Raw genomic sequence first — 126,233 nt, forward strand, 5'->3', positions numbered from 1 at the left:
GAGAAGTTAAGTAACCTGCCCTAGGTCACACAGTAAATTAATCTTTTATACTTCACTGGGTTTTAAAATAATACAGTATTTACTTGGGTATTTTTTGGGGGAGAGAGCAGGGCCTGAGATGTGGGTGTCAGGACAAATCTTTGCCTCCCTCCTTCACTCTGTTCACTGCTCAGGCAGGAAGTGGGCATGGAGCAGGGGTATGCCATCCTGGCTTTTCCTTAACAGCTCACCCCCAGCAACTCCAGCAAGGTCCAAGAGCCAGGTGAATGTGGGTTTCAGTATTATTGCTCATGATCCCTCTCTGTGTCTCAGTTTCCTCAAATGTAATGCGGAAATCATAGAACCCCTGCTTTTCCCTAGAGTGTAATCAGAATTAGATTCAATACCCATTTCTCACAGGAGTTCCCTGCCCCTTCTGAGTCAGGTTATCAACTGGGGAACCAATGCAGGATATGTGAGGCTGGGTGGTGGTGGGGAAACCGACTCAACCCTAAGAGCTTATTGGGGTGGGGGGAATAAGACCATTTGGGGCTAAGGCTTGAGCTTCTGTTATCTGCAGAGTCTAAGCACAATTCTGAGACCTGCAAATGTTGTTTTTACTTGGCCCTGTTAGTCCCAAGGCTGATAGCAGGGTGGTTTAAGGAAGGAAGCAGGGCTTATATGCCAGGCAGGGTCGTTAGAGCAAAGTCCCTGAGTTCCACCTTCTCCCTATATCCACTGGCCCTCCCTTAGTCCCTTCCCACCTAATTGGGGCTAGTTTAAGTCTTCTAGTCTCAGGACTGTCACTTCCCCTCTGGGGGCCTCCTGGGTTCCCCTTGAAGCCAAATTATTACAAAAGCCAATTCAATCTGTTTAGGAGTTTAAAGGCGCTTTTAACATGTTGTGTGAAGAGGCACGAAAGTGCGGGGTGGGGGCAGGGAAGCTTTGCAGTTAGGGACAGACTGGGTCCATTTCACCTATGGCAGTGGAAGTTTCCTGCCTGTAAGGTAATGGTGGTAATAATGCTAATCACTAATAATAATAACTAGTGATAATGATAATGCGATATGATGTTAGAATGGAGGAAAACAGAACCCCAGACAGAGCCAGCCACTTGAGAAGCGCTCAGTAAATGGCAGCTAATAAAGCAGGTGCCAATCCTCTCTGTCCAAGGGAATGAGGAAGAGGAAACTGAGGCCCGAAGCCCCCAGGCGGCTGATCTCACCAGCCCGCCCTTCCGTGGGCTCCTACTGTGTGCAGTGGGCAGCGGCCGGGCGGGTCAGGCTGTTCTCACCGCAGTCCCTCCTTCCCCTCCCCCGTCCCCCGTCAGACCTCTCCCACGACCGGGGAGGAAGTGGGAGAAATGGAGAGGGAAAAAAAAGTTGGCTGAGTCAACGCCTCCCCACTCCCCACCTCCGCCCCTCCGGAGCCACACAGACCCTTTTGGGAGCGGCCTGCGGGACCCAGGCGTCCGGGGCCGGGTCCCTGTCACGCCCAGCGGTTCGCAGTTGGGTGGGGGAACTCGGAAAGCCTGGAAAACAACCGCCCAGCCCGCCCCTCGTCAACCCCTTCCCCCGCTACGCCTCTGGCGCAGCGGGCGGAGGCGACTCCTTTATATAATCGCGGGCGGGCAGGTTGGCTGTTTCATTTAGGGACTCAAGAGCCCAGTGGACCCAAGCAGTTACCCAAAAGCCCGCCCTGGGTCCCTTCTATGGTTGGGCAAACTGAGACTCTGGGAGAGCCGGCGGCCGGCCCGGGATCCCCACTCCGTCACCCCCCACCCACCCCCAGCTGCTGGGGCAGCTGCGACCCACGCCCGCGTCGGTCCTAGCAGTGCACACAGCCCGCCCCGCCTCCGCTGCCATCCTGCCACGCCCCAAGGCGTCGGGGGCAAAGCCCGCGCCCCCCCCCCCCCACTCACCCGCCCCTGCGCAGAGGCTGGGGGCCTGTTTATCTGGAGGCCCCCACTCCCCTCCACCCCGGGGGGCCTGCTCCCCCCCGCGCCCCGGGGAGCTCTGGGGCCAGATAAGCTGGCAAGCTGGCACGGCGCCGCGCAGCGGGGCGGAGAGGTCAGAGGAGGGGGGGCGCGCTGGGGGCGGGCTGGACCCCCCCCAACTTGACAAAACCTAATAACAGCCCGGTCTCCCCGGCGCAGCGGGCGAAGCCCCACGGGAGGGCAGAGACGTGGCAAGAGGGGACCTGCCGAGCCTGTTCTGGCCTCCGAGGCCGGGGAGGGGGGGCGGGCCGGGCGCGGGGGGGGGGGCGGCGGCTGCGGCACCTTTAAGACAAGGGAGGACCCCTCTTGCCCTCGGAGAAACCAGGAAGGGAGTCGCAAGCATCATACGGGGCTTTGGCTGTACTGTACAGTTACTGTAGGGGCAGTGACGCCGCCGCCGCCGCGGGAGCGAGGAAGAGACGAGGGGAAGGCGAGCGAGGGGGAGAGCGAGACACGGACCCCGGAGACGAGCTGCTGAGGAACCCAGTTCCAACTCCGGGCCCCGGCCCCGCGCGCCCCGGCCCTGCCTGGCCCCGGCCCGGCCCCGAGAGGTAAGTCAGCGTCCCGCGCGGCCCCCAGCCCAGGGTGCAGGGCGGGGACGAGCAGGGGGCTCTGCGTCCACCCCTGCCCTCTTGGGAAGGGGAGATCCGGGGAACCAGGGATGTTCCGCAAGTTTAAGAGGAGGGGATGGTTGGCAGCTGCCGGGAGGCTGGAGGCTCCCTGAATCTCAAGCCCGGAGAGGGGGCGCCGCCCGGCAGGGGGAATTGGGGGCGAAGTGCATAGGCTTGTGCGCCAACCGTCCCCCCCCACACCCGGTGCATGGCTTTTCGGGGCTCCCTGGCGCGCGGAGAGCGGGGGAAGGGAAGCGGGGCTGCATTGAGAGTTGGGGGGAGCCGGCGTGGGGAGAAGGGGGGCGCGTCGCATGCTAAGTTTGCTGCTGGGTACTGGGGAGGCTCTCTCCCCCAGCTCGGGGCCTATTCGGTGCTGCGTGTATACGTTGGAGTTGGACAGGATTGAGATCCATGGGGTATGGGGGGGGAGGGGGCTGAAAAACAGGGAGGGGGGCTTTGCAAAGGAGAGGGAAGGGGTGGGGTGTCCGGGTGGGCGGGCACGCCCGCGGGTGCCTCTGGGCATCGTAGTCTCCCTACAGCTTGCGGCAGGCAGATGACAGGGAGCTCGAACTACAAGTCCAAGGGTGCGCCGCGCTAGCGGCCCTCCGCGGCCCGCGGGTAGGGGCGGTGCGGAGGAGGGGCGGTGAGCGGCGGGCCGTCGAGCCAATGGGCGCGGGATAATCGCGCGGTGCGGCGCGGGGGCGGGCCCAGCAGGTTTGGGGGCGGGGCCTTAGTCCAGGCTCCTCTCGCCGGGGGCCGGTGGCGGTCCCCGGCTTCCGGCTGCGCGGCCCGCGGGCCGGCCCCCTTCCCGCCCTGGGGCCCCTCCCTGCCTGTTGTGTAACCGTCCCCAGTCCCCCTCCCCTCGGCCCCTTGCCCCTGTGTGTGTGTGTGTGTGGGGGGGGGTCACCCACCCGGTGCTCCCCAGGGAGGGCGGCGGCCGTGGCGGTCGCATGGCTCAGGCAAGCTCGGGGATGTGCGGCCTAGTGCAGGCCGGGCCCGAGCGTGGGGGAGGCGGGCGGGCGGGCGGACCCAGATCCGGGGTAATTTGCATTGCCCTCCCCCCAGTCCGGGTGGGGATTGGCCGACGGCGGCGGGGGGTGGCGCGGGGCCAGGCTCACTGCCGTCTCCCGGCCCCTCCGAGGAAGCTTGACCAGCCGCCACCGCCGGGGCCGGGCCCCCTCGCCGCTGACCCGGGAAGGAGGTAGGAGCCTCCCCGCTCGGGAGGTGCGGTGGGGGCCCGCGAGCCAAGGCCGGGGCCAAGCGCTGCGGCCGGCGCGGGGGAGGGGGCCGCTTCCTGCCCCTGCCGGAGCCTGACTCATCCCTGGGTGGGGGGACTGGCCTGGCCCCTCGCCCTGCCCGCGCGGCTGCCCGGCTTCGGCCCCGGGAGAGAAGGCAGAGAGCACTCCTCTCCACCACCCGCGCCCCCAAAGCGCGTGACCCTGTCTCCTCTGGCCCGGACCCCCCTCCTTTCCCCTGACGCCACCACCACGTGCGAACCCTGAGCCCGGGCAGAGGAGGGGTGAGCTGGTGGGTTCTGGCTCCCCAGCCTAGAAACCGGTCCCCTCCCCCAGCTCGGGGTCTGGAACTAAGCAGGGGCCTGAGCCAAGCGCTGGTGCTGGTTGTCCGCCCCCCCCCCCCCAGCTCCGGGCTCAGGCCTTTGCGGGTTCTGGGAGGCAGTGCCCGCGCTGGCTGGGGAGGCTGGTGGACCGCAGCAGGAGACTACTGTCCAACCAGGCCAGGGCACCTAGTGGGCGCTTACTAAATGTTTGGGGAATACAGCCAGCAGTTGGCAGATTGACAAGGGGGGCAGGTAGGCAACTCCCCTCTCCCCCTAGCTGAGTGGCAGAAGTGAGAGAGGTGTTGGTACCCCTTCTCCGGGCGTGCCCACCTGGCTCACCCATGGGTAGCAGGCCTAGTTTGCTTCCCCTCTCCTTAGCAGCTGCCTCCAGGAGCAGGGTTGGCTTGAGAGGGAGAGGGCATCTAGGATTCCATTTCATGCGCCCCCCACCCCCACCCAACAGGGCAAGGGTGTGACCCTGAGTGTGCCGCTCCCACACGGGGGGGGGGGGGGCTTACCCCTTACTAGGACCAGCCAATCACTTCCTATTGGCAGAGCTGGTCCTGGGAGAGGTCTGGGGAATCCACACTAGGCCCTGCTGCTCCAGGCAGGGGGCATTTTTCCCTGAGGACCACCTCCTGTGGGGCCCCTAGAGCATGCCCCCTAGAGCATGCCAGGTACTTATCAGCTGGGCTTGGGTCTCTGTTTACTGCCAGCCATTGCTGTGGAGACAAGAGCCTGGGGGAGAAGGAGGGGGCAGGAGCCAGTGGCTGGAAGAGCGAAGCCCTGGGATCCGCATGCCTAATGAAGAAAGAGGAGCCATCGGGGACACTGAAATTTTAATTCGTGGGTCACTTTGGGGGGGGGTGTATTTATTATTCAGTTCCGATTGGCTGCTGGATGGCCAGTCAGCACCCTGGCAGTATGGGGAGCCACACAACTCTCAGCAGAGGCCCTCAGAGAATCTGCTGGGATGGCTGCAGGGAGTTGATGCGTCCCTTTCTCTGTGTGGATGACTGAGACCTGGCACAGCTCAGCCTTTCTCCAGTGGGGACGGTTCCAGGACCGTAGCTAGTCTTGTGTTTGCTTTTTTACTTCCTTTCTTTTCCTTGGGGCCCTCAGACCTACAGCTGGGTCAGGCTGGTGGCAGCCCTTGTCTACCTTTGAGGAAACCAAGGCTCAGAGGTGTGGCTGAATATGAGTGTGGGAACTCGGGGGCTTAGAGCAAACCTCAGAGTGGGTACCTTATTGGGCAGGGGAGACTGAGGACCAGGGGAAGCAGTGAGCAGCCCAAGGTCACCTATCCAGAGCTGGTTCTGACCCCTGTGGTTTGCCTATGTCTTGGGAATTGTCCAAAGTCCTTCCTGTGTCCCAGCTGAGGGGTACCTGCCCACCTGTCTTCCAGAGGGCCAGGAGGTTGACAGCAGGCACCTGTTGGCCAAGTGGAGCCTCCCTGGGACTTATTAAACCCTTTGCTCAAAGAGACTAGTGAGGCTCAGAGAGGGCCTGAGGTGCCCAAGGTCACACAGCATGAGCCCCAGTTCTCCTGTCTCCTTAGCCTTCCCTGGCAGGCACTTTTAAGGCCTGCAAGGTCCTTTCTCACCCCTTCCAAGCCACAGCCCTTGGCACCTTGGCTCCTAGAGACAGGCTGAGCTCTGGGTTTTATGACCCATTACACCTGAGGAGGTCACCTCACAAGAGCCTGGTCTCAGGGCCAGCCCCCTCTGAAGCAGAGCCAACCCTAAAAGGGAAGCTGCTGAGGTTCCAGTGTAAGCGCACTTGCTCTGTGACCTTGGACATGCCCCTTGGCCTCTAGTAGCCTGCGTGTCCCTGCCCTGTAACATAGGGTTGTTGTAGGGTACCCCAGGTGGTACTTGTTTTCTTTTTTCTTCTCTCTTGAAGGAAGCACATGTGTCAGTTCAGGGCACAGCAGGGATTCTGCTGGAGTGTGTGCCAGCTGGATGCCTAAGATACTCCACAGCCATCACCTGTCACCTTGTGTTCTAGGCACCTGAGAGACTAAACCACCCTGCAACAGCCCTGGGCAGTGGGGACCAGAGGAACAGGCTTGGGTGGGGGCCAGTGTGGTCCAATCCCAGCCCAGTCCTTGGTTCCACCTGAGGTCCACTGAGGAAGGTCATTTCCCCTCTGCCACCTTCAGTTTTCCCATCAGTATAATGGGGAGATTACCTTCAGCCGCAAAGGGTCATTGTGAGGATTTACTTAGTGATTCCTTGAGAAGGTTTGTTGAGCTGAGCGACTGATGTGCAGTTTCTGGGCCTAGAGGAAGCCCCTTCTTCATGCCTGTCTGATGCCCCTTGGGGTCAGGTTGCCTTCCCTGAGTTCACAGATGTTGGGTAGACTCCAGGCACCCTGTATTATCTCTGGCAAACCTTTTCCTTTTCTGGGCCATCCTAAGGCAGCTCGGAGGGGATATGAGAATAAGCTGTCCTCAGCCCCAAGGCCTCCAGGGTGGGGGATTTAGTCACCTGCTGGTTCCCCTGGGCCAGTGTGTAGGGAGAGTGGGAAGGATCCCTGAGAGGACTAGTTAGGCAGGGTGGAGCCAGGTGGCCTGTATTCAGCTCTGCTATGTAAACCCGGCCACTTTCTGTGAGCCTCAGTTTTTTGATCTGTAAAGTGGGGCAGTGGTTAGAGACCCTGCCTCCCAGAACTGTAAGAGTGGATGTTGATGATGATGGAGATCAGACCTCTGTTACCCTTAGGGCCAGAGGCCTGAGCTTGGAGCACCACAATGCAGGTGCCACCTGGAGAATCTGGCACTTCTGATGAGCATGGCCAAAGGACCAGCCCCTCCATCTGTCCTCCCAGCAGGCTGTGGATGACCACTCAGGTAGAAGTGTCCCCACCTACACTTTTCTGGCTTAACTAGAAAACAAGGTTTGGTCCCACTTTCCATCAGAATATATTTGGGCACAGGACACTGGGCCAAATATATCCAGCAGGCCAAACACCCCTTTGGGGCTTCCAGGCAGAGCCCTCTACCTGCTCAGGGTGGAGGTGAGGGTTGTATCAGTGCTTCAGGTTACAAGTAGGCCTCAAGGTAGGGAGGAAGAGATCTGGAGGCAGAGAGGAGCAGGGCTCCTAGAGTCCACCAAGGCCTCTCTCGGGTGTCTTGGATAAGCAGGTGCAGCCTGAGCAAGGGCAGGGTAGACAGTGATGGGCTTCTTTGAAGCCTGGCTTTGCCTACTTCAGTGATGGCAAGCTGGTTCCTTCTACCTCACCATGAATGAGGGCTTTGCCGGGAGTGTGTGCCAGCTGGATGCCTAAGATAATCCACAGCCATCACCTGTCACTTTGTGTTCTAGGCACCTGAGAGACTAAACCACCCTGCAACAGCCTTGGGCAGTGGGGGCCAGTGTGATCCAATCCCAGCCCAGTCCTTTGCTCCACCTGAGGTCCACTGAGGAAGGACATTTCCCCTCTGCCACCTTCAATTTTCCCATCAGTATAATGGGGAGATTACCTTCAGCCACAAAGGGTCATTGTGAGGACCCATTTGTTTTCCCGGGGCTTCCTCTTGGAACCCAGTCTTGGTGACAGGGCTATACTTCCTGGCCCATGACGGTCTCAATGCTTGGGAATAGGGTGAGACTGAGCTCAGCTCATGAGTTGGGGGTCAGATGGGATCCCCATGACCTCATTCCTACATACACACACACCATTGGGCCTGCAACCTTCCTGCTTCTGGCCCTTTAAGGCCGGGGCAGGAAGCCCCTCCCCATTTAGGGCAATAAATGGACACATAAAATGGCCGAGGGCCTGTTTGCTGGTGTCTGGCCAGAGGGGGGACTGTGAGGGCAGGGGGGCAGGTGGCAGGCTAACAGCAAGCAGCTACCCTGGGCCTTTGGTTTCCCCCCAACCCCCAATTTGGACGCTGAATTCCTATCCCATTAAACTCCTATCTAGGTACTGGGCCAGGCAGGGATTGGCATTAAGTCAGGGTAGGGTAACCCGTTGAGACCAACCTTGCAACACAGGCTGTGTGCCTGGGAGGGGGCGGGAGCAGCTGGGCGTGGGTCTGGGAGCTGAACCTGGACACCAGACTTGCTGTGTGACCTTGGGCCAGCCGCCCACCCTCTCTGGGCCTGGTTTCACTCCCCTAGCTTACTCGGGCACCACAACCCACCTCTTTGGCAGACAGTAGGTGGTGAGGTGGCTGGAATAACATTCAGATATGAAGTTCAAAAAACCCCTCATCCACAAGGGGGGAAGCAAACATTCTTGTTGGGGATGTGCTGGCATGCAGTAGGTCCCTAGGTAACATTTGCTAAATGGACTAGAGTGGGACTCTGGACCTAGAGCACCCCATCCCCCTTTTCACTGTCATGACCTCTGGTGAAACTGAGGCACAGAGAGGTGCTTCCTCTTGCCCAGTCACCAGCTTAGAAGTGGAAGAGCCGGGCTTTGGATCTGGGCTGCCATGTGTGGCACATAGTAGGTGTTTAATGTCTCTGGTTTCCTTTTGTATTCTCTGTGGGTGGGGGTGCAGGGGCCTTGATCTCATGAAGCTGCCCTTTCCCAGACACTCCTTTAGGAACGCTTTGGGCGGTGATTACCTGGCCACCCCCTTTTTCTTGAAGAGTGTGGGTGGGAGGAGGAAGCCTAGCTCCAACCCTCACCTTGTGCCTGACCTTGGAAAGCCTCCTGTTAATACAGCCTCCTTCCCCACGTCCCCTCTCCCAAACACCCACCTCCAGGCCTTGTCCTCTGCTGTTTCCCATGTGCAGGGCACCTTTCCTACAATCTTGGTCCTTCCTGGGTGACACCTGCTGCTCCTGGGACCAGGTCAGGGCATGCTTGACCTCACCCCTGTGTCCCAGTGCTTGAGTGGCAGAAGCTCAGGCCAGTTTAGGTTGGAGTCTGAGTCCCCACCTGGCGGCTGTTCTTATCATTTCCCTGAGCCTCTCCTTGTCTGTAAAGCCCAGAGCCTTGTAGTGGAGAGGATGAAATCAAGGTGCCTGGTTAGTTTCTGAAAGTTCCCAGGTATTGAGGAACCCCTCTAGGAGGGCTGTGAGCTAGCCTGGGTCCTGCCTCCTTAGAAAGAAGGTTCAGCATGTGATCCTAGGTTAGATGGGAGATGGGACCAGCACCAACCCGTAGTCCTGGATGTGTCAGCTAGCTGGGTGGGTGGGACTGGGTGTGGGCCCTCTCTAGCCCTTAGCTGTCTTGAGTCTGGTTGAATACTGTGCTCCCACTGTGGGTCACCCAAGGGAGGGCTCAGCGCAGGGGCCTAGGAGTGGCCCAGTGGGAGGAGGGCACCACGCCTCCAGCTCAGGAGGAGCCTGCTGAGGCCTGCCCCTTTGCCTGCTGATTTACCCCAGAAAACCAACAAGGACAGGCAGTTTTGGGGGCGGAGTTATGATGAAAGCGCAGATGGCTGTGGGCCTAAGCTCATGGGACCCTAGCATTAACTGTCATGGAAGTGGGGCTTCCTGGAAGAGAGATCTTGTTGAATCCTCATTATCAAGGAAACTACCACTTGTGGGGTACCTACTAGGTGCCAGGTGGGCTTCCAAGATCAAAAGGAGCCAAAAGCTTTCCTGCTGCAAAGATGCCAGGGCACACAGTGGGTATTCAATTTCCAGTTCCCACATGACCAAGAGAACTCAGCAATCCTCCTTTTCCCATCTAACAGGCTCTTCCATCTCATCTTTAGAGGGAGAGCTCTGAGAGGCCCAGATGGGGGCAGTGACCCTGGGCATGGCAGGCAGGTAGGTGGGATGTGTTCCTGGAGTAAGTTGTGGGTCAACTCTGCAGAGCCAGTTTAGTTCCGAGGATGAGGGAAGAGGTGATAGCTTGTTGATGGAGGGCCAATCTCTCACCTGTATCAGCTCCTGGACCCCAGAACCTATGGATCAACCTGGCTGGGTACCCTTGGGCAGGATTCTATGTCTCTGAGTGCTGGTTTTCTCATCTGTAAAATGAGGGATCATACTACTGTGATGGGGATATTTCTTGGTTGGCACCTCCCTAGGCCCTGCCCTTCGAGGAAAGGCTTTCTGATGATTATCTGGGGAGATAGAGGCTCCATCTGGGAGAGGACAGGTTTGTGGACGCTCAGGCCCTTTGCATGTGTCCTGCTTCACTTAGTTGGTGGAGGCCAGTGCCCAGGTCAGGTTCGAGGCCCAAGCTTGCTTTTTTATGGTTGGGTAGCTTCTGACAAAGCGGGAACTTAAAGTAGGGCTGTGCCAGCCCCCTGGCCTGGTATGTCAGTGCTCATAAGAGGGTGGGGATGAGTCACCTGACTATTTCAGGTCCTGTCCTGGAGGCCCCAAAGATACCTCAAGGTCCAAGGGGACTCTAGGGGCACCCAGAGAATAATGACAAAAGCAGATCCAGAGTAGCCATCTTGGGGCATTGGTGGCCTGGATGGGTGGGGGAGATAAGGAAGGGACAAGGCTGGTCTGATCCAGAAACCCATCTGCCACCTTGACTCCTTGGAGCCCAGGGCTAGACGGCAGATGGTGGAAGGGGGTGAAAACCACTACAGGGGGCTTCCTGGATGGCTGAGCCTTGGATGGGGTCAACCTCCATCCTCCTGCTCCCAGTAGCCACATCTGAGTTGACCCCCACCACCACCACTACCATCGAGGGCTAAAATAATGTGGAAGCCTAAAATAATGGGGAAGCCGAGCAGCTGGTGTGGTTCGTGGGGAAAGAGGGCGGGCCTTGGAGAGGGTTGTCCTGGGAAGTGTAGTGCCCGCCTGAATGTTGCACAAAGGCCTCTGTGTCAGCCCTGAGGCCTGGATCCCACTTCCAGGGTGGCCCTGGGTCGGGAGTTTTGTATTGACCTTGAGCACAGCCAAGTGAACTCTGGGTTCCCTTGCCTAGCCAGCCACCTGAATCCCACTCACAGCACAACAAGAGGGACCTGGGTTTCCAGGTTAGAGCTGGGTTGGGCCACTTGCCTGAGAAATTGGGGGTCCCAGGGTCCTTAGGAGGCTGAAGAATGCCCAGCTCAGCCCATTCCCTGCCGTCTAGGGGCTCTGGCCCAAGAGCTGCCAGGCTGGACCTGGAGGAATGTGGGTTGTGTTGGGTGACTTGGGACAGCCGGGGGCTCCCCGGAGAGGGTGGAGGGGTGGGGACAGGAGCCAGAAGGTTGCACAAGCACCCGAGTGGGTGGATGAGTCACCGCCCAGGGGAAGGCGGAAAAAAGGAGGGGTGGGGAGAGGGGTGGGACAGACAGACAGTTCTCTCAGTGGCATGGCTCTTCCAAAGGCCTCTGCCCATTTGACAGATGGAGAGATTGAGGCCCAGGAAGTGGCAGGGCCGTATCCTGGCTCCACAGTGCAGACAGTGGCTGAAAGCTGGAGAGGGCTGGGCAGGAATGAAGCCCCAGCCCCCCACTCCTTGGCGGGGTTGGTCGGGGTAGCAGGGAAAGGAGCGTTGATGGTGACCTGGCTTCCCCCATTATTCACTGCCAGGGCCAAGCCGAGTCCTGGGGGCTCCAATGGAACAGAAAGGGGTTTGTCCTTCAGAATCACTGTTACACCAGGGCAAACTCATGGCCCCAATGACCCCAGCTGGGTCCTGGGTCACTAGGTCTTGGCTTCACCCCTTCCTACTGACTCAGAGCCCCTCAAGAGAACTAGCCTCACCACAAGGCAGGAGTAAGTCAAAGAGGTTGAGGGGCCTGGTGGGTATGGACAGCCAAACAAACCAGTTGGATATTGGCTGTCAGGTCAGATGCTCCAGGTTTAGTTGGGGCACAGATATTGGGCCTTGGGTACATGGGCTCCTGGGTTCCTCTCCCTGAACCCTATCTTCTCACTTTTTTTTTTAAATTTGTGTGTGTGTGTGTGTGTGTGTGTGTGTGAGAGAGAGAGAGAGAGAGAGAGAGAGGGACAGATAGGGACAGACAGACAGGAACGGAGAGAGATGAGAAGCATCAATTCTTTGTTGCAGCACGTTGGTTGTTCATTGATTGCTTTCTCATATGTGCCTTGACCCGGAGGTTACAACAGACTGAGTGACCCCTTGCTGGAGCCAGCGACCTTGGGCTCAGGCTGGTAAGCTTTGCTCAAACCAGATGAGCCCGTGCTCAAGCTGGCAAACTCGGGATCTCGAACCTGGGTCCTCAGCATCCCAGTCTGATGCTCTATCCACTGTGTCACCGCCTGGTCAGGCTCTTCTCACTTTTTTAAAAAAGATTTTGTTTACTGCCTGACTGGTGGTGGTACAGTGGGTAGAGCATTGACCTGGGATGCTGAGGTGCCAGGTTCAAAATCGAGGTCGCTGGCTTGAGCAAGGGCTTACTGGTTTGGCTGGAGCTCCCCTGTCAAGGCACATACGAGAAACAATCAATAAACAACTAAAAGTACCACAGCTACAATTTGATGCTTTTCATCTTTTTCCCTTTCTGTCTCTGACTCTCTTTCTCTCCCTCTCACGCTCTCCCTCTCACGCTCTCACTAAAAAACAAACAAACAAAAAAAACACATTTATTGATTTTGCAAAGAGAGAGGAGTGAGAAGTATAGTTGCTTCACTTTAGTTGTTCATTGCTTGCTTGTTGCTTGTCGTATGTGCCTTCCCCAAGCAAGGCCAGGGCCTTGAACCAGTGACCTCTGTGTTTCAGATTGATGCTCTATCCACTGCGCCACCACAGGCCAGGCTCACTTTTTTTTTAATGGCTTAGGTGCAGTTTATTAGATTTCTTTCAGAATTTTTTTACAAAAGATTAAAGTTAAAATCCATGTCCCTAACAAGAGAATGAGAACCCTTGCCCTTTCCTCAGGGCCTTCTACTCCTCCCTGTGTTCATGGAGATGCAGGACTGGCTACTTTTATCCCCCACCAAATTCCGAAAGGGAAAAGACCTGCCATCTAGCAAACCCTGCCCTCAGCCCCACCCCACATGTTGATCCTGGTTACTTGCTTTTTAAAAATATTTTAGATTTTTTTTTTAATTCAGTGAGAGGAGGGGAGGCATAGAGACAGACTCCCTTATATGCCCCTACCAGGATCCACCCGGCAAGCCCACTAGGGGTTGATGCTCCGTCACTCAGCAATTGAGCTCTTAGCACCTGAGGTGGAGGGCATGGAGCCATTCTCAGTGCCCAGGGACAACTCACTCCAATTGAGCTGGGAGCGAGAGAGGGAGAGGGAGAGAGGGAGAGAAAGAAAGAAGGAAGGAAGGAAGGGAGGGAGGAAGGAAGGAAAGAAGGAAAGAAGTGAGGGGGGAAGGGTGGAGAAGCAGATGGGCACTTTTGTGTTCCCTGACCAGGATTCAAACTTGGGACATCCACATGCCAGGCTGACACTTTACCACTGAGCCAACCTGCTAGGGCCAAAATATTTATTGATTTTAGCAAGAGAGGAAGAGAGAGAGACAGAGACAGACAGGAATACTGACTCATTCCTGTATGTGCCCTGACTGAGAATTGAACCCATAACCTCTGCATTTTAGGACGATGCTCTAAGCTGTCCAGCCAGGATGCTAATTTTTTAATATATATTTTAGAGAGAGGAAAGGAGAGATACAGAGAATTATTGATTTTATTGTTCCACTTATTCATATCGTCATTGGTTGAGGTGTTTTTTTTTTCATTAGGTGAAAGGAGGGGAGACAGTGGGGCATACTCCTGCATATGCCCGACCAGGATCCACCCAGCAACCCTGTCTGGGCCCGATACTCAAGTACTGTACCAAGCTATTTTTAGAGCCTGAGACTGACAGTCTCAAACCAACTGAGCTTTTCTCGGCGCCTAGGGCCATGTTTGAACCAATGGAGCCACTGACTGTGGAAGGGGGAGTGGTGAGGAGCTGGGAGAAGGGGAGAAGCAGATGGTTGCTTCTCCTGTGTGCCCTTACTGACTGAGAATTGAACCTGGGATGTCCATATGCTGGGTCAATGCTGTATCCACTGAGCCACGGGCCAGGACCTGGTTGATTCTTATATATGCCCTGACTGGGGATTGAATCTCTAACCTTAGCATGTCGGGACAATGTTCTAATCAACTGAGTTACCTGGCCAGGGCCTTTTCTTTTTTAATTTATTGACTATTTAAAGATTTTATTCATTTACTTTGGGGCAGGGAGCAGGGAGGAGCTCCAGGAAGCATCAACTTGTAATTGCTTCTCGTATGTGCCTTGACCAGGCAAGCCTGGGGTTTTGAAACAGAGACCTCAGCATTCCAGGCTGAGGTTTTATCCACTGTGCCACCACAGGCCAGACTAAATTTATTGATTTTTAGAAAGAGAAATATCAGTTTGTTATTCTACTTTTTATACATTCATTGGTTGATTCTTGTATGTGCCCTGACTGGATCAAACTCACAACCTTGACATACTGAGATAATGTTCCAATTGAGCTACCTGATCAGGGATTTTCTTCTCACTTCTGCAGCAGAGATGGTGCTGCCTATGGAACTGTAGGGGGCACAGGCGTTACAGTGCACAATAGGGGCCTTATCAATACCCACAACTGTGGGTAGAAGCCTGCATTAAGATTCATTAGGAAACAGCTTATATCGGGTAATTATTGAGTACCTACTGTATATTCCAGCATCGCCTCCAATTGCCCTTTGCATGGGTACTCCTGAGAGTCCTCTAGTGGAGGGGTGGGGGCCAGTCTTCATCTTTCAAGCACCTAGTGTGGGTTTTGCCAGCATAATCTCATGTTCTGCAGTCTACTGTAGAACCAGACGTGGATTACCTTGGTTTACATATGGGAAACAGACTGGGAGACCATGGTGGGGCACTACTCTGAGAGTCTCAAGCTCTGGTGGGTGCTCCCACCCCTGCCCTTGTACTCATGACTACCTCTTCCTCCCTGGCACTTAAGGTCTCGGTGCAGAAGATGGCCGGCGGCGTGGACGGCCCCATTGGGATTCCGTTCCCCGACCACAGCAGTGACATTCTGAGTGGGCTCAACGAGCAGCGGACACAAGGCCTACTGTGCGACGTGGTGATCTTGGTTGAGGGCCGCGAGTTTCCTACACACCGCTCAGTGCTGGCAGCCTGCAGCCAGTACTTCAAGAAGCTGTTCACGTCGGGTGCCGTAGTGGACCAGCAGAACGTGTACGAGATTGACTTTGTCAGTGCTGAGGCACTCACAGCCCTCATGGACTTCGCCTATACGGCTACGCTGACTGTCAGCACAGCCAATGTGAGTGACATCCTCAGTGCCGCCCGCTTGTTGGAGATCCCTGCTGTAAGCCACGTCTGCGCTGACCTCCTCGACAGGCAGATCCTGGCAGCCGATGCAGGCGCCGACGCCGGGCAGCTGGACCTGGTAGATCAGATTGATCAGCGAAACCTCCTCCGCGCCAAGGAGTACCTTGAGTTCTACCAGAGTAACCCCATGAACAGCCTGCCACCTGCAGCTGCTGCTGCAGCTGCCGCTGCTGCCAGCTTCCCATGGTCTGCTTTTGGTGCATCTGATGATGACCTGGACGCCACCAAGGAAGCTGTGGCTGCTGCTGTGGCTGCCGTAGCCGCGGGCGACTGCAATGGCTTAGACTTCTATGGGCCTGGTCCCCCAGCTGAGCGGCCCCCAGCTGGGGATGGGGATGAGGGCGACAGCAACCCAGGTCTGTGGCCAGAACGGGACGAGGACACTCCTGCTGGGGGCCTCTTTCCACCCCCCGTAGCCCCGCCGACTGCTGCCACGCAGAATGGCCACTATGGTCGGGGTGGGGAGGAGGAAGTGACCTCACTGTCAGAAGCAGCCCCGGAGCCAGGAGACTCCCCTGGCTTCCTGTCGGGAACAGCTGAGGGTGAGGATGGCGATGGGACCGAAGCAGACGGGCTTGCGGCCAGCACGCTACTACAACAGATGATGTCGTCGGTAGGCCGGGCAGGGTCGGCTGCGGCGGGGGACAGTGACGAGGAGTCGAGGGCAGACGACAAGGGCGTCGTGGACTACTATCTGAAGTACTTCAGCAGTGCCCATGACAGTGACGTCTACCCAGCTTGGTCGCAGAAGGTGGAGAAGAAGATCCGGGCCAAGGCCTTCCAGAAGTGTCCCATCTGTGAGAAGGTCATCCAGGGTGCTGGCAAGCTGCCACGGCACATCCGGACCCATACTGGTGAGAAGCCCTATGAATGCAACATCTGCAAGGTCCGATTTACCAGGTGAGCCAGCACCAACTGTGGTAGGGGGCAGAGGATGGTGAGGGGCTTCCTGGGTCCTTTGCCCAAATGCAGCCATACATGGACCCCTTCCCCTGGGGGGGTGACACACACACACATACACACACCCCTCTGTGTGTAAAGACAGTGCTGCCCTGCCCTGGAATGGCACCTTCTTCATTTCTAGATACCCTACATGTGCCCCTTCAGAGCAGCATTTGGGTGGGGAGAGTGCAGGCACTAAACCAGATGACCACGCAGAATATAAAACATGCCTGGAGCTGCCTGACCTGTGGTGGCGCAGTGAGTAATGCGTCAACCTGGAACGCTGAGGTCGCTGGTTCGAAAACCTGGGCTTGCCCGGTCAAGGCACATATGGGAGTTGATGCTTCCTGCCCCCCCCCCCCTTTTCTCAAAAAACGAATAAATAAAATATAAAAAAAAAAATGAAAAAAAATACCAAAAACATGCCAGAAACTGCTGTGAGAGGCTGGAAGGAGCACCAAGGTTTGCTCTTCTTAAAAGAATTTTTGCCTTAGGAGAGGCCCACAGTCCGGTAAGGAGCTCCGTTAGAATCACTTTAAGTCTCCTGTGAGCCTGGGAATTTACTTCACTCAGCCAATATTTATGGGGCATCTGCTGGTGACAGCAGCCCAGGTCTGTGGCCAGAATGAGATGAGGATAACAGGCCCTATTCTAGGCACTGGGGATACAGAAGTAGGGAGACAGGCCAAAATCCCTATGGGTATGATGGAGCATGTGTGAAAACTGAAAAATTGATAACAGATCTGAGACCTGAAGGAGGTGAAGGAGGGAGTCTTGGGGAAAGGGAAAGGCAGAGGGAAAAGCCAGTGCAAAGGCCCCGAGACCAGTTCAGCTTGGAGGATCACTGCAGTCAGGAGAGGGAAATTGGCACAGGAGCCACTGGGCATGGTCCTTGGGCAGGAGTTTGAGGCTGGGCTTGGAGAAATTTGTGATTTGGTCTTAAAAGTCCAGAAGTAGCTGGTTGGGCCTTGTGGGCCAGCCTAGTGGGGGGGGGGGGGGGCTGACGTGCAGGGCCTGGACAAGCTGGGTGACTCAGCACCACCCCCTACCCACACCCACCCTGGGGTTCCCCCAGCCACACCCACCCAGAATGAAGAAAGAAGCCATTGTTTCAGCTTCCCAGCTCTACCCCATGGGGACAGGACTTGGGGACTGACCCCTGGCCCCGTCCCCAGCAGCCCAGGAGAGGAGGGTGTGGCCTGGAGTCCAGGGCCCAGGAGTGCTAGGCAGGGGACAAAGGACACCACTGGGGAGGTTGGCAATGTAGTTGATGTCCTGGTCTACCCCTTTGATAAGATTGTGGTTCTGATAATTTTGGGGGCTCTGTCCTCCTTCAGATGGGACTGTGGAGATAGTTATGGGCCTTGCCCTCAGGGGTCTCTGGGCCTGCCAGGAATAGCTTGATGAGGGCCCAGCAAACCAGGATCTGGAGAAGTGACCAAGCTGACTTGTGAGCCCAACCACAGGCCTCAGCTGTTTCATTCTGACCTGGAGTTCTCTTGGCCACTCCACTCCCAGCCCAGGGCTGATCCCACTTGCCAGTCAGGGAAATTGAGGCACAGGAAGACATTGGGCCATACCTCTTCCTCCTATGTGCCCACCTGACTGTTCTCTGTTTCTGAACCACAGCCCCAGCCCCTACCCATTCCTCTAGGCTCAGGAGCACAGGGGCCCCTCTGAGTCACACTGGAGAGTTGAGTAAGTGGGGCCTGTGGCAGCCGGGGTTATAATTACCCGGGCTGGGACTTGGGGTGATGAAACTGAAGCTGACTCTACCTCTACTCCAACTTGGTGCAGCCCCTGACCCGCTGTGCAACTAGGCGCAGTTACTTTCCCTCGCTGAGCCTCAGCTGGGCAAATCTCTCTATAGTGCTAGTGCAGTCTGAGTCTCTTCTGTCACCTTTGTGACCCAACCCCGTGCAGTGGTCTGGGCAGGGCACCTAGAAGACTTGGCAGAGCCCCAGGCGGGGTGTTATCTTCCTCTTTCTATGGATAGGAAGGGATTCAGAGAGGTTCAGCCTTTTGCCCAAGGCCATACAGCAAGTGAGGTACAAGGCCCTTTTCAGACCTTTGGAGAGGGCCTCTGTGTATCCCCTTGTCCCATTTTGCCAGGGACTAGTCACAGCCTGTCTTTTTGAAGGGGTCAGTTTTTACCTCAAGGCCAATGGGGGATTGGGGGTTTGTCCCACAAGGGGGCCCGGCCCAGTGCCCGCTGACCCTTGCCCCATCCACAGGCAGGACAAGCTCAAGGTGCATATGAGGAAGCACACAGGTGAGAAGCCGTACCTGTGCCAGCAGTGCGGGGCGGCCTTTGCCCACAACTATGACCTGAAAAACCACATGCGTGTGCACACTGGCCTGCGGCCCTACCAGTGCGACAGCTGCTGCAAGACCTTTGTCCGCTCCGACCACCTGCACAGACACCTCAAGAAGGACGGCTGCAATGGTGTCCCCTCGCGCCGTGGCCGCAAGCCCCGTGTCCGGGGCGGGGGGCTTGGGGGACCCGACCCCAGCCCTGGGGCCACCGCGCCACCCAGCGCCCCAGCCCCACCTGGCTCCCCTGAGGCCCAGCGCAATGGCCAGGAGAAGCACTTTGAGGACGAGGACGAGATGGAGGTCAGCCCTGATGGCCTGAGCAGGTTGAATGTAGTAGGCGCTGGCAGAGGGGGTGGCGACGGGGCCACTGAGACCCCTGCTGATGGCAGCTTCGCGGCCGGACTTGCCTGAAAACCAAAAAGAGAAAACAGAAACCTGAGAGAGAGAAAAAAATCACCCACCACCCCTCCAAAAAAAACACAAAAAAAGAAAATCTATCTATATACAGATATCTATATCGATATATATATATATATATATACAGATATATATATATGAAGCGTCACAGAATCTAGGATAGTGCTTTTCTCAGATTTTTCTCTTTCATGATGTTCTCGTCCTCCATGGGGAGTCTTGCTCTCCACTTCCCCAGCTCCCCTTCCCCCCACCCTGTTGATGGGTTTTGGGGCTTGGTTTGGGGTTTGCGGGACACAAGGGTTCGGAGGAGCCCCCCCCAGCACCCCCAGCATGGGGTCTGGGGCCATCTCAGACCTACGCAGGGCCCCAGGCCCTGGGCAGGGATGAGGGCTGCTGTGGAGGTGTGAAGTGGGACTGGGGTGGGTTTTAGTTTTTTTCCTTTTGCTGGTTTATATGAGTCTTTCAGACAAGACCTTAAATGATTTCTGTCTGCTGTGAGCAGACATTAAAATGGTCCCTGTCCCCACCCCCAACCTCCTTCCTCAGGGCACTTATTAAGTGGGGGTCTCTCCCTTTGATATCCCCAGCGGCCTCCTTGCCTCCCATCCTTGCCTGTGGTCCCCTGTATCTCCTGGCCACTGCAACACAAATCTATTTATTTCCAGGTGTGGAGAAAGGAGAAAAGATGGGACAAGGGGACACCAGGGTGGCTCCTAGGGGCTCCTGCTGCCTTCCTTCATGGCACTTACAACTCAGTGGGGCACCCAGGGGCCACCGCTCAGAGCGCCCCCATCCCCATCTGTGTCCCCTGACCCAGGCCACCCAGACCCCCATGAAAAGTTTAGAGATTCAAAACTTGTCTTCACCCCTAACCCACCTCTCCCCTTAGCCTTCTTCCAATTTTTAAAAGCACTTTTTAGATTGTTTTCCCTCTTTTCCTCCTTAAAAACAAAATTTATATATAGATATATATATATATATAAAATATACTTTTCCTCAGAGGAGCAGGCAACAGTGTGGGGTGAGATAGCCAAGGCAGAGGGAACCCAGGGTCTTACGGTGGCAGGGATGAGGGGAGAGAAGAGTCCAGAAGTTCCAATGTCACAAAAGCAATAAAAAGATTTTACAAAATGAAAGGAAAAAAAAAAGACAACCAACCACAAATAGAAGTCTTGGCACTTTGTAACAGAACGGGTACTATACTTTATCTTAATTTAAAAACATGTTTACAAGTTGCAACCAACTTCTATGAAAAGTTGAAAAGACAAAGAGCGAGAGAGAGAGAGAGAGAGAGAGAGAGAGAGCGCAAAAAGAAATTCCTAAAAGCTGATTTATTTTTGTACAAAATAATAAAAAAAAAAAAAACCCACCACCAGATGTAGAATCCACTTCTGTTCCCTGAGGTGAGAAGGGTCAGGGTCAGGAAGGCCATGAGCAAAGGCAAGGTCTCCTAGGGGGATTTGTGCTTCACCATGGGGGCTTGCCTGGCAGGCAGGACTGTGGGATTTTTGTGTTTCTGCCATGTCCTCCTCTTCCTACCATTTGTTCCCTCTTTTGGTTCTGATTTAGAGATGTCTCATTACCCACTAGCCATACAATGGCCATCCATGTCTGTGGGGACCCTCCTTACTGACTTTCTAGCTCAGGGATGGGCCCAAGAGAGGGCTGGCCTTCAACCAGCCAGAGCAATCCAGTCCCCTCGCCCCTCCCCCCAACCTGTCCTATCCTTGTTCCCCTACCCTGGCCCACTTTCTGGCTTTTTGTCTTCCAACATGGCCGCCTTTCCTTGTGGCCACTGAGGAGCTGCCATCTTGGACATGCCATCCCCGTCAGGGGGCCCCATCTTCAGGGCCTTATACCCCCCAGGCACCCCTCTTTTTACTCAAAGGCACTGACTGTCATCTGGGGGCTGGCACCTGCCTCCCCCAGCCTCCGGCTCCCCAAAGGCCCGGTGTTCACCGAGCCACAGGCCACGGATGGGAGCCAGGGCATGGGAGACCATGTTGCCAGAGGCCAGGGCACCTTCACTCCCTCTTGCATATGCAATGCCTAGTGTGGGACCCTGTATATAGACACATCCTGCTGAGCTGAGATCTTTCCTCGTCAAAGCCCAAGGTGGGAGGGTGTCCCTGTACCCCCTCTAGTCACTGGCCCGTTTCCTGGTATCCCTTTGCTCTGACAAACCCCATCTTCTTTTTCATTTTATTTTTTAAAGGGAAGTATTTTAAGAAGGCAACATTCATTGTTTCTACAGGATAGTTTTCATTTCCCTCCGGACTCCCCCAGCCCATCAGCCCCCCCCCATGTCTCAGGAACCCCCCTTCTAAAGGTGGTGGCAGGGGAGTCCAGGGCCAGGTGGCCTTGTTCACACCCCAGCATCAAGGGGCAAGCTCTTTTAGAGAACCATCTGTGGAGGCCAAGCAGAGAGCTTGAGCACTCAGGCCAGGGACACCCCTCCACCCTACCCCAGCTCCCGGAGAGGTTCCCTGAGGGGATAGCCCTCTCCCCCTACCCACATACCTCCTTGCAATAAAACCAACTGAAAAATTACAACTGTCGTCCTGGCCAATGGGGGTGACCGGACTTGGGGGAAACAAGGCCTCTGGAACTATTGTGGGGGCATGGGCTGAACCCTGCCGAGCACACTTTAACACAGCTCCTTGGGAATTGCACTAAACCCTTACCCCTAGCTCTGTGCCCAGCTTTTGCCAGCCCTACCCACCCACTTCGCCTTAACCCCTCCTGCTGCCCGCCATTTTGTCCCGAGGGCCACAGCGTCTGCATGGGCCCAAAGTCGGGACCCCACCTGCCTGGCCCAGCCCCCCCTCAACTCCGCGCAATCACATACTGTATATAGATGTGAATTGATTTTATTTTTATTCTTTAAATTAAGGTTGTGATAAAGTGTTGCCAAAGATACTGCTGAATTCTCGCGTTTTAGAAAAAATATTTGAGAGGGAACGTGCTGACTGGTCGGAAAGGACACAGCAAAAAGTTTTTTTGTTTGGTTTGGGGTTTTTTTTTGTGTTTTCTTTTTTTGGGGGGGTGTTTTTTTTAACTGCCTGGTACAAAAAAAAAAAAGAAAAAAGACAAAGTGAAATTGTTATTTCCATCATCTTGGTGAAGTTGCGTGGGTGTGCGTGCGCATGTGTGAGAGAGTGAGGTCCAGGCTGGGACTTCGGGTGGAGGCTCCGGGGGAAGCTCTTGGGCAGGGCAGTGAGCCTGGCAGGATATGGGGCCCATAGCCCCCACCTGGAGCAGTCTCCAGACTGCTGGACCTGGAGAGAGAGAACTAGCCTTGCTGCTTCCTGCCTAGCTCCCTACCCTGACCCCAACCCTGCCTTTTGAGATTAAAAGAAAAAAAAAGGCAAAAAAATAGTTTAAAATTTTTGAAAAACCAGTGAATGTAAAGTGCCGGACAGGCCCAGCCTGGCACGGGTGTGGGCCTGTGCCCAGCTGGGCTCCAGCAGGCCATACCAAAGTCTGCCCCCTCGGGCGGCCTGCCCAGGAGATCCCTTGTGGCCATCTCGTCTTGTCACCCTGTTTATACAGGGCTGTCCCTCTGCTTTCTTCTGAGGGGCGTCTCAGGTGGAAAGGGAGGGTCCCCCAGTCCCCTCCAGGGTCTTCTGGGGAGTCTGCACTACTGAGACCCATTTGCTGTGTCGCACATGGTGGGACCCAGGCATGAGCCAGGGCCCCCAGAACTGAGGCCATCCAGGCAGCCAGGATTGTAGGAGGCGAGACAATGAGAATGAAAGGGAAAAAAAAAATTTAAAAACCAACAAAAAAAGCAAAAATCCTATTTTTTGAGAAAGAAAGATATTTATATTTGCAGTTTTATTTTAAAAAGTTATTTAAGCTGAGGAAGCAGCCTTCCTAGAATGGTGGTGTTGGCTGGTGCAGGACGGGTCAGGGCCTGGGGCTTCAGCACCCAGGGGTCATAACCTCAGAGTTCAGACTAGCTTGCACTAAATATATAAATTTACATGTGGGGGTGGGGGCAGGACCAGGAGATAAAGGGGCTGGGGAGACCCCGCCCCACGGCCAGGGCTGCTTGGAGGCCATGGCCAGGGGTCCTGATGCCTAGGTACCCCCCAACCCCACCCAGGCCCAGATACAAGGTGCCTTGGACTTTGGGGGGACCAGGCCTGGTGAATGGGGGGTTGGGGGCAGCACCCCTGGGGGCACAGAGCACAGACATTCCATAGACTGTATTTGAGAGTCTTTATAAAATGTGGGAGATTTTAAGAAAATGATAAAAATGCACTTTTGAGGGTGGGGGGAGAAGCTTTAAAAGTAATAAAAACAAAAACAAAAAGACAAAAGATGAAAAACCGGACATAAAAATAATTTTTCTTGTACATAAAAAACCACTAAACGCAGCCTGTTACGACCGCTGCTGCCTCATTTGCCTGATTTTGATGTTCTTTTGTGTTTTGTTGGGGGGTGTCTGGGAGTGGGGATGGATGGTTTAAGGGCCCTTTTCCTGTGGGTTGGGCCCCTTGTTTACATTACTTGGGAACCCCCAACTTTGGTTTCAGAGAGGACCCCACGCTCAGCCTCACTCTTCCTGCCAGGCCTGGGAGATGGAGTGGGGAAGGGAGGGCCCTGGACACAGCAACTCTGCCTCTGGGCTCCAAGGTGGGGTGGATGGGGTGAGTGGCAGTGCTGCTAGGGCCTGGTCCCCAACAGAGGAGGTGGCACCCCCAAGCCAGAGAAAGGACCCTGGGGATGGTAGGGGAAGGCAGGAAGAACCTGCTGGGCAGGCTCCTTGGTCACCTCCAATTACAAGGTTTCCGGAGGCTCTGGGCAGGGTGGCCTTCACTAGGGAACCCCAAGTCTGCCAGAGGCCTCCAAGGTGCAGTCCCACATTGGGCCCCTAGTGACCTGGTCAAAGAGCTGAGCTGGCTTCTCCCACCCCCCATATACTCAGGGAGGAAGTCTAGCTGGGGTCCACTCACTGGGGAGGAAAATTGGGAGCTGCTGCCATCTCTGGATTGGGGTCACCAAACATGGCTGTTTCCAGGACCCTGGGGAGAACCCTCCTCCCTCCTGGGACAGCCCCCCAATCAGACTCAGGCCAGCAGGGCCCAGAGATGGGGTGGGTGAAAAGGGTACTAAGAGGGCACAGATGGCTGTAGTCATGGCCTGAGAGAGGAAAGCAGGACTCCATGAAGTGGGCTCTTCATAACAGCCACAGAGAATCTGTGGAGTCTGACCTGCCCTTGGCCAAAGACATCAAGTGGAGAACCTGGGGAGGGATTCTGGGTACAGGCTCCAGGTGTCTTCCTCCAGTGGCAAGGTGTGTGCTCATGTGATCACATGGCAGACACGGGAACCCAGGTCTCCCAACTCCAGCTGGGTGGGGGTGGGGAGCCAGTTATTCCACAGCCAGACACCAAGGGGACCTGGGCCAGCCACAAGAGACTGGAAACCTCTGATGAGGATGGCAATGGAAGCAGGAGTCCTCAGTCCATGCAGCCTCTTCACTCTTACATCCCCTCCCGAGGGTGAGCTTTGGTTTCTTAGGGATCACTTAAATACAGTTCCCCCTTACAATACCAGTGTTGGTAGCATATTGCAAGGGTTGTGCAACCATCATCACCATCTAGTTACATAACATTCCATCACCCCAAAAAGAAGCCCTGTCCCCATCAGCAGTCACTCCCCATCCTCCAGCTTGACACTAACCCACTTCCTGTCTCTTGTAGACTTGTCTTGTCCACATTTCACATAAATGGAATCACACAGTGTGGCCTTTTGTATCTGGTTTCTCAGCTTCATGTTTTCCAAGTCCATCCACATTGTATTGTCAGTGCTTCACTCCTTTCTATGACTGAATATTCCAGTGCATGGATGGGCCATTTTACCCATTCTTCCGTTGATGGGACACTGGGGTTGTTCCCACCTTTTGGCTATCATGAGTAATGCTGTTAGTAAGATTTATCTACAACTTGTCATGAGAAGATAAATTTTCACTTCCCTTGGGGGAGAGAGATACCTAGAGTGGAATTGCTGGGTCAGTTATTAACTCTTGTTTTTGGAACTGCCACTGTTATCACAGCGGCTGTACCATCTATAATGTAAGAGGGTTCAGTCCCCATCCTCACCAGCACTTGTCACTTTTTTTAAGTGTGAGTAGGAGAGATACTCCCACATGCATCCTGGTCTGTACAGGATCCACCTGGCAACCGCCATCTGGGGCCGATGCTCAGGCCACATGCAACTGAGCTATTTTTACCACCTGAGGTAGAGGCTCCATGGAGCCATCCTCAGCACCCAGGGCTTACATGCTCAGATCAACTGAGCCATGGCTGTGGAAGCTGGAGAGAGAAGGGGGAGAGGGTGAGGAAGAGAAGCAGATGGTCACTTCTCAACGTGTGCCCTGACTGGGGATTAAACCTGGGATGTCCGTAAGCAGGGTCAATGCTCTACCAGTGAGTAAACTGCTCAGGGCCACTCACTGTCCTTTTTATTCTAGCCCTCCTAGTGGGTATGATTTGTATTTCCCTGGTGATACCTTGTTAAGCATCTTTTTAGGAGCTGAATGCTTTGCCAGGCCGAGCAGATGTCCACTGGGTCAGGCAATTCAAAGTGAAATCTTCATTTGACCAAATGCATTGCCTTTTGAATCCTGAACGCCGTGGCAGCAAAAGGCAAAGAAAACTGTGTGTGGATGGGGAGGTGTTTGGTCCTTCAGTCCCCTCAGTCCCAGGTAACACCTCAGACGCACAGAAAAGCAGATGCCTCAGTGGCTTCACCTTGTCCTTTTTATTTGCGTTTTTAAAAAACAATTAAATTAGAATACAAATATTAGAAAACAGCCGCCCTCAGCTGCCAGTGCAGATGGAGGGGGGCCGGACTGCACAACTGAGTTTATACAGTAAAACTGAATTTGCCCTCGACCAGATTTATGTTCTTTTCATCTTTAGACCTGAAAAGATATTGCTTCCTGACTAGTAGAGTTCTGTTTATACAAAAGAAAATTATACTAGGATGGGGAGGGGAGGGAGAAAGCAAACAGAAAGGCAGGCAGAGGTGGTCTGGGGAAGCATGGCCTCCGAGGGGGCAAGGTTGCTGGATGGTGAGCCAAGCACCTAGCTGCAGGTCCCTGGAGGCATCTGGGTGGCTATGGAAGCCCCATGGTTGCTGGACTCCTGAGGCTGATAGGGCTGCCAGAGGGCGGCCCCCCAGCCCAGTCCTGCTGGAAGACAAATATGAGGCTCCAGGAGAAAGGGGTGCAGAACAGGCCTCGTACCCGTCGGAAAACCCAAGAGCAAGAAGAGGAAGGAACCACCCCAAATTAAGAGGATGGGGCAGGAGTCCCTGCTGCCCCTCAGAGGTGGCCACCTTCCCAGCAGCGGCACCTTGTGGACATCTGCGCTGTTCCGTAGGGAAGTTAACCTGAATTGGAGTTACCGAGGTAGCTGGCTAAAAAACTGAGACCCCCCCACGCCACACGGTGCCACACCCTGAAGCCCCCATCTTGAAAGGGGTCCTGGCCACATGCTGGGTCTTCAAAATACCAAGTTATTGCACTTTCAAAAATACAACACATCTGTGGCTAAACCCTCCCTAGCCCGCCCGCAACCTCCACCCACCTGCCCATGCCCCTACTGTCCCCTCCCCACCCCAACCCACTCCATGGCTTCTTGGCTAAAATGCTCACTGCTCAGAGGCCCACTCCTGGGTCTCTGGGCAAGAGAACAGTTCACAGAGAGAAGAAAAGCAAAGGAACAGATGAATGTCCAAGTTGTGGCTGCCATCAGGGAGCCCCTCCATCCTCCCTGCTGCCCCTACCAGTCCCAGGTCCCTCTGCACCAGCTGGAATGGTCATTGGAAGAGGTGGGGCGTCCTGGAGGGTGCAGTGTCCTGCCCACCCCTCTTCTGGGCTCTGACTTCGGCTGAGAAAGCAGCTGTGTGGGTGGCTTGCCTTGTTTTTAAGAGTTAGTTTTTTTTTTGTTTCATTTTTGTTTTTATACTTTTTTTTGTCATTTTACTTTTTTTTAATCCTCCAGTAGGAGTCCAGAGGTACAGGTGCCAGGATCCAGGGAAAGGGGTGGAAAACCATATGAACAACAATAAAAAGAAAAAATAATCACTCCTCCCTCTGCACCTCAAGGCCCGCCTGTGCCCCTCCACATGGTGAGCACCAGGAAAATTGAGTGTCCAGCCGGTTGGCAGTGGCGAGCAGTCAGCAGGCCGACACCAGGCCCTTCTGGAAGGGGCAGCGGCGCTTGGGCCGGGGGCCATCCTCGTCCTCATCCTCCTCCTCCTCCTCCTCCTCCTCCTCTTCTTCTGAGGATGAGGAGCTGTCCAGTGTGAGGTCCACCACATCAGCTCCTGGCTTCCCATTCTCAATGCTGCCCACTGTGCTGCCCCCACCTCCAGAGCCCCCAAGCATGCTGCCACCACCACCGTTAACGCTGGGGCTGGATAGGAGCCCATTGGTGTCTGAAGTGCCTGAGGGTGACAAGAAACAGATGCTCAGGATGACTGCTGACCCACAGAATGGGGAAACAAGGTATCAAGGGGGAGGGGCAATCCTGGGACATCATTTCTGTCTTGTGTAGGGGCCTCCTAATGCTGGGGAGCATGCTGTATAGGACCTGGCACACAGTAGGTGCTCAATAACTGCATGCTGCCTGCAATATAAAATTCTGAGCCCTGGCCTGTTCTACTCTATGGGAATCAACTCTATGGGGGTGGCTGTGGTTTTTTTCCTTCATTTTTTTCATTTTGGTTTTCTTTTTTCTTTGTCTTTTTTCATTTGAGGTGGCTGTGTTTTAGATGAAAATGCCACACAGTAAGATACAAGTCATACTCGGAAACTGCCAAACCCCCAGAACAGGGATTGGGAGAAACAATGGGGCAGTCTGGGGGCTGGGTCAGGGACTCACCAAGCACAAGGATGGGGCACTGAGGGCTGCAGCTGCGCTCCTTCTCGGCGCGGATTGGGCACCATGAGCCATCTACCAGGTACTCAATTTCATCAGCATCCTCGCACTCACTCAGGATCTTGGAGAGGAGCCTAAGTTGGAGGGAGGGTAGGGGAGCTGATTCCTAGGCCAGCTGAGCTGCCCCTGCTCCCCTCCCTGCTCCCCTGGGACTCTGGTGAGATGCTCGCTAAGCCACTTCCTTCTTTGTAAAAGTGGCTTTAGGAAAGCACCCGCCAGGGGCTGGTGACCTGTCTTGGAGTGAGAGGGGGCCACCAGGTCTCTCCACTGCACAGGGCCTGCACAAGCTAGGCCCTTTGGAAGGGTTTGCCAAATTGCATTGAGGGCCTACAGCAGTCCACTCATGGCACGGTGATGGCCCTCACCCTAACAAAGTGGCCCCTACACTCACATCCTGATTCTGTGCTGTCCCTGTTTTACAAAACTAAGGCTCAGAGGGCAGGTACATGCTGCTGAAAGCTCCCTAAGAGGCTGTGGGATAGAGAAGACAGCAGAAGTGGGACCTCCTCCCTCCTACACAGAGATCAATTTCTCCTCAAGCACACCCGTGGTGAGTCAGGCCTGGTGAAGTGGTCTCTGGCTCTTGGTAGTGGCTGCTAAGGTACCATCAGCCAGACCTATTTTATAGATGAACGGAGGCCTGGGAAAGGAGAGTGATCGCCCTGAGGCCACAAGACCAGGTGACGGCAGGTCTGGGTTCCAGTCCTGATCCCTGTGACTTCCTGGCCATAAGGCCTCAGTCTTTCCTCTGGCAGGATGAGGTGGGCACAGCACTATCTCCAGAAGCTGGGAGAACCTGAGAAACAGCTAATGCCCAGGCCAGGCCTAGTGCAGGGAACACACACTCTGCAGTGAATAGGTCACCACGGTCCCCAGCATTTGTTCAGTGTCAAATATACACCTGACTCCAAGTGAATTTGACCACTTAGGTCACAGTCACACAGGAGGGAGGCTGTCCTACTCTAAGATATCCTCTGGGGCTGATGCAGCCGCTTCCCACTCCTATTCTGAGGTCTCCCCTTTATCACAGACCCACCACTCTGGGGTTACCCTGATGTGAACACAGGGTGCCTACAAGGCAGCTCTCTACCTGGAAATTCCTACTCACCCTCCAAAGTCCCACTCTACAGTTCCTCTTCCTCCTCCAGGCAGAGCATGAGCAATAGAGTATCTGAGTCTGACTCAGTTACCCCCAGCCACCACGCTCAGGTGGGAGTTCCCTGAAGACAGGGTCTCGGACAGAGTCCTTTTGGGGACACCTGGATCACCTAGCTCAGGGCCAGTGAGGGACAACTGGCAAAGACTCAAAGAATAAATTCATGAAGTCAAAAACTTCTTCTAGAAAGACTGCTGGGCTACACCAGGCCCCATGGGCTTTCTGGGATCACGGTCTGTGAGAGGCAGAACCATCGTCCCCAGCCCTGCCAGAGCTGCTACCACCCAAGCCTGAGTGACCCACTCTAGGCCTACTGGGGAGAGGGAAGGCGGGTGCTGGGTTGCACAGCTGCCGGCTGGGAACAGAGCTGCCATTCAGGCCCAGCCCTCATGCCCAGCCCCAGGGGCCTCCTCACTCCACCTCGAGGCTGGACCACATAGGGGGCTGTGGCTTGGCCCCTCCAGGGAGGGACCAGGCTCAGAGTTGGCTGAACCTGGGCTTGAGTTCTGACCTGGCTACCTACGAACTCTGTGTGTGTGTGTGTGTGTGTGTGTGTGTGTGTGTGTGTCAGTCCCAAAGCAGGTGGCTGCCTCCCCCCACCCCGAGCCTTAGTTTCCCCGTCTATAAGGTGGGGATAATCAGTCCATCTCCTGGGACAATTAGGAGGGAGGGCTTGGCAAGACCTTGAGCATGGTGACTAGAGATGAGTGCTTGAACAGGAGAACAAATTCATACCCAGCTCTTATAGGTCGGAGGTGGAGGTGTCACTCCTATCCTGACCGTGAGCACACACGCTAGGCTGTACGTCTCAACCTTGAAGGGCTGGCGGCTCCAAAATTGGGTGCCAGCATACCAGCTCCTGTCTAGGCTGCTGCTTCACCCTGCCCCCACCCGACTCTGGGGATAGGTGGGTGTGGCCAACGCCTGGCAGAAGCTGCTCAGTCAGGTGCTGGGCTCGGTTTCTAGAAACCTAAGACCTAAGCAAAGTTTCTCTTTTGGGGAGAATGGCCTTTTGCCCCTTGTCCCCCTGCAGAGTAGGAAGAGCTTGCTTGTTAGGCGGGTGGGGGGACAGCCTAATCACATGCCAACACCATCTAGGAAAGGAACAAGTGGAACGTGACCAGGATTTGGGGGAGACGTGTCCTTTTTCTTCTATGGAGGGCACAACTAAGGTGGCACTGAATGAACTTTAGGAAGCAACTCCTTGAATTGTGCATCAGCCTAAAAGTAAGGAGTTCTCAGGTTCTCACGTTATGTGGGGGAAAACAGCCTCTAAGAACACAAAGCACTCAAAGTAGAGTGGAACTCCTGGGCCAGAGCCCTACTTCTGAACCCTAAGCAACACTGCTGCCACCTGCACAGCGAAAGCCCTAAGTCCTGCCTTTCTTACTTCCAAAGCTGCCAAAAAGCACAGAGGCCTCGAAGTTGCATGGATCTGCTCTTCATTCCCCAGAGGCCCAAAGAAGTGAGGGGCAGAGCCCCAATGCAGCCCAGGAGGCAGTGTGGTCCCCCTGTGCCTCAGCGACTCACCCATCTATGATGAGCTGGTCGTAGGGGGCCGGTTTATCACACACGGGGCACATCCAGGTAGGCTTCTTTTCATTCATCTGAAGGTAGAAGACAGCATCGAAGCACTGCAGGTGGGCGCAGGTCTCTGCCCGGCAGGGCACAGACAGCCGCATTTTCACCAGCTGTGGGGAGAGGAGGGGTGTGAGCAGGCCACTTGGCCAGCCATTGACCACCCCAGAAAGCTCTCACATAATACACAAATGAGGGAGAGGGACCACCACACTAACTCACTGGGCAGATGAGGGAGACCCGCACACCAGTGGTAGCGATCTCACTGTCGGGGTCCAAGCGCAGCTTCTCTTTAACTGTGGAGAAGGGGGTAGCCAATGTTAGTGGGGAAGGGGCAGAGGTGCCCGCAGGGCCAGGCCAGGAGACAAGTTGGGCAGCAGCCACAATTACTTCTGACAACAACCTGGGCGCACCCATGAGGCAGACCAATCACCCAACAAGCTGACCCTGATGAAGCTTTTTACAACCCACAGGGCTTTTCTGGAAAAATCCAGGCAATGCACACCCACCAACAAGGCTGCCAGCTGTGCCTTTGTTAATTCCAATGAAAACCATTCCTGAGAGCCCCTGCTTCGAGATAGTGCTCACTAGGGAGCACCAATACCCCAGTCCAGGAGCACTCACCATGGGCCCTGCAGGACAAGAGCAAACCCACCAGCACAGCCCCCCCACCCCGCACGATCAAATATCACTTTTCTAATAAATCAAAAGTGATGGTGCCACTACAAAATCACGCACAACATGAAAACATGCTCACAACTGCCTTCTAGACTGAATGGAATGCTGGATAAAAGACTGGAAGAAAACACACCCAGTGTAGCCCTGGGACTGGCCTGCAGGGGGTGCTCAGTCTCCCTCCTTCCCTTTTCCTGTACGTTCTGCTTTTAAAGCAGGGACACCAGCAAACTGTCCTCAGAGGTGCATACAGTTAAACTCTATTCCCAGATAAATCAGGACAAACTGACCCTAAGTCCTGCAGAGTGGAGGCCACCCTGCTTGATGCTGGAACTATCCCCCACTCCATGATGCTTCCCCTCCCCCAGGAAGCCTCCTCTCCCCTCCCACACTGGGTTGGGCTTGAGGGTGAACATGCAGGCTTGTCCTTACCCCAGCCAATAATACATCAGTATGAATTCCCACCCCATAGTTCCCCTCTCTTGGTAACAATAAAGGTGGACCCAGAGGCTCTGACTCATTAAAAAGAACATGAACAGACCCTGGGTGGTGGCTCAGTGGATAGAAGGTTGGCTAAGCGTATGGCATCCCGGGTTCGATTCCTAGTCAGAGCACACAGGAGAAGCGACCATCTGATTCTTTACCCTTCCTTCTCCCCTCCTTCTTCCCTTCCTGCAGCCAGTGGCTCAATTGGTTTCAGCATGGCTCTGGGCACTGATGATAGCTCCCTTGGAGCGCATCAACCTCAGGTGCTAAAAAAAAATAGCTTGGTACAGAGCATCGACCTCAGATGGGGTTGCTGGGTGGATCCCAGTTGGGGTGCATGTGGGAATCTGCCTCACTGTATCCCCTCCTCACCTAAAAAAACAAAAAACTAAGACAAAAAACCATGAACAGCTTCAGAAAAATACAAAAAAAGAAAAAAAAAAAACAAAAAAAACCCCCCAGGAACAGCTAAGAATGGATGCAGTGTGCACTGGGTTTTGAAGTAAGGCCTGGCTCCCCCACTGACAGAAGGCTTGTGCATCAGGCAAGGTTCAAGGGAGACAAAAAAACAGGACTTCCCCGCCTGACCAGGCGGTGGCGCAGTGGATAGAGCATCGGACTGGGATGCAGAGGACCCGGGTTTGAGACCCCCGAGGTCGCCAGCTTGAGTGCAGGCTCATCTGGTTTGAGGAAAAGCCCACCAGCTTGAACCCAAGGTCGCTGGCTCCAGCAAGGGGTTACTCGGTCTGCTGAAGGCCCACGGTCAAGGCATATATGAGAGAGCAATCAATGAACAACTAAGGTGTTGCAACGCGCAATGAAAAACTAATGATTGATGCTTCTCATGTCTCTCCATTCCTGTCTGTCTGTCCCTGTCTATCTCTCTCTCTGACTCATTCTCTGTCTCTGTGAAAAATAAATAAATAAATAAAAATTAAAAAAACAAACAAAAAAAAAACAGGACTTCCCAGTTGTGACTGAAAGACCTACTGGTGATGATGCCCAGCTTGGGGCTGTGAAAAGGAAGTGTCAGGCTTCCTGTAGCAAGAAAACTTGGTGGTCTAACCTAGCAGGGGCTAGGCTGCCATATACACCCCTCCAGCCCACGGTGCTGCATGGCCCCTGGATCCCCACTGAGGAGTCAAGCCAGGGCTCTATGTGCAGCAACCCCATCCTGTGGGCTGCTAGTGCCTGGATGAACCCTGTCCTGGGCCAACAGGCAAATCTGGTCCAGTTGGCTACTGTCTCCATAGGGAAACAGGCAGGTGTGACTGGGGGTTGAAGAAAGGGCCCTGTGGCCTGAACAGGTGGTGGTATAATAAATAAAGCATTTACCTGGGATACTGAGAACCCAGGTTTGAAACACCAATGTCACCAGTGAGCACAGTGTTGCTGGCTTCAAGTCTAAGGTTGCTGGCTCGAGCAAGGGGTCACTAGCTTGGCTAGAAGCCCTCAGCCAAGGCATATAAGAAAGCAACCAATGAACAACTAAAAAGTACCACAACTACAAGTTGATGCTTCTCATCTCTCTCCCTGTCTGTCCCCACCCCCCTCTCTCTTACAAAAAAATAAAAATAAAAAAATGGTGGGCACTCTGAGGGAAGAGAGAGGTGGCAGGGTTGGGTGCACAGACTGAGGCTCTGGTGTCAGAAAGCCCTAACTCTGCCATTCTGCACCTCAGTGTCCACACTGGTCAGAGGGTGTCAGAAGTCAACTCAATGACCTGAGAGGGCCAGTGACTTGCCTGAGACCACACAGCTGGCCAGTGGAGGAATTCCTGGGCACAAGCTATGAGCTGGGCAGGCTTTGGTACAGGGACACAGAACCAATTCTGAGTTCCATCTGCCAGTATTTTAAAGATTTTATATATTGATTTTAGAGAGGAGATAAAGGTGGGGAGAGTGGAAAGCATCAACTCTTAGTTGCTTCTTTTATGTACCTTGACTGGGTAAGCCTGAGGTTTTGGGATTCTGAACCAGCAACCTCTGTATTCCAGGGTCAACATTCCATCCACTGCACCACACAGGGACAATGTCTGCCAGTCTTGATAGTAGTATATTTTGTTTTTGAGTGAGAGAGAAAGTGTGGGGGGGGACGGACAGATGGATGGGGAGACAGACAGGGACAGAGAAACAGAAAGGGAGATGAGAAGTATCAACTCGTAGTTGTGGCACCTTAGTTGTTTATTGATTGCTTTCTATACACACACACACACACACACATATATATACACACACCTTGACCAGGGGCACACACACACACACACATATATATATACCTTGACCAGGGGCTCCAGCCGAGCCAGAGACCCCTTGCTCAAGCCAGCGACCTTAGACTCAAGCAAGTGACCTTGGGAAGCCAGTGACCTTGGACTCAAGCAAGTGACCTTGGGCTTTAAGCCCGCAATCTTTGGGCTCAAGCCAGCAACCATGGGTCATGTCTATGATCCCATGCTTAAGCTGGCGACCACATGCTCAAGCTAGCAACCTCAGGGTTTGAATCTGGGTCCTCAGCGTTCCAGGTTGACACTCTATCCACTGTGTCACTGCCTGATCAGGCTGATGGTGGTATTTTTAATGCTCTATCTTTCCCCTGGCCCATTTTTTAATTAAGAGTACAAAAAAGCCCTTGTTAAGAGTATAAAAAAAGCTCTCCTCAAAGCCCCTGCAAGGCTCTAAATAAGCCCCAAATGCTCAGCTTACCCAGACACCCTGGCACACTTGGGTCTGTGAGCACATCTTGCCTGTCCCTGCCTCTGGCCTCTGCACTGACCCCCAGCATCCTCCAGAGACCTCCCAAGTTCCCTGACCCCAGGGTGATGGACTGACCCTGGAAGTCCAAGTTCCCCACTAGGCACCTCCCCGAGCATATACAACAAGCTCCCCATGTCCAGCAAGGGGAGGATCAGCAGTGAGAGAGCCAGAACCACCCTCAGTCACCAAGGGGAAGGCACCGCAGTGCTCACCCAGTGCCTTGCACAGCTCCGGATGCTTGACCCCGATGGTTTTCAACCTCTGCAACAGCTCTGAGGAGGTCAGTTGCCGCACCAAATATAAGGCCACCGAGTAACTCTGGGGGTAGAGGGGGGTAGGGGCATCAGGGCTGGGTGGGGCCAGGCAGGGAGAGCAGAGGCAGGGTAGGGGTAGACGGGGCAATGGAATGAGAAAGTGGGCAGCACCCACCCCCCTCACCTTGCCGTAGTTCCCCCAGGTCACGGTGATGCGGTTGGTGGCAGACGACAGGTACATGAGGTGGGTGAGGTTGATAGGGCGACAGGGCCTTTTGGGCTCCACTCCAGGTTTATTCGAGGGGTAATAGCCCTGGGAGCAAATGGAGGCTCAGCCACCACAGATGATCTGTGTCCCTGCCCCCCTCTCTACCCTTGCCAACCCCCACAGCAGATCTGGAATTGCCTGGAACCCTGCTCACCGGGACTGAGCAGTAGCTGTGGTTGACCTTCACAGCAATGTTGGGTGGGTACTGGTCCTCCTGAGGGCTGCTGGTATCTGAATAACAGATTCTGTAATGACAACGGGGACCATGAGGTTGAGGGCAGGGCAAGGGCCCCTGGGGGATGCACGAATGACCCACCAGGCCACATAGGCCTGGTGGGTAGATCACAATGCTGGGCTGTACATGGGGGTCTCAGGAGTCTGGCTTAAATAAGGAAGGCTGGTGGTATGTCCACAGCCAAGGAAAGCCAGCAGGAGGAAGGGAAATCTACCTCTAGTGAGGGGCCTCAGAGGGTGTTATGAGGGAAGGGGCCTGGCTATGACACACGTGGGGTGGGACATGGCAGGGCTGTGGCCACCCAGGGTAGGAGGAAGTGGCCAAGGGTTCCCTCAGGAGCTGGAGCTCCTGGGCTTACCTTAGGACGACCTGCACGGCCTTGACCCCAGGCTGCAGTTCTCTGTGCCCCAAGGAAAACATGAGGAAGGAGAGGAGAGGTCAGTGAGGTGGGAGTGCATTTAGCATACTATGCCAACTCTTCAGCTGGGTGACCACTGGCCTCTCCTGGGCTAGCCAGGCAGCCTAACCCAATACCTCCCTTGGCAACCAAAGGCCAACAGATGCCCCCTAGAATATTTTCTCCTGCCGTTTACTCACTAGTGATTTGAGGCAATGACTTCCCCTCTCTGGACAATGGGGGAGCTGGTGTGGATATTAAGTAGGTTAGGTGCAGGCCTGGCATGTACTGAGTGCCCAAACAAGTGGCTGCTCCAGTGGTGACGCTGTCTCAGCTGGAGACGGAGAGCCTCAGAGAGCAGAGCTGAAGACCTGGAGATAGCTCAGTGTTCTTGCCAGGGTGACTCTGCCCCCATGGACACTGACCATGTCTGGGGACATCAGTGGTCATAACTGGGGGTGCTTCTGGCTCCTAGGCGGTAGGGGCCATGGATACCACTCAATACCCCACAGTGCTCAGGATGACCGCCGTCAGAGAATGACCTGACCCTGATGTCAACAGTGCTTAGGGAGATTGACCTTGTTAAAGGGGGACACTGGCCCACCTCTTGGAACTGCAGGTCAAAAGCAGTGAGTGTACTGACTGTGCACATGGACCCTGAATAGGGTGGGGGTGAGAACACAAGGGTTTGCGTCTGCATCAGATCTGGCTGAAGGCTCTCATAGGCCACCTAAGACTACACCCACCCACCATCTAGCTATGGTGTTTAGTAGAGGGGGGGCCCAGAGCACCTGGAGTTCCTGATCAGCTCCACCTGTCTGGGCGTCAACGCAAAGATGCATGGGCTCTCTTGAAGCTTCTCATTATTCTGTGGAACTGAAGACAAACATGGGGAAAGGGTCATGTCTGGTTCCCGACAAGGGCGCCAAACCCAGTCACGGTCATTTCTACTGTCTGGCCCTCTTCAGGCCAGGGAACAGGAAATAGAAGCCTGAGTCCCGCCCAGACAGTGCCCCCAGGGATGAGGATAAGGGGGGGACCCACTCCTTCTTGGGGCCAAACCTCAGCCTCTGGTCAGGGAACACTTACCACTCACCCCCCCATCTCCCACTGAAAGCTACTCTCAGAGCAATGGCCTTCTCTTTTTATTTAAAAAAAATTGTATTTATTGATTTTACAGAGAGAGGAGAGAGTGGGGAGGTGGTGAGAAGTATCAACTCAGTTGCTTTCGTTAAGTTGTTCACTGCTTGCCATATGTACCTTGACTGGGCAAGCCCAGGCCAGCAGTGGCCTTATCATCCCTGTGGGGTTCAGGTATTCATTCAAGAAAACTGAGAACTGCTCCACTAGGAGAAAAGAGCTGTGCTAGGCCAGGAGGATGCAGCACACACAGGCCACGTGCCCTTTGGCCAGCCTGCTCTCTTCAGCAACAAGTCTGTCCCCACCTGGAATGGATATTCTGGCACATCTGGTGCGCATGCGCCCATCAGTGCAGATACACTTACACATACAGGATGATGGACGCTCACAGTCATACAGTACTCAGAATGATTTATATCAGCAAAAGACTGTTAACCACCTAAATGCCCACTAATGTGGTCTGGTTAAGATATGCTCCAAGAGGTCTCATATAAAGGACTCCTATGCAATTGTGACAACAGATAACGAAGGATCAAGAGGCTCTTCATGTTCTGATAAGGAGTAACCTCCAAGATGTTTTGGTTGCATGAAAACATGCTGCTATTTGTGTCGCCAAACAGAGGGAGGTGATCTGTGCAAGTGCACATTGGCTTATCTGTTCAAGAAACATCTCTGGAGGAGGGGGTGCAAGAACTGGCCATAATTGTAGCCTTAGATTGGTTGGGAAAGGTAAAAATGAGCTTTTTTTTTTTTTAAGATTTTATTTATTTATATTTTTTTAATTTATTTTTTTAGTATTTTTCTGAAGTTGGAAAAGGGGAGACAGACAGACTCTTGCATGCGCCCGACCAGGACCCACCCCGGCATGCCCACCAGGGGGTGATGCTCTGCCCATCTGGGGCGTTGCTCTGTTGCACCCAGAGCCATTCTAGCGCCTGAGGCAGAGGCCATGGAGCCATCCTCAGTGCCCGGGCCAACTTTGCTCCAATGGAGCCTCGGCTGCGGGAGGGGAAGAGAGAGACAGAGAGGAAGGAGGGAGGGGTGGAGAAGCAGATGGACGCTTCTCCTGTATGCCCTGGCCAGGAATCAAACCTGGGACTCCTGCATGCCAGGCTGACGCTCTACCACTGAGCCAACCGGCCAGGGCCGAGATTTTATTTATTGATTTTAGAGAGAGGAGAGAGAGACAGAGAGAAGGGGGGTTGGGAGCAGGAAGCATCAACTCAGTTATTGCTTCTTATATGTGCCTTGACCAAGCAAGCCTGGGTTTTGAACTGGTGACCTCAGCATTCCAGGTTGATGCTTTATCTACTGCACCACCACAGGTCAGGTGAGCTTTTTTTTTTTAAGATTTTATTTATTGATTTCTAGTGAGAGGAGAGAGGAGAGAGGAGAGAGAGAGAGAGAAAGAGAAAGAGGGAGAAAAGGGGGGAAGAATCAGGAAGGATCAACTCATAGTAGTTGTTTCCTGTATGCGCCTTGACCAGGCAAGCCCAGGGTTTCGAACCAGTCATCTCAGCATTCCAGGTCAAGGCTTTATCCACTGCACCACCACAGGTCTGGCAGAATGAGCTTTAAAAATTTATACTGCAAATCCTTTAGAACAGGATTTTATAAAGAGGAAGTATAAATATTTTTGGCTTTTTGAACCACAAGATCTCTGCCCTGATGTCCCCACTCTACCCTGTATCATGGAAGCTGTCAGAGACGGTAAGCATACAAATGGGTGTGGCCAATAAAACTTGATTTAGGGAAACAAACAGCTCTAGTTGGCCAACCCCTGCCTAAAAGCCTTCTGATTTCCAAACTACAACAGGTAACCTATTTAAGCAAATGTGATTCAAACTTAAAACCAGTTCCAGCTTAGATGCCAGACTACCTGGGTTTATACCCCGGCTCTATGAGGGTCTGTACAATCCCATCCTGGCCCAAACCTGGGCACCCCAATGCACAGGACCACTTCTCAGGGTGCACAGCCAAATCTGTAGCTGGTGCTTAGTAAGAGGTGGCTGCTGCAACTGCCACACTGCTGCCAATTCATGGTTGTTTGTTGAGGGCCCTGCTGGTCCCTTCAGAGTCCTGGATGGGGTCCTGAGAAGGACCACCTAATTAGGCACAGGGACGCTGGCAGGCTACCTGCAGACACTTCAGAACTGCCCAAAGAGCCCAAGGAAATTATTTTTTGGGGTAGAGGGACCTCACAATATTTAAGTTGGGCTGCCAAGACTGGGTGGGAGATAAAAGATACCAGACCCACCTCAGTGTCTCCCAGGTAGGAAGGGAAAGGTAACCCAGTAGGCTTCTTAGGAGGCATCCACTGACTAGTGAGCTCTACCAGCAGAAGCAGTGCAAGAAAAGTGGGCAAGATGGTGGTGGAAAGGCCAAAACTCCAGGTCCCTTTCCTGGTAAGACTCCTATTTCTAGGTGAGGCTGCTGTAAGGACTGTGAACTCTGATTTTCCGCTGTGTCATTGGCCCGGAGTGGCAGACTGCTTTCCCAGGAAGCCAGATGGCTGGTGCAAGGTGACCTGCTATCTGTTAGGAAAAGGTATACCCTATACCATCAGGAAGGGACTGGGGGTCCCCCAAACCTGAGCCTTCACCAGCTCCACCTTCAGCTGTTCAGGGCTGAGATGTGGGCAGCATCCATGACTCTTGTCACATCCCCTCCACCATCAACTCTTCAGCCAATCCTGTTAGCATCCAGTGCTCTCCCCCTCCCACCACCACTGCACATTCTCATCAGTAAGAACACCCTTTGTTGTTCTCCAGGCTCCTGGGGCTCACCCTCTACTGCATAGGATCTCAGGGGGAAGTTCTGTCCACCCCTGTGGCCTTAATTCCACAGCTGCTACCTGGCCTCCTCCTTATGCTTCCCACCTGTCAAATAGATCCCGCCTTAGGGCCTTTGTATGTGCCATCCCCTCTTCCAGATCATTCCTCCCTCGACGATCTCCACCTCTCTGATGTCTTTTTTAAATTTTATTTAAAAATTTTTTACTTACTGATTTTAGTTGAGAGGAAAGGAGATAGAGACAGGAACCTAGATCTGTTCCTGTGTGTGCCCTGACAAGGGACTGAACCGACAACCTCTGTGCTTTGAGATGATGTGCTAACCGAGATATCCAATCAGTGCCCTGATCTTTTAAATTTGCGCAAATGCCACCAGGAAGAAAGCCTTCCCAAGCCCCTGTATTTAAAAACTGCACCCCTCACAGCCTCACAATTCTGGAGCTCCTCACCTTTTTTCCTGCTTCATTTTTCTCCAAAACCTTTATTTACTTCCCAAGAATCAACACAATGTCCAGGCTCTTTGGGTTATCATGAACACCAACTTAACCGAAAAGTACTTCAGTTGTCACCCACACTGCTGTAAGCTAAGTAGAGGTGGATGCAAACCCCACCCAGCCCCCATTTGCACCCATGAACCTCTGCACCTTCCAGGGACTAAGGGGAGGGAACCGCTTGCTCTGAGTCCTCTGGGGAATGGGAATTCTGGGAATGGGTCCTTGGGCTAGATCTAAGACGCTGACCAACCAAGAGGGCCTGCATATTCATCTCCACCCTAGGCTGCCAAGCAGCCTCTCAAACTGCACCAGTAAAGAATATTTAAGGAACTGAGCAGATGCTCACAATATACTGAGAGGAGGGTGACAAAACAACAGTCAGGGCACAATTACATCTTCATAGGATCACACTGCAGAAAAAAGAAAGCAGCAAACCCACACTGCCAGCAACGGTGCTCCAGGGGGCACAGCCAAAGCTGCTTTCTGTTATTACCCCATGCTTTCTACGATGAACATGTGGTTTTACAAAAATTTAAATTAAAAAAAAGATTTGAAGAGGCTGATTGATGGGACTAGTCTTCTGTTTCACTGGCCTGAAGCCTGTCTATTAGCAGCCTGAGACCTGGGATGCCATGTGACTGTCTAGGCTTCCACATTACAGGACCGGCCTGAGCACATATCACATCTGGCTGTGGGATGGCAGGCAAACCACTGTGCCTCAGGGATCACACCTGCCTCAGAAAGAAGTTGAGAAAACAAGACCTGAAAAGCCCATGGAAATTTCAGCAACTCCAAAGCCCTTGGGACAATCCCCATGCTTCCCTTGGCCCACCCATCTCATGCTTTTTTGGCCTCTGTTCTCTCTCCCTCCCTGCCTCCTGTGACCATTATCTGGTCACAATGATCTCCATTCACAAGCCCTCTCTCACCACTGGGCCTCTGGCTGGAACACACTACCCTGTTCCCTCCTTTGTCCAGTTTACTGCTACTCACCCTTCAGGTCTGGGGAGTAATACCACCTCCAGGAGGCCTTCCTGGCTACCACCTACCCACAAAAGTACAGTAAGGGGCTCCTGGTACTGACAGTCTCCTAAAAACCCAGCATTCCCCAATCAGAGCATTCCTCACCTGGCACCATTTAATCACCTCTAGTACAGCTTCCTGGCAAAATGTGCCCGGCCAGAGATCCCCCACCACCACTTGTGGCTTAGTCAATGTCAGCCAAAGAACTCAGGTTGGATGAAGGACATCTGTATGCCCTGAACGATGGGGCGGGTGCCAGAGCAGCAGCTCTCAACCACCTGGGTGCTGACCACCTCTAGGAGTCGTGGAGAACTGAGGGATGCCTAGAGTTGTCAGGACATGGGGTGGTAGTAGAGATAGAGATAGAGAGAGACAGGCTGAATGGCCCTGCACCGTGAGGCACTGGCCACAGGATGCTGGGGAGCCTCTCAGAGCAGCATTGCTTGAGGTCTTGTTTCCTTCCTTCCTCCTGTAAGTCTCATGATGACCTCCCTCCCCCAAACCCCTGAAAGGGAGGTCTGGGCCTTCCCAGTCAGACTCTGGCCACTGACATCCCAAGTGGCTGGGCTAGGGGGACCCTAAGGCGTTAAGATGCCAGTTAGCCCCAAGCTGAAGCATGCTGCAGTCTGAAAGCCAATGCCCCTGCCCCTAGAGTGCTTGGCCACCAGTCTGTCCTGGCTGGGAAGGGGAGGACAGATGGGATTCTTGTGCAGAGAGGAGGCCTGGGGTCTAGAACGTTCGTGTGGTTCAGAACAGGTGCCTCCCTGCAGGGGTGTAGGCACTGATGGTGCAGCGAAGAGTTAGAATCCAGAAAATGTCTGAGTACACAGCCCAGAAGCCCCTTCCTAGCGATGCTGTAATGACCTTAGGCCAGTCTCCTGATCTTTTTGGCACCAGCTACTGCTCCCACCGGAGCAGATCATGTCTCCTAAGGTCCTTCCAACTCCTGGTCTGGGGCTCTATTCTTCCCTGTACATCACCCACCCCAAACATTCCACTCCGTGTGATTTATGTCTGCTGTCCCCCTGGCACGGGATCTATCTAGAGCCAGCCAGCAGTTCTTCTGGTGGAATAGAGCAGAGTATGTGGGCCTTGCTGTGGTTGGTAGGTCAAGGCAAGGGGTAAAAGGAAGCTGGCCGAGCCACAGCCTCCTAAAGTGGTTCTTGGGCAAGGCCAGTGTGAAAGAATTCCACAAGGGGAGGCACCCAGGGTACAAGGTATTCAGACAACTGCTGGTCTGGGAACAGAGGGGACCAGATTGCTTCAGGATCAGAACCTGTGCTTGGTGAGGCACCTTCCTAGGAACCCAGGCAGTCCCCAAGGGTACCTGAAAAAATGAGACTCCCAGAAAAGGGGTACACCCTGGGACAGAAGTGGACAAGTGGGTGGGAGGAGAGGTAGGGCGGGATCGGCCTCTTTGTTCTGAGCCACCAGAATAATTCCTGGTATAGACAGGGGAGCAGACTCTCCCGGAGATCAGGTGACCAGTGTCCCTGGGGGCTCAGGGCAAAGCAATGCATTGTGGGGTGGGAGTGATTGCAGGCTTGCAGTGCAGGAAGGAAGCCCATGGTCCAGGCAGGGGATGAGAGGCCTCCAGCCTGCCCTAGCTCAAAGTCATCTCCAGCCCCATCCCCCACCCAGCGCCAAGCCTGCCCTGCAACTTCCCAGTGAAAACCCAGTCTCCCCTTTACGAAGATTAGTCTGGAGTCTGAAATGTCAGCTCAACCTTCAGGATCAACCAGCTAGCCAGCCAGTTCTGAGGACTCCACAACCTCCTAGAGAACCCAGTGGTGTGATGGGGCGGGGAGGGAGGTGAGTTCCAGCATCTAGATAGAGGTTGGGGCAGCAGAGACAGGGAAAGTCACCCCGGAAAAACTCAGGAAGGGGCCTTAGTTCTCTAGCACTGCCACATCAACCTCATGACAGATGCTGCTGGGCCAACCAGTACCCACCTGAGGGCTGGTGAAAAGTACCTACTCATGTCAGTAGAGAAAGCAGTAGAGGGCCTCAGATTCCAGGACTGGGACCACCCACAACTCCTTCCACCTCCTGCAGCCTCACCTAGAACCATAGGCCCTTTGGCCCAACTTCACCTAAGGCAGGACAGAGGGGGCTGGCTGGGTCCAGTACTGAAGCCAAAGTTTGATAAAGGAACTCCCTGGCTAAGCAAAGAAAGATGCCTGGTCAGCAGGATGGGAAGGTGTAAACCAAGCAGCCAGGGACACGCAGGGCGGGATGTAAAGGACCGACTCACAACTAGGGCCTGTGCCCAAAATGCAGCAGGCATCAAGTAAAGATGTGGGGATTGAATGGGAGATGCAGATGGAGTGCAGGGGGAGGCAGGACCCATCGTGATGGCACAGGCTGGGACACACTGAGAAGGGAACCTCCACAGGGCAGGGGATTTTGTCTACTTCATGTTGGGGGGGATGGGAGGCTCCTATATAGCTGGCACTCAAATATACACTGTGGGCCTGACCCGGCGGTGGCAGAGTGGATAGAGCACCAGACTGGGATGCGAAGAACCCAGGTTCGAGACCTCAAGGTTGCTGAGGTCGCCAGCTTGAGCGCGGGTTCATCTGGCTTGAGCAAAAGAAGCTCACCAGCTTGGACCCAAGATCACTGGCTCAAGCAAGGGGTTACTCGGTCTGCTGAAGGCCCGCGGTCAAGGCACATATGAGAAAGCAATCAATGAACAACTAAGGCATTGCAATGAAAAACTGATGATTGATGCTTCTCATCTCTCTCTGTTCCTGTCTGTCTGTCCCTATCTATCCCTCTGTCTCTGTAAAAAACAAAACAAAACAAAAAAAAACACTGTGTGTAACTAAGAGATTTAATGATTAATTGGAGGCGGTGATATACAATGGAAGAGGTGTCTAGGAACACTCAGAGGCAATCTGTGTGTTAGCAAGAGGCCCAGGGCATTCTACTTGGAGCCCTGAAGGGCCAGAAAGTTGTACCTGGTCGGTCTTCCAGGCCTGAGCTGAGACAACATCTGAGACTACCACCTACCCCCAGCCCTGGCTGACACCTTGACTGTGACCTTATGAGGGACTTTGAGTCAGAATCACCCTGCTAAACCGTTCGAGTTTTGACCCTTGGAAACTGGGATCCTCAGTTGTTTTAAGCTGCTGGTATTTTGAAAATTTTGTTACATGGCACTAGGTCATTAATTTAAAGACCCAAAGGTGGCCGCTATGGCTCCTAGGAGGGACAAGACCTCTGCTGTCCCTTGGCAATTGCTGTTTCTCAGAAAGTATACCAGGTCAGTCATGTGGACACCAGGAGAACTTGGAAGGCAGGACCCCCAGGAGAGGTGGTGGACTCACCCAGTTCGGTAGGTTTCAGTAATTCATCTAGCACGTTAAAGAAGGGCAGCTTCACCAGGCGCACTTCTGGCTTGAGGGTCTTAGCAGGTAACCGTCCGAGTCCATTTAAGTACTTGCCATAGAGCACAGGGTAGTCAATGTTGGGGCCTGTGAGGGGAGTCCTGGGCACTGTGCTGGCCCGGTCGTAGGTTGAGTGCATGGTCAGGGGGTCCAAGGGCCGGTGAGGCTGGGAGATGGGCTCCGAGCTCTTCTTGGCATAGCGTGTTTCATAGAGCTCCTTGATCTTCTTGAATAACTCAGGGCTACAGTCAAACTGGACTAGCTGGAGGGCCCGGGTGACAAGTTCGTGTTTAAGTCCACTCTTACTCCGGCCGACGAAACCCAGGAGCATCTGAAGATCTGAGACTCGAAAACTCATCACCATGTTCTGGGAAGATCAACCACAGACACACGTGCTCAGGGAGGGGCTACCAGAGTCAGAGGACACAAATGGAGCCTGGGCCCAGAGTAGGGGAGGGGGGAATAAAGAAATTAGACCCTATCAGCCGTCACCTGATCCTACCTCCCCCAAACCCTTCTATTTTGGATGGTGGGGGTGGAGCCCCGGAGGAGGCTTTGGTACCAGTCCCACCGGCCTGGGCTTGGTCCCACCTCCACTGCCAGCTCACCTTTCACATGTCCCCTCCCAGCTTGGCCCTGCTGCCCTCCTCCTCAAACCTTCCTCAGCATCTGTCAACACAACAAAAGCTATTCTGACTACCCTTACCCCCCCCCTTCTATTTTAGGTTCTTTTGACATATTCAGGTCTAAAAGAATCCCCAGGTCAGGAACTGGGATTCTTGCTTTACCGTAAACAGCCTCAGACACTCCCTAACAGAGAATACTGATGGCCTCTTTGACCCTTAGTCCTTTTGTTGGGGAGGATATCATTGATATGTGTGGAGGACCAAGGACCTGATGAAGTAGCTCATGTAAAGCAGAATAAGTGTGCAACCAATGCCAGCCACAGACATGTTTTCCCTTTGGTCTAGAATAGTGATATTCAACCGCTGGTCCGTGGACTGGTGTTGGTCTGTCAAATATTTTGAGCCGGTTCGCAAAAGTTAACTGCCCTGAAGTTGTATGAAGAACATAGACCCCATGATTAGAGACTCTATAATCTTTATGCAACATCAGGGTGGTTAACTCTTTTGTAGACCAGCAGGTGAAAACACTGGTGTAGAGTAGTGGTCCCCAACCCCCGGGCCATTTGGTACCAGTCCGCAGAGGAAGAATAAATAACTTACATTATTTTCGTTTTATTTATATTTAAGTCTGAATGATGTTTTATTTTTTAAAAGTGACCAGATTCCCTTTGTTACATTCATCTAAGACTCACTCTTGATGCTTATCTCGGTCACGTGATACATTTATCCATCCCACCCTAAAGGCCGGTCCGTGAAAATATTTTCTGGCATTAAACCGGTCCATGGCCCAAAAAAGGTTGGGGACCACTGGTCTACAGGATGATAGCCACAACTTAATACTAATCACCTGACAGGAACTGAGCTGGACATGTCATTCTACACATAACTCTGAACCTTAAAACACCCATGTCAGGTGAGTGTGAGCTCCATGTTACAGCCAACATTCAAACCCAGACCTGGAAATAAGCAAAAAATAAATAAAGATAATAATAATAAAATAATAAGCAAATCCAGGCCCAATTCTGATGCCACGGGCTGTTTGTCTTTTACAATGTCCCCAGCATTGACCTAGAGCTGAGCTCCTTAGCCGATCATTCCAGTAGGCTTTCTCTGCCTGGGCAATGTAGACATGGGAGATAGACTGTTCTCTCTGGGAGGTGTCCTAGGCATGTGGGGTGTTAATAGCAGTATCCCTGGCCCCACCCACTTGATGCCAGGAGCACTCCCAAATCCCAGTTGTAACAATCACAAACATCCCCCAGATATCTCCCAGTGTTTCCTGGGGGCAGTATCAGCTGAGATTAAGAACCATGGGTCAGCCCTGGCCAGGTAGGTCAGTTGGTTAGTGTTGTCCTGATATGCCAAGGTTGTAGGTTCGATCCCTGGTCAGGGCACATACAAGAAACAATCAATGAATGCATAAATAAGTGGAACAAATCAATGTTTTTCTCCCTCCCTCCCTCCCTCTTTCTCTCTCAAATCAATAAATAAAAAGAATCATGGGTCTGAGAAGAAGGCCCCTGGGAATCCAGCAGCTGGAGAGGCTGTTAACTGAGCTGTGGCAAAGTGATGAATAAAGTCTGGCAGGTCCCTCTAACTAAATCAAATCAAACACAAGAGCTCAGTTGATCCTGATGTTTTCTTTGGGACTGTCTGGAGATGGCATTCCCTCTGTGAGACTCTGGGACACCAAGGAGAACGAGGGTTCCCCAATATGCCTCATAAGCAAAGTGTCCTCAAGGGATGGGCCAGCAGTTTCAGACCACCTAGGCTAAGCCCCCAAACTGGCCTATGAAGAATGAAATGTGGCCTGACCAGGCGGTGGCACAGTGGATAAAGCCTTAGACTGGAATGCGGAGGACCCAGGTTCGAGACCCTGAGGTAGCTCGCCAGCTTGAGTGCAGGCTCATCTGGTTTGAGCAAAAAAGCTCACCAGCTTGGACCCAAGGTCGCTGGCTTGAGCAAGGGGTTACTCGGTCAGCTGTAGCCCCATAGTCAAGGCACATATGAGAAAGCAATCAATGAACAAGTAAGCTGTCACATCGAAAAACTGATGATTGATGCTTATCTCTCTCTCTGTTCCTGCCTGTCTGTCCCTATCTATCCCTCTCTCTGACTCTCTCTCTGTCTGTGTTTAAAAAAAAAAGAAAAAAAAAAGAAAAAAAAAAGAATGAAATGTGGTGGGCAAAAGACACTTCTATGGGGAATGGGAAAAACCAGTACAAGTGACAAAAGTGAATTTGGAAAGCTGGCAAGCATGGGGCAGAACAGCACCCAAAGAAACCAATAAGCTGCTTAAACTCAAGAAAATCTAACTGTAAGAGGTGGGTGGGAACCCCATAGGGTTTATGTAGCAGCCTCAATGACAGGAGGCTCTGGTGTTTCCCGTTTCCTGGCTATTTAACCGTAAAACGTGGAGTCTAACTCGGGAGCCCCAGGATCACATCCAGATTACACACTAGGTTCCCAGATGAGCCTGACTCTGCTGTCAGGCCTCTCTGTGCTCTGGACTCCTCATCTGTCAGCACAAGATGGGAACGCTCTAAGATTCCTTCTGGTGGTACACCAGGCCCCTGCTGATGGCAGAAGGGGCTGTCTAGGCCTGCCTACAAAACCTCAAGAGGGAGCATTTTCCTGTTGCAAGGTCTTCCTCTGACTCTTGAACTACAGATGTGAAATGTCTACCATGTTCCAAGTACCACAAGGACCTTTCTTAGTCACTTATCTCACAAGAACCTGTGAGCATTATGCAGGTGAGAAAACTGAGGCTCCCAGAGGGAAGGGGTTGGCCCAAGGCCTCCCTGTGTGGCAGTGACAGGGCTAGCATGTGGGCCTACCACTTATACCCAGCTGCTTGGGTGGTCAGGTGGGACCCTAACTCCCCAGCACACCCCCTACCTAGGGACCTAAGCAGTCTGCTGGCCCTCAGAATCCAGAATGCTTTGAAACAAAGAGGTTTCACCTCTCTCGGCCTGACTTCCTACCTTGAGCAGAAAAAAAAGGCTCATAGACAAGATGTTTCTTCTGGAAGAGGCCCAAGGCCTGTGAGAGAAGAGGTGCTGTCATGTGGAAGCTGCCGGCCTATCACGCAGTCACAGGCAGGTGGGCTTGGTCTTTCCAAAACACAATTCATCTCCTTATGCCATCCTACCCCCCCCCTCCGGGAGTCGACACCCCCACTCCCACACCCCCAGGCCTAGCCCCTTTTACCAGGTTGGATATTTGGAGCTGCCATACCCGCATCCTGGGACACGCTCCTCAAGCTGCCACTAGGATTTCTCAGCAGCTACCACCACCAAGGAGCCTGTCCTTGACACTTGGGGGGGGGGGGTACAGTTGTGAGAGGGCACAAGCATTCAGAAAAAAGCCCCAAGAGCTGGAAGATCACTTCCTGCTGAGGTTTCATCCTGCCCTACCCCCTCCCACCCCTCAGATCTGTTTATAAACATCTCCAAGCCCCAAGGGCCTAGATAGAGAAGCTGCATTTAGGTTAATTTAACCCCTCTCCAATTTAAGCATGGGAGGAAGGTAAAGGCCCCTCTCAGTAGGAAACTGAAGATAGGTACAAAGTGCTACAGTATCTCAGCGAGTTCACAGGCTGACCCCTTATCCCCAGCCTCTCTCAAGGGCCTTGGGTTAAGTCTCAGATTTCCAAGTTTATCAACAAGCCCCCTTGTTTTGCTTTCCCTTTGGACCAGCCCACTTTGCACCACAAAAGACAAAATCTCTAGCTCTTATATTAATATAAGAGGTTAGAAAAGCACCTAAAAGGGGGGACATTTCCATTACTTGGAAGGCACTGTAGAGTGATAACTAGAGACTGAAGGAAAATGAAAGTTCCCTAGGATGGAGCAAGTGGTGCTAGTTTCAAGGCTCCCTTAACAGAGGCTAATGTTTTAGAGAACTTGAAAAAGGGCCCACTTAATTTAATTAGGTTGGGGGCCCCAAGCCACCAGAGGGTCGAGCAGAGTTCATCAGATCATATTTCAAGGCCCTGGATGGTATAAAAAAAGACTTCAGACCCTACCCTCTGGCTGGAGGTTTGGGGGCCCAGAGTCACAGTGATGGCCCCTTGAGGAGGTTAAATTTCAGAGCTCCAGGGGACTTCAGACCTGCAGGCTGCCACCTTGGGTTTACAGAGTTCAAACCTCCACATCTCCAGGACAAGTGTCAATTTCTCCAAACTCTACAGAAGAGCAGAAGTATGTGTGGTGTTGTAGGAGGAGTAGGGCACTCTGGGGTAAAGAAAGAGTAATACCTAATAACAGATCCTAGAAGGCTACGTTTCAGATCCCAGAGGGAAGGTAAGAAAGATGTAAAGAGAGGGAGAAATGAGAGAAAAACATTTACAGGCCAGAATCTTGGGGAGGAGAGAGAGAAGAGGGAGGAGGTGGTACCACCATCCTGGAATCATGGCCCTTAACCTCTCAGGGAAGGAGAGAACCTTAATCTAGTTGGAACAAGGGTTCTGGCGCCTGACCTAGGGGAGGCACCTGAGAGAAGGTACATCCCTGGGGTGGGGATACTCCCAGCTTAGTCCCAAGAGTGTTAAAAGGGGGTCCCAAAAGTAAAAATAAAATAAAATAAAAGGGGGTCCCAAACTAGGAGAGGGGATGGCATCTATGGGATGTGGAACCTGGACCTCCTAGAGTATGGAGAGAGGTACCAGGAGTTATCCTACAGAAGAAGCCTATCCTGGAACCAGCTAGGACGCTCCACGGATCAATTCAAGGGACCCGCAGGAAGAAGAGGGGGTTTGCAACCTAGAGTTGGGTGCATTAAGGGATTCAAAGCAAGGGTTCTGGAGGCTGTGTGGGGAGGGCACCTGATCTGAGAAATAGACTCAGTAGGAAGTAGAGTATAAAGAAGCAGAATCCAAAGCCTCACAGATGCTGCCCTTAGGGGAAAGAAGAAGGAAGAAAGCAGAGCCCGATATCCAAGAAAGAGATAAGAATTAGGGAGGCTCTGGACCAAGAACAGGGGTCAGTACTCCATCCCAGGGATCAAGGCAAGCTCAATTAACACCGCGTCCACTCCGGGGTGAGAGGGAGAGTACCAAGAGGGGGCGGGGCTCTGGAACCCAACCGGGGCCCCAACCTCCAGCCTGGTTTACAAGACTCAAGAGGGCACGGTGTTTGGGGGCGGTTCGGGACACTGGGTCATCATCCTGGATGGTGGGAGCAACAGTAGAAGGATCAGGGGACCCTTCTGGGCAGGAAGTCGCCAACCTCAGCCTGGCATGCTGGGTAGGAAAGCTGAGACCCAGATGCTGCCCCTCTGTGCCAAGGGCGAGGAGGCGAGGACACTCCCCTATGCCGAAGAGCACGGACCCCGGCCTGGGGCGTGGAGGGGACGAGCAGCCCAGCCCACCATGCAGTCGGGGGGGACTGTGCCTCAAGCTGGAAGTCAGCACTTCACGCCTCTGTTTAGAGAGACTGGCACCCCAACCGCTCAGACTTGATAAGGGGAGAACTCCGCCTCAAACCCTGGGCTGATCCCCCACGCAAAGGTTTGGGGGCCCCGCCCCCGCCCTCCCAGTCCCCCGCCCGCACCCAGAGCCCCAGGGCCGTGGGCGAGTTAGGGGCCCGGGCACCGACCCGCGGGGCCGCGCCGTGAAGCCCCGGGAGGAAGGCGTAGACATTGGCCGACCGCCTGGCCCTCGCTCCCTCGTCCGCCCGCCCGGGTCAGCGCCGCCGCCGCTCACTCACTTTGGCCTCCACCAGCTCCGCCGCCATCTTGGCCACCAGCGTCCCCCGCGCCGGGAGCCCCCAGCCGTCGCGTCACGTGACCGCCCGCCACTCGCGGGCGGGGCCGCCGCCGCGGCCAATTAGCACCCTCACGCTCTTCTGCCCCTCTTGAAGGACCGCGTTGCTGCGCATAGCGCATGCGCACTGCCGCCGCCCGGGCCTCGGGCCAATCTGGATGGCCCGACATCGCCCCCTTTAGCTCGAGGCCACCACGCCCACCCCTGGCCGCGTCTGGCTTCTTAAAGTGGTACAAGCCCAGCACAGGTAGGGGCGGGTGCTTAGTCTTGTCCCTAGGAAAGGAGGGAGCAGGGTCGCGACCACAATGCAACCGGGGACCGCGGCCCCTTAGGTGAGGCGGCCGCCAAGTGTGTTCCTGGATACACGGCGGGCGGTGTCGGGGAAAGAGGTTACCCCAGCGCAGACGCCGCCAGTGAGTGCAGTGCGGCGCCTTGCAGCGAGGCGCGGTGCAGCTTTGGCGGGCTGCGCGCTCGGCGCGCTGCACATCCGGGTCCTGGCGCTGCGGAAAGACAGAAGGCTCCGCACCCACTGGCTGGCCCCGGGCCGAGAAATAAGGGCCCACCTCCCCAATTCCCAGGAGCTTCTGCATCCCTCACCCCTGCAGACAACGTCCTCCCTCCCCACTCTCCCGGCTAGTTCCTCCTCCCCACCCACGGTAACCCTTTGGAATCTGCAGTAACGGGAATCTAGCCCTGCTGAAGAGCTCTCTGACTTCCCACTCCCCACAGGCAGCGGAGCTCAAACTTTCTGTCTGTTCCAGGTGATTAGTTTTTTTTTTTTAATATTTTATTTATTGATTTTTAGAGAGAGAGGAGAGAGAGAGAGAGAGAAGGGGGAGGAGCAGGAAGCATCAACTCCCATATTTGCCTTGACCAGGCAAGCCCAAGGTTTCGAACCGGAGACCTCAGCGTTCCAGGTCGACGCTTTATCCCACTGCGCCACCACAGGTCAGGCCGATTAGTTGTTTTTTAAATGAGAAAGAATCAGAACATTTATTTCATTTTATTTATTGGTTGGTTTGAGAGAGAAAGAAAGGGAGAGATAAAAATCGATTTGTTGTTTAACTTAATAATTCATTCATTGGTTGATTTTTGTATGTGCCCTGACCTGACTTGGAACCCCCAACCTTAGCATATCCTTTGGACACTAACCAATTGAGCTACCCGGCCAGGGCAAAGCAGAGAACTTTTTTTTTCTTTTTTACAGAGACAGAGAGTCAGAGAGAGGGATAGACAGGGACAGACAGACAGGAACGGAGAGAGATGAGAAGCATCAATCATTAGTTTTTCGTTGCACCTTGCAACACCTTAGTTGTTCATTGATTGCTTTCTCATATGTGCCTTGACCAGGGGCCTTCAGCAGACCGAGTAACCCCTTGCTTGAGCCAGCAACCTTGGGTCCAAGCTGGTGAGCTTTGCTCAAACCAGATGAGCCCGCCCTCAAGCTGGCAACCTCGGTGTCTCGAACCTGAGTCCTCTGCATCCCAATCCGAGGCTCTATCCACTGCGCCACGGCCTGGTCAGGCAGCAGAGAACTTTTAAAGGACGTAGTATGGAAAATGGCTGGGTTGCCTAACTAAGCAGTGGAGCAGCGGATAGAGTGTCAGCCTCTCAGCTGACGCTGGGACACAAAGGACCCGGGTTTGAAACCCCCGAAGTCACCAGCTTCAGCGCAGGGTCGGGGGCTTGGCTGGAGCCCCCCAGTCAAGGCACAAGTGAGAAAGCAATCAATGAACAACTAAGGTGCCTGCCGCAAGGAAAAATTGATGCTTCTCTTTCCCTTCCTGTCTTTCTCTATCTTAAAAAAAAGAAAATGGCTGGGTTGATTGCCTTTTGGAAAAAGGATGTCAACCTTTAACTGTCAATTCCGGCCCTGGCTGGTTGGCTCAGTGGTAGAGCGTAGGCCTGGTGTGCAGGAGTCCCAGGTTCGATTCCCAGCCAGGGCACACAGGAGAAGCACCCATCTGCTTCTCCACCCCTCCCCCTCACCTTCCTCTCCGTCTCTCTCTTCCCCTGCCACAGCCAAGGCTCCATTGGAGCAAAGTTGGCCCTGGCGCTGAGGATGGCTCTGTGGCCTCTGCCTCAGGCACTAGAGTGGCTCTGGTCACTAGAGTGGCTCTGGTCGCAACAGAGCAACGCCCCAGATGGGCAGAGCATCACCCCCTGGTGGGCATGCCGGGTGGATCCCGGTCGGGCGCATGCGAGAGTCTGTCTGACTGCCGCCCCATTTCTGGCTTTGGAAAAATACAACAACAAAAAACCCACAAAAAAAACCCTGTCAATTCCACTTCCCAAGAAAATGATGAAGATAATAAAAGCTAATACTAAGTGTTAAGCCCTGTTTTAAGCGCTTAACATGTTATTTCACCCTCACACTGGCCAACCCCAGCAAATAGATGCTATTGTTTTTGTTTTTTTTTTTAATTATTTTTTTTTATTTTTTTATTTTTTATTTATTTATTTTAGAGGGGGGGGTGGAGAGAGAGAGAGAGAGAGAGAAGGGGGGGAGGAGCAGGACGCTTCAACTCCCATATGTGCCTTGACCGGGCAAGGCCAGGGTTTTGAACCGGCGACCTCAGCATTCCAGGTCAACGCTTTATCCACTGCGCCACCACAGGTCAGGCAGATGCTATTGTTAAGTACAGTTCACATATGAGAAAACTAAGGTCTTAGGTGGTTAAGTGACTTAACAATCTCACCTAGAACAAGTGCATAAAAAGATATGAATCTGAGCCCTGGCTGGCTGGCTGATTCAGTGGTAGAGTTTTAGCCCAGTGTGTGGATGTCCTGGGTTCAATTCCCATCAGAGCACACAGGAGAAACCATTTGCTTCTCCGCCTCCTCTGTCTTCCACTGCAGCCATGGCTCGATTGGTTCAAGTGCATGGGTCCTGGGTGCAGAGGATGGCTACCCGGAGCCTTCACTTCAGGTGTTAAAAATAGTGTGGTGTGAGCATGGCCCCAGATGGGCAGAGCATCGGCACTAGTTGAGGTGTGCTGGGTGGATCCTGGTTGGGGTGCATGCGGGAGTCTGTCTTCTATCTCCACTCCTCTCACTTGGAAAAGAAGAAAAATAAATAAATAAATAAATAAATAAATAAATGAATCTGAATTTGCAACCCAGGGAACAGATGAAGTTGGCAATTCAGGTCCCAAGATCATCTGCTGGCAGAATTCCTTGCTAGGAGAAATCAGGATTTTTAGTCTATTGCATCTTTTAACTCATTAAATGAGACCCGCCCACATTAGTAAGGGCAATATATTTTACTTAACAGTCCACCAATTTAAATATCAATATCATCCAAAAAACACCTTTACTGACCCTGGCGAGGTGAATCAATGGCTAGAATGTCATCCCAGCATGTCAAGGTCATGGGTTCGATCCCCAGTCAGAACAAATACAAGAAGCAAGCAATGAGCGCACAACTAAATGGAACACCTACATGGTCCAATGTATTGATGCTTCTCTCTCCCTTCCTCTCTGTCTCTCTCTCAAATCAGTGGGAGAAAAAAAACCTTCACAGAAACATTCAGTATGTATAATGTTTTTGTTTTGTTTTGTTTTGTTTTGTGTGACAGAGACAGAGAGAGGTACAGACAGGAAGGGAGAGAGATAAGAAGCATCAACTCTTTGTTGCAGTACCTTAGTTGTTCATTGATTGTTTTCTCGTATGTCCTTGACCAGGGGGCTAGAGCAGACCAAGTGACCCCTTACTTGAGCCAGCAACGTTGGGCTCAAGCTGGTGAGCTTTGCTCAAACCAGATGAGCCTGCACTCAAGCTGGCGACCTCGGGGTTTTGAGCCTCGGTCCTCCATGTCCCAGTCTGATGCTGTATCCACTGCACCACTGCCTGGTCAGGCAGTACGTATAATGTTTGACCAAATATATATCTGGGCACCATGGCCCAGCCAGGTGGGCACAAAATTAACCAGCACATGGGATAAGATAGGATTTGTGTGACCAAGGCAAGTGATGATGGGGTCCTGGACCAGGGTAAGGAGTAGAGGGCAGAGGGGATGGAGAAAAATGGACAGAGTTCATGGGGTTTATTTTATGTACAATTAGGTAAAGAGTTTTCTATCACCACATTCTAATTTTAAAACATTTCTAGTACCTGAAAAGGAAATGCCACCCCTCTTAGCTGTAACTCCTTAACCCCTTCTCAGCCTATAGATTTCCCTGCTCTGCACACTTCATATAAGGGAATCCTACAGCTTGTATCCTACCTCCTGCAATCCTAACATAGCTGAGAAATCTATCCCTGCAGCCACTGGCCTCCCTCTCAGCTCTGGACTCTATGTCTAGCTACCCTCATGCCTCCACGTGGGATCTCACGGTATCTCACATGCACCATGCTGAGCTTTCTATTTTCTCTACTAAACCTGCTCCTTTTGGCTTCTCAGCTGATAGAAGCTCCATCCTGATGAAAGCTTCGTCCTTCTACTTTATTGGGCCAAAATCTTTTTTTTTTTAAAGATATTATTTATTGATTTTACAGAGAGAAGTAGGGAGTGAGAAATATAGTGGCTTCACTTTAGTTGTTTATTGCTTGTCATATGTGCCTTTACGGGGCAAGCCCAGGGTTTCAAACCAGTGACCTCAACATTCCAGGTCAATGCTCTATCCCCAAAATGTTGAACTCAGCCTGACGCCTCTCATTCTTCACATTCAACACGTCAGCCAAAACTATCTGTTCCAGGCCTTGGTCAGGTAGTTCAGTTGTTTAGAGCATTGTCCCAATATACCAAGATTGCGGGTTCAATCCCTGGTCATGTACAGGAATCACCCAATGAATGCATCAATAAGTGGAAGAACAAATAATGTTTCTCTCTTTCCCTTTCTCTCTCTAAAAGCAATTTTTAAAAGGTGCCCGTCTGTTCCATCATCCAAATCTATCCTAAATCAGCTCACTTTTCACCCCCTTGATAAGGGCCACCTCGGTCTAGTACCCATCATCTCCAGCTCCAGCCTGGACTAGCACAATCCCCTCTGCCCTTGCCCTCACAGACTGTCCTCCTAGAAATGGGCACAGAAGGGTGCACGTGATGAGCATGAGTCAGGTCCCATCCTTCCTCTAAACACAGCCCTACAGGGCTTCTACTTCCCTGGGGTAAAAAGCCCAAGTCTTTCCTGAGGTCCACAGGTTCTGCAACACTTGCCTCCATCCCCTCCCTCTGCCATCGCTTACTCCCCTCACCCCCACTCTATTGTAGTCACAAGGGCCTCCTTCCTAACACTACAGGCATGGTTCTATTTCTACCAGGATAGAGGTTGCTTGTCCTTTGTCTCCAGCTCAGTCACTGTCTCATGGCAGATAGGTGCTCACTAAATATGAAATATGTGTTGGATGAATGAATACCATCCACACTCTAAAAATTTAGAGCACCTGACTGGGTAGCTCAGATGGTTAGAGTGTAGCCCCAATATGTGAAAATTGCAGGTTCAATCCCTAGTCATACAAGAACCAGCCAATGAATGCATACAACAAACTGATGTTTCGCTCTCTCCCTCTCTCTCTAAAATCACTGAATAAAAAATTTAAAAATAATACAATAAAAATTTAGCCTGACCAGGCGGTGGCGCAGTGGATAGAGCGTCGGACTGGGATGCAGAGGACCCGGGTTCAAGATCTCGAGGTCGCCAGCTTGAGTGCGGGCTCATCTGGTTTGAGGGGAGGCCTGCCAGCTTGAACCCAGGGTCACTGGCTCCAGCAAGGGGTTACTCGTCTGCTGAAGGCCCGCAGTCAAGGCTCATGTGAGAAAGCAATCAATGAACAACTAAGGTGTTGCAACGCACAATGGAAACTGATGATTGATGCTTCTCATCTCTCTCTGTTCCTGTCTGTCTGTCCCTGTCTATCCCTCTCTCTGTCTCTGTAATAAATAAATAAAAAAAAATTTTTTAAAAATTTAAAGCATAATCACATGGGGTTTTTCTCAACCTCAGCACCATGGACATTCAGGGCAGGATCATTCTCTGTGGGAGTGGGGGACAGTTGACCCAGGCACAATTGTGTGTTGAACAGCATCTTTTTTTTTAATTATTTTATTTTTTAATAATTTATTATTTTTTGTACATTTTATTTATTCATTTTTTTAGAGAGAGGAGACACAGAGAGAGAAAGAGACAGAGAGAGGAAAGAGATAGAAAAAACAGGGAGGAGCAGGAAGCATCAACTCCCATATGTGTCTTGACTAGGCAAGCCTGGGGTTTCGAACCGGTGACCTCAGCGTTCCAGGCCGATGCTTTTACCCACTGTGCCAACACAGGTCAGGCAGCATCTTTGGTCTCCATCCAATCCATGCCAGGAGTACCCCATTGGGACAAATACAGATTTATGCAGACACCACCCTGAGGATAGAATCACTCTCAAGTGTGATCCAGTGTTGTAGGGTAAGACCTACAGAAGGATGTATCAGGGGTTCTCATTGAGGTCTCCACTCGTATTCTTCCTTATGAATAGGGGAAAGTATTAATATTTTTGTTTATCTGAGTAAATTTGAATATCTATATAATTGGGTTTATTAAGTGATTCATGAATCAGGTAGCATCCCATTTAGCAAGTAAAAGGGTGCTCCAAGGTTGATGTACAAAATGGAAGTTTTTATAGGAAGAAGGGCAGACCAAAGGATATTGACAAAAGAAAGGGAAGGATTATTTTGGGAGCCAGGACATCTTTTCTTTGGGGAAGAGAGGGGAAGCATTTTTACCATGTAGATTTCCTTGTGTTTCAATAGAGATGGAGAGGGCTCATGTGACAGATTACCTTACTGGTGCTTAATCAGAAAATTTCAGACTGGTTACATTTCTGGAAGATTACATTTCTGGAAGAGGCCAAAACCTAATTAGATCAGATATTAAATCTAGGTTTGGTATCATGGGCTTTTAGTGTGAGATGCCATTTTGGGCCTTTGGTTTTTTCCTTGAACAGTTTATTTTTTATTTATTTTATTTTTTTTAATTTTATTTATTTATTTATTTATTATTTTTTTTTCTGAAGCTGGAAACGGAGAGACAGTCAGACAGACTCCCACATGCGCCCGACCGGGATCCACCGGCACGCCCACCATGGGGCGACGCTCTGCCCACCAGGGGGCGATGCTCTGCCCATCCTGGGCGTCGCCATGTTGCGACCAGAGCCACTCTAGCTCCTGGGGCAGAGGCCAAGGAGCCATCCCCAGCGCCCGGACCATGTTTGCTCCAGTGGAGCCTTGGCTGCGGGAGGGGAAGAGGGAGACAGAGAGGAAAGCGCGGTGGAGGGGTGGAGAAGCAAATGGGCGCTTCTCCTGTGTGCCCTGGCCGGGAATCAAACCTGGGTCCTCCGCACGCTAGGCCGACGCTCTACCGCTGAGCCAACTGGCCAGGGCCTTGAACAGTTTATTTTATTTTACTTTATTTATTTGTTTTATTTATTTTTTTTAGTTTTCCAAAGCTGGGAGGCAGTCAGACAGACTCCTGCATATGCCTAACCGGGATCCACTCAGCATGCTCACCAGGGAGCTATGCTCTGCCCAATGGGCTGTTGCTCCGTTGCTGCCAGAGCCATTCTAGCACCTGAGGTGGAGGCCATGGATCCGTCCTCAGCGTCTGGGCCTACTTTGCTCCAATGGAGCCTTGGCTGCGAGAGAGGAAGAGAGAGACAGAGAGAAAGGAGAGAAGGAAGGGTGGAAAAGCAGATGGGTGCTTCTCCTGTGTGCCCTGGCCAGGAATTAACCTGGGACTTCCACACGCTGGGCTGATGCTCTACTGCTGAGCCAACCAGCCAGGGATTTTTTATTTTATTTTTAACTTTTTTTGTTTATTTATTTTAGTGAGGGAAGAAGGGAGAGGCAGAGAGAGACAGAAACATCTTCAATCTGTTCCTGTATGTGCCCTTACTGGGGATCGAGCCAGTAACATCTATACTTTGGGATGATGCTTTAACCAATCGAGCTATCTGGCCAGAACATTTTACATGCATAATCTGAGGCTCAGAAAGGTTACATAACTTGCTCAAGGTCACACAGCCAGTAAGGACAGAACTAGAATTTAAGCTCAGGATGTAAAATAAATAAAAAATAAAAAAATAAACTTAGGATGTATGGCTTGTGTCAACCAAATCAAAAATATATCTAAGGCCAAAAAAAAAAAAAAAAAATATATATATATATATATGGCCAGATCAGGGGGTGGCATAATGGATAGAGCATTGGCCTGGGATGCTGGGGACCCAGGTTCAAGCCTGACCAGGTGGTGGCACAGTGGATAGAGCGTCAAACTGGGCTGCGGAAGACCCAGGTTCGAGACCCCGAGGTCGCCAGTTTGAGCGCGGGCTCATCTGGTTTGAGCAAAAAGCTCACTGGCTTGAGCTCAAGGTCACTGGCTCAGCAAAGGGTTACTCGGTCTACTGAAGGCCCGCGGTCAAGGCATATATAAGAAAGCAATCAATGAACAACTAAGGTGTTGCAGTGCTCAATGAAAAACTAATGATTGGGCCCTGGCCAGTTGGCTCAGTGGTAGAGCGTCGGCCTGGCGTGCAAGAGTCCCGGGTTAAATTCCTGGCCAGGGCACACAGGAGAGGTGCCCATCTGCTTCTCCACCCCTCCCCCTCTCCTTCCTCTCTGTCTCTCTCTTCCCCTCCTGCAGCCAAGGCTCCATTGGCGCAAGGTTTGCCCGGGCGCTGAGGATGGCTCTGTGGCCTCTGCCTCAGGCACTAGAATGGCTCTGATTGTGGCAGAGCACGCCCCAGATGGGCGGAGCATCATCCCCTGGTGGGCATGCCGGGTGGATCCTGGTGGGGTGCATGCGAGAATCTGTCTGACTGCCTCCCCTTTCCAACTTAAGAAAAATACAAAAAAACCCTAATGACTGGGCCTGACCTGTGGTGGCACAGTGGATAAAGCGTCGACCTGGAAATGCTGAGGTTGCTGGTTCGAAACCCTGGGCTTGCCTGGTCAAGGCACATATGGGAGTTGATGCTTCCTGCTCCTCCCCCCCTCTCTCTCTCTCGGTCTTTCTCTCCTCTCTCTCTCTGTCTCTCTCCCTCTCTCTCTCCTTTCTAAAGTAAAAAATAACAACAACAACAAAAACCTAATGACTGATGCTTCCCATCTCTCCATTCCTGTCTGTCTGTCCCTGTCTATCCCTCTCTCTGATTCTCTCTCTGTCTCTGTAAAAATAAATAAATAAATAAAGTACACTCTTAAAAAAAATTAAAAATGATCCATCTTATTAAAAAACCAAAAAAACCAAAAACAAAACAAAACCCCGAAGTCGCCAGCTTGAGTTCAGGGCCGCCTACTTGAGCATGGGATCATAGATGTGACCCATGGTTGCTGACTTGAGCCAAAGGTAGCTGGCTTGAATCCCAAGGTTGCTGGTTTGAGCAAGGGGTCACTGGCTTGGTTGAAGCCCCCTCCCATCAAGGTTTATATGAGAAAGCAATCATGGTGCAGCAATTATGAGTTGATGCTTCTCATCTCTGTTCCTTCCTGTCTGTGTCTCTGTCTCTGTCTCCCTCTTGCTAAAAAAAGAGAAAGAAAGAAAGAAAGAAGGAAAGAAAGGACATGTAGGAAATAGTAATGAGGCAGAATTGCTCCCTGATTAAACCATGCCTGTGTTGTGTGTGCTGTTATATGTGTGTGTGTGTATTACGTAAGATTTACCATTTTAACCATTTTAAGTATATCATTTTAGTGTATTTAGTACATTCACATTTTTGTGCAACCATCTCCTCTATTCATCATTCATCTCCAGAACTTTCCCATCTTCCCAAACTGAAGCTCTGTCCCCATTAAAGACTACCCATTCCTCCTCCCCTACCCCTGGCACCCACCATTCTACTTTCTGTCTCTGCATTTATAATAGGAATCACACAGTATTTGTCCTTCTGTGACTGGTTTATTTCATTGAGCATAAGGTCAAGGTTCATCCATGTTTGTAGCATGTCAGAATTTCTCTTTTTCAAGGCTGAATAATAGTCCATTGTACGTGTATACCTCTCTAAACCATTCCTTTTTGAGTCATTGGTTCCTGGCTTTTATTAGCTGGGTGGACTTGAGCAAATCACTTAACGTTTCTGAGCCCCAGTTTGCTCTTGCACATATAAGCCCATCCAAAGCCCACAGTGTGGGTAGGATTAAATGAATTAGTTGATTTAAGGGGTGGTGGTATCAAGGGGCTGCAGTAACTTCCTCTGAGTCAGCAGGAGCCGCTATGGCCACTTCTTTGCCCTCCCTGCGCGGCAGGAAGCACATGCGCAGCGGAGTCTCCCTGCAGAGGTTAATTTTTTTTCTGTTCTTCCCAGCTCTTGCCCCCACCCCGCGCCTGTATTTATTACTGCAGACTCTGAATCAGGCTGTGGTTGCTTTTGCTCTCTGCTAAAGCCCCGCGCCTCCCCGAGGCTCCTGCTAAAATGTGAATCTGGGTATAGCGGTGGCCCAGCCAACATCTGGCCCCTTCCCTGCAGCCGTGAGCCTGAACACCTCTCCATGAAGGGTAATAGTGTGTGTGTGTGGTGGGGGGGAGGACTTATATTTTCCTATTTCCTCTAAACTTTGCTCCTGCAACTTACAATATATTAAATTTTCTTAATGTATTCATTTGAGAGAAGATTCAACCTCCTCATAATGGAAACTTTTGCTTCTGTGAAATAAAACTGAGTATCTATTGCTGAAAGCTGGTCAAATGGTGCATACCCTCGCCTTGTAAAATTAACATAAAACATGTCAGGAACACAGATGTAGCTGTTTAAAGACCCCAGATTGAGCCTGTGGAACTGATATCTACTGCCTGCTCTGAACCTCAAAAACAAGTTATTTATTGAGCAGCTCTTGTCTCGGTTTCCTCTTGATTTAAATGTGGGATAGTGATAGCAATCTGATTACTTTACAAAGCAAAATGCACACATTTGCAGAATGTGGGGGAGTAGGAGGAGTGCATTATAGAGTCCAGATTCAAATTTGCATCTTTTTGCTGATGAGCGTCTCCCCCTCTTCCCAGCTCAGGAAAAGCACTGCAGTCCCTCTCCTATTTTTTTATTTTTTATTAAAAAAAAAAATGGAACGCTTCACGAATTTGCGTGTCATCCTTGCGCAGGGGCCATGCTAATCTTCTCTGTATCGTCCCAATTTTAGTATATGGGCTGCTGAAGTGAGCACAGTCTCTCTCCTCTTGACAGTGAATTTAGGGGAAGATTCACCAAAACGGTTTTACTTGCGCTAATGAGAATATCATTCATTGATGTGAGAAATACTTACTGAAAGCCTACTGCATACCATGCATTGAACTGAGCTCTTTACAAAGAATAAAGATAACGGAATTGAATGCTAACCCTCCAGCCAAATATCTAAAATACAACCTTTTGGCCCTGGCCCTATAGATCTGTTGGTTAGAGTGTGGTCCTGATAAGCAAAGGTTAAGGGTTCAGGTTCCATCCCTGGTTAGGGCATATACAGGAACAGATCAATGTTTCTGTTTCTTTCCCCCTCTCCCTTCCTCTCTCTCTAAAATCAATAAGTAAATAAAAAAATACGACCGTTTCAAAAATAATATTAAAGCACAACCATTTCTGAGGGTCAGATTAGGACAGAAATGTAAAAGTCTTCTAGCGCCTCACCCTGGAGAGAAAGTGAAATGGAAAGTGAAGTTGCGGTAGGAAGCGCTTAGCCCCGTGCCTGAAACTTAGTAAACCAGCCCCTGAAATAAATGTTTTATTAACAACAATGGTAGCTAAGTGGCGCAGTGGATAAAGCCTCGACCTGGAAATGCTGAGGTCGCCGGTTCGAAACCCTGGGCTTGCCTGGTCAAGGCACATGTGGGAGTTGATGCTTCCAGCTCCTACCCCCTCTCTGTCTCTTTCTCCTCTCTCTCCCTCTCTGTCTCTCTCTCCTCTCTAAAAATGAATAAATAAAATAAAATAAATTAAAAAAAAATAAAATAAAATAGCTGACGTGTATTGAGAACTGAGTCAGGCATGGCGCTAATCCCTTTACATGTATTTATTTAGTTACTTTTACTCTCTCCAAACTGAGGTTAGTACTGCTTACTCTACCCCAGTGTGCAGATGAGGTAACTGAGTAACAGAAATCCAAGTACTGTAAAAACACGTAAAGTGGTGGAACTAGCAAGGTGTTCTGTTCACTGATATATCCATTTCTAGCAATGCCTGGTACTTGATGGACACTCAATTTATCTTTGTGGAAATAATGAGCGACGAGCACTTGATTTAAAAAAAAACAAAACTTTTTATTCGAAATAATTATAGGCAGGTAGTTTCAAAAATAGTACAGAAAAAAAAAAAAATAGTACAGAAAGGTCCCGAGTACTCTTTACCCAGCTTCTCCCAGTGGTATCATTTTATATAATATCGAAACCAGAAAATTGACTTTGGTACAATCCACATTGTAAATGCGCTTGGCATTTTGCAAGCTGATATAGTTGCTGTGATTAATATTCTCTGCTAAAACTGCGCTCCTCGCTTTGTGAACTTGAAGAGGCGTGCATGCACCCAGCTAGAGGGTCGACCCCTGCCCGGGGAAATTCAGGTGGGAAACGCAGATCCTGAATCCTAGCTTCCCGGGCGCCTAAAGAGTTAACTGGGAGAGCACGCCCACACGCTTGTGTGCGGCGTCTCTTCGCCCCACCTCCGCAACGCGGTCAGATGATCCGCCCAACCGGCGTTCGCCTATAAAAACTCGGGTGTTGACGTCAGCGTTCTCTTCCGCCCTCGTCGCCGCATTCTCGGCGCGTTTCTCTTCGCTTGGATCTGCCTGGGAGAATCCACCGCCATCTGCAACTATGGTAAGCAGCGCCGTCTGGTTGGTGATCTGGGACGGTGGCGGGGCCCTCTGGTGGGCCGGCGCTGCGGGCCTGGAGTGCTGGGGCCGCTTGGACAGGAAACAGACATGGCGGTGGCCGGGCTAGCAGACCTGGGGTTGGGGGAAAGGCGGCCGCCATGTCTGCGCCGTGGTACTCGTCGAGTCCTTTCTCCGCTCCCGTGGGCGCCGCCGCTTTGCGGGACTCGGGCGGGCTGGAGCTTGGGACGGAGGCGGGGTTGGGGGGGGTATGATGATGTGGCAGACGCTGTAATGGCGGGCGCCGCCATGGTAGCGGGGAGACCGAGAGAGCCTTTTTACGTAACCCACCGGCCGGGAGTTTGAGTTCGACTTTGTCAGGGGCCGTGGCGGCAAGGAAATGGCAAAATGAGGAAAGACAAACCCTTAAAGCCATTTCTAACGTTGACCTGGCTTGTTTTTGTATCTCTCGATTGTGAAAAGTCGACTCCAGAGCCACGAGGTGGAGGCTTACCGTGCGCAAGCTTCCCACCAGACCGGGCGTGGTACATTTAGGAATCGTAAGAGTTGAATGGATGGTCCTGTCTTACTCTTCAGGCAGAAGGGTGACCTTGAGTTTGAAAGAGGATGGTTGGGTAAAGCATGCGGTATCCCAGTGACAACAGGGCATTTGGGGTGAGCTTTGTATCTTCCAATAATTCTAGTTGGACGCACATTTCATCTACAGGAAATTGGTTGTCATTCTTGGAGACTTAGTCTTGCTCCCAGATTCTGGATTGTCACTTAAAATGGCAACTAGAAATCTGGGTTTTCGGAGATGGGGCAAGTGGTATTTTTAAAGGGGTATCAGCAGAGACTGGGGGAGTTGGGGGGTTGACCCAGTATCAGCCTGCTCTTGTTTGGTGCTGGCAGGACATGGATTGAGATCTTGGTGCTAAGCCTGGTTCTTAAGAGTCCTGGTCCCGCCTGAGCCCACCCCCTCTTCCTGGCCCAGGTGAACTTCACAGTAGATCAGATTCGGGCCATCATGGACAAGAAGGCCAATATCCGGAACATGTCTGTCATCGCCCATGTGGACCATGGGAAGTCCACGTTGACTGACTCCCTTGTGTGTAAGGCTGGTATCATTGCTTCTGCCCGGGCTGGGGAGACCCGCTTTACAGACACCCGGAAGGATGAGCAGGAACGTTGCATCACCATCAAGTCAACGTGAGTAAAAGCTCTTGTGCTCTTTGGCCAGGGGAGGAGGGGTGCTCACTTCCAGCCTGGTGTGAAGACAAACCACAGATAGTTAACTTTCCTGAGAGGCTTCTGGATCTTTTTACTGTTGGGGAGAATGAGGTTTAATCTAGTGAGATAGGAGGCTTTATAGGCAGTGGGAGAGGCAGAGTGATGAGGGTGGTATCTGGGCTTGGAGAGGAAGGGAGGCTTGACCCTGTGATTCTGCTTTCTATGGGGTAGGGGTTTTTGGCAGTCTGGGAGCATGCCACTGGTACGTAACTGATGTGAAACCTGCACATGTTCTCCTCATCCCCATATTCCTGATAGCACATATTCAGCGAAGGGACTGAAATTGCTATTTATTTTCAATTGGGACTGGAGTAGGGGGAAAGGTGAAAGGTAGTCTTCTGGGTTTCTGTGTCCTGCCTGGTCATGTAGTTGCTATTTGATGTTAGGTGTGTTGTGTTGAGCTTGGGAGGACCCAGGTGTGTGTGTGTGTGTGGGGGGGGCTGGACAGGTGGGCTCTGTCTGAGGAAGCTGTCATTTGCAGCTGATATTAGGTGGGCAGAGACTCCTGGGTGGGATGTCTCTTGCTTGGAAAGTCTTCAAAGTCTGTCTATCTCCAGGGATAAATAAGGCAGGCAGATGAGACAGTGCAGTGTCCACTCGGGGCTGTGGGTCTGGCTTTTTACCACATTGTCTTGCTTAGAGGTTATAGGCATCCTGACCCACTTTGGACATGAATCCCAGGCAGACACTGGTATTTTTTGGGAGGATAGTACAGAGCCTAGGAGATTGAGACAAATGTGCTTTCCATTCAGCCAACATGTCCTAACTCCTTAGGGCCATTTCCCTCTTCTACGAGCTCTCAGAGAATGACTTGAACTTCATCAAGCAGAGCAAGGATGGTTCCGGTTTTCTTATCAATCTCATCGACTCCCCTGGGCACGTGGACTTTTCCTCGGAGGTGACAGCTGCCCTCCGTGTCACCGATGGTGCCTTGGTGGTTGTGGACTGTGTATCGGGTAAGCAGATTTTCTCTTTCCTGGCTTGAAACCTGGGGGTGTCATCCCTTTGGCTGATGACAAACCTCTGTCCACCCCAGGCGTGTGTGTGCAGACTGAGACGGTGCTGAGGCAAGCCATTGCAGAGCGCATCAAACCTGTGCTGATGATGAACAAGATGGACCGGGCTCTGCTTGAGCTGCAGCTGGAGCCAGAGGAGCTCTATCAGACCTTCCAACGCATTGTGGAGAATGTCAATGTTATCATCTCCACCTATGGAGAAGGCGAGAGCGGCCCCATGGGCAACATCATGGTAGGTTGCCAGCCAGCTGAGCTCAGGGTCTCTCTCCAATCTCCCATCTACTCTGCTTACTACATTCCTCTCATCCTTTCTACAGGGTAGGGGGTGGTTTTCCTCAGACTAGAGGGGCTGTGACCTCCCTCATTAGCAGCTGCCTTAGGGGAATTGTAAGTTTTGGCCCCTGGGATTTCTTAGGTGACCTAAAAGTAGGTTTTCTGGGAGCATTGATGTGACAAGGGTGCTGGAATGTTTTTAGAACCAACTTTTTGAGGAGGCTGCAGGGTAGAAGGTACTCCATCTGCTGAAACAATTTCACAGGGCAGTGCTCTCAGGGTCACTGCTCACCCTGCCTGTCTTGGTGGTGTGGAGGGGGTTGAGGCAGATTTGGACATCCTGTTCATGATGACTAAAATTTCTTCACTTTGACCTGATGGTAATTGAAGAAACCTGATGTCTGAGGTCCATGGCACCCGGGGACTTGTCACCTGTGGTTTTTGTCTATCTCCATTCACAGCTTTTTCTTGTTTTCTCAGATTGACCCTGTCCTCGGGACTGTTGGCTTCGGGTCTGGTCTCCATGGTTGGGCCTTCACCTTGAAGCAGTTTGCAGAGATGTATGTGGCCAAATTTGCTGCCAAGGGTGAGGGCCAGCTGGGGCCTGCTGAGCGGGCTAAGAAAGTAGAGGACATGATGAAGAAGCTGTGGGGTGACCGGTGAGTGTTGCAGGGAAGGAGCAGGGTGTTCTGCAACAAACCTGTGATGTGGGCAGGGACTTGACAGTGCTGATGTGGTTTAGGGCCACCAAATATCTATGGGGTCATTCTGCCCAACCTTGTTACCGTGGCCCACCCAGTCCACCCACCTTGGATCCTCCTAGCCTGGTTGGGTTGGGCCTTTCTCTGACAGGTACTTTGATCCAGCCAACGGTAAATTCAGCAAGTCTGCCACCAGCCCTGATGGCAAGAAGCTGCCACGGACATTTTGCCAGCTTATCCTGGATCCAATCTTCAAGGTGAGCTGCTGCATGTGCTTGGTGAATGTGTATCTTCTAGGTGGTTATCCTTGGGCCAGGTGGTTCCTGGAACACCCACTACCTGACCTCCTGTGGTTTGTGGCATGATACAGTGGGTCTGGGCAGGGCTAGGTTCAGTGTGGCAGCTGGGAGAAGAGTGAGATAGCACCACAGTGAGAGTGAAATTTCCAGGGCTCCAGACAACCGACAAGATAGGCACAGCCACATAATAGGGGTACTTAGCATCCCTGGCTTTGGTTAGGTGAGCTGAAATAGGCAGATCTGGGCTTTGCTTTGCCAGCAGTTGCGTTTCAAGTGCTTGTTAGTTAAAATGTGTTTACAGTCTTAAGTCAAAGTAGTCTTTTTATCAATCTGGCAGCCATTCCAAAGACCTGCCCAGTCTTGAGAATTTAGTACCATTATCTCTTTCTGTGCTGTGTATGCATGACTTTAGGTTTTTCAGTGTGTTCCCAAACCCACTTTGCTATCCCCTACCTCCCGTGTTAGGTGTTTGACGCTATTATGCATTTCAAGAAAGAGGAGACAGCTAAACTAATTGAAAAACTGGACATCAAGTTGGACAGTGAAGATAAAGACAAAGAAGGCAAACCACTTCTGAAGGTGAGCATGAAGGATTGTCCCTAGAGTTCCCATGAGGGCTCCCTGTCAGTGGTGGGCCTTGGTGCAAGTATTGAAAGTATTCCTAGCTACGGCATGGTTGCCAACCGGGGTGGACAGAAGACCTCTAAGGTGTTTGCGCAGCCCTTCTAGAAGGGACCAGGTGCACCAGAGCCATCATGATGTGAGCATGTGATGCTGAGGGTCAAGGGGTTTCCCCAGACTTCTTCTCCTGACTCTCACATCACTTCTTATAGGCTGTGATGCGCCGCTGGTTGCCTGCCGGTGATGCCTTGCTACAGATGATCACCATTCACTTGCCCTCCCCTGTGACAGCCCAGAAGTACCGCTGTGAGCTCCTGTACGAGGGGCCCCCTGACGATGAGGCAGCCATGGGTATGTGGGGTTCACCTGAATGCTTGGTGGGGATCCCCAGAGCAGCCAGTGGCTGTGTGGTTGGAAGGCTGAGTCCCAAGAGAAGAGAATCATGCTTCTTTGGTGGGTTCTTTTCTTCCTCTTCAGGCATTAAAAGCTGTGACCCCAAAGGGCCTCTAATGATGTACATTTCCAAAATGGTGCCGACCTCTGACAAAGGTCGGTTCTATGCTTTTGGCCGGGTCTTCTCAGGGCTGGTGTCTACTGGCCTGAAGGTCAGGATCATGGGGCCCAATTACACGCCTGGGAAGAAGGAGGACCTATACCTGAAGCCAATCCAGAGGTGAAGTTCTTGATTAGTCACTTGTGACCCAAGGCTGGTCCCAGCCCTTCCTCCCCACTCCAAGCTGCAGGAGGAGTGTTCAGAGTGTTACATGAAGTACTACCCAGGGTGTAGTGCTGAGTTTCTGATCATCTTTTGTCCTCACAACCCCAAGAGGCTTGTCTGGATGAGACACATCAGAAAGTAGGGGGCTACCCACCCCCCACTAATAGGGTAGAACCTTAGCTCTGAGTTTGATGTAGACGTTCATGATTTTTAGGGGTGGTAGCACAGTTTATTGTCATGTATTGTCATGCATCCAGAGAGTGGATGCCAGCCCCAGAAATATCACTCATGTAGTGCATAAGCCCTAATCCTACTCCAGGTGTTGTTGGTAGAAAGACAACTTGTATTCTCTGATGACTCCTCGAGGCTGTTAACTGAACAGGACTGGTGGTTGCCCACACCACACTGCTTTTTCTCAGCCTTTGGTCAGGTGTGTGGAGCCCTGCATGGGGTTGTAAGAGTAGCAGGTGGTGTTCTGTCTTGGTACACAGGAGCCAAGGTTTGATGCCCTGGGAGGGGGTTGGCACTACATTCAGCACAGGAAGGATGGCACAGGCTCTAGAGAGGAAGAAGCTTGTCTTTCATTCAGGAAGCTGGCACCATGGTGGTGTTACATGATGCCTTTTGTGTCTTCCCCCAGAACAATCTTGATGATGGGCCGTTATGTGGAGCCCATTGAGGACGTGCCTTGTGGGAACATAGTGGGCTTGGTGGGTGTGGACCAGTTCCTGGTGAAAACGGGCACCATCACCACCTTCGAGCACGCCCACAACATGCGGGTGATGAAGTTCAGTGTGAGCCCTGTCGTCAGAGTCGCCGTGGAGGCCAAAAATCCAGCTGATCTGCCCAAACTGGTGGAGGGCTTAAAGCGGCTGGCCAAGTCAGACCCCATGGTGCAGGTGGGCAGGCACCCTGCCAGGAGCCACCACCACCTGTGGTTTGTGGTTTGTGGCTGGGCTGGAAAGTGGGGGGCTTCTCATGAAAGTAGAGATTTCCTATTTGGAACTTTTTGGAGAGTAAGGTGTATGTTAGATGAACACCCTCCCTGATAGAGCTGTTGTTCTTTTTTCTTTTTCTTTTGTTGATATTTTTCTAAAGAGAAACAGAGGCAGACTCCCGCGTGTGCCCGACCAGGATCCACCCGGCATGCCCACTGGGGAGCAATGCTGTTCCTGTCTTGGGTGTTGCTCCATTGCAACCAGAGCCATTCTAGTGCGTGGAGCAGAGGCCATGGAGCCATACAGCCATACTCAGTGCCTGGGCCAATTTTACTCCATTGTAGCATTGGCTACAGGAGGGGGAGAGAGAGAGGAGAGGAGGGGGAAGGGGAAGGGGAAGGGTAGAGATGCAGATGGGCATCTCTCCTGTGTGCACTGGCTGGGAATTGAACCCTAGATTTTCACATGCTGGGCAGATGCTCTACCACTGAGCCAACCAGCTAGGGTAAGCTGCTGCCCTTTTTTGTTTTACTGATTTTTTTTAGTGAAGAAAGAGTAAGAAGGGTGGTAGAAGCAGGACTCATCAACCTGTAGTGGCTTCTCACTTGTGCCTTAAATCAGCAAACTTGGGGTTTTAAACTGGCGATCTCAGCATTCCAGGCTCACACTTTATCCATTGGCCACCCCAGGTCAGGCAGCTGTTGCTCTATTATTTAATTAACTAATCTTAGTATTTTATTTTGACTCTTGTTGATTTTTAACCAGAGAGAAAGTGGGGGAGAGAGAGACAGGAACATTAATACGTTTCTGTATATGCCCTGACCAGGGATCTAACCAGCAACCTCTGTGTTTGGGGCAACGCTCTAACCAACAGAGCTATCCAGCCAGGGCAACTGCTGCCCTTCTAAATATCAGTTTACGGTCAGAAACCCAGGTCTGTGTCTTTATAGGCCGGAGCTAGACTGGGCGCTTTTTTTTTAGGTTGTTAATGCTGAGAACCAGCAAAAGGCTCACAGGACCCTTTTTTACTTCCCCTATTTCCTGAGTTCCCCAAGCAGGTTTTTTTTTTTTTTTTTTTTTTTTTCCCCCAAGCAGTTTCTTTGGGTTTGACGCTCAGAAGCTAACATGTGCCCCTTTTCAGTGCATAATTGAGGAGTCAGGGGAGCACATCATTGCCGGAGCTGGTGAGCTACATCTGGAGATCTGTTTGAAGGACCTGGAGGAGGATCACGCTTGCATTCCCATCAAGGTGAGGCATGCTATTTCCAGTGTGTAGAGGGAAGGAAGCATATAAAGATGGCAAAGCCCAGGTCCAGGTTAGGTCTTGAGGATTCTTCCTCTACCAGTTCTTTGCTAGATAAGGTGATTTCATTGTAAAACCAGCAGTTCATACACATCTTCAACAGCTTTGTGATTAGAGTGTAAGGAGTCTTTCCAGAAGCTTTAAAAACAAGAAACTTTTGAAGTGTGCATTCAGCAGGCAGTCTGAGGCCTAGTTGCTGACACTCTGATTTTCATTCCCTTTTTTTCTTCACAGAACTGCACTTGGATCTGTGTGTGTTCTGAAACCCAGTTTTGGCCTTTTTCTTTTTGTTAAACCCCTTAAACTCTTTATTCTCATAGAAATATAAATCTGTTCTGCTTTCAGTTAACTTTTTTCATGTTGTTTTTCTTGTAATAAAGTTTGTATGAATGTGTCAAAATAGGATCAGGCCAGGGCCCACTTTTTGCTTTTTCCATGTAATACTGTATAGGATTTCACAAGGTAAATAATTCTTTAATCAGTCTTATCAGTGGGCAGCGCCCCTGCAAGGGAAAAGCTGCACACTTTTTGTTTATGTAGAAGTGAGATGTGTGTGGGTCTATGCCACCTAATTGAAGGAGTTGTTCAGTTTTTGTGCCCGCTGCCAGTCTGTTTCCTGTCTCATTAGGAGACCTCTTTTATGGGTGGTCACCATTTCCTGCAGGTAGAACTGACTCTCATGCTTTTGCAGAAATCTGATCCAGTTGTCTCCTATCGTGAGACAGTCAGTGAGGAGTCAAGCGTGCTCTGCCTGTCCAAGTCTCCCAATAAACACAACCGGCTATACATGAAGGCACGCCCCTTCCCTGATGGCCTGGCTGAGGACATCGATAAGGGTGAAGTGTCTGCCCGCCAGGAGCTCAAGCAGCGGGCCCGATACCTGGCTGAGAAGTATGAGTGGGATGTGGCTGAGGCCCGCAAGATCTGGTGCTTTGGGCCTGATGGCACTGGTCCCAATATCCTTACCGATATCACAAAGGGTGTGCAGTACCTCAACGAGATCAAGGACAGCGTAGTGGCTGGCTTCCAGTGGGCCACAAAGGAGGTGAGGGGCCACTTGCTTGTCCAGCTAAGTCATTAACATCAGACTTCATCAGTGGTCTTCACAAGGTGGGGCATAGCTGTGGGGGGGATCCTCAGGGTCACCCTGTTTTTATTTCTGTTAGGGAAGTGGGACCAATGGCCCTGTCTCCTATGAAGTGTGTGTTAAGAGAGGCTGAGCAAGGCAGCACATCCCAGGTCCCTGTGGTTGGAGACCTGGAGGTCATCACACAGGCAGAGCTGTGTAACTGACCTGGTTCTCTCTTGAGGGCTGCAGTAGAGACAGGAGCTTGAGGGTGGTTTGGTCCTCTTTCTCTGCAGGGGGCACTGTGTGAGGAAAATATGCGAGCTGTACGCTTCGATGTCCATGATGTAACACTGCATGCTGATGCTATCCACCGTGGAGGTGGCCAGATCATCCCCACTGCCCGGCGCTGCCTCTATGCCAGTGTGCTGACGGCACAGCCCCGGCTCATGGAGCCTATCTACCTTGTTGAAATCCAGGTAGGGTTGCCTGATGAGCATGCTGTTGATCCCTGTCGCATTCATCCAGCAGCTGCTAATAGCTTTTCCTTGCTTGACAGTGTCCAGAGCTAGTGGTTGGCGGTATCTATGGTGTCCTGAACAGGAAGCGGGGCCACGTCTTTGAGGAGACCCAGGTGGCCGGCACACCCATGTTTGTTGTGAAAGCTTACCTGCCTGTCAATGAGTCCTTTGGTAAGTGCCCGCCATGGTGGCTCACATACCTGCTGGCCCCACAGCCAGCCTGGTCTGGGAGAGACCCAATTTTTTCCCCTTGTGCAAGGCCCAGAGTGAGTGTGATGGGAGCCATGGATGCAGTCTGCTCCCCTCTCCCCTGTCCATTTGGAAGGTAAGATTAGCGTGGTTGTGTGAGAGGAAGAGGTGGTCCATTTCTTGTGTATCTCTGAATCTCTGAATTTGGGAGGAAGTAGGTGCTCAAGTGTGTGACTCACTGAGATCTTTTTTTTTTTTTTTTTTTGTATTTTTCTGAAGCTGGAAACCGGGAGGCAGTCAGATAGACTCCCACATGCACCCCACCAGGATCCAGGTAGCACGCCCACCAGGGGGTGATGCTCTGTTGCAACCAGAGCCACTCTAGTGCCTGAGGCAGAGGCCATGGAGCCATCCCCAGCGCCCGGGCCATCTTTGCTCCAATGGAGCCTTGGCTGCGGGAGGGGAAGAGAGAGAGAGGAAGGAGAGGGGGAGGGGTGGAGAAGCAGGTGGGCGCTTCTCCTGTGTGCCCTGGCCAGGAATCGAACCCGGGACTTCCGCACGCCCGGCTGACGCTCTACCACAGCCAGCCGGCCAGGGCCTCATTGAGATCTTAAGATCAAGGCCAGCAGAGAAGCAGCTCAGGTCCTCTTGAGAGTGAGCAGATGGAGACTCAGGTGGACCAGCACTACCTCGTGTGTTTAGTAGTTTCTAAGCAAGACTGGAGGGGGAGGGGCAGGGTTTGGGGTGTAACGCTTGATTCTGTCTGGGTTGTCTGGATTTTTTATCTCTGGTATATGTTTGAGAGTTTATACCTCCAGGGCTTGGCCAAGGCATCACGTCTGGACTGCCTAGTTAGCCCTGTGCCTGTTCTTCCCTGCAGGCTTCACTGCTGACCTGAGATCCAATACAGGCGGCCAGGCTTTTCCACAGTGCGTGTTTGACCACTGGCAGATCCTTCCTGGAGACCCCTTTGACAACACCAGCCGCCCCAGCCAGGTGGTAGCCGAGACACGCAAGCGCAAAGGCCTGAAGGAAGGCATTCCGGCTCTGGATAACTTCCTGGACAAATTGTAGGTTGCCCTCCCTGCAGCCTGCCACCCAGGTGCCGCCCCCACACTGGCTCATGATCAACCACAATAAGCCCTCATTCTCCACAACACCTCGAGACTGTCCAGACACAGTACCGCTCGCCTGGCAGGTTCTGGGGCCACTCCGTGCCATCGTTCAACATGAACACTTGATGCTGTTTCTTTCGATATTTATTTCAAGATTTTAGAGGCAACAGAATACTGTGGCTGCAGGGACTTATTTGGCTGGTGGGGGAGGTGGGATGGGACACCCAACACTTTTTTCTCCCATATTTGAGGGAAACTCAAATGTCCAAAAACAGAATTAAACGCATTAAGAGGTTTATTTGGGTAAATGGTTCGTAGTGGATTTTTCTCCCAGAAAGGGGGAAGGAACAAGTAGGTAGACATTTCTGTTTGGACAGAAGCTAGAAGGCAGGAAATCTTGTGCAGTTGTCACCACGAGCACCTCCAGCTGTATTAGTGCCATTGGAATAATAAAATTGATTATGGTGGCAACTGTGTATGTTTACGCAACTTTTTCATCCACTCAGGCTGGAATGGAATGCTCTTTCCCATGCCAATATGCATGGCCATAGGTGACTGTGTGATACAGAAAGTTCAATGTAACCTTGAAGTGTCAGTTCAAATGCCAGACTGTTGAATGAAACTTACTGTCATGGTGGACTAGTTTTACCTATGCACTGAGCAGAGGGGCAGCCACTGGCCCTACATGGCTAAAGGGCTTTCAAAATGTGTCCATACAACTAAGGAACTGAGGGTGTGTTTTGTTTTGTTTTGTTTTGTTTTAAAGATCTGACTCATTAGAGAGGAGAGAGAAGAGGTGGGGGAAGAGGAAAGCATCAATCCCTCTTATGTGCCTTAACCAGGCAAGCTCAGGGTTTAGAACTGGCCACCTCAGCGTTTTCCAGGTTGATGCTTTATCCACTGCACCACCACAGGTCAGGCCAGAACTGAGTTATTTGTTGATGTTTTTTAAAGTTTTTTAAATAGACACTTGAGACCATGACCACAAATTAAAAATAAAAGGCCTCACCTATGGTGGTGTTTACCTGGAATGCTGAGGTCTCCAGGCCAAGACTGGGCTTGCCCAGCATAGCGATGCTTTTTGTTCCTTGCCCCCATCCTTTCTTTTCTCTCTCAAATTAATAAATCTTAAAAAGAGAAAGTTTTAAGTTGATTTCAAGAGAAAGAAAGGGATGAGAGAAACCGATTTGTGTTCCACTTATTTATGTATTCATTGGTTAACACTGGTAAGTGCCCTTACTAGGGATTGAGCCTGCAACATTGGTTTATCAGGATGATACTAACCAACCAAACTACCAGGGATCAAACCCTCAATCTTAGTATATCAGGATGATACTGTTACCAGTTGAGCCAGGGCTAGTTTCATGAGACAGATTCCTGCAAGAGCCCTCAACCAAGGTCCATCCAGCAACCCCCTACTAGGGGACACTGCTCTTCTGGGCAGCTGCTGCTCCATTGCTCAGCAAGGGAGCAATTTTTATTTTTTTGTGGCAGAGACAGGGACAGACAGGAAGGAAGAGGGATGAGAAACATCAATTCTTTGTTGTGGTTCCTTAGTTCATTGATAGATTTCTCATATATGCTTTGTTGGGGGGGACTATAGCAGACCAAGTGACCCCATGCTCGAGCCAGCGACCTTGGGCTGAAGCTGGTGAGCCTTGCTCAGACCAGATGAGCCCACGCTCAAGCTGGCGATCTCGGGGTCTCAAACCTGGGTCCTCTGCATCCCAATCCGACCCTCTATCCACTGTGCCACTGGTCAGGCAAGGGAGCAATTTCTTTAAGCACCTGAAGCCAAGGCCACAGAATCATTTTGAGGCCTGAGGTTATCTCACTTGAATCAATCCAGCCATGCTGCAGAAGGGGAAGAGAGAAAGAAGAGGAAAGGGTGAAGCAGATGGTCATTTCTTATGTGTACCCTGATCAGGAATTGAACCTGGGACATCCACATGCCTGGCTGACACTACCACTGAGCCAAGTGACAAGGGCCTCAGGCTTGACAGATTTTTAACTTTGAAAGATTTAATTCTAGGCCCTGGCTAGGTAGCTCAGTTGGTTAGAATGTCATCCCAACATGCCAGAAGTTTTGAGTTCGATCCCGTCAGGGCACAGACAGGAGTCAACCAATGATGGCATAAATAAGTGGAACAAAAAAATTGATGTCTCCTTTTTTTATTTTTTTTTACTTACTCATTTTAGAAAGGAGAGAGAGAAGAGAGAGACAGAGAGAAGGGGGGGAGGATCAGGAAACATCAACTCTCATATGTGCCTTGACCAGGCAAGCCCAGGGTTTTGAACCGGCAACCTCAGCATTTCCAGGTCGACATTTTATCCACTGTACCACCACAGGTCAGGCTGTCTCCTTTTTTTAATAGAAAGTTGAAAATAAACTTTTACTCTAGATCAAGATCTTTTTCTAATTAAATCTTTTTTTTTGTTTTGTATTTTTCTGAAGTTGGAAACTTGGAGGCAGTCAGACTCCCACATGCGCCCAACCGGGATCCACCCGGCGTGCCCACCAGGGGGCGATGCTCTGCCCATCTGGGGCGTTGCTCTGTTGCAACCAGAGCCATTCTAGCGCCTAAGGCAGAGGCCATAGAGCCATCAGCGCCTGGGCCAACTTAGCTCCAATGGAGCCTTGGCTGCTGGAGGGGGAGAGAGAGAGAGAGGAAGGAGAGGGGGAGGGATGGAGAAGCAGATGGGCGCTTCTGTGTGCCCTGGCTGGGAATCAAACCCGGGACTCCTGCATGCCAGGCCGATGCTCTGCCACTGAACCAACCGGCCAGGGCCTAATTAGAATCTTTTAATCTTCCTTGGATAAGCAACACCCAAAATGCATTAACACAGTCTAAAACATAATAGTGCCCTTTGGCAGGCATTTTGAGTTGTCACAAACGGGAGACTCATGAGCATTTAGAAAGCAGAAACCAGGGATGTTGGGTATGTTGGATGTCTTGAAGAGATGAAATAGCCCTTAAAGCCAAGAATTGTACTGTGCGGCCTCTATGGACCCCTGGCATCCTCAAAAGTCCCACTAGATCATCTTGGTGAGTATTTTTTGCCATTATCCTCAACCATTGCTTGACATTTTAAATTCTGATTTGAGAGAGAGATAGGAACAGATCTTTTCCTATATGTGCCTTGACGGGATTGAAACAGCAGAGCTATCTGGCCAAAGTCCATTGCTTGACACTTTTAAATACACTTAGATTTAAATAATTCCATACCAGTCCTGGCTGGTTGGCTCAGTGATAGAGTGTCAGCCCAGTGTGTGGAAGTCCTGGGTTTGATTCCCAGTCAGGGCACACAGATAAGTGGTCATCTGCTTCTCCACCCCTCCCCCTCATCTCCCATCTCTCTTCCTCTCCTATAGCCATGGCTCAATTGGTTCAAGCAAGTTGACCCCAGGCACTGAGGATGTCTCCATGGCCTCTCTTCAGACACTAAAATAGCTCGGTTGCTGAGCAAAGGAGCAATGTCCTAAATGGGCAGAGTATCCCTGGATAGGTGGTTTGCTCTGTGTGTGTGTGTCCCAGTTGGGGTACATGCAGGAGTCTGTCTCTCTGCCTCTTTTTTTGGGGGGGGGGGGACACAAAGAGAATGACAGGGACAGACAGGCATGAAGGGAGAGAGATGAGAAGCATCAATTCTTCTTTGCGCAGCTCTTTAGTTTCCTTAGTTCATTGGTTGCTTTCTTATATGTGCCTTGACCGGGGGGGGGGGGGGGGGTACAGCAGGGCTAGTGACCCCTTGCTCATGCCAGCGACCTTGGGCTCAAGCCATTGACCTTGAGCTTCAAGCCAACAACCTTTGGGCTCAAGCCAGTGACCATGAGTTCACGTCTAGGATCCCACGCTCAAGCCAGTGACCCCACACTCAAGTGATGGTGAGCTTGAAGTGTCAAGCAATGGTGAGCTTGTGCTCAAGCTGGTGACTTCGGGGTTTCGAACCTGAGTCATCTGCATCCCAGTCCGACGTTCTCTTCACTGTGCTACCACCTGGTCAGGCTCTCTGCCTCTGTCTCTCACTTAATAAATAAATAATTGCGCCTGACCTGTGATAGCGCAGTGGATAAAGTGTTGACCTGGAAATGCTGAGGTCGCTGGTTCAAAACCCTGGGCTTGTGCCTGACCTGTGGTGGCGCAGTGGATAAAGCGTCAATCTGGAAATGCTGAGGTCATGGGTTTGATACCCTGGGCTTGCCTGGTCAAGGCACATATGGGAGTTGATGCTTCCAGCTCCTCCTCCCTTCTCTCTCTCTCTCCTCTCTAAAATGAATAAATAAATAAATAAAATTAAAAAAAAAAAAAAAGAACAAAACCCTGGGCTTGCCTGGTCAAGGCACATATGGGAGTTGATGCTTCCAGCTCCTCCCCCCTTCTCTCTCTCTCTCTCTCTCTCTCTCTCTCCCTCCCTCTCTACTTTCTAAAATGAATAAATAAAATTTAAAAAAATAATAAAAAAATAAAAGAAAAAAAATAATTGCATACCTACAGAAAAGTTGCAAATATTTTAGATAACATCTTACATAACCACTGTATATTTGCCAAACTCAAACATTGACATATTATAGTTAACAATGTGACAGTTTATTTGGCTTTTCTACTAATATATTTTCTTTTTTTTTTTTTTTCTGTATTTTTCTGAAGCCGGAAATGGGGAGAGACAGTCAGACAGACTCCCGCATGCGCCCAACCAGGATCCACCCGGCACGCCCACCAAAGGGCGATGCTCTGCCCACCAGGGGGCGATGCTCTAGCGCCTGGGGCAGAGGCCGAGGAGCCATCCCCAGCGCCCGGGCCATCTTTGCTCCAGTGGAGCCTCGCTGCGGGAGGGGAAGAGAGAGACAGAGAGGAAGGAGAGGGGGAGGGGTGGAGAAGCAGATGGGCACTTCTCCTGTGTGCCCTGGCCGGGAATCGAACCCGGGACTTCTGCACGCCAGGCCGACACTCTACCACTGAGCTAACCAGCCAGGGCCCTCTACTAATATATTTTCTGTTTTTTAATATCCAACCCAAGATACCACATTGCATTTCATTTTCTATGTGTTTAGTAATTTTACTAAGAATATGACCACAAATCAAGAGAAGTTTCAACTGCATTTGGTTTAACATCAAAGAATTTTTTTATTTTTTTTTTGTATTTTTCTGAAGCTGGAAACGGGGAGAGACAGTCAGACAGACTCCCGCATGTGCCCGACTGGGATCCACCCAGCACGCCCACCAGGGGCGACGCTCTGCCCACCAGGGGGCGATGCTCTGCCCCTCGGGGGCGTCGCTCTGCTGCGACCAGAGCCACTCCAGCGCCTGGGGCAGAGGCCAAGGAGCCATCCCCAAAGCCCGGGTCATCTTTGCTCCAATGGAGCCTTGCCTGCGGGAGGGGAAGAGAGAGACAGAGAGGAAGGAGGGGGTGGAGAAGCAAATGGGCGCTTCTCCTATATGCCCTGACCGGGAATCGAACCCAGGTCCCCCGCATGCCAGGCCAATGCTCTACCACTGAGCCAACCGGCCAGGGCCAAAGAATTTTTTTTTAACATCAAAGAATCAAAGAATTTTTAACCAATTCTAAATTATGTGGTGGCTGTGCCACTTATACATGGTTTGCTAATACAGCCTCTTCGTATCAATTTTTTTTTTTATTGATTTTTTAATTGATTTTTAGAGAGAGGGGAGAGAGAGAGAAGGGGGAGGAGCAGGAAGCATCAACTCCCATATGTGCCTTGACCAGGCAAGCCCAGGGTTTCGAACCGGCAACCTCAGTGTTCCAGGTCGACGCTTTATCCCACTGCGCCACCACAGGTCAGGCCCTTCGTATCAATTTTTAAAAATTACTGATTTTCATAAGAGAGGAAGAGAAGAACATCAATCTGCTCCTGTATGTGCCCTAACCGGAGAACTTTGAGACCAATGCCTTCCCCAACCCAGTTATCTGGCCAGAGCTCAATGTGTTTTTTGCTTTTAATTTTTAAAAAATTTATTGATTTTTAGATAGAAGAGAGAGAGAGAGAGAAAGAGTAGGGAGAAACAGGAAGCATCAACTCTTAGTAGTTGCTTCCCATATGTACCTTGACTGGGCAAGCCCAGGGTTTCAAACCAGTGAAGTCAGCATTCCAAGTCAATGTTTTATCCACTGTGCCACCAGAGGTCAGGCTTAATGTTTTTATAGCTGTCACATGTACAGTGATTGCATTTAAAGGGGCTGATGTCTGATAACTTCATTATGTCTTGTAATGACACCGGAGCATTGATCTGTTACAAATGTGTGTGTGTGTGTGTGTGTGTGTGTGTGTGTGTGTGTGTGTGTGTTGCTCTCTACCTATATTTGTTTCATTTTATTTATTTATTTTTAAGTGAGAGGAGGGGAGATGGAGAGACAGACTCCCACATTTGGCCCTGGCAACCTCAGTCTGGGGCCAATGCTCTAATCAACCAAATTATCCTCAGTGCCTAGGGCCAATGCTCAAACCAATTGAGCCACTGGCTGCGGAACTGGAAGAGAGGGAGAAGGGGGAGATGGAGAGGAAGACCAGCAGATAGTCACTTCTTATACGTGCCCTGACCAGAAATCAAACCCAGGACATCTGCATGCTAGGCCAATGCTCTGTCTAGTGAACCAACTGGCCAGGGACTTAATTTTTTGTTTATTGATTGATTTTAGAAAGGGAAAAAGAGACAGAAACATCTGTCTGTTTCTAAATGTGCTCTGACTGGGGATTGAACCAGGAACCTTTGAGTGTTGGGACAATACTCCAACCAACTGAGCTGTCCAGCCAGGGCTTATTTGTTGATTTTAACTGTTATTTTTGTGGCTGCTCTAGGCCAGCAAGTCTCAACTTTTTCTAGTGTCGGGAACCCTGTATATTTACACATTTGAGGACCCCAAAGAGCTTTTATTTAAATAAGTATGATACCATATTCAGAAATTAAAATTGAGAGACTTAAAAATACTAATTGATTTAAAAATGATAAACATGTTAACCTACTTTTAAGGGGGAAAAACCTATTTTCCAAACTAAATATAGTGAGAGTAACATTGTCCTACATTTTTGCAAGTTTTTGAAATCTTGGGCTTAATAGAAGGGGGCTGGAGTCTCATTTGCCTCTGTATTAAATCTGTTTCAATACATTGTTTTGGTTGAATTCTAAGCAGAGAACCTAGCATCTGCCATCCCATACTTTGAAAAAGAGAGAAGCAACCCTGGCCAGTTGGCTCAGCAGTAGAGCGTCGCCCATGTGTGGAAGTCCTGGCTTTAATTCCGGGTCAGGGCACACAGGAGAAGTGACCATCTGCTTCTCCACCCCTCCCACTTTTTCTCTCTCTCTCTCCTCTCTCACTTTCTCCCCTTCCCGCAGCCATGGCTCAAAAGCCATGAAGAAGTTGGCCCCCAGGCTGAGGATGGCTCAGTGGCCTTACATCTGGTGCTAAAAATAGCTCAGTTGCCAAGCAACGGAGCAGCCCTGATCCAGATAGGCAGAGCATTGCAGGGGCAGGGGCTTGCTGGGTGGATCCTCTGGGCACAGGCGGGAGTCTGTCTCTGCCTCCCTGCTTTTCACTTAAGAAAAAAAAAGAAGCACCTGCTTGAGCATGGGGTCACCAGCTTGAGCATATGGGATCATAGACATAACCGCATGGTCACTGGCTTGAAGCCCAAGGTTGCTGTCTTGAGTAAGGGGTCACTGGCTCAGCTGGAGCCCCCCCCCCCCAGGGTCAAAGCACAAATGAGAAAGCAATCAATAAACAACTAAAGTGCCACAGCTATGAGTTAATGCTTCTCATCTCTTCCTGTCTGTCCCTGTCTCTCTCACCAAAAACAACAAACAAAAAACTGGTCTGATGGCATCTGAGTGGTTCAGCATTGACTTTGGGTTCAGGTCTCTTTGGGAATGAATCTCAGCTATGCCATTTGCTCCCTCTATGACTTTGGGTAGGTTACTTAACTTCTCTGGGTCTGTTTCCCCATCTATAGAACGGGGGAAATTTTAATATACAGTGTGTCCGTAAAGTCATGGTGCACTTTTGACAGGTCACAGGAAAGCAACAAAAGATGATAGAAATGTGAAATCTGCACCAAATAAAAGGAAAACTCTCCCAGTTTCATACCTATTCAGCTCATGCACAGATTTTTTAGGGCTCCTTATGTAGCTATCCTGTATAGCCTCTACAGACTTGTCACTGACTGATGTCCTACCAGAACGGGGTTTCTCCACCAATCTGCCAGTTTCCTTCAACTGCTTATCCCACCGAGTAATGTTATTCCTATGTGGTGGCGCTTCGTTATGAACGTGCCGATATTCACTTGCACTTTGCAAGATTTGAACACACTGAACTTTCCTCTGTACCGTCCACATCTTGACTGGCATGGCCGTGGGCTGCCCCACTGTATACACAGTGTTACGCCATTATCTGCACATGCGCACATGCTGCCACATCATCCTACAGAAACTGGGTTTTCCTTTTATTTGGTGCAGATTTCACATTTCTATCATCTTTTGTTGCTTTCCTGTGACCGGTCAAAAGTGCAATATGACTTTACAGACACACTATTTTACCTTTTCAGGTTGCTGATTGATTCACACCAAGGCTCAGTAAAAGCTCTTTTTATCATGTCTCTTGAGACAAACAGGAGTCACAGAACACCTAACTGACTTCATATGCATTTTTATTTATGTATTTGGAATGTGGGGTGTTTTTTTGTTTTTTACAGAGACAGAGGTATAGATAGGGACAGACAGGAACGGAGTGAGATGAGAAGCATTAGTTTTTCATTACAACACCTTAGTTGTTCACTGATTGCTTTCTCATATGTGCCTTGACCGTGGGCCTTCATCAGACCAATTAACCCCTTGCTCAAGCCAGTGACCTTGGGTCCAAACTGGTGAACTTTGCTCAAACCAGATGAGCCTCTGCTCAAGCTGGCGACCATGGGGTCTCGAACCTGGGTCCTCCGCATCCCAGTCCGACGTTCTATCCACTGCGCCACTGCCTGGTCAGGCTGTGGGTATCATATTACTGCCACTCAGGGACTAAAGGAGTCCCGGAGTCCGCCTCAGGAGCTGCCATTGCTGGATTTAGGTCTTGGATTCGCACTATCTTTTTTCCGAAGAAAGGCCGGAAGAGGACTTCAGTATCCCGCCTCCCAGCTTTAGGACCCCCGGTTAGTAAATAGTGTAAGTTTGATCGGCGTCCATGCCAGCCAATAAGCTGTAAGAAAAAGAACCTGTAGGCCAATGGTGAGGCGGCATTCGAGTTTTAAGAGCAGGGCCTAAGCCTAGAAAGCAGCAGAGGGCGGGGCGTCATGAGCGTGCTGACCAATGGGTGCTGTATTCCTCTTTGGGGGGTGGGCACTGGTAGACGTGGTGACGTCGCTTAAGTCAGCGCACGGGGGGTGACCAGCGCAGAGCCGTGGAGGAATCGGTAGGTCGCGGGTTTCTGGGCGGTGAAGGTTCTGTTCGAGGTCTGCGGTTGGTGGGATGGCCCTTGGGAGATCTGAGGGGCCTTTGGGGATCCCTGGGGTGACCTAACTGGAGAAAGGTGTGGGTCCAGGCCTGCTAGGGGCTTGGCGGCCTCGGGGACGGGTGAGCAAGGACTTTATTGATTGGGACCCTTGGAGAATTGTGTGAAGGGGGCTATCGGGGTATGCCTTGGAGCTTATGCGAAGACTAGGGGTAAAAGAAAGTGTAGAGGACAGATTGGCCCTTTGCGGGGAACCGTTTGAGGCTGAGGAAGACGTGGTTGAAGGGCCTTTAATACCTGGAGGAGTGCTTTTGAGGAGGGGAGAACTAGGTTAGTCTTGCTAGGGCGGTGAAAGTGAGGGGTAAGCAAGATAAGTAGGGGACTTGCAAGAATTTGGAAGCCATTGTCCAGTTCCTTGGGAATTCAAGAGTTGGGAGGCACAGCGGTGAGGAGGGTCTTAGAAGACTGGCTGAGGTGTGGAGGGTAAATGGATAAGGAGAAAGAGGGGTTGAGGTTGCTGATGGGCAGAGAGATGGGAGTGTGTTAAGTCTAGACCCAGGAAGTTGGGCGGGCATTAAGGGGTTTGAACGTGTGAAGTATGTGGGAGAACTCAGGAATGTGTCGGGGTTCTGGGAGAAGCCTAGGAGGTAGAGAGGCAGAGAAAAGCTGGGGCTGTGTGAGTACCCAGAGGTGTGGCTGGTGGGACTTACGGGGGCAAGGTGACAGTGGGGCTAACTCCCACCTTTTGGGATGTTTCATATCTAAATGAGATGACACACGAAAATGCCTGGATTGCCCAATGCGGCTGCCTTTCCCAAGGACCCTGAAACTTCAGCTTGGAATGATGTGAAACCTATTTTTGGTGAGCAGGTTGTTCTGTTTATTAGGAATAGTGGCTAGCATCTCACTCTTTCTTCCCTATTACCCTGTTTCCTCCAGGGTCACCTGAGGTCCTGTACCCAGGCTACTACAGTGACTGGGCTTCTTTCACTGGAGCAGAAGGTGCTGGAAGGCAGATCGGCCACCATGTCCACATTCAGGCAGGAAAATGTGGAAGACCATTATGAGATGGGGGAGGAGCTGGGCAGGTGAGCAGGCCCCTCTGGCAAGGCTTTGGGGTGGGAAACACTCTTCAGGGTTTTCTGGATGGTATCTCCCCTCCTGTCCTTTATCCTATGTTTCAGTCAGGATTATATGCTGGTGGAATGAGTTTTGTCTTTGGAATCAGACATCTTGGCTAAGAGTTCTTGCTCTGACATCCTTTGTGTATTTCCTTTGGGGAGAAACATAGTTGAGTACATAATGGCATCTAACACAGTGCCTGTCGTATATAGGTATTAGCAGGTTTTGTTGGTAAAGGTCTGTCCTTCTCTTTAATCTTCTTATTATGGGAGGCATCTGAGTCTCTTCGGCTCTTGACATTTCCAGGGAAGGCCTCCTGTCTGAACCTACACAGCTACTCTTGCCAGTTGTGTAGCATTTTTATGGGAGAGAGGGGAGGTTTTTCTTGCCAGCCAGGCACTGATTTCCTGATCTGGCTGGGCCTTGGTGCCTCCCCTGGGAGCTTGCTCCCCTACCCAACCCATACTAGCCAAGCACCATTTTGTGTGTGTGTGTGTGTGTGTGTGTGTGTGTGTGAGAGAGAGAGAGAGAGAAGTGCGCCTGAAACCTTATTTGGTGAGTTTGCTGCTGGCTGGGCCCCATGATGTCACCAGAAGGGAATGTAAATAACTGAGCCTTGTATGAGGCCTTTGCTGAGAGAGTGTTTCAGGCTCCTTTGGTATTCTGTTTAGAGGGATAGGGAATGCAGCCTCTTCCCCTCTTCTCCACCAATCTCAAACTTTATTGATGAAAATGTATAAATAAATAACAGTTAAAAAAAAAAAGAAAATGTATGAGGATCTTCTGCTGAGGGTAGTTTGGCAAAAATGAGCAAAATGTCATGTGTATATTCCCTTTAACTTAGTGATCCCCAACGCCCGGGCCACAGAATAGTACTGCTCCATGGGCCATTTGGTACCGGTCTGTAGAGAAAGAATAAATAACTTACATTATTTTTGTTTTATTTATATTTAAGTCTGAATGATGTTTTATTTTTTAAAAATGACCAGATTCCCTCTGTTACATCTGTCTAAGACTCACTCTTGAAACAGTCACGTGATACATTTATCCGTCCCATCCTAAAGGCCGGTCCGTGAATATATTTTCTGACATTAAACCGGTCCGTGGCCCAAAAAAGGTTGGGGACCACTGCTTTAACTCACCAGTTCCACTGCTAGGAATTAATTCAGCAGGAATATGTACATACATGGACTCAGTGACCTAGGAACAGGACAGTTGCTATAAATGTCTTACATGCATAAAAGATGGGAAGCCTCGTCAGTGGACATCACAGCACCCTGCATCTATGGGTAGAACATTATGTACCCATTCAAAGAACCAGGAAACTTGTATGATGTGAGCCACATAGGAAATTTAGTGGAACTTAATTGAAAATTTAAAAGCTGCCCTGGCTAGGTGGCTCACTGGATAGAGTGTCATCCTGATGTTCTGAGGTTGCGGGTTTGATCCCTGTTCAGGGCAAATACAAGAAGCAATCAAGGAGTACACAGCTAAATGGAACAACTAAGTGGAACAACAAGTTGATGCTTTTCTCTCTCTTTGTCCCTCCCTTTCTCTCAAATCAATGGGAAATTTTTTTTAAAAGAAAATTTAAAAGTTATGTCAATTTTAATAATTTTAATAATATATTTTATTTAGCCTGGTAGGTAGATCAAACTATTATCCTTTTGCTTATAATTGCTATAAATTATTAGTGAAGCCTTAGATCAGGGGTCAGGAACCTATGGCTCGCGAGCCAGATGTGGCTCTTTTGATGCCTGCATCTGGCTCACAGACAAATCTTTAATTAAAAAAATAATAACGTAAAAAATATAAAACATTCTCATGTATTACAATCCATTCATTTCCTACCGCTCATATTCATGATTGCGGGTGGCTGGGACCAATCACAGCTGACCTCTGGGACAACACCAAATTTTTATTGGATAATGCTTAACGTGCACGGGTCGTTGTGAGGTCAGGAAGTAAACTTCCCTCCTTTCAATCAAGTACTCAGCTAGCTAATTGCAGAAACCCTTTTGACGAAGAAGATGGCTAAAAGAAAGAAAGATGAGGAGTATTGTACTTTTCAGCAGGAATGGACAAAGGAATTTGCCTTTGTGGAGAGAGCAGGTTCTGCAGTGTGTCTGATATGCAGTGATAAAATTGCATCGATAAAATGGTCAAATATATATAAAGCGGTACTTCGACATACGCCATACTACATTTGCATCGAAATATCCAGTGGGGACAGCAGGAAGAAAGCATGTCAAGAGCTACTGTGCAGAGTGCAAGCTAGTCAGCAGCAACTCCGTGTTTAGACTCAACAAGGTGACTGGAATTTGGCTAGCTTTGCTGGTGCTTTAGTAATTGTGAGAAACGGAAAGCCATTCACAGATGGGGAGTATGTCAAAACATTCATGCTTGATGTTGCCAATGAACTTTTTTTTATTTATTTTTTATTCATTTTTTTTAGAGGAAAGAGAGAGAGAGAGAGAGAGAGAGGAGAGAGAGACAGGGGGGAGGAGCTGGAAGCATCAACTCCCATATGTGCCCTGACCAGGCAAGCCCAGGGCTTCGAACCGGCGACCTCAGCATTTCCAGGTCGAAGCTCCATCCACTGCGCCACCACAGGTCAGGCCATCAGTGAACTTTTTGATGACTTTTCAGATAAAGACAAGATAATCAAACAAATAAAAGACATGCCTCTGTCGGTAAGAACTGTTCATGATCGTACCATAATGATGGCAAATGAAATTGAGGCAACACAAGTGAAGGACATAAATGCAGCGCCATTCTTTTCTCTTGCTTTGGATGAGTCAACAGACATAAGCCATTTATTCCAGTTCAGAGTGATTGCTAGGTATGCTGTCGGTGACACACTTACATGAGGAAAGTCTTGCTGTTTTTGTTTTTTTTTTCTTTGTATTTTTCTGAAGTTGGAAACGGGGAGGCAATCAGACAGACTTCCATATGCGCCCGACCGGGATCCACCCGGCATGCCCACCAGAGGGCGATGCTCTGCCCATCCGGGGCGTTGCTCTGTCGCAACCGAGCCATTCTAGCGCCTGAGACCGAGGCCATGGAGCCATCCTCAGTGCCTGGGCCAACTTTGCTCCAATGGAGCCTTGGCTGCGAGAGGGGAAGAGAGAGATAGAGAGGAAGGAGAGGGGGGGGTGTGGAGAAGCAGATGGGCGCTTCTCCTGTGTGCCCTGGCTGGGAATTGAACCTGGGACTCCTGCACGCCAGGCCTACGCTCTACCACTGAGCCAACCGGCCAGGGCCAGTCTTGCTGTTTTGCCTATGAAAGAGACAACAAGAGGGGAGTCTTTCACTGAGTTCGCTAAAGAAAAAAATCTACCGATGGATAAACTTATTTCCGTGTGTACTGATGGTGTTCCAGCATGGTGGGGAAAACAGGATTCGTAGCACTTCTTCGTGAACATGAAAAGAGACCCATCCTAAGTTTTCACTGCATCCTACATTAGGAAGCGCTTTGTGCTCAGATGTGTGGCGAGCAGCTTGGTGAGGTGATGTCGCTGATCATTCGGGTGGTCAATTTGATTGTTGCCTGAGCTTTAAATGATCGCCAATTTAAAACACTGCTGGATGAAATTGGGAATAATTATCCTGGTCTGCTTCTGCACAGCAATGTGCGTTGGTTTTCAAGAGGGAAGGTGCTCAGCCGTTTTGCAGCTTGTCTGAGCGAAATCCGGACTTTTCTTGAAATGAAAAATGTCGAGCATCCTGAGTTAGCTAACACTGAGTGGCTCCTGAAGTTCTATCTCGTGGACATGACTGAACATCTGAACCAGCTCAATGTGAAAATGCAAGGCGTTGGAAATATAGTCTTATCCCTTCAACAAGCAGTATTTGCATTTGAAAACAAGCTGGAACTCTTCATTGCCTACATTAAAACAGGTCATTTACTACACTTTGAAAAACTAGGAGAGTTTAAAGATGCATGCACAGCAAGTGACCCTGCTCAACATCTTGATCTCCAGCAGCTAGCGGGCTTTACATCTAACCTCCTGCAGTCATTCACAGCGCACTTTGGAGAATTTTGTGAGCGTACTCATCTTTTTAATTTCGTCACCCATCCACATGAGTGTGCAGTGGATAGTGCCAACCTGAGTTACATCCCCGGTGTCTCCATCAGAGATTTTGAGCTACAACCTGCTTACCTGAAGGCCTCAGACATGTGGGTGAATAAGTTCAAGTCACTGAATGAAGATTTGGAAAGACTTGCACAACAGCAAGCAGAGTTGGTGAGCAAACACAAGTTGGGAGAAATGAAAAAACTTCAACCCACAGACCAGCTGATTGTTAAAACTTGGAATGCGCTTCCTGTCACATACCACACACTGTAGCATGTGAGTATTGCTGTACTGACAATGTTTGGCTCTACGTATGCATGTGAGCAGTCTTTCTCACATCTAAAGAACGTTAAGACCAACCTACAATCACGTTTAATGGATGGAAGTCTCAATGCCTGCATGAAGCTTAACCTCACCACATATCAACCAGACCACAAAGCCATCAGCAAAACCATGCAGCACCAGAAGTATTAATGGTAAGAAGTACAGCTAGTGCTCGACTTACGACCATGATTGGTTCCGACAGACCAGTTGTAACACGATTTGGTTGTAAGTTGAGTAGGCTATATGTACGGTACTGTGAAATGATGTTATAAAAATCTTTTAAGTCATATTTTATCATTTTCTTTCATTATTGTTATATATCATAATTTTTTTGTTCATTTTATGCCATTTGTATCATCTCTACACCATTTTGTTTTTTATTTTTACATTCGTCAGATTTAAGTAAAACACTGCATTACCAGTACAACTGGTTTAATATTTGCAAAACATACAAAATTACAAAATACAGGTGCATACAAAAATACAAAATACAGGTGTAAAAAATACCATAGGAAACATTTTCCCAATTGCAAAACATATCAAAATATATAAACATGTATGAAACATTTTATCTGCCAGCACTGTCGTACGCCCAGCTGGGCAACGCTTGCGCTGCCAGACGTGGAGCAGTCATGGCTAGCGATTGTGGTCGTTAAGTTGAATGGTCGTAAGTTGCATAGGTCATAAGTTGATCAATACCTGTACTTTATTCATCATTGGTTAGCAACAGCATAACAACGTTATTAAAAAGAATTCAGAGACTTATTGTACTTTAAAAGTGCTAGTCTTACATAAAATGCACACATTTACTTGTATTTAGTGTTAAACATATTGTATGGCTCTCACGGAATTACATTTTAAAATATGTGGCGTTCATGGCTCTCTCAGCCAAAAAGGTTCCCGACCCCTGCCCTACATGGATAGCTCGGTTGGTTAGAACATCATCCTGAAGCACCGGTTCGATCCCCAGTCAGGGTACATAGCAGGTACAAATCGATGTTCCTCTCTTTCTCTCTCTCTCCCTTTCTCTCTTGCTAAAAATCAATAAATATTAAAAAAATAAAATTATTGGTGAAATATTTTAACCACTATTTTTGATATGAAGCCTTGAAATCTGGTGTGTATTGCATGCTCACAGCCCATCTCAATTTGGATGGGCCTGACAGCTGCTCTGTGGCCTGTGGCTGCTACCTTGAACAGTACCGCTCTATGTAATGGTCCGGAATGTTCTCAGAGATACATGAAAAATTAATGGCACAGAACACTGTATACTATGATGTAATTAGTATAAATTGTAGGTGTCCTTTGGACATCTGAGTTCCAGGCTCTCTTCATGTTACTTCCATTCATTCTAGTAAAGAACCTACAAATCAGGTGCTATTATTACCCGCATTTTAAATGCAAATCCTTTTTTAAAATTTATTTGTTTTTTAGAGAGGGTGGAGAAAGAGAGAGTAAGAGAGAGAGAGAAAGGGGGAGAGGAGCAGGAAACATCAACTCCTATATGTGCCTTGACAGGCAAGCCTGGGATTTGGAACTGGCAACCTCAGCATTCCAGGTTGATGCTTTATCCACTGCGCCACCACAGGTCAGGCTATCCCCATTTTAGATAAAGAAACTGAGACTGAGAGAAGGGAAGCAGTTTGCCCAAGGCCACACAGACTGTAAATGGCCAAGCAGAATGCAGATCTTGAGACCAAGCCTTGCTGACTCCAAAGCCCTGTAGTGCTGGAACCAGAGGTGGGCATCTGGCTTTCACCTGCCCACAGTTAACTCCACACCCATATCCTAATAACGGACCCATTAGATGTCCAAATGAAGATAAGCCTCTGTGTGTTGGGAAGTGTGGTTTTTGGGGTTTTTTTTTTATATTCATTTTTAGAGAGGAGAGGGAGAGAGAGAGAGACAGAGAGGGAGAGAGAGAAGGGGGAAGGAGCTGGAAGCATCAACTCCCATATGTGCCTTGACCAGGCAAGCCCAGGGTTTTGAACCGGTGACCTCAGCATTTCCAGGTCGACGCTTTATCCACTGCGCCACCACAGGTCAGGCGGGAAATGTGTTCTTATGCCTCAAACATCATCTGCCTTCAGATGTTCACTTTCTACCTCTAAAGTTGGCCACCATGAATAAGCTGTCTGAGAGATGGGAATTGTACTGGGGTTCAGTTTCAAGTAGATCTATGTCTTTTCCAAGTCTAGTGACTGCCTTTGGGGAGTTAGCTGCAGGAATCACTGTGGTGAGAGGGACTGCAAATAAAGCAGGTCCACCTTTTCCTGTCCCAGAAATCACGGGGCTGAATGAACTGGGAGCGAGTTTCTAATGTGTGTGGGGTTCTTTTTTCCTAATTCCAGTTCATATTAACCATTTGGAGAAATAATTGTGTGTTGATGAGTCTTTGGACTTCTACTCTGGCTTCATCTCATGGAGTGGCATGTGTGTCTGTATTAGTCAGCTTAGGCTGCCATTGTAAAGTGCCACAGAATGGGTGGCTGGAACAACTGAGACTTATTGTTGCCTAGTTCTGGAGAGTAGAAGTCTGAGTTTGAGGTTTGGTTCCCTCTGAGGTCTGTCCTCTTGTAGATGGATGGCTGTCTTTTTCTTGTGTCTGTTTCCTGATCTCTTGTAAGGACAACAGTCATATTGGATTAGGATCCACCCCAGTGACATCATTTTAACTTAATTACCTTTTTAAAAGTCCTCATCTCCTAATAGTCATATTCTGAAGTTCTGGACATTAGGACCTCAAAACATGGATTTTGGGGGGACACAAGTCAGCCCATAGCAGCATCTCTTTTTTTTGAGAGAGGCAGGGAGAGAGAGACGGGAACATCGAGTTGCTTCTCTATGTGTCTTGACCGGAAATTGAATGGGCAACCTCTGTGCTCTGTGACAACGCTCAAAGCAATCGAGCTATCTGGCCAGGGATTAGTTTTTATTTTATTGATTTTTAGAGATAAAGAGGGGAAGGAAGAGAGTGGGTAGAGGAAAGGGAAGCATTCATTTGTTGTTCCACTTAGTCATGCATTCTTTGGTTGCTTCCTGCATGTGCCCTGATAGGGGATCAAACCTGCAACCTTGTCATATCGGGATGACGCTCTTAACTGACTGAGCTAACTGGCCAGGGCCTAGCAGCATCTTTTTACCTGTTCCCATGAGTTGTGTCTTAGTTGTCCTTATTTGTTAGTTCAGCTTGGAGTAAAGCTAAAGAAGAAAATGTTTCTATTTGAAAATTAGGCCACATGTCCAGGACTTAGCCCACCATTCCTGGCATGTAGTGAATATTTGGCATTTGCTGTCATTACTATCAGGGAACCATTATGGGATGGAATGTGGGCCTGGAAGATTTAGCTTGGCCTGACCAGGCAGTATCGCAGTGGATAAAGCATCAGACTGGGACGTGGAGGACCCAGGTTTGAAGCCCTGAGGTCGCTGGCTTGAGCACAGGCTCATCTGGCTTGAGCGTGGGCTCACTGGCTTGAATGCAGGGTCACTGGCTTGAGTGTGGGATCATAGACATGACCCCATGGTCGCTGGCTTGAGCCCACAGGTCACTGGCTTGAATGAAGCCTCGGCGTGCCCACCAGGGGGCGATGCTCTGCCCATCCGGGGCTTTGCTCTGTTGTGACCAGAGCCATTCTAGCGCCTGAGGCAGAGGCCATGGAGCCATCCCCAGCACCCGGGCCAACTTTGCTCCAATGGAGCCTTGGCTGTGGGAGGGGAAGAGAGAGACAGAGAGGAAGGAGAGGGGGAGGGGTGGAGAAGCACATGGGCGCCTCTCCTGTGTGCCCTGGCCGGAAATCAAACCCGGGACTTCCGCATGCCAGGCCGACGCTCTACCACTGAGCCAACCAGCCAGGGCCTGATTTGGACATTGATATCTTTAAATAAACAGTTTTATTTATTTATTTATTTATTTAATTTTATTTTTTACAGAGAGAGAGAGTCAGAGGGATAGACAGGGACAGACAGACAGGAATGGAGACAGATGAGAAGCATCAATCATTAGTTTTTCGTTGCGCGTTGCAACTTCTTAGTTCATTGATTGCTTTCTCATATGTGCCTTGACTGCGGGCCTTCAGCAGACTGAGTAACCCCTTGCTGGCAACCTCGGGGTCTCGAACCTGGGTCCTTCCACATCCAAGTCCAACGCTCTATCCACTGCGCCACCTCCTGGTCAGGCTGGACATTGATATCTTTAGAGGGGTCATTATTTAGCTTACCATGATTAGTAATAATTTTGCCCTTCCCACCTGCCTACCTTGAACTTCACCTAACTTTTGACCAACTGAGTGTGTGCAAGTCATGTCTGTGATGGCTTGATGTGGATGCTTTTGTTCCCTGATGCTGATGAGGGCAGCCGCTTAGATGCTTGCTAGCTGCAGGTGGTCCTGGGCACCACAGGTAGGTCAGTCTACTTAGAAAACTTCGTCAATTCCTCCCACCAACTTTTTGGAAAGCCCTGCTGGTTTGGCAGACACCCCTCAGTATATTTGTCACTCATTCTGCCTGGCCTGTCCTCCCTCTGCCACCACCAACTTCAGACATCCCTCCTGTCCCCAAGGCCTGTCTCCACCTATACTCTCTTCCTGCATTTCCCCGAGATGTCTTTTTCTTTTTTTTTTCTTTTTTTTTTTTTTCATTTTTCTGAAGTTGGAAACAGGGAGAGACAGTCAGACAGACTCCCGCATGCGCGCCCGACCGGGATCCACCCGGCCCGCCCACCAGGGGCGGTGCTCTGCCCCCCAGGGGGCGATGCTCTGCCCATCCTGGGCGTTGCCATATTGCGACCAGAGCCACTCTAGCGCCTGAGGCAGAGGCCACAGAGCCATGCCCAGTGCCCGGGCCATCTCTGCTCCAATGGAGCCTTGGCTGCGGGAGGGGAAGAGAGAGACAGAGAGGAAAGCGCGGCGGAGGGGTGGAGAAGCAAATGGGCGCTTCTCCTGTGTGCCCTGGCCGGGAATCGAACCCGGGTCCTCCGCACGCTAGGCCGACGCTCTACCGCTGAGCCAACCGGCCAGGGCCGTCTTTTTCTTTGATACCTGGTGAGACTCTGTTGAAGTTTCCTGTCTGGAACTTGTGTTTTTCTGTCTTGAACTTGGATTTTCCAGTCAGGTGTACGTCTTTACGTCTTTATAACTTCTTGAAATGTGTGTCAGCAAACTACAACCTGTGGGCCACACCTGGCCCCAGCTCAGTGTAGTGCAACCCATCCATGAGCCTGGAACGCTTTTTAACATTTTATTTATTTATTTATTTACAGGGACAGAGAGAGAGAGAGAGAGAGAGTCAGAGAGAGCGATAGATAGGGACAGACAGGAATGGAGAGAGATGAGAAGCATCAATCATCAGTTTCTCGATTGATTGCTTTCTCATATGTGCCTTGACCACGGGCCTTCAGGAGACCGAGTGACCCCTTGCTTGAGCCAGCAACCTTGGGTCCAAGCTGGTGAGCTTTTTGCTCAAACCAGATAAGCCCGCGCTCAAGCTGGCGACCTCAGGTCTCGAACCTGGGTCCTCCGCATCCCAGTCCAACACTCTATCCACTGCGCCCACTGCCTGGTCAGGTTACTTTTTAACTTTTTAAAATTTATTTATTTATTTTTTACAGAGAGAGAGTGAGTCAGAGAGAGGGATAGACAGGGACAGACAGACAGGAACGTAGAGAGATGAGAAGCATCAATCATTAGTTTTTCATTGTGCGTTGCAACACCTTAGCTGTTCATTGATTGCTTTCTCATATGTGCCTTGACCGTGGGCCTCCAGCAGACCGAGCAACCCTTTGCTGGAGCCAGTGACATTGGGTTCAAGCTGGTGGGCTCTTGCTCAAACCAGATGAGCCAATGCTCAAGCTGGCAACCTTGGGGTCTCGAACCTGAGTCTTCTGCATCCCAGTCCGACGCTCTATCCACTGCGCCACCGCCTGGTCAGGCACTTTTTAACTTTTTTAAAGGGTTGTAAGAATACACAAGGATTATAACAAAGACCATGTGGCACACACAGCTTAAAATTGTTACTGTCTGGCTTTTTTTCAGTCAACTTTTGAGTTAAAAGGAAGTTAATATGCCCTGGCCGGTTGGCTCAGCGGTAGAGCGTCGGCCTAGCGTGCGGAGGACCCGGGTTCGATTCCCGGCCAGGGCACATAGGAGAAGCGCCCATTTGCTTCTCCACCCCTCCGCCGCGCCTTCCTCTCTGTCTCTCTCTTCCCCTCCCGCAGCCAAGGCTCCATTGGAGCAAAGATGGCCCGGGCGCTGGGGATGGCTCTGTGGCCTCTGCCCCAGGCGCTAGAGTGGCTCTGGTCGCAACATGGCGACACCCAGGAGGGTCCAACATGGCGACGCCCAGGATGGGCAGAGCATCGCCCCCTGGTGGACAGAGCGTCGCCCCTGGTGGGCGTGCCGGGTGGATCCCGGTCGGGCGCATGCGGGAGTCTGTCTGACTGTCTCTCCCTGTTTCCAGCTTCAGAAAAATGCAAAAAAAAAAAAAAAAAAAAAAAAAAGGAAGTTAATATAACTAAATTCCTACATATGTCCTACACAGTCCTACAATGTCCAAACTCTTTTGGACATTGGATAGCTCTCTGGTGTGCAGTACATAGAATTTCTTTCTTTTAAATAACAGCTGTCTCTAGGCTGAACAGGTGGTGGTACAGTGGATAGAGCATCGACTTGGACCACAGAGGACCCAAGTTCAAAACCCTATGGTTGCTGGCTTGAGCGTGGACTTATCCGTCTTGAGTGCGGGTTTGCCTACTTGAGCATGGGATCATAGACATGACCCCATGGTCGCTGGCTTGAGCCCAAAGGTTGCTGGCTTGAAGCCCAAGGTCGCTGGCTTGAATACAAGGTCGCTGGCTTGAGTAAGGGGTTACTGACTTGTCTGGAGCCCCCCAGTTGAGGCATGTATGGGAAAGCAATTAATGAACAGCTCAAGTGCTGAAACTGAGTTGATGCTTCTCGTCTCTCTCCCTTCCTGTCTCACAAAAAAATCAGAACAGCTGTCTTGAGATATAATTCACATAATGTACAGTTTACTCATTTAAAGTATACAATTTTATGATCTTTCATGTATTCACAGGGTTCTGCAACCTACCACTATTTCCAGAACATTTTATCGCCCCAAAAGAAACACTGTTCCCATTAGCAGTCACCACCCTCCCTCTCCCGCAGCCCCTGGCGACCACTGCTGTCTCTGAATATGCTTGTTCGGGCTTCTTTCACTGAGCATCATGATTTCAAGGGTCATCTACATTGTAGTGAGTGTCAGTGCTGCACTCCTTTTTCTTTTTAAAAAAAATACTTTTGATTTTTAGAGAGAGGAGAGAGAGAGAAACAGGAGGAGTGGGAAGCATCAACTTGTAGTAGTTGCTTCTCGTATGTGCCTTGACTGGGCAAGCCTGGGGTTTTAAACTGGCAACCTCAGCATTTCAGGGCGATGCCTTACCCACTGCACCACCACAGGTCAGGCTTCACTCCTTTTCATGAATGTTCTCCTGTATGGATGGACTACATCCGTTCATATGTAGATGGACAGATAGCTTTTCGCTATTGGGAGTTGTGCTGCTATGAACATTTGTGTGGAGGTTTCTGTTTGAACACAGGTTTTCATTTCTCTTGAATACATCCCTAGTAGTGGTAGTGCTGGGTGAGATGGAAATTCTGTGTTAGCCATTTGAGGAACCACCAGACTTCCCACAGCTCTGCCTCATTTGCATTCCCAGCAATCGTGTGTGAAGGTTCTTATTTTTCCACATTCTGACTCCTTTCTTGTTTTGAAAATGTGTGCATTTCTTTCACTCTGCCTACTGAATAAGAAGCTCTTTTGGAGTCAATGGTTTTCTTTCTTTTTTCTTAGTTTTTTATTTTTTTTTATTTTTATTTTTTGCATTTTTCTGAAGCTGGAAACAGGGAGAGACAGTCAGACAGACTCCCGCATGCACCCGACCGGGATCCACCCGGCACACCCACCAGGGGCGATGCTCTGCCCATCCTGGGCGTCGCCATGTTGCGACCAGAGCCACTCCAGCGCCTGAGGCAGAGGCCACAGAGCCATCCCCAGCGCCTGGGCCATCTTTGCTCCAGTGGAGCCTTGGCTGCAGGAGGGGAAGAGAGAGACAGAGAGGAAGGCGCGGCGGAGGGGTGGAGAAGCAAATGGGCGCTTCTCCTGTGTGCCCTGGCCGGGAATCGAACCCTGGTCCTCCGCACGCTAGGCCGACGCTCTACTGCTGAGCCAACCGGCCAGGGCCTTTCTTAGATTTTTAAAAAGTGAAAAAAGTTGAATCAGCCTGACCAGGCAGTGGCACAGTGGATAGAGCGTTGGACTGGGATGCAGAAGACCCAGGTTCGAAAACCCGAGGTCACTGGCTTGAGCGTGGGATCACAGACATGACCCCATGGTCGCTGGCTTGAGCCCAAAGGTCACTGGCTTGAAGCCCAAGGTCGCTGGCTTGAGCCCAAGGTTGCTGGCTTGAGCGATGGGTCACTCGCTCTGCTGTAACCCCCTGGTCAAGGCACATATGAGAAAGCAGTCAATAACTAAGGAGCTGCAACAAAGAATTGATGCTTCTCATCCCTCTCCCTTCTTGTCTATATGTCCCTATCTGTCCCTCTCTCTGTTTCTGTCACACGCACAAGAAAAAGTTGAATCAGTATAGCATTGTATTAACCCCTTTGCTGCCCATTTCCTCAGTCCCACTCCTAAGAGATGGCTATTATTTACAGTTTAGGTTGTGTCTTCAGACCTTTTTTTCTCCATCTACACATATATACATACATAAATATATCTGTATACATGGATATAATATATACCTTTTTAAACAAAAAGATCTCATTCTGTATGTCATTCTGCAGCTTCCTTTATTTATTTATTTATTTGTTTGGGTTTTTTTGCATTTTTCCAAAGTTGGAAATGGGGAGGCAGTCAGACAGACTCCCGTATGCGCCCAACTGGGATCCACCCAGCACGCCCACCAGGGGGCGATGCTCTGCCCATCTGGGGCATTGCTCTGTTGCAACCAGAGCCATTCTAGGGCCTGAGGCAGAGGCCATGGAGCCATCCTCAACTTCCGGGCCAACTTTGTTCCAGTGGAGCCTTAGCTGCAGGAGGGGAAGAGAGAGAGAGAGAGAAAGGAGAGGGGGAGGGGTGGAGAAGCAGATGGGTGCTTCTCCTGTGTGCCCTGGCTGGGAATCGAACCCGGGACTCCTGCACTCCAGGCCGACGCTCTAGCACTGAGCCAACCGGCCAGGGCTTGCAGCTTCCTTTTTCACTGAGCTTAGAGAGTTGCCTTCATTTCTTTTTATGATGGTGTAAAGTTCTGCTGATCTTATTTCCATGATGGATTCTATGTTGTTTTCTCTTGGTAAACATTGAGCTCTCTTTTTTTTAAAATTTTCCATTGATTTGAGAGAGAGAAAGGAAGAGAGTAAGGGAGGGAGAAGCATCAACTTATTGTTCTACTTAGTTATTCCATTTAGTTGTGCACTCATTGCTTCTTATATGTGCCCTGACTGGGGATTAAATCTGTGACCTCAGCATGCCAAGATGATGCTCTATTCATTGAAGCACCCAGCCAGGACTGTTTTTGTTTTTCCAATGTTGCAGAAATGCCAGGTAGCCATTGTGTCACATCTCGTTCCACACTCACATAACATACCAACTGGGTACATCTCAGATGCAGTGGGGACGGTGCATGGGAATGGCACCAGGAGCTGAGAGAGTGCTGCCCGAGGAGTTGGTGACAAGTCTAGGTCCCTCTCGGTACTCTGATCACCTCCCTTTCCTATCCCTTCCCTCCTCCTCTGTCCCTGCAGTGGTCAGTTTGCAATTGTGCGGAAATGTCGGCAGAAGGGCACTGGGAAGGAGTACGCGGCCAAGTTCATCAAGAAGCGCCGCCTGTCATCCAGCCGGCGGGGGGTCAGCCGGGAGGAGATTGAGCGGGAGGTGAACATCCTGCGGGAGATCCGGCACCCCAATATCATCACGCTGCATGACATCTTTGAGAACAAGACCGATGTGGTGCTCATCCTGGAGCTGGTCTCTGGTGGGGAGCTCTTTGATTTCCTGGCTGAGAAGGAGTCACTGACAGAGGATGAGGCCACTCAATTCCTTAAGCAGATTCTGGATGGTGTCCACTACCTGCATTCCAAGCGCATTGCCCACTTTGACCTCAAGGTAAGTCACACTGGAGACTTTGGGGTGGTGCCAGGGCAGGTGAAAATGGGGGCCTGAGTGAGGGTTCTACCTCTATGGGCACAGATTGCACATCCTAGACCAGGCGTGGCCAACAGTTTTTGCCCCTGGGCCAGATTAGAAAGAAAACTTTTTTCACGGGCTAGACGAAACATTAAAATTAAAAAATGTTAAATATAAAAATGATTTAAGTAAACAAAATTTTATTATGTAATTTGTTTATGAATAAATATAAGTGAAAAAAATTTAATATACAATATTACTTTAATAAAAACATAATTACATACCGTATAAATATCCAAACTGTATCACAATCGAAACAATATTTAATTAATAGAATGAACTTGAAGGGGTTATATCACAAATAAAACAATTATTTCGTTTTACAAACAGCCTGGACACGTTTTCAGTTACCAACTGCAGCTATTGTCTGTACATCAATGCCACTTGATTCAGCACACTTGACCACAAAAATAACAAATTGTTTGACATTGGGTGCTCACTGGCAAACTCCACATAAAAGAATGTGGGTTTCACATTGCCGCTAAACATCAAACAGTTCATATCAAGTACAGACGAGTATAAAAGTTGTGAATCTTTTTTTTTTTTTTTTTTTTTTTGAAGTTGAAAACGGGGAGGCAGTCAGACTCCCACATGTGCCCGACTGGGATCCACCCGGCACGCCCACCAGGGGGGCAATGCTCTGCCCATCCGGGGCGTCACTCTGCCACAATAAGAGCCATTCTAGCGCCTGAAGCAGAGGCCACAGAGCCACCCTCAGCGCCCAGGCAAACTTTTGCTCCAATGGAGCCTTGATGCGGGAGGGGAAGAGAGAGACAGAGAGGAAGGAGGGGGGAGGGGTGGAGAAGCAGATGGGCGCTTCTCCTGTGTGCCCTGGCCGGGAATCGAACCCGGGACTCCTGCACGCCAGGCCAACACTCTGCCACTGAGCTAACCGGCCAGGGCCATTTGTGAATCTTTATAATGGAATTCTTTTAAAAAATAAAGAAGTATCGCAAATCCATTTGACCAGTTATTGAAAGTTAACCCTAGATTAGTCACACGCGGAATTCTTTTCCGCGTATCACTATCTTCTTAAATATCTCGATTTCCAATAAACAAAGACGCTTCCACTTCTGAGTAGCTGAGATTTTAAAGTAGTGGAGAATATTAAAAAATTAATTGCAGGCTACATAAACTCATTATGCAGGATCCAGCCCGCGGGCTGTATGTTGGCCATACCTGCCCTAGACCCATTGATGTGCTGGGATTTGAGGTGACAGACCTGCTTAGGTCTGGACCCTTCGGTTGACATCAGCTTGACCACACCCCACATTCTAGGAATGGGGGTGCCCAGGGAAATCCCAGGTGCTGTTCCTGGAGATGCAAGACCAGCAGAATCAGTAGATCCTCTTACCAACCTGCTCTCCCTTCCCCACCCCAGCCAGAAAACATTATGCTCCTGGACAAGAATGTGCCCAACCCACGGATCAAGCTCATTGACTTTGGCATTGCTCATAAGATCGAAGCTGGGAATGAGTTCAAGAACATCTTTGGCACCCCAGAGTTTGTGGGTAAGGCCTTGCCTAGTGTGTTGGGGGCTGGAGCTTGGGTAGGGGGCATTCAAGGATTTCCAGCAGTGTAGGCCCAGACCCTGGGTGTCTGACTCACTGCCCTCAGGTGCCCTGGCATAGGGCAAGGGGAAGCTCAAGGCCTCAGGCTGGTGCTGTCACCTTCCCAACCTTCCTGTTCTCCCTCTGAGAGCTAGTTTTTTTTTTTTAATTAATTAATTTATTTATTAATTTTTTTACAGAGACAGAGAGTGAGTCAGAGAGAGGGATAGACAGGGACAGACAGACAGGAACGGAGAGAGATGAGAAGCATCAATCATTAGTTTTTCATTGCGCGTTGCAACACCGTAGCTGCCCATTGATTGCTTTCTCACATGTGCCTTGACCGCGGGCTTTCAGCCAACCGAGTAATCCCTTGCTAGAGCCAGCAACCTTGGGTTCAAGCTGGTGGGCTCTTGCTCAAACCAGATGAGCCCGCGCTCAAGCTGGCGACCTCGGGGTTTCAAACCTGGGTCCTCTGCATCCCAGTCTGATGCTCCATCCACTGCGTCACCGCCTGGTCAGGCTGAGAGCTAGTCTTGTCTGTGTGTTATGTGTGTTTGCCCCTGAGTGACCACATAAGTACCTTGTAGCCTTAGATGCAAGCAGCTCCTGACCCTGCACCTTCTATATCTCTGTTTCCACAGCTCCCGAGATTGTCAACTATGAACCCCTGGGTCTGGAGGCGGACATGTGGTGAGTTGGGGGTAGCTTTGGAAACCTAGGGCTGCCCAGTGTTGAGTTCAGCATACATACCTAGGACCTCTCTTCAGGAAATCCCCCCCATTCATCCCTAGGAGCTACAGGCTGGGGCATTGGCGCTGTGGAGCATAAGCAGAACGGACCCTTGCCTTAGAATAGGGGTCAGCAAACTGCAGCCTACTGGCAGCGCAGGCCTAAAAACTAGGAGTGGTGGTCCCCTTTTTTTTTTAAAGGATTGTTATAAACAAAACAAATATGTGACAGACTTTCATTAGCCTTTAAAGCCTGGAATATTCACTGTCTAACCCTCTATAAAAAGAGTTTGTTTGCGAGTCCTGCCAGCCCCATAGCGAGTTCTAGATCTACAGGGTCTATGGGGCCATAGTGTTGTCTACCTTGCCCCACTCTGGACCCTCTGACAGGGAGTTGTAGCCAGAGGTATTTAAATAGCCAGTCCTGAGACCTTAGGGCAGGAGAAGGAGAGCAGGGCTGATAGACCTGCTGCCCACCTGGCCCAAGAGCCTTGGGCTTGTAGCTTTCCCATCTGGGCCCCCGCCCTGGGCCCCGCCCTGTAGAAACTCGGGAGTCAGGGTGCTGCATCCCGCAGCTGAGCTGACCTTCCTCTTTCCATGTGCTCTCTTCCAGGAGCATTGGTGTCATTACCTACATCCTGTGAGTACCTGGTGCGGTGCTTCCTGCTGCTGCCCCTCCTAGGGCCCTGCTTGGTCAAGAAGAGGGTTGGGAAGGCTTTTGTGCAGGGACAGTGACCGAGAGTGACCCTAGCTCTCTGACCTATCAAGGTGCTCAGCAAACTTTGGGTTGGATGAGTGAATGTATGAATGAGTGAGTGAATGAATTTGTGTAGGAGAGAAGGTGTGGTCCTGTCTCAGGGGCTTCTGGAGAGTTCAGAAGGCACAGTACCCTCCTAGGAGGTAACATGTGGGACGCTGTGTATGACAGCACATGAACCCCTCTTAGTCCACTGACCTGAAGCTGGACCCCTCTCTCTGTGAAAAGGGGATTTGACCTTGAGGTCATTTCCTCAGAGGCCATGTTTAGGCTGTTCCTGCGTCAGATGTGCTCCCGCCTTTCTTCATTGCCTTGTTTATTGAATGGATGTAGTGATCAGAGATGTGAAGGTTTTAGGAGTGGGTTTTTTCTTTTTTTTTTTTTTGTATTTTTCTGAAACTGGAAATGGGGAGGCAGTCAGACAGACTCCCGCATGCGCCCAACCGGGATCCACCCAGCATGCCCACCAGAGGGCGATGCTCTGCTGCAACCAGAGCCATTCTAGTGCCTGAGGCAGAGGTCATAGAGCCATCCTCAGTGCCTGGGCCAACTTTGCTCCAATGGAGCCTCGGCTGCGGGAGGGGAAGAGAGAGACAGAGAGGAAGGAGAGCGGGAGGAGTGGAGAAGCAAATGGATGCTTCTCCTGTGTGCCCTGGCAGGGAATTGAACCCGGTCTCCTGCATACCAGGCTGACGTTCCACCACTGAGCCAACTGGCCAGGGCCTAGGAGGTGGGTTTTTTGAGATGGTTTTTTTTTTAACAGTTTCAGGTGTTTTTTTTTAATTAACTTATTTATTTTTTAGTGAGAGACAGAGACAGAGAGGGACAGATAATGACAGACAGGAAGGGAGAGAGATGAGAAGCATCAGTTCTTCGTTGTGGCACCTTAGTTGTTCATTGATTACTTTCTTTTTTTTTTCTTTCTTTCTTTATTTATTATTTATTCATTTTAGAGAGAAGAGGGAGAGACAGAGAGAGAAAGAGAGAGAGGAGAGACAGAGAGAGAGAAGGGGGGAGGAGCTGGAAGCATCAACTCCCATATGTGCCTTGACCAGGCAAGCCCAGGGTTTCGAACCGGCATCCTCAGCATTTCCAGGTTGACGCTTTATCCACTGCGCCACCACAGGTCAGGCCTTGATTACTTTCTTTTTTTTTTTTTTTTTTTCTGAAGCTGGAAACGGGGAGAGACAGTCAGACAGACTCCCGCATGTGCCCGACCATGATCCACCCGGCACGCCCATCAGGGGCGACGCTCTGCCCACCAGGGGGCGATGCTCTGCCGCAACCAGAGCCACTCTAGCGTCTGGGGCAGAGGCCAAGGAGCCATCCCCAGCACCCGGGCCATCTTTGCTCCAATGGAGCCTTGGCTGCGGGAGGGGAAGAGAGAGACAGAGAGGAAGGGGGGGGGTGGAGAAGCAAATGGGCGCTTCTCCTATGTGCCCTGGCCGGGAATCGAACCTGGGTCCCCCGCACCCCAGGCCGACGCTCTACCGCTGAGCCAACCGGCCAGGGCCTTGATTACTTTCTTATATGTACCTTGACCTCGGTACTCCAGCCAAGCCAGTGACCCCTTTGCTCAAACCAGCGACCTTGGGCTCAAGTTAGTGACCATGGGGCATGTCTATGATTCCACACTCAAGCCAGTGACCCTGTACTCAAGCTGGTGAGCCTACGCTCAAGCCGGCGACCTCGGGGTTTCAAGTCTGGGTCCTCCATGTCCCAGTCCAACGCTCTATCCACTGCGCCACCACCTGGTCAGGCTTAAAAAAAAAATTTTTTTTTAATGTTTATTTTTGGCTCAGTGGTAATCAGCCCAGTGTGTGGAAGTCTCAAGCTCAATTCCCTGCCAGGGTATATAGGAGAAGCACCCATCTTCTTCTCCACCCTTCCCCCTCTCCTTTCTCTCTGTCTCTCTCTTCGTCTCCCACAGCCAAGGCTCCACTCCAGCAAAGTTGGCCCAGGCACTGAGGATGGCTCCATGGCCTCTGCCTCAGGTGCTAGAATGGCTCTGGTTGCAATAGAGCAACAGCCCAGATGGGCAGAGTTATTGCCCCCTAGTGGGCATGCCTGGTGAATCCCAGTCGGGTGCATGCAGGAGTCTGTCTCTCTGCCTCCCAGCTTCTCACTTCAGAAAAATACCCCCCCCAAAAAAAGTTTATTTTTATTGGTTTTAGAGGGATTATAGAGGAAGAGAGAGAGTGAGAGACAAAGACAGGAACACTGATCTATTCCTGTATATGCCCTGACCAGGGATTGAACTTGCAACCTTGTGCTTTGGGACGATGCTCTAGCCAACCGAGCTATCTGCCCAGGGCTTTTTAAAATTTGAAATAACTTTAGACTCTCAAAAGAATGGCAAAAGCAGTAAAAAGCTCTGTATCCCTGTGAACATCTTGTACAAGCAATGTTTGTTTAAACCAAGAAATCAACTTGGTATAGTATTAGCAAGCAGAGCGAATACCCAAGTCATTCAATGTCACCAGTTTTTCCACCATGTCGTCTTTCTGGACCAAGACCCCAGCCAGGGTCATGCATTACATGTAGTCTTCTCTCTGAAATGGTTTCTCTCTCTTTTCTCATCTGTCATAACTTGGATGCTCTTTTTAAAAATATATATACATTTAGCCTGACCCAGTGGTGGCGCAGTGGATAGAGCATTGGATTGGGATGCAGAGGACCCAGGTTTGAGACCCCGAGATAGCCAGCTTGAGCACGGGCTCATCTGGTTTGAGTAAGGCTCACCAGCTTGAGCCCAAGGTCACTGGCTCAAGCAAGGGGTCACTCAGTCTGCTGTAACCTCCCAGTCAAGGCACATAGGAGAAAGCAATCAATGAACAACTAAGGTGCCACAACAAAGAATTGATGCTTCTCATCTCTCTCCCTTCCTGTCTGTCCCTCTCTCTGACTCTCTCTGTCTCTGTCACAAAATAAATAAAATGCTTTTAAAAAATTTTAAAGTATATATATTTAAATATATATTTTTTATTTTTAAATTACTGTTGATGTACAATATATATTAGTTTTGGGTATACAACTCTGGGATTAGACATTTATATCACTTATAAAGTGATTATCCTGATAAATCTAGTACCCACCTGACACCATACCTAGTTATTACAATGTTACTGAGTGTATTCCCTTTACTGTTTTTTTACTTTGTTGTGGCTGTTTGGTAACTACCAATTTGTTCTTCTGAACCTCTTCACCATTTTCACCCATCCTCCTCTCTGGAAACCATCAACATGTTCTGTGTATCTATGAGTCTGTTTCTATTCTGTTAGTTTTGTTTTTTATAGTTCACATATGAGTGAAATCATCTGGCCCTTGTCTTTATCTTATTTCACTGGGCATAATATACACTTTGTGTCTCCATGTTGCCATTGGCAAGATTTTTTTTTTTTAATTTTCTTTTTTTTTTTTTTACAGAGAGTAAGTCAGAGAGAGGGACAGACAGAAACGGAGATGAGAAGCATCAATCATCAGTTTTTCATTGCGCGTTGCAACACCTTAGTTGTTCACTGACTGCCCTCTCATATGTGCCTTGACCGCGGGCCTTCAGCAGGCTGAGTAACCCCTTGCTGGAGCCAGCGACCTTGGGTTCAAGTTGGTGGGCTTTGTGCTCAAACCAGATGAACCCACGCTCAAGCTGGCAACCTCGGGGTCTCGAACCTGGGTCTTCCGCATCCCAGTCCGATGCTCTGTCCACTGCGCCACCCCCTGGTCAGGCAGCAAGATTTTTTTTTTTAATGGCTGAATCATATTTCATTGTGTATATTTATATACATGTACCACTTCTTTATCCATTTATCTTTTTTGTGTGTGTGACAGAGACAGAGAGACAGAGAGAGGGACAGATAGGGACAGACAGGAAGGGAGAGAGATGAGAAGCATCAATTCTTCACTGCAGCTCCTTAGTTGTTCATTGATTGCTTTCTCATATGTACCTTGACTGGGGGGGGCTACAGCAGAGCGAGTGACCCCTTTGCTCAAGCCAGTGACCTTGGGCTTCAAGCCGGTGACCATAGAGTCATGTCTATGATCCTGCGCTCAAGCTAGCGACCCGGTGCTCAAGCTGGTGAGCCTGTGCTCAAACCAGATGAGTCCGTGTTCAAGCTGATGACCTCGAGGTTTTGAACCTAGGTCCTCTGTGTCCTAGTCTGACGCTCTCTCCACTGCTCCTCCACTTGGTCAGGCTCCATTTATTTATTCATACACAGTGAGATTGCTTCCTCATTTTGGCTACTGTAAATAATGTTGCACCTAAACATATAGATGTCTATGTCTTTTCAATTTAGTGTTTTTGATTTCTTCAAAAAAATACCCAGAAGTGGAATTGCTTCTTTGTCTCTTGTTACAGCCTTAGGGTTTTTGTTTGTGTGTTTTGTTTTGTTTTTAATTTTAATGGGGTGACATCAATAAATCAGGGTACATATATTCAAAGAAAACATGTCCAGGTTATCTTGTCATTCAATTATGTTGCATACCCATCACTATTTGTGTGTTTTTTAAGACTTGATTGATTTTATAGAGAGGGGTGGGAAGCAACAAGTATAGTTGCTTCACTTTAGTTTTTCATTGCTTATTGTATGTGCTTTGACCAGGCAAGCTTAGGGTTTTGAGCCATCAACCTCAGTGTTCCAGGTTGAAGCTCTGTTCACTGTGCCACCACAGGTCAGGCTATAGCTTTAGTATTGAAGCCTATTTTTGTCGCCCTGACTGGATAGCTTGGTTGGTAAGAGCATTGTCCCGATAAGCATCCCTGGTCAGTCCCCAGTCAGGGTGTATAAACAGTGTAGTGTTTCTGTCTTTCTTTCTCTTTCCCTTCTTCTCTCTCTAAAATCATTAAAATGAAATTTTAAAGTAAATAAAAGTTTACTGACCTGTGATGGTCCAGTGGATAAAGTGTTGACCTGGAATGCTGAGGTCACCGGTTCAAAACCCTGGGCTGGTGTGGTCAAGGCACATATATGAGTCGATGCTTCCTGTTCCTCTTCACCTTTTTTTTTTTTGTGACAGAGAGAGGGACAGATAGGGACAGGCAGACAGGAAGGGAGAGAGATGAGAAGCATCAATTCTTTGTTGCAGCACCTTAGTTCCTTGATTGCTTTCTCATATGTGCCTTGACCAGGGTGGGGGCTACAATAGACCAAGTGACCCCTTGCTCAAGCCAGCGACCTTAAACTTGAGCTGGTGAGCCTTGCTCAAACCAGATGAGCCTGCACTCAAGCTGGTGACCTTGGGGTTTCGAACCTGGGTCATCTGTGTCCCAGTCCGACGCTCTATCCACTGCGCCACCACCTGGTCAGGCTCCTCCTCTCTCTCCCTCTCTCTCTTTCTCTCTCTCCCTTTCTCTTTCTCTCTCTCTCTTTCTCCCCTTTCTCTCTAAAATAAATAAAATCTTTAAAAAAAAAAAAAGCAGATCATTCTTGGCCTGACCTGTGGTGGCGCAGTGGAAAAAGCATCAACCTGGAATGCTGAGGTCGCCGGTTTGAAACCCTGGGCTTGCCTGGTTAAGGCACCTATGGGAGTTGATGCTTCCTGCTCCTCCCCCCCCTTTTCTCTCTTGCTCTTTCTTTCTCTCGTCTCTAAAATGAATAAATTTTTAAAAAGAACTGGTTTTACAGAGAGGAAAGAGGGAGCGAGAATTATCAACTCATAGTTACTTTATTTTAGTTGTTCATTGCCTGCTTGTGGCTTGTCATATGTGCCTTGACTGGGCAAGCCCAGGATTTCAAACAGGCAATCTCAGTGTTCCAGGTCAACACTCTATCCACTGCGCCACCACAAGCTAGGCATGACTTCTTACTGCCTTCTGGTTGGCAGCCCAAAGGTGCTGGTTGAAGGTTCCAGGAGAATGTGTGTGTGGGATGGTTGGGGCCCAGTGTCTACCTTCCTCTGCATCTGGCCCCTTCATGGATACTGCAGAGTTTGGTGTTAGCCCAGGTAGCAGCTTGTGGATGGAATGAGCACTGGACACTGAACCCCATATTTATCTTCCAGTTTGAGTGGCGCCTCCCCATTCCTGGGTGAGACCAAACAAGAGACCCTGACCAACATCTCAGCTGTGAACTATGACTTTGATGAGGAGTACTTTAGCAACACGAGTGAGCTGGCCAAGGACTTCATCCGCCGGCTGCTTGTCAAGGACCCCAAGTAAGCACCGGCTGGGCAGAGGGGTCGGGGCATCCCCACAGGGAAAGCCGAACAAGTCTCCCTGGAATGGATGGTGTAGCTGAGAGGAAGTCCTTCCAAACCTCCACCTCTCCACAGTTAGGCTTTTGCTTTAGGCTGGAGATAGCACTGAATGGCTTAGGTTGGCCCACACTGTGTCATAAGAAGCTTGTAATTCATTGCCAACTTTTAAAATTGGAGTTTCACATAAAATTCCAGATTGATACTTTTTTTTTTTAAAGGAAAAATATCTCAAAGTTCTGGCAGCACAGAGCCTTTTTCACGGGAAGTGCTGTGGCTAGCTACAGCTGTCCTCCAGTGTGTGCCCATCCTTGTCACCCACTCAGCCCCTCCTGTGGGCACCTGTGTTGTTTGATCCCAGCTTTCAGTCTTGACCTGTTAACAAGACACCTCAGGGAACACACAGAGCCCAGAGCTTGTGCCCCCAAAGTGGCCTTAATGAGCTCCTGTGGTTGGCTTAGCAAAGTGGATGCTCTGGAGTATGTGTATAATTTCAAGGTCACTTCAAGGACTTGCTGCCAGGATGGAGGGTGACTAGAGTCTGGGGAACCTCGGGGGGCAGGTATCTGAGTCAGCCCTTGGCAGAGTGCTGAAAGCGGAACTGCAGCAGGGAGAACTTGGAAAACTTCCCTGCTCTGCTCCGTGGGGGGAGGACGGTGCAGATGGCATGCATGTGACTAACCAGGGTTGGGGGGGGCTTTTCCAGGAGAAGAATGACTATATCCCAGAGCCTGGAGCATTCTTGGATCAAGGTGAGGTGGGGCACAGCTCCCACTGAGGGATGGTAGGCGTGAAAAGTCCTCAGCATCCAGGGAGGGTCCCCAGATTGTTGGGTCTGGGCACTGGGTGGTGGGGTGCTCCCTGATATAGTGTCGGAGCCATCTCACCAAGGTACCCGCAGAAGTCCTTGGTACTTCTGTGCACTAGCAGGGCTCCCTCCCACAGAAACTTTTCATAAGGGGTAACTTCTAGGCCAGACTTGGCAGCCTTCTGTAAGGGCCAGTCAGTATTTTTGACTCTGCAGTCCCTGGCACCAGTACTCAGCTCTGCCTTCATAGCACGACAGCACCAGGACCATACGTATGCAAGTGGGCACATCTGTGTATCAGTAAAACTTTATTAACCAAAGTAAGTGGAAGGCTGGATGTAGACTGTAGACCAGCCCCCCCCCTCGTTCCAGGCTGTATTCTCTCTCCCCCTACAGGCCATCCGGCGGCGGAATGTGCGGCGGGAGGACAGCGGCCGGAAGCCAGAGCGGCGGCGCCTGAAGACGGCCCGCCTCAAGGAGTACACCATCAAGTCACATTCAAGCATGCCCCCCAACAATACCTACATCAACTTTGAGCGTTTCTCCAAGGTGCTGGAGGAGGTGGCAGCAGCCGAGGAGGGCCTGCGTGGGCTGGAGCACAGCCACCGGCTCTTCCATGAGGACATTGAGGCACTGACCGCCATCTATGAGGAGAAGGAAGCCTGGTATAGGGAAGAGAATGAGAGCATTGGCCAGGACCTGCGGCGGCTGCGGCAGGAGCTGCACAAGACCGAGGCACTCCAACGGCAGGCGCAGGAGGAGGCCAAGAGTGCTCTGCTGGGGGCTAGTGGGCTCAAGCGCCGCTTCAGCCGTCTTGAGAACCGCTATGAGGCCCTGGCCAAGCAGGTGGCCTCTGAGATGCGGTTTGTGCAGGATCTGGTGTGCGCCATGGAGCAGGAGAAGCTACAGGGGGTGGAATGTGGCCTCCGCTAGGGCTGCGTGCGGTGGGTGGGCCCAGGGGGTTCCAGTGGTGGGTGTTTCCTCAGTAGTCCTGGGACAGGGCCCCTCTGTCACCCTTAATCTGGCTCTAAAGAGTTCCCGGACTGGGACTGAGGTGAGAAGAGGCTGGACTTCATGGGGTCTTCATGGGGCCTGGGGATTCACTGCTGAGGGAAGGGGCCTGGCCAGCTCTGCTCCAGGAACACAAGGCTGATCTGGGCCTCTGCCTAGTCTATGTCCCCCTGGCTCCGTGCACCCCTCTTCTCTATCTTTCACTCTCCCACTCATTCTCACAACAGCAGTGACTGGTGGAGGGGGTCTTCCAGGGTAGCAGCACTTCTGGAACTCGGTAAACTCTCTGCAAGGGATTAGTAACTCCAAAATGGAACTGGCCGTGGTGAACATGGATGCTTTGTGCCTGACCCAGTGGCAGGTTGGCAGCCTTCATGTCCTGGGTTAGGGGCTGCAGAATGGTCAGAGCATATGGAGCAGGGCCTCATCAGCACCTTCAGGCCTTCCCTGACTATCTAAGCACATGCAGCCTCAGGGAGGGTTTCTGAGGGTCCCTGTATGCCTCAGGCTCAGAGTTGGAGGGGCTTATACTGGACATTCTGGCCCCTACCTTTTTAGAGATGGGAGGTGGCTCTTCCGGGGGTAGTGGTAGAGAGGGCCTCTGAGCCCTGCTCTTCACAGACCCTTGCAGGGCACCCTGGGCTCTGAACTGGGTACTATGGCCAGAGTTGAGCAGATGACTCAGCCCTCAAGGAGGTGTCAGTCTGGAGGTAGTATAGGGCATGGGAGGGCATGTGGCTAAGCACATTGCCTGGACACAGTAAAGGAAACATATGTAAGAGCTGAGCCTTTGTTTCTTCCCTGAGGCCCAGGAAGCCCCTGGGCAAGGCAGGTCTGCAGGGGCCAGGGAACTTGGGACAGGAGTAAAGAGCTGTCATCCACCCTGCAGCCCTGCCTAGTTGGCCAAGCTGTGGAGCTGTCCCCTCTCTCCACTTATAACACCAGTTGCAGGCTTCTCATGACAGTCCCTGAAGGGCCAAGGCAACCAGTGGGGTTCCTCCTCTGCCTTAGTCCCTGACCCTGCTGCACCAGCTCCTGCCTCCATTGCTGCCTTTTGAACTGTTAGGATTCCAGGAGGGATTACATGAAGTATCACGAAAGGTTCATGGGCCCAACATCCCCCACCCCAGAGAGCCCCAGGACTTCCTAGTCTCCCCCAAGACTCCGTGCTGCCCTGTGCAGGGAGAAGCCCATTTGCTAACTCTGCCTTTGCTAGTTCCCAAGTGCACCTGGCTGGGAACCCTCAGGGAGCATTGCCCTAGACTAGTGAGGTTGAGAAGGCCCTGGTCAGGTCGCTTAGAGTTGCCGTGGGCAGTGCTGCCATGTGCCACTAGGTGCTGCCCTTGAGCAGGACCTTGTGTGCCCTGAGCAAGTGCCCTAAGGGCCTGTTCTTCTGAACGTGGATCCTTAGCAGGTGGCCATTCTGAGCCTAGAGTTCTCTGCAGCAGTTTGGGTTAAGCGAGGGATACCCATGTAGATCCTTCATCCCCAGGCCAGCCAAGTGCAGGGAGGAACCAGGCAGGTGGGACTCGTATTCCTGCTGAGGCTGCTGTCCAGTGTTCCTGCTGCCAGGACACCGCAGGGCTGAGGCAGGGCTTAGGGACCTGGCTGTGGGGTCTGGTGTAGGAGTCTTCTGTTCACAGGTCTATCTCAGGGCCTGGGGCTCTGTACTGCCTCCACAAGCTCTTTTAGGTTTCAGTTGCTGCCTCCACAAGCTCTTTTAGGTTTCAGTTGCTGCCTCCACAAGCATGTGCCTGCTGCAAGCCAAATGGAAATAAAGCCCTGATTCTGACATCCAGCTGTTGTCTACTTGGGTCAGGTGGGGCAGCCTGCCTTGGGGCACCTACTATGATGGCCTGGCCATACTTTGTGTATCTTTTCTCTGCTGCCTGCTCCTGTGCTCCTTGGGAAGATGAGAGCAGACCTGTAATGTGCCATCAGCAGCTGCCCAGTCTTGGGGCTCACCTGGACTCTTAATTTTTGTAATGAGTTAGTAGTAGCTGGAGTGGCTTAGAGGGGTTTCTGTCCCTTCACACTCTCAGACACTGTGCTGCGAGGCCACATGTGTGTTCCCCTGCTGTATTATGTGCCCCAGCACAGGCCACCCATGCTCAGAGGGGACATAGGTAGTGTCCTTATTCTGCACAGTCTCTCAGTCTGCAGTGTGATGCAAAGGAGAGATCTTTTTTTTTTTTTTTTTTTTTTATAAATTTTTATTTTAATGGGATGACATCAATAAATCAGGGTACATATATTCAAAGAAAACATTTCCAGGTTATCTTGTCATTTAGTTCTGTTGCATACCCATTACCCAAAGAGAGATCATCCTCCGTCACCCTCTATCCAGTTTTCTTTGTCTCCCTCCCCCTCGCCCTCCTTCCCTCCCCCCACCCCCCATAACCACCACACTCCTGTCCATGTCTCTTAGTCCCGCTTTTATGTCCCACCAATGTATGGAATCCTGCAGTTCTTGTTTTTTTCTGATTCGCTTATTTCACTCTGCATAATGTTATCAAGATTCCACCATTCTGCTGTAAGTGGTCCAATGTCATCATTTCTTCTAGCTGAATAGTATACCATGGTGTATATGTGCCCCATCTTCTTTATCCAGTCTTCTATTATTTTTTTTTACAGTGATTAAAAGCCTTTAAGCAAACTCTTGGCCAATACAGCAAGAATCCATAAAAGAGTAGTGTCCTTAACATGTTCATCAAGTCCAAGTTGGCCCCATCACCATGCCAAATCCCTGAAAAATGCAACCCAACCACAGTTCAGTCTGTTAGGAGCTGTCACAGGGAGCAGGAGTCCAGGAAAAGTCCACATCCAGGAAAAGTCCACATGGCACTGGGATTGTCACCATTCTATACTTTGCAGCTCATGTCCAAGTCCCAGTGACCGCTGCTTCTAGCTGGTAATGATTCAGGTAGACTGGAAAAGCCATTTGCAGCATGCGTGGATATGGAGCCTCTGTTCTCTGCCTGGAGAAATGAGACCAAGTTGCTTTTCCCTGGAGCTCTGCGACTTTGGCATGGTAAAGAGAACCTTGGGATACACTAAGCCAGGGGTCCCCAAACTTTTTACACGGGGGGCCAGTTCACTGTCCCTCAGACCGTTGGAGGGCCGGACTATGAAAAAAACTATGAACAAATCCCTATGCACACTGCACAGATCTTAAAAAAACAAAATGGGAACAAATACAATATTTAAAATGAAGAACAAGTAAATTTAAATCAACAAACTGACCAGTATTTCAATGGGAACTATGGGCCTGCTTTTGGCTAATGAGATGGTCAATGTGCTCCTCTCACTGACCACCAATGAAAGAGGTGCCCCTTCCGGAAGTGCGGCGGGGGCCGGATAAATGGCCTCAGGGGGCCGCATGTGGCCTGCGGGCCGTAGTTTGGGGACCCCTGCACTAAGCAGTCTTGGTGTGGCTTCTTCAGTGATCCTTGGTTGAAGAGTCCTCTTCGTTTAGTCCAAAGTTGGTTTTTCCAGATGATAGTTCTTAACATTAGTTTGTAATCCACTTTGATTCTGGGAGGTAGATGTTGGTACGTCCGCCTACTCCAGCACCATCTTCACAGTCAAAGGAGAGATCTTTTGAACTTTAAATCCTTCCCAGGAGCTGCAGTTCTAAGCCTTCAGCAGCCCTCAAACATTGACATGTTTAGTACACCAAGGGGCACATTTCGCCTTTTTATTTTAACTTCAGTTTTTTTGTGTATGTGGCTTTTTTTTTTCTTTCATTTTTTTTCATTTTTCTGAAGCTTGAAACAGGGAGAGACAGTCAGACAGACTCCCGCATGCGCCCGACCGGGATCCACCCGGCACACCCACCATGGGGCGACGCTCTGCCCACCAGGGGGCGATGCTCTGCCCATCCTGGGCGTCGCCATGTTGCGACCAGAGCCACTCTAGCGCCTGAGGCAGAGGCCACAGAGTCATGCCCAGCGCCCGGGCCATCTTTGCTCCAATGGAGCCTTGGCTGCGGGAGGGGAAGAGAGAGACAGAGAGGAAGGAGAGGGGGAGGGGTGGAGAAGCAGATGGGTGCTTCTCCTGTGTGCCCTGGCCGGGAATCGAACCCGGGTCCTCCGCACGCTAGGCCGACGCTCCACCACTGAGCCAACTGGCCAGGGCTGTGGCTTTTTTTTTAAAGGTTTTTTATTGATTAATTTTTAGGAGAGAGACAGAAGGGAGGAGGAGCAGGAAACATCAACTCCCATATGTGCATTGACCAGGCAAGCCCAGGGTTTTGAACTGGTGATCTCAGCATTCCAGGTTAACGCTTCATCCACTGCGCCACCACAGGTCAGGCTAACTATAACTTTTTAAAAAAGACTTTTTTTTAAGTGAGAGGACCCATATCCTTGACCAGTATCCACCTGGCAACCCCCACCTGGAGCAGATGGTCCAATCAACTAAGCTATTTTTGGAACCTGAGGTTGACACACTTGAACCAATTGAGCCACTGGCTGCAGGAGGTAGGGAGAGAGAGAAGGGGGAGTTAGAGGGGGAGAGAAACAGATGATCGCTTCTCTTGTGTGCTTGTGTGTCCTGACCTGGAATCGAACCTAGGATGTCCATATGCCAGGCCAACTTCCTCTCCTTTTTTTTTTCTTTTCTTTTTTTTTAAGAGAGGGTCAGACAGGAACAGACAGGAAGGAAGGGGGAGAGATGAGAAGCATCAACTCATAGTTGCAGCACCTTAGTTGTTCATTGATTGCTTTTAGGTATGTACCTTGACCCAGGGGCTCCAGCCATGCCAGTGACCCCTTGCTCAAGCCAGCGACCTTTGGGCTCAAGCCAGCTACCATGGGGTCATGTCTCTGATCTCATGCTCAAGCCAGTGACCCGATGCTCAAGCCTGATGAGTCTGCACTCAAGGTGTCAACCTCAGGGTTTTGGACCTGGGTCCTCACCATCCCTGACCAACACTCTATCCACTGCGCCACTGCCTGATCAGGCCACAATAAAGTGTTGGTATTTTCTTACTTTAAAAAAAGTGGGAGGCCTAACCAGGCAGTGGCGTAATGGATAGAGCGTCAGACTGGGATGCTGAGGACCCAGGTTCGAGACCCTGAGGTCACCAGCTTGAGTGTGGGCTCATCTGGTTTGAGCAAAAGCTCACTAGCTTGGACCCAAGGTCGCTGGCTCAAGCAAGGGGTTACTCGGTCTGCTGAAGGCCCACAGTCAAGGCACATATGAGAAAGCAATCAATGAACAACTAAGGTGTCGCAATGCGCAACAAAAAACTAATGATTGATGCTTCTCATCTCTCGTTCCTGTCTGTCCCTGTCTATCCCTCTCTCTGACTCTCTGTCTCTGTAAAAAAAAAAAGGGAGGGGGAGGGTGGATCCCTCCCCGATTGAGCCTTCAGATGAAACCTGGCCCTGGCCAACACCTGAATTGTAGCCTCTGTAGAGACCTTACAGAACACCCACGTAAGCCATGATCAGATTTCTGATCTCTAGGAATTGAGGTACCGTGCATGTTGTTTGAAGCCACTAAGTTTGTGTGCTTTGTTCTTCAGCAGTAACTGACTAATATACTGAGAGAAGCGCACTGTAACCACTTGCCACCTTACTGAACTATTTAACTTCGGCTTGTTTTCCTTCTTAGCACCTTGTCTTTTTGGTATGCCTTCATTCTCTTTTCCTTCTGGGATTGTGATGGGGGTGTATTTAGCTCTTGGCCATCATCTTTTTTCTCTGGGGAGAGTGGACCACTCAGCAAATCTGTGGAGTGAGGACTCCCTGCCATCTGGTTTTGCTTTTTGCAAATGGAGATGTCTTCTGGGCTGCTTTGTAAGATGGGTTGGAGGCAGTAAATGCAAGATCCATGAATTCCATCCCTCCAGCTGGCAGGAGTCAGGTCAGACCTGTCTGTAGGTTAGGATTTGGCTGCAATGTGTGTGAAGCATTTTGGAAGGTGTTTGTCTCAAAGCAAAGCTCATGCACAGCAGGGTGAAGGAGGGAGGTGCTGCTTCTGTTGCTGGTCCTACCCCTAAATTGCAGAGTGATCTCTAGCAGCATGTTAGCCTCTCCTGGCCTCAAAGTTCCAGCTGCAAAAAGGTAATTTCTCCTTTTCCCATCCAAGGTGTCAGAAGGATTAAGTGGGAACTTGTAGAGGGAACTGGCAGTCAAGTGCATAAGTATTGATGGTACAGCTAATCAAATCAGAGTCTCAGAGATGGGCCAAGCTCGAACACCAAAGTTCTCCAAATGGACATCAGCACACACTGACATTGATCATAGTAACTGATGTGAATGACTCCACGGGCTGGCGAAGATGTGAAACCTGCTACTTGGGGATCAGCAGCCACTGTGCCCTGTCCCTCGCTCAGGAGGGTGTTTGGCAAGCAGACCTCCTCTGTGAGAAGTGTGGTGGGGAGACCAGTGGGGACCTCCTGCTTCTACTAACATCACAGGAAGCCCTAATTTTAGGCCTTACATCACAGCTTAGGATTTTTACACACCACCTGATAAGTCAGATGGTCCTGGGTTTGAATGAAGCCTGATTGGGCATCTGCTCTTGGCAGAGATGTCACCTATCTGTGTACCAGTCTTGCCTTCCCTCAGGGACAGTGGTTCCAATTGCCTTGTAGGGTGGGGACAAGTGTGGAAGGAAAGGGTGCATCAGGGTCCAGCACATACTGGCTACCCTAAGCATGAGTTTTTTGTTTGTTTGTTTGTTTTAAGAAATGAAGGGAGGTCCTGGCTGGTTGGCTCAGTAGTAGAGCATCACATCGGCATGTGGATGTCCTGGGTTCTATTCCCAGCCAGGGTGCATGGGAGAAGTGCTCATCTGCTTCTCCACCCCTCCTCCTCTCTCTTCTCTCTCTCTTCTCCTCTCCTGCAGCCATGGCTCAATTGGAACAAGTTGGCCCTGGGCGCTGAGGATGGCTCCATGGCCTCCACCTCAGGTGCTAGATGGCTCTGATTGCAGCAAGCAACGCCCCAGAGGGGCAGAGCATCGCCCCCTGGTGGGCATGCCGGGTGGATCCCGGTTGGGCACATGCAGGAGTCTGTCTGACTGCCTCCCCGTTTCCAACTTCAGAAAAAAAAAAAAAAAAAAGGCAGTCCTCATGCCGTCTTCCCCAGTCCTAGTTGCCATGAATAGGTGTCAGCCAAGCCCATAGCTATCACCTCCTGACCATACTTGGGCAAGAAGCTGCTGTCACTATTAATAACCAGGGTGCATCCTCCTAGATTGGGGGGGGCTGGCTCCTATAAAGCCAGACCTGCCAGCTCGCAGCGGCTCCTTCAGCCCCTGAGACCTTTAGCCCCCCTTGTTGTGAGAGAAAAAGAAAAGTAAGTACCAAAACCATCTCCCCTCAACCCTCCACCTGACCCCACCCAGCGGCCTGAAAAGTGAGACACAGAACAGTGGTGTAAACTACATACCCATGCAAAGGACTCTGAAACACAGCCTTGGTGGCACTTAACTGTCCCAGGCAGTTTGGGGGCCCATCCCAGTGGGGAAGAGGGCAGCGAGGAGGAAGGGGAGGAGAAGGGGGCTGAGCCTCCTCCTCATCTGTTCTCTGTGTCCTAGAAGGAACAGAGCCAGGGACCCCCCGCCTGGGGACAGGTAATTCCAGAATGCATGTGTGTCTTGTGATGTGGCGACAGTGCTAACTCCACTTGGGGAGTGAACGGCACAGATTGAGGTTGAGGCTCCTTCACTCCCCTGCACCTACCCCTGTCCCCAGATACCCTGGTGTCCCCCTGCCTCCTGGTGTTTTATATTTTGAAGGTCTTTACAGGGGGACTTACAGGCCCATGCAGAGTAAGCCCTGTTTGCATCTACTGAACCCCAAGATACCTCTGCTTTGAGAGCTGCCCCACCCCATCCCCTCCCTGAGACTTAGTTGTTTGGTGACCTTGTTGAACATCAGAGAAGCTTCAAGGGAATAGGGAGGCAATGAGGTCATTCTTGGGTACCCTCAGACTACCAGAATGTGCTAGGTGGATTTGGGGGGCTCCTAGGCGATGGTGGAGGGCATGCGGTGGTTGAGGTTATCAGCCATCCCTGTCTGTCCTTGTCAGCCCACTCCTCTCCCAGTCACTGGAAAACAGCCCTCCACCCCCAGGCTGACCCCAAGAACACCTCCTCAGCTGGGAGGATGGGCAGTAGGGATGACCTTTGGAGGTGACTGCTCTGGCTCTGTTGGGACATATGCAGGGGTGTGGGTGCCAGTAGAGTAACTGCTGATTAAGAGAGTTGGCTGAGTGATAATTGATGTGAGTGGCAAATGCTTGGAGTGGGGGGAGGCTGGAATAGAGTGAGGATGAAAGGGGCAGGGATATGGACCCTGCAGCCTGCCCAACACCTCCCGGGGCCTCTTCCTCCATCAGTGCTATGAATTTCATTTTTTCCCCCCCTTCACAGCTGTGAGCATATTTGGGGCAGGGCCCAGGACAGAGCTGGTGGGGTGAGCGTCCTGGCGCTGAGGGTTGTCAGTTGGGGCACTTTGTATGGAAGGTCGCCTGACCGTATATCTGTCTGTGTTGGCTGGGTTGGGGCTTTAGACTGGCTTTGTAGCTGAGGGAGCTGCAAAGGGGCCAACTTTCAGTGCAGGGCTCAGTAGGTTCCTGTCCACCCACCTCAACCTTCAGCAACCCTGTGGCAGAGGTACCTCTCCATGTGGTGGGATGGCTGGCACCCCAGGACCCTGCAGAGACCAAGGAAGAGGGGCCATGGCCAGGTCTGGCCTAACCATGTCCCTCAGGGAGGGAGAAGACTTGGCCCAGGCAAGTGACAGCCACAGGATGGTGGCACATGGCTTTGTGTGTCAGGGTCTATCCCTGTCCTGGTCTCTCACTCAGCTCCTTCCTGGGGCCTTCTCTGCATAGTCAGTCACACTACTCAAAGCACCTCCAGGGATAGAAGTTTGAGTCAATTCTCTACCCTTAGGACAGAAACTCCCCTCTGCACTTGGACATTGGGGCTGGGTCATTCTCTTTGGGGGGCTGTCCTGGGTACTGTGGGGTGTTAAGCAGCATCCCTGGCCCTACTCTTGTAATGCCAGGAGCATCCCCAGTTGTGACAAACACAGATGTCCCCAGACATTGCTCAGTGTCCCCTGGGAGCAGGATCACCCTCCACTGAGAACCACTGCTCTGAGATTGTTCTTGGCCTTAAAGGTTTCCTGGGCTGAGCACTGGGCATTCCTGGGGCTGGTTTTAGGTGATAAGTGAGCAGACATTCTAACTTTAGTTGTTAGGTGCTTCATTCTAATGTGTATCAGAAAACAGGTTTTCCTAGCAACACCAATGCCTCCATAAAGTTTCCTCTACAGGCCCTGGCCGGTTGGCTCAGTGGTAGAGCGTCGGCCTGGCGTGCGGGGGACCCGGGTTCGATTCCCGGCCAGGGCACACAGGAGAAGCGCCCATCTGCTTCTCCACCCCTCCCCCTCTCCTTCCTCTCTGTCTCTCTCTTCCCCTCCCGCAGCAAAGTTGGCCCGGGCGCTGAGGATGGCTCTGTGGCCTCTGCCTCGGGCGCTAGAATGGCTCTGGTTGCAACAGAGCGACGCCCTGAATGGGCAGAGCATCGTCCCCTGGTGGGCATGCCAGGTGGATCCCGGTCGGGCACATGCAGGAGTCTGTCTGACCGCCTCCCCATTTCCAGCTTCAGAAAAATCCAAAAAAAAAAAGATAAAAAGTTTCCTCTACAAACGAATTTAGTTAAAAATCAATAAAAATAAGCAAGACTTGTAAGAAAAACTAATAAATGCAAGAGTCGTCATCTGGGGATCTTTGGCCCTGACCCTCATTGTGAGGGCAGGAGGGGAAGGAGTGGCTTTAGAAGGGACCTCTGAAGGACCCACAATGGACACCCACCTGGCTCGGAACCCTCTCTCTACCTTTGTATGAGGTCTTGGGCAAGGGATTTTGCCACAGTTCTCTCATCTGCACATCAGAATAAATTGTACTTGTGACAGAGAGTGGTGGAGGGAATTCCAGGCCCTCTTGATCACCGAATGGGTGTCCAGCAGGTGCCAGTGCTTCATCCCCACCCCATGCTCACAGGGCCAGCCTACGGGAAGAGCACCACAGAGATGAATGTACTTAGTACACATGTGAGGAAACTGAGTCACTGAGGTGATACATTACATCACTTCAGGAAGTGGCCGAGGCAGCTGGATTATAGAGCCACACACTCATGCTCTGAGCTGTTCCATCCTGGTGTGACCAAGGTTACACCCCAGGGGATCCTTGGTGGAAATGAGAGGGGGAGCAGTGGGTTTGTCTCAGGTTGTGTCTGGGGAGGGCTGGTGCTTCAGAAAGGTATAGGTTAGTGATGCTATAACTGTGGCCAGAGTCATTCAGCTGTGGCGGCATTGGAGCCAGGTTCTCTGGGCCCCTCAGGTGATTCTAGGAGGAAAGAGAGAACTTTTTTTTTTTTTTTTTTTCATTTTTCTGAAGCTGGAAATAGGGAGAGACAGTCAGACAGACTCCCGCATGCGCCCGACCGGGATCCACCCGGCACGCCCACCAGGGGCGGTGCTCTGCCCACCAGGGGGCGATGCTCTGCCCATCCTGGGCGTCGCCATATTGCGACCAGAGCCACTCTAGCGCCTGAGGCAGAGGCCACAGAGCCATGCCCAGCGCCCGGGCCATCTTTGCTCCAATGGAGCCTTGGCTGCGGGAGGGGAAGAGAGAGACAGAGAGGAAAGCGCGGCGGAGGGGTGGAGAAGCAAATGGGCGCTTCTCCTGTGTGCCCTGGCCGGGAATCGAACCCGGGTCCTCCGCACGCTAGGCCGACGCTCTACCGCTGAGCCAACCGGCCAGGGCCTAAAGAGAGAACTCTTTTGTAATATGGCTAAGAAGATGGAAGTCCAGATAGGGTGAGGGTGAACAGCTTGGTCATGCTTTCTCGGCTGCAGAAGGCCATGAGGTCAGCATCTGACAGACTTGAGTTTAAATCTCAGCTTTGCTGGCCTGGGCCAGGTAGCTCAATTGGTTAGAACATCATCCTGATATGCCAAAGTTGCGAATTCAATCCCTGAGTAGGGCACAAACAAAACTCAACCAATGAATGCTTGAATAAGTGAAAATCTCTCTCTCTCTCTCTCTCTCTCTCTCTCTCTCTCTCTCTCTCTCCCTCCCTCTTCCTCTCTCTCTAAAAATAAATTTTAAAAATTTAAATCTGGCCCTGGCTGGTGGCTTGGTGCATAGAGCATCAGCCCAGTGTATGGACATTCAGGTTCAATTCCCAGTCAGAGCACACAGGAGAAGTGAACATCTGTTTCTCCCCCCTCCCTCTCTCCTTTCTCTCTCTCTTCCTCTTCTGCAGCCAGTGGCTCAATGGGTTCAAGTGTGGCCCCAGGTGCTAAAAATAGCTTGGTACTCAAGCCAGATGGAGTTGCAGGGTGGATCTTGGTTAAGGCCTATGTGGAACTCTGCCTCACTATCTCCCATTCTTTCACCTAAAAAAAAATAAGTTTAAATCTCAGCTTTGCTGAGTGAGTGACCTTGGGCAGGTTGATTTCCCTCTCTAAGTCCTAGAGAGACAGGTCATAGAATAATCTGATCTCTCAGGATGGTTGGCTTTGACCAGGATGACCAACTGTGCCAGTTTCCCTGGGACGGGTTTCTCAGGACAGGGAACTTTCAGTGCTCAAACTGGAAAGTTCTGGGCAAACTAGGATAAGGTGGTTACTCTGTTCTCATTCTTTTTAATTGTGGTAAAATACAAACAACATAAAACTGACCATCTTAACCATTTTTAAGCATCCCAGCCAGTGGCATTCAGCACATTCACATTGTGCAACCATCTCCACCATCCATCTCCAGAACTTCCTCATCTTCCCAAACTGAACCTCTGTCCTCATTAAACTTTAACGTCTCATCTCCTTCCCCAGCCCTTGGTATCCACTATCTACTTTCTGTCTCTATGGATCTGACTCCTCTAGGGATCTCATCTAGGGACTTATACAGAATTTGGCCTTTTGTTTCTGGCTTATTTCACTGAGCATAATGTCTTCAAGATTTCATCCATGGTTGCTGGCCAGTTGGTTCAGGGGTGGAGTGTCTACCCAGCATGTGGAAGTCCCAGGTTCGATTCCTGGTCAGGGCACACAGGAGAGGTGACCATCTGCTTCTCCACCACCAGCCCCCTTCTCCCACAGCCATGGCTTGAATGGTTTGAGCAAGTTGGCCCTGGGTGCTGAGGATGGCCCCATGGCCTCGCCTGGGGCGCTAGAATAGCTTGGTTGCCAAGCAATGGAGCAGTGGCCCCAGATAGGCAGAGCACCCAATGGGGGGCTTGCTGGGTGGATCCTGGTTGAGGAACATGCGGGAGTCTGTCTCTGCCTCCCCATTTCTCATTTAATTAAGAAAAAAATTTTCATCCACATTGTAGCAGGTATCAGAATTTCTTTTTATGGCTGAATAATTTTTTTTTTCTTTTTCTTTTCTGAAGATAGAAACGGGAAGAGACAGTCAGACAGACTCCCGGTACGCCCACCAGGGGCGATGCTCTGCCCACCAGGGGGCGATGCTCTGCCCCTCCGGGGCGTCGCTCTGCCGTGACCAGAGCCACTCTAGCGCCTGGGGCAGAGGCCAAGGAGCCATCCCCAGCGCCCGGGCCATCTTTGCTCCAATGGAGCCTTGGCTGCGGGAGGGGAAGAGAGAGACCGAGAGGAAGGAGGGGGGTGGTGGAGAAGCAAATGGGCGCCTCTCCTATGCGCCCTGGCCGGGAATCGAACCCGGGTCCCCCACACGCCAGGCCGACACTCTACCGCTGAGCCAACCGGCCAGGGCCTGAATAATATTTTATTGTCTGGATGAACCACATTTTGTTTATCCATTCATCTGTTGATAGACATTTGGGTGTTTCTACCTTTTGGCTATTGTGAATAATGCTGCTGTGGACATGGGTGTGCAAATATCTGTTTGAGACATGGCTTTAAAATGTAACTCCATCTAAAAGTAGAATTGTTAGATCGCATGATAATTCTGTATTTAATTTTTTGAGAAATCTCCAAACTCTTTTTCCATAGCGGCTGCCCCATTTTTCATTCCCATCAGCAGTACACGAGGGCTCCGATTTCTCCACATCCTCACTGACATGATTTTTTGAGTTGGTCACCCTATTGCTACTGTTCTCATAACGACCAAGGTGTCTGGGTGGCCAGTTAAGGCTCTGGCTGTCCCGGAATCACCTCTCCCATGTCCTTGTCCTGTCCTGCACTATTTTGGGCCCAGTGACAGGCAGCTCTGCTTTGTGCCTGTGCAAGGGGCAAGCCTTGGCAGGCCACCAGGTGCTTCCTCCTGGTCCTGGTCCAGCTCCCACCTGCTCTCCAGGACACAGTGACCTTGGTCACAGCCTGTCCTTGAGACTGCCTTTCCCCATGACCCTCTCCATTCCAGACCTTGCATACACCACACCTGTCAGCAGACAATTTCTGTAAAGGGACAGAAAGTTATTATTTTCAGCCTTGCAGACCAGAGGATCTCTGTCACAGCTATTCAACTCTGCTGTCGTAGCTTGAAAGCAGCCATATGGGCATGGCTTCATGCCAATAAAACTTTATTTATAGACACTGAAATTTGAATTTCATATCATTTGCATGTGTCATGAAACTTAATTCTTCTTATCCCCATCCCCTCTGTCTGATCACTTAAAAATGTGAAGCCATTCTTATCTCAAGGGCTGTACAAAAACATACAGTAGGCTGGACTTGGCCTAAAGGCCATAGTTTGTAAATCCCTACACTACACACACAATGAACATTTGTTGAATGAACTAATGTTTAGTGTCTCATTAAAACATATGCCCAATTGATTAGCCAATGCCATTTGCGAAAATCGGCATTAATGCACTTTTTATTCAAGTCACAAATGTTGAAAACGCCACTGAATTAAATAAAATTCACATTCAATTTCTTCTTAAGTCCTAAAGAATTTTTAGACAGTTTTATTGAGATAGTATTGACATACCATGCAATTTATCTGCTTAATGTGTACACTTTGATTTTTAAAATATATTCACAGGGTTGTATAACCATCAATTTTAGAATATTTTATCCTCCCCCTGAAAGAAGCCCCATTCTCATTAGCAGGCAGTCCCCCACCCTCCCCAGCCCCTGGCGACCACAGGTCCACTTTCTGTCTTTGTTGATTTGCAGGACTGGTTCCTTCTTAGGCCTCCTTGGTTTGCAGATGGGTATCTTCTCTCTGTGTCTCCACTGTGCGCATATACCCCGGCATCCTTCTATGTGTTCAAATCTCTTCTTATAGGGACACAAGTCATATTGGACTAAGGCCCACCCGCATGACCCCATTTTAACTGAATCACTTCTTTAACCAATTCCAGATACAAACAGATCCTGAGGTCCTGGGGGACAGGGTTTCAACTTATAAATATGGGGGACACAATTCATTCAGTCCATGACAGTGTCTTTTGTTTTTCATTCTTGTTTGTTTGTTTGAAGCAAGGAGAGATTTAACAGATTCAGATATCGCTCCAATATATAAGGACTCTGGATTCTGAATCATTAGGGACATGACTGGATGGCCGAGCAGGGACCAGAACTCATGCCCTCCTGACCTCTGGCCTGTGGGCTTTTTCATTCTCTTCTGTAGCTCCTGAAGACAAGCAGCTGGGGTAAGCAGCTATCCGGGTCTACCTGGTTCGAAGGGTTCCTAGGGATGCAGGACTTTCAGTGCTGAAATTGGAAAGTCCCCTGAAAATCAAGACAAGGCGATTACTCTTCTGGTGGCCTGCACAGGATCTTTAGGTTAGTGGAAAGTGCCCATGAGGCCTTTGCTGAAATCAGTGCTAGGGAAAAGCTCAAAGCCCAGAAGCCCGTGGGTCCTTCTAGCTCCACTGTTGTTGGCTCTGCTGCCATCTATTGGTCTGTTCTGTCCACCTGCCTGTTCACTTAGCACTTTCTCCGCCGTGTCTTGCTCTGTGCTGGGTCTCGAGACCACAGGAGTAAAGGAGGGCCATGGTAATTGCTATACCAGGTGTTTTCTGTTTGCAGGAGGGCTGTGTTTAGAAGACACAGCCACATAGTATATGGGCCAGTTGGGAGGTTCTGGGCCAGGGCACAAGAAGTGATCATCAAACTGGGACCCCAGACCCAGGGTGGGGCAGAGTTCGTAGGACCAACCTGCTACCCAGCCTATTCTGTGGCATACAGAGACCCCACTCCACAGGCCACCCTGAAGGAAGCTTAGAGGGCAGCAAGGCTGTCACAGATGGAGAATGAGGGATCTGAGCCTTGTAGTGAGTGACGGGCAGGGCCCTGGACACCCACACTCCTTACCCTATTGCCTTTTCCCAACAACTGCAAAAATGGCAAGAAAGTCTGTCGGACGTTCACCCCACCTGTGGCCCTATATGTCTCCTGCTAATGCTGGCCTGTGCCTGACACCCCTTTGCAGAATCATGCCAATGCCCAGATCTGATCCTTTTTTCCCAGAACATAAAATGAACCATTTTTTTAATTTTTATTTTTGTATTTTTCTGAAGTTGGAAACGGGGAGGCAGTCAGACAGACTCCCGCATGCGCCCGACTGGGATCCACCCAGCATGCCCACCAGGGGACGATGCTCTGCCCATCTGGGGCGTCGCTCTGCCGCAATCAGAGCCATTCTAGCACCTGAGGCAGAGGCCACAGAGCCATCCTCAGCGCCCGGGCCAACTTTGCTCCAATGGAGCCTTGGCTGCGGGAGGGGAAGAGAGAGACAGAGAGGAAGGAGAGGGGGAGGGGTGGAGAAGCAGATGGGTGCTTCTCCTGTGTGCCCTGGCCGGGAATCGAACCCGGGACTTCTGCACGCCAGGCCGACGCTATACCACTGAGCTAACCGGCCAGGGCCTAACATGAACCATTTTTAAGTCAACAGCTCAGTGGCATTTAGTGCATTCATAATGTTGTGCAACCACCACCTCTAACCAATTCTAGAACTTTCTCATCACCCCAAACAGAAACTCCATCCCCATCGGCAGTCATTCCACATCTTCCTCCCCTAGCTCCTGGCAACCACTAACCTACTTTCTGTCTCTGTGGATTTGGCTGTCCTGAACATTTCATATAAGTAGAATCACACACTGTGTGGCTTTATGTGTCTGGCTTCTCACTGAGCATCATGTGTTTAAGGTCCATCCATGATGTAGTGAGTGT

General features: G+C 50.7%; 4 protein-coding genes and 3 non-coding genes across 16 annotated transcripts; 4 read left to right on the top strand and 3 right to left on the bottom strand.

Annotated features, from left to right (window-relative positions):
• Positions 1 to 1,908: 1,908 nt before the first annotated feature.
• On the top strand, positions 1,909 to 20,318 carry ZBTB7A (zinc finger and BTB domain containing 7A). Of its 5 annotated transcripts, XM_066276231.1 has the most exons (4): positions 1,909 to 2,048; positions 2,347 to 2,526; positions 14,950 to 16,241; positions 18,518 to 20,318. In XM_066276231.1, exons 3-4 carry the CDS (start codon positions 14,965 to 14,967, stop codon positions 19,008 to 19,010), a joined length of 1,770 nt encoding a protein of 589 aa, XP_066132328.1. In that variant the 5' UTR covers positions 1,909 to 2,048; positions 2,347 to 2,526; positions 14,950 to 14,964; the 3' UTR covers positions 19,011 to 20,318. The 5 variants fall into 5 exon arrangements, with proteins under 5 accessions (XP_066132328.1, XP_066132319.1, XP_066132338.1 ...); XM_066276222.1 differs by lacking the exon at positions 1,909 to 2,048 and having other exon boundaries at positions 2,238 to 2,526; XM_066276241.1 differs by lacking the exons at positions 1,909 to 2,048; positions 2,347 to 2,526 and adding an exon at positions 3,363 to 3,787.
• A 5,450-nt stretch (positions 20,319 to 25,768) lies between these two features.
• PIAS4 (protein inhibitor of activated STAT 4) lies at positions 25,769 to 51,088 on the bottom strand. 3 transcript variants are annotated; one of them, XM_066276327.1, is made up of 12 exons: positions 50,951 to 50,973; positions 45,225 to 45,285; positions 44,557 to 44,983; positions 36,567 to 36,651; positions 35,737 to 35,778; positions 35,298 to 35,388; positions 35,060 to 35,188; positions 34,834 to 34,939; positions 30,930 to 31,003; positions 30,660 to 30,820; positions 27,917 to 28,047; positions 25,769 to 27,479 (listed from the first exon to the last, which is right to left on the bottom strand). In XM_066276327.1, the coding sequence occupies exons 3-12, from the start codon at positions 44,978 to 44,980 to the stop codon at positions 27,211 to 27,213; spliced, it is 1,512 nt and encodes a 503-aa protein (XP_066132424.1). In that variant the 5' UTR covers positions 44,981 to 44,983; positions 45,225 to 45,285; positions 50,951 to 50,973; the 3' UTR covers positions 25,769 to 27,210. The 3 variants fall into 3 exon arrangements, with proteins under 3 accessions (XP_066132424.1, XP_066132416.1, XP_066132434.1); XM_066276319.1 differs by lacking the exon at positions 45,225 to 45,285 and having other exon boundaries at positions 50,951 to 51,088; XM_066276337.1 differs by lacking the exon at positions 45,225 to 45,285 and having other exon boundaries at positions 44,557 to 45,052; positions 50,951 to 50,984.
• Positions 51,089 to 62,037: 10,949 nt separating this feature from the next.
• LOC136321591 (U6 spliceosomal RNA) lies at positions 62,038 to 62,144 on the bottom strand. Its single transcript, XR_010728739.1, has one exon. It is a non-coding gene; the product is annotated as a U6 spliceosomal RNA (small nuclear RNA).
• A 1,505-nt stretch (positions 62,145 to 63,649) lies between these two features.
• Positions 63,650 to 74,300, top strand: EEF2 (eukaryotic translation elongation factor 2). Its single transcript, XM_066276124.1, has 15 exons — positions 63,650 to 63,786; positions 64,774 to 64,988; positions 65,844 to 66,025; positions 66,106 to 66,317; positions 66,839 to 67,017; positions 67,211 to 67,316; positions 67,824 to 67,937; positions 68,192 to 68,330; positions 68,457 to 68,652; positions 69,338 to 69,596; positions 70,777 to 70,884; positions 71,630 to 71,983; positions 72,301 to 72,483; positions 72,564 to 72,696; positions 73,595 to 74,300. Exons 1-15 carry the CDS (start codon positions 63,784 to 63,786, stop codon positions 73,786 to 73,788), a joined length of 2,577 nt encoding a protein of 858 aa, XP_066132221.1. The 5' UTR covers positions 63,650 to 63,783; the 3' UTR covers positions 73,789 to 74,300.
• Positions 66,701 to 66,765, top strand: LOC136321275 (small nucleolar RNA SNORD37). The gene has a single exon (XR_010728545.1). It is a non-coding gene; the product is annotated as a small nucleolar RNA SNORD37 (small nucleolar RNA).
• An 8,866-nt stretch (positions 74,301 to 83,166) lies between the features above and the next one.
• On the top strand, positions 83,167 to 111,895 carry DAPK3 (death associated protein kinase 3). 4 transcript variants are annotated; one of them, XR_010731252.1, is made up of 10 exons: positions 83,167 to 83,243; positions 84,222 to 84,370; positions 98,611 to 98,971; positions 100,434 to 100,563; positions 101,247 to 101,295; positions 101,947 to 101,973; positions 108,091 to 108,243; positions 108,989 to 109,034; positions 109,487 to 111,793; positions 111,826 to 111,895. XR_010731252.1 is itself a non-coding variant. In XM_066276029.1 (9 exons), exons 2-9 carry the CDS (start codon positions 84,309 to 84,311, stop codon positions 110,021 to 110,023), a joined length of 1,365 nt encoding a protein of 454 aa, XP_066132126.1. In that variant the 5' UTR covers positions 83,167 to 83,243; positions 84,222 to 84,308; the 3' UTR covers positions 110,024 to 111,895. The 4 variants fall into 4 exon arrangements, 1 of the variants encoding a protein (XP_066132126.1); XR_010731255.1 differs by having other exon boundaries at positions 109,487 to 111,768; positions 111,833 to 111,895; XR_010731253.1 differs by lacking the exon at positions 83,167 to 83,243 and adding an exon at positions 83,257 to 83,404.
• TRNAP-GGG (transfer RNA proline (anticodon GGG)) lies at positions 103,528 to 103,603 on the bottom strand. The gene has a single exon. It is a non-coding gene; the product is annotated as a tRNA-Pro (tRNA).
• Positions 111,896 to 126,233: the final 14,338 nt, after the last annotated feature.

Source organism: Saccopteryx bilineata, chromosome 1 (assembly GCF_036850765.1).
Source record: "Saccopteryx bilineata isolate mSacBil1 chromosome 1, mSacBil1_pri_phased_curated, whole genome shotgun sequence".
Classification (NCBI taxonomy): domain Eukaryota; kingdom Metazoa; phylum Chordata; class Mammalia; order Chiroptera; family Emballonuridae; genus Saccopteryx; species Saccopteryx bilineata.

Coding starts and splice junctions, on each gene's coding strand:
- ZBTB7A (XM_066276211.1), top strand. Junction 16,242..18,517: donor TGCAAGGTCCGATTTACCAG/GTGAGCCAGCAC, acceptor CCCCATCCACAG/GCAGGACAAGCTCAAGGTGC.
- PIAS4 (XM_066276319.1), bottom strand. CDS start 50,977: ATGGCGGCGGAGCTGGTGGAGGCCAAA. Junction 44,984..50,950: donor CGGAGCTGGTGGAGGCCAAA/GTGAGTGAGCGG, acceptor TGATCTTCCCAG/AACATGGTGATGAGTTTTCG. Junction 27,480..27,916: donor GTGCCCCATCCTTGTGCTTG/GTGAGTCCCTGA, acceptor TGTCACCCTCAG/GCACTTCAGACACCAATGGG.
- EEF2 (XM_066276124.1), top strand. Junction 70,885..71,629: donor ACGCTTGCATTCCCATCAAG/GTGAGGCATGCT, acceptor ATGCTTTTGCAG/AAATCTGATCCAGTTGTCTC. Junction 72,697..73,594: donor GCCTGTCAATGAGTCCTTTG/GTAAGTGCCCGC, acceptor TCTTCCCTGCAG/GCTTCACTGCTGACCTGAGA.
- DAPK3 (XM_066276029.1), top strand. CDS start 84,309: ATGTCCACATTCAGGCAGGAAAATGTGGAAGACCATTATGAGATGGGG. Junction 101,296..101,946: donor GGTCTGGAGGCGGACATGTG/GTGAGTTGGGGG, acceptor GCTCTCTTCCAG/GAGCATTGGTGTCATTACCT. Junction 108,244..108,988: donor CTGCTTGTCAAGGACCCCAA/GTAAGCACCGGC, acceptor GGGCTTTTCCAG/GAGAAGAATGACTATATCCC.